This window comes from Zingiber officinale, chromosome 1A (genome assembly GCF_018446385.1).
Source record: "Zingiber officinale cultivar Zhangliang chromosome 1A, Zo_v1.1, whole genome shotgun sequence".
Taxonomy (NCBI): Eukaryota; Viridiplantae; Streptophyta; class Magnoliopsida; order Zingiberales; family Zingiberaceae; genus Zingiber; species Zingiber officinale.
In genome coordinates, this window is record NC_055987.1 from 80,180,038 (window position 1) to 80,324,216 (window position 144,179).

Consider the following 144,179-nt stretch of genomic DNA (forward strand, 5'->3'; position numbering starts at 1 on the left):
AAAAATTTGAAATACAAAAAATAGGCTTCACAAACTGGGCTCTGATACTATTAAAATTGTCACGCCCCGAAGGAATCCTTATCCGATAAACGAACAACATCTCTCCCCTTATGACAACATATGAAATCTGAATACATGGTCACAAGGCAATACAAGATAATATCAACAGCTTACACGGATAAAAACAAACACAATCACGCAAAATAAGAAACTAGACTGCGTACTGGTATGACTTACCTCAGCAAATACATATTAGACAAAAGAACACCACAAGTCCAGAAATCCACACACAAGATATACAATACTTGAACTAGTTCGGAAAGCCAAAATACGAGAAAGAGTAATGGCAGAAAAATAAATTCTCGATGTGACGTGGGGCTGGCAGTCAGGACCTTTGAGCGACACGACATGTCATCTAACTACTCACCTAGAAATAAAAGGGAAAGCAAGGGGTAATGAGTATAACATACTCCGCGAGTACAAGAAGATAGTACATGATAATAATATAAAGAGATCAAAGGGAGCAGTCTCAGAAGAAATACTTACCATAAAAGTAAAAGTACCTATGTAATCATCTGCTAAGCAAAAGTATAACTCATAATATAACATCCACTAACCTACTCAACCAGGTATAACCAATAAATCAAGAGTACCTATAGTACATCCAAACCCTGTACAAACAAATACATAACTAGCAAATAACAAGTCCTGACTAGCTCAATAATATGCTACCATGAATGGGTCTCGTGAATAGTCAAGGTATGTAAATAGTTCGCGGGAGAATGCTCTACCACGGATGGTCTCATGGGCGGACAGGATGAAGTAGTAATCTAGCACCTCAGCTAATAACTGCGAGAGAACACTCTACCACTGATGGTCTCGTGGACAGTCAAGGTATGTAAATAGTCACTGTCCGTGGGAGAACGCTCTACCACAAATGGTCCCATGGGCAGATAGGATAAGATAGCAATCTAGCACCTTTGCTTCTAACTGCGGGAGAACACTCTACCACGGGTGGTCCCGTGGGCAGTCAGGGTATATAAACAGTCACTGTCTGCTGGAGAACACTCTACCATGGATGGTCTCGTAGGCAGGCAGGATGCATAAATGACAACTATCTGCTAGAGAACACTCTACCACGAATGGTCCCGTGGGCAGATAGGGTATATGCAGATACCAAGCCATGATGACAAATAAGTAGTAACAATCCATACAAGGATAATGCTCTTCAAGATACCCTACGGTCTAAAATCAACAGCGGATAAGCATGAGCCTAAATAATAACCAAGGGTGTAGTAGGATACTCGATATCTTACATTAAGGTATCAGCTTACCAATGTGTATGTTAGACCCCGTGGTAGTTTTGATGTGATCAACCAAGTTGGTTAGGTCCTGATTTGTGTTTGATCCCTGTGTCTGAGTGTGTAGGAGCTTAGAAACGCAGGAAGTCAAGCGGAAGACGCAACTAGCGAGAAGGATGGCACGGGAAGGGAGCCGATGGGCTCGGTGCGTCCGAAGGACGAGAGAGCTGCGGAAGAGTACTCCGGTGGGCGTGAAGAACGTGTGCGGCGTTCGATGGACGTTAAGCCGGGACGGAAGGCTGCTCGAGGAGAAGGCCAAAAATTGAGTTCGGGTGAGCCCTATTTTGGTTGGCCGAAATCACCCAAAAGAATGGAGTGTCGGAAGCTGAAGAAAGCCAACGCAAAAGAAGCTGAGCTGGATAAAACAGCTCAAGGCGCCTTCAGCTTGAAGACGCCTTCAAGGCTGATGAAGGCGCCTTAAGCCTAGTCAAACAGACCGTTTGCGCAGCGGATAAAGTTCTATCCGTTGAACCCTTGGAGGCGCCTTGGACCCTATTGGAGGCGCCTTGGACCTTCGAGATCAGATTTCCAGAAGCTATTTAAAGGCCCCTGGAGCTAGGAATTTACAACAACTTCTACATTCAACTCTGTAAGCATTTCCTAGCAGTAGTTCTGAGCCATTAGAGTGTAAAAGGCTTCTCCGCCTTCAGCAAAGGAGAATTTTCTTAGTGTGCTTTCTTACTGCCCTGGATTAACAACCCTCTTGGTTGTAACCAGGTTAAATTCTGTTTCTGCTTTTATTCCAGCCTTTATTTTATTTACTATTGCATTAATTGAGTTGAAATCCAAGGAGGGTAATTTTATTTTTGTTTTCAGCAATTCACCCCCCCTCTTGTCGGCTTCCGCTGCACCTACAATTGGTATCAGAGCCTGATCGCCTCAGAAGGACTAATCGCCAACTGAAGCACTATGATCAAGACGATGGTCGGAGCAAACATCCATCCCCCGAAGTTCGACGGAGATTTCGCTACATGGAAGCGAAAAATGGAGGTATTCTTTAAAACAGACTTTGATATTTTAATTACTATGAAATATGGTTTTGCATCTCCTAAAGACAAAGAAGAAAACACGTGGAGCAAGAAGGAGCAAGCCGATTTCGTCACCAACAGAAAAGCTGAATTCCACCTCCTCAGCGTTCTGCCACCTCAGGAGGTAAGTCGGATCGGAAGCTACGGCTCACTGAAAGATCTCTGGGAGAAATTCCTGGAGCTTCACGAAGGTACCTCTGAAGCCAAGCTGGCGCGACGCGACATCCTCCGGACACAACTAACAAACCCCCGGATGAACAACGGCGAGAAGGTAGTGTAACTCCAAGCAAGAATCAAGGAACTGATAGCGCAACTAACGAATCTTAGAGAAGAAGTAACCAACCGGGATTCCATTCGATATGCGCTCAATGCCTTCCCGAGGATTTCAGAATGGGCGTCCTCAGTAGATGCTTACTACATCTCTAAGGACTTTGAGGTAAGTAGTTTAGAAAACTTGTTTTAAACTTTCGAACTTCACGAGTCTCGACTTGCAGAAAAAACCAGTAGAGAAGTCGAACCTCAACGTTGCCCTACGAGCTGAAAAGGACGATCCTGACTCCGAAGCGTCAATCGACGAAAATGAAGCTGCGTTAATGGTAAGACGTTTTAAAAAGTTTTTTAAATCTAACAAGTTTAGATCGCAGTCAAGTAAACGCCATCAAAAAGGAAGGATAGTCTGGTGCTACAATTGCAATGAAGAAGGGCACATCAAGGATGATTGCCCAAAATTGAAGAGCAAACAGAAAGATAAGGAAAGAAGCAAGAAGCCAGCTCGACCCAAGCACAAAAACCTGAAGGTGACATGGGACGACTCTTCATCCTCCGAGTTAGAAGTCGAAGAATTCTCAGGATTAGCTCTACTAGCTAACTATCAGCTAGAAGAAACGTCTAGCTCAGAGATGAGCATCGATGAAGGGGGAGGAACATCAGAAGAAGAAAGCAACAGTGAAGGGGGAGCGTCACCAGATCAGGTAAGTAAGGTACACAATCTAACCCCGTCTCAGTCTTTTCGATTTATTAAATCGCTTTCTAAAGACTTATTCGAATTAGAAAAAGAAAATAAAGAATTGAAAGTGAAATTAGCAAAAGCATGTCCACTTGAGATGTACGATAGTATAAAATCAGAAAATGATAAATTAAAATTAGAAATTGAAAAATTGAAATCTGATGCATGCTTAAATAAATTTCCTAAATCAAAATTAAGAACTTATGGAAATTAAATTGGTACATTAGAAAACACCATGGTCAACTTAGAAATGTGCCCAAAAATCATGTACCCCCTAAGTTTTTGACCAACCTTGTAGGAAGGAACCTTTATTGGGTTCTAAAATCACTGCTAGTTTAAATTTCTCTTTTAATTAAAAGCTTACAATGAGAAAATTAAACATTGAAATTCTTTATGGAAGCTTTGTCTAAGGAAGTGGTTGTTGCTCCAATAACCAAGAAGGCCTAGTGCCTCGCCACGACCTGGAAGCTAAAATATTGAAAGAAAATGTTTAATTAACTTTCTGAAAAAGCATTAAAAACAAGAATTAAATAATGCTTTGAAAGTTTATCAACCATTTTTTTACTTAGAAACTTTTCTTGAAAATTCTGACTTAGAAATTTTTTTGGGAACATTCAAAAAGTTTACTTACGATTTTTTTTATTGACTTAGAATGTTTTTTTTCGAAAAATTCAGTTTAACTTAGAATTTTTTTTGTAAATTCTAAAAATTCATTTTTGCTTAGAATTTTTTTTTAAAATTCAATTTAACTTAGAAATTTTTTCTAAAAATTTATTTTTGCTCAGAATTTTTCTACCTTAATATTCTCTTGTTGGAACCCCATTTTTGCTGTGATCAAAGGGGGAGAGAAAGGTACAAGTTCAGGGGGAGTACGGAAAATTAAAAAATTAAATATTTTAATATTTTTTCAAAACTGTGTTGCAATTTTATTTATTGCAAATTTATGCTTAAATATGTTAGTCTAGTAATTTCCTTTAAAATTAATATTTATGTCTATTTTAACCCTAACTTGAACTTGGGTTGATGCAAATAAAAAAGGGGGAGATTGTTAGACCTCGTGGTAGTTTTGATGTGATCAACTAAGTTGGTTAGGTCCTGCTTTGTGTTTGATCCCTGTGTCTGAGTGTGCAGGAGCTTAGGAACGCAGGAAGTCAAGCGGAAGATGCAGCTAGCGAGAAGGACGACACGGGAAGGGAGCCAACGGGCTCGGTGCGTCCGAAGGACAAGAGAGCTGCGGAAGAGTACTCCGGTGGGCGTGAAGAACGTGCGTGACGTTCAAGGGATGTTAAGCCGGGACGGAAGGCTGCTCGAGGAGAAGGCCGGAAATTGGGTTCGGGTGAGTCCTATTTCGGTTGGCCGAAATCACCCAAAAGAACGGAGCGTCGGAAGCTGAAGAAAGCCAACGTAAAAGAAGCTGAGCTGGATAAAATAGCTCAAGGCGCCTTCAAGGCTGATGAAGGCGTCTTAAGCCTGGTCAAACAGATCGTTTGCGCAGCGGATAAAGTTTTATCCGCTGAACCCTTGGAGGCACCTTGGACCCCTATTGGAGGCGCCTTGGACCTTCGAGATCAGATTTCCAGAGGCTATTTAAAGGCCCCTGGAGCTAGGAATTTACAACAACTTCTACATTCAACTCTGTAAGCATTTCCTAGCAGTAGTTCTGAGCCATTAGAGTGTAAAAGGCTTCTCCGCCTTCAGCAAAGGAGAATTTTCTTAGTGTGCTTTCTTACTGCCCTGGATTAACAACTCTCTTGGTTGTAACCAGGTTAAACTCTATTTCTGCTTTTATTTCAACCTTTATTTTATTTACTGTTGCATTAATTGAGTTGAAATCTGAGGAGGGTAGTTTTATTTTTATTTTCAGCAATTCACCCCCCTCTTTTCGGCCTCTGCTGCACCTACAGTGTAGGCTTAAGCCTACATAACAAGCAAAGGGTCTAATAGGATATTCAACTATTCACTACGGTTTACATACGATAGATCAAGATTAGTGTCTGATCTAATAGGCAGTTTAAAAGCATAAACATGAATTAAATAACAAGTCTAATAACATGTGTCTATATACCACAACAGCAAGTATAATAGTAATAATCTCAATCTAAGGGGATCCTAGCCATCTAGTCATAATATCTCCTCGGACTCCATGGTATCATCATACATATAATAAATGACGGGATCAAGATCAAGTAGTCCTAGATGGTGATATGAAAAGAATAGCCTAGTAGGATATGCTATCTTTGGGAGTGATTTCTAAGTATAGGTAAGTATGATCTCACTAGTATATATGCCCTTACACAAATATACAACTATACTACATATGATATCAATAACCTGTAGGTAGGAACCTGAGTATATAACCATATTATAATATAAATACACAAACATAAGCCTATAACTAGACTATGATCTGGTAATATCATGCATATATATAATCAATCTAATCATAAATAACAAATAAGGCTACATGGATATCTAATAGATCAAAATATAAGGACAGGCAATAAAGTATCCAACTCAAGAATCGATCTAGAGTAGAGTCAAGGTAAGTAAATCAGTACTGCCAAATCAATAAAATTGATCATGCACTAAAGTCAAAGATCTAAAGAAACAAGTCAAGTACTTGCCTTTATCTATTGATCATGTTAAACAATCCTACGTCGAGGCGCCCATCATAAATCAAAGTCCTGCATCAATATATTTTATTTAGCCAATTCTATATGAATCAAATAGATAAATAAAATCCTAGCTCAACCTAATTAGGGAAAACCTCAATCGAATAATCTTTAATTAATCCCTAATTAATAATTAACCTCAATTATTCTCATTCGTTGATCAACTTAGGGTTAGCCATATGACCATCTCTAATAAATCCAATGATTAAATTTAACCCAACATGAATCAACCCAACTTAATTCATCTTAACAAGAACTGGCTAATCCTATCCATAATCAAAATTGGATTAACCTAATTATCCACTAACCATTGCACATGCCTCAGTGAATTAATAATCTCAGCATATCCCAAATAGAACAATCTAATCATGGATAACAAGAGGAACATCATGAAAGAAAACTTCACCTACGAAGAGCAGGGGTTAGATGCCTATACCTTAAGGATGATCTGATAGAGCTCCTCCTTATCAACAAGAGAACCAAACGAGGCATAAGAGGTGAGATCGAGCTCATGGCCAAAACAAAGGTAGGTGGCTAACAGGGTATGCGACAGTGAAGCCACCGTTGGAGCTCAATTCCTGGCAAGGCACACAAGAGGGACTAGTGACGGTGAGGAAGAAAAACTATTCACAATAGCCACTCACTGGCAGGGGCAGGTGGCAATGACTAGGGCATTGACTCGAAGGGAGCCTGGGAATAAGAGGACTACTATGGGGTCGACGGTGCCTGACCAGAGATGGTTGCTAGCATGTGACAGCAACGACACTAGGTGGTGGCCGAGGCGATGGATCGGGCGGAGGGGCGATGACTAAGAAGGATAGGGAGCATAGAGGGGTGATTAGGAAATAGAGCTTGGCACAGTTGAAGGGTGTCAAAGCTCTTGCTCATGGCCGAGAGAAAGGTCAGAGGTGGGATGGCGATCCGACGAGATTGGGGAGGAAGAGTTCAGCGATGAACAGTGGTGGTGTGGAATGAATCAGGTGAGAGAGAGTTAGAGGAGGAAATAAACTTAGGTTGGCTAATTAATCCAATCAACTCCCAACTTAATTAGAATATCTAAATAGGTTTCCTCCTAGTCCAATAGATTCATCCCTTCAAAATGAGTCATACGGACTCTATTTAAATCTAAAAAAATTTCTAAAAATTTTCAAAAATTCCAATAAGGTTATTTTTATAATAATACTTATTATTTAATTTACCATATCTTACATACAGTACATCCAAAACATACACAAACAAATATATAACTAGCATATAGCAAGCATATAACAAGTTCTAACTAGCACAATAATATACTACCACGAATAAGTTTCATGGACAGTCAAGGTATATAACTAGTCACTATCCGTGGGAGAACGCTCTACAATAAATAGTCCCATGGGTGGACAGGATAAGGTATCTATCTTTCTCCCCTACCACTGACTGTGGGAGAACGCTCTACCATGGATGATCTCGTGAGAAGTCAAGGTATGTAAATAGTCAATATCTGTGGGAGAATGTTCTACCACATATAGGCGTCTCATGTGCAGACAAGATGTATCAGTGTACAAACTAAAAATGATAAGTAAGCAGTAATAATTACCTCTAAGAGTAAACATTGCTAGCTACACTATGGTATGGTATCACTAGCATATAGTCACAAGCTCAAACAACCAGTAAGGGGTCAAGTAGGATATTCAGCTATCTCACTATGGTCTACATGTGATAGTTTAATATCACTATCTGATCTAATCGGCAGCTCAAATGTATAGACATGCAACAAGTAACAAATCTAATAACATGCAACTAAGTACCACAACAACAAGTATAATAGTAACAATCTTAAATAAGGGAATCCTAGTTATCTAGTCATAATATCTCATCTAACTCCCTTGTATCATCATGAATGTCGTAAACCAACAAGTTCGAAATTAAATAGTCATGGAGGTCGGTCCAAAGGAGATAACCCAGTGGAATACACTACTCCTCAACTATGATATGATATCTATCATGTATATGTAGGTATAGTTTCGTTGACATATATATACGAATATACTTATAAGTACAAGCCTAAGTGTATAACTAGAATGTAATGTAAATGCACGAGTATCAATTGGTAACTATATTATGATCTAGTAATATCATACATACCCAAATAATACATGCACAAAAATAACAGAGACTGCATAAATATCAAATTAGATCAAAATACAAGATCAAGCAATAAAAGGTCAAGTTCAAGTAGTAACATAGAGTAGATATCAAGGTAAAAGTAACTACTACACAATCAATGCAAAAAACAAGATCATACACTAAGATCAAAGATCTAAAGAAGTCAAGCAGGAACTACCCACCTCTATTATAGATTATTCTAACTTCTTCAAATCTGAGAGATCGCATTGAGGTCAACTCCTACAAATATAGGATACAAAGTCCATCTAAGTAGTAGAGTAATCCTATTAACCATTCTGTTAACTCCTAAGTTAATTAAACTAACTTAGTTAACTTTTAATTGATATCTATTCAATTGTCCATTTAATATTCTAATTAACCCTAAGTGAGTTAATTAACCATTCATTAATCAAATCACTGTTTAACTAAAACCCAAATTAATAACTGAGTTAATATACGTAATTAATCAATGGCACTGTTAATATTTTTAATCACATAGAATTAATTAACATGATCTACTTAGGTAAGTGATCAATTTATAAAATCAGTAATTGCCCAAATAAAAACCTAATTAATCAAAAGTAAGATTTTGTTACCCTACTCATTCCTCTTTGGCAGTGACTCTGGCATCCATCAGTTTCTTTCCGGGAGAGAACGGGGTTAGTGATCGGCAGCGGCCTACCACAATAGCATGCACAACAACCTGAGTTCATCCTAAGAGGCGGTGGCTATTCTTGGCTGACTACAACGCTTGGCGGAGACTCATGGAGGTGGCGATGTCAAGCATTGAGACGATAGTGCACAAAAGAGGAGGCAACATCGGTGGCTACAAGGTTGGCTCCCAAGGCTGATGGTGAGATTACAACCGCAAATTTTGTGGGGCGACATCATGCCACGAGGGGGGGTCAGTTGAGATAGGTGAGAGGAAGAGGATTCTTCATCGGCCGATAACCACTCATGGGATGGCACTGCCGGTTGCGTGGATGCAGCTGTCGCAACGAGAGAAATAAAAGGGAAAAAAAAAAGAAAATCAAACTTTCTGAAACATAACTTTTATATTCAATCAACTCCTCATTTAAATAGGTATTCTAAACATACTTTTCTAAGTCTTATCCATTTATCCCCATAAAAATATCCAAATATTCATATTAAATTTTGAAAAAAAAACCATAACTTTTAGAAAAATCTTAATAATTTCCTAAAATTCATATATTCTCTTTTATATTTATTTCTTTATTAATTATTAATTATTTTACCCATATTTCATATATAACTTGTTAGATTTTAAAGGATATCCTAAGGTAATTGCCTTATAATTTTACTATTTATTTGATAAATATAGATTCACTATTTGAGTACATATTATATGTTTGAATTATCTTAAACTCATTTACTAAATGTCCACAATACAATTCATAGTATGAGAGAATTTGTGATTGGATCATAATTTGTGATTATCGCTACATGTATAATTATGAACGTATTAGAATTTTCATAGTCATCAAATTAGTGCATTTAGACATTATCAATTCTGTAAGACTAGCACAGGTTATGATCTTTAGTTTGGCCAAGCAACTGTTTCTCACTAGCTAAAGACATTGGGATGTCAAGAGTTAAACGTGGATACTAATTATGGTAACTAATTCATTGGAGTGACTTGCTATAAAACTTCATATAATTCTTTATATATATGGATATGTCTGTGAAGTTCTTATTACAACTTGAGTGTTTCCTTTGACTTGAGGTATACAAGTCATCTTAGTCATGGAGACTTATACTTTGACATCTTAAGCAAACATCTCTTAAAGGTGCGGACCCGAAATGATTGAGTATAAGTTGAAGTATCCAAATGTTTTTGTATAGCCCATAGAGGATTCACCGCTCCTTTTGAGGAGACGTATACCCTATGGCTACTCATTAGGATTATTACTCAAAGTCTTTGGCAAAAGAATCACATATTAAGAGTATGGGACTCTTGTGCACATGTATAAGTAATTTGAATTCGTAGAACAAGGAAGTGTTACTTGGGCTAAGTGTGACATAGTCATCCTAGTGGGTGCAAATACATAAACCATGTCCTGAACCAAGTGAGTATAAAATGAGTAAATAGAATAAGGCATGACTCACTGTAGTTGTTGAAGGGTTTAGAATTAGTTCTGAGATTAACTGTAATTTTTTGGTTAATTGACGATCATAATGTACTAATAGGTGCTACTTATGATCATTCCATAATTAAGTAGTTAATTATGGATAGTCAAGATAAACTGAAAACCTATTGGGTCACACTCATTACGAATCTCTAAAAGATATTAAATAAGTTAGAGAATAGGATTCTCAGATCAAGAGATAAATATTTGGCTGGATCATATATAAGACAAATATGGAAACATTTATCAGAACGGAAGCACGGATGAGTCACATCTCTTATGAAAGAGTTAGACCCTATTTAGTTTAGTCATGAACCAACTTGATTTAGTTGTGAACCAAACCAAGGGGTTAATGAGCTAATTTTTTGTTAAGGCATAATAGCTTGGATTTGGGCTTTCCAATCCAACTCATTAAAGAGGACTATATATTGATATGATTAAGAGAAAATTAAAATATAATTCATTATTGGCTTAATTAGTTTTGGAAAACTAAACCTAATACCACCCTCTCCCTCTCCCTCACTCTTGCCGCCGACCACAATAAGAGGGTTTCCTCTTGTTGCCATGAGCCACTCAAAGAAAGAAGATCTTCCTTTTACTTCTTCTTCCTCTTCTTAATCCTTCTCCTTCGCTTGTGGCTAGTACCTTCCGAAAGTGAAGCTTATTCTCTTGAAGTTGTCTTAAATAGCTTGGCGTGGATATGAATAGAGGTGAAGTTCGATAATGTCACAAAAGATTGATGCCCTTCATGACATAGGTCATCTATAAGGTATACCTAGAATAATTGTTATTCAATTTCATTTTATTTTATGATCCTTTCTACACGATTGTATCTTGCATGTGTGTGGTGTGTGATGCAATAAATAAATCTATTTATCATGAAGTCTTTCACTGTGCATGTTTACGAAACGTGTTTTTAGCACACATTACATCGGGCATATCCGAACATTACTTCCATTAGATCCAATTTTTAATCATTTTAGTCTTTCCCTCTTCCCTCTTGGATATATATATATATATTGGGTATATTACAATCGCGACACTCAAGTTTCCATCCATTTTATGACGTTTGTTTTTTTAATTACTGACATGCTTATTTCTTATACTATTACTCATATTTTGTATTGTGATTGCCTTCAACTTGTAAGAGGCTTTTCTGCCTCTAGAAGATCCTGGAAAGGAGAAATACACTAGTGGGCAGCCGCTTCATGGATAGCCTTATATACTCACCTTGGGGGGTTGGTAACCAAATAAATTTGGTGTTCTTTATCTTTCTTTGATTGTTTTAATTTTTAAGCTAATTATTCTACCGTGCAAACTAACAACTCTAATAGAAAATAAAAGAACCACGAAAAAGACTAGTACACCATTCATTCCCCCCCCCCCCCCCTCTAGTGTCGAACAATATCCTACACAAGTTCGGGTCCAAACTCAATTCAGTGACGTGGCTTGGTTCGGTAAATCAAAAAATATTTCAAGTCGACTGATAAACCTAATAATGACAAGATCGTGTGGCTCGATCTAGATCACGATAAACTTGGTCATGGGGATCAGGTTTGACAAAGTTTGGTAAATCAAATGAGGCTTATCAGTAGACCAAAAAAATAGTCTATAAAAAAGAGATGGAGGCTCAAGGCTCTCTACTCTTTGGCTCTCCAACTTTGTGCTCAAAAGACAACAAGGCTACTCATACGACCGGGAAAGTTTCAAGAGGAGTGCGAAACGCTGACGACTTTTGGACTGACCATCGACAAGTTTGTTTGTATTTTTACAACCATTGCTTTAATCCTTTATATTTATTCTTGTGTTATTAAATATGTAAGAGGTTCCTTTATACGCTAGTGGACAGGTGCCTCCTATGCATAGGCCTTGGATGTACTAACCCTGGGAAGTTAAGAACCAAGTAAATTCACGTGTCTTAACTGCTATTTATTATTCTGATGCTATTGCTCTTGATAGAAAGAATGAACCATGAAAATGGGAAAAAGAACGCATCAATATTACTTCATCTATGACCCACGATCCTACAATTTGGTCATTCATTTATTTTTCTTGTAGTTTGTTAAAATATCCAACAACCATAGGAAAGACAACTTGAGAAGTAGTGGGTAAAGGTACTTGTACCCTAACTTCTTGAATTTCCACATCACGTAGTTTAACACTCTTACTAGTTTCATCATTCTATATGAATCTAGCATTTTCAATTCCAACAATTATGGTAATGTGATTAGAACAATAAAATTTATACCCTTAGGACTTTTCTGGATAATCAATGAAATATCCACTGATCGTTCTTGCATCCAGTTTCTTTTCTTGTGGATTATAAATTCTTATTTCTGCCTGGCAACCCCAAACATGCAGGTGCTTTAAACTGGGTTTCCTACCTGTCCACAGTTCAAAAGGTGTCTTAGGAACTGCCTTACTAGGAACCCTGTTTAACAAGTGCATAGCAGTTTTCAAACTATACATCCACAATGATAAAGATAAAAAAGAATGACTTAACATACTCTAATCATATGATTAGAGTACGATTATGCCTTTTTGTAACACCATTTTATTATGGTATCCCAAGCTATTTTCTAAAATTCTTTTGCATAATTATTCTACATGTGCAATAATAAAAGCTTTCTCAATTAAATTATCATGCATGTTAAGAATATTCCTAATTATATGTCCGTGTATATATATATGCAAATCAACATTCTAATTTGCATAATTGTTAATAACCAAGATTTTGAACAAAATGATTTTCACAATATAATATTTGAAAATAACTCATGATGACCTTCAAGTATAAAGAAAATATAGCCCGGACAATTATGTTTCTCCCTTTTAATTTCTCTTCTTACTTAACCTGTTTGATGAAGAAAAGATTTATATAATGGATAGAGGGAGGACTATTTTGTAATCTTTTATTTACACATTCTATAATTCAATTATCTTTTAATTTAATTCGTTCATTTTCATATTGCATGAATATCAAAATAAGTTTTTTTTTATCTTTCGTTAAATTTATTCATTCTCATATTATATAAATAGAGAATAATTTCTTCCATCTCCTTTTAAATTCATTCATTCTTGCATTGCATAAATATGAGAATTATCTCTTCACAAATGAAACTATTAATTTTAATTGTAACTATTTAATTATGCTATTTAATCCTAATATAACAAAATAAAAATATGAGACACTTAACATAGAAATAAATCATAATAATATAGATCATTTAATAAAATAATATAGATAGAAATTAAAATTATTTCACCACATACGAGTATTAATAAGAAAAAATAAATTTTTTCTAACACTATCATCCTTGGTGTGGAAAGGTCCCAGACCACACTCTTCATAATAGACATGCCATAAATTTTACATGTAGAGAGTTAGTGTCAAAATTGTACAGACATGGAAGAAACAAATTTATATTACTATCCTAAATTTTATATTTTTTTATAAAAAGAAACTACTTACATCATATTCTCTTTCCATTTTTTTAATTTATAATATAGTATTTCTCTAATTATAGAGAATGAAACTCTCTATCCTAAAAATAAAATAATATTTTGTTTCAATCTCTCCAATTAAAATCTATACTATTACAAATATAATAAGAATATGCTAGATCATACTTTTAAGGATGTTATGTTGGAGTGTTCACGATACCATGCATCATAAGAGATCATACTTTTAGGGATGCTATGCTAGATCTTGGAGCATCCATCAATGTTATGTCTAAATATGTGTTCCAAACACTTAGCATTGGATCCTTACAGCCAACTGGAGTAGTGATTCAACTAGCAAATAGAAGTCTTACTCATCCAGCAGGTGTAATCGAAGATGTATTGATAAGATTTAAGGATTTGATTTTTCCAGCTGACTTCTACATTCTGGATATGGAAGGAGACTCTTCTTCTGAGCCATTCACCCCTAATCTTTGATAGGTCATTCTTAAAAATAGCTAGGACAAATATTGATGTGCATGCAGAAACACTCTCAATGGAATTCGGAGATACTATGGTTTAATTCAATATCATGGAAGCAGTGAAATATCTTGTTAAAGATCATTCTTTGCTTGGAATTAATGTAATTGAAGAACTCCATGGAGAGAGGATACAAGATTGGTTATTTGGTCTTGTTTACCCTATTCATTATGATGATAATGATAATGAACCATGTTATCATAATGCTAAATTAGTGTTTATAGCTAATAAAGTTGTAGGAGTTAATGTGATGGGAACAGAATCTGAAGAATTACTTCCGTCTATTGTACAGTCATCTCAACTGGAATTGAAAACATTTCCTTTAGATATGAAATATGCATATTTACAGGACAGGGAGTAGTTGCCGGTAATTATTGCTGAGGACCTTTAACCTGAGTAGGAACAAAAGCTATTAATAGTTTTAAAACAACATCAAAGAGCTATTGAGTGGATGTTAGTAGACATTCCTAGCATCAACCCCTCCACTTGCATGCATAGAATTTTCTTAGAAGAGAACACCAAGCCTATTAGACAGCCACAAAGAAGGCTAAATCCTTTGATTTCAGATGTGGTCAAGAAGGAAGTAACTAAACTATTACAAGATGGAATTATCTATCCAATATCAGATAGTGAATGGGTTAGTCCTGTACCAGTGGTGCCAAAGAAATCTTGAGTAACTTTGATTGCTAACAAAGATAACCAATTAATTCCAACAAAGAGTTCAGAATAGTTGGAGAGTTTGTATAGATTATAGGAGGTTGAACCAAGTCACAAGGAAAGATCATTATCCAATGGCATTCATGACCAAATGCTAGAGAGATTGGCAGGGAAGTCACACTACTATTTCCTGGATGGATATTCTAGATATTACCAAATCTGTGGTACATCCTTTGATTCATGTTTAGAGGGGTTGTCTAAAGTCTTGAGCAGATGTATAGAGATAGGCATTGTCTTGAATTTTGAGAAGTGTCATTTCATGGTGAACTCTAGACTCAGAATTTTTCCAGGTAAGTTGAGATCAAGGTGGGAAGGGCCTTTTTGCATTACTAATATTTTTCCTTATGGTGTAGTTGAGCTGCAGGGCAAAACAGGGGATGGTAATTTCAAGGTGAATGGACATCGATTGAAAAAATTTTATGAAGGAATTGAATAAACAGTGGAAGAAGGAATGAAGCTTCACAACCCCACATATTCCACTTAAAGGAGAGTTTGTTCCTTTTTAGTTCTTTTGAATTTTTATCTTGCCAATAAATTGTTAGTTTTGCTTGCAATTTCCTTGATAGTTAATTCGTTTCATCCTTTCCATTTATGAATTCTGATGCAATGCTGCTGATGGATGGGAAACTTTGGTTGAATTGGATTTTTAAACTTTAGGGATTTCATGCATAAGTGAGCCTTGTACTTAGGCATGAGTATGTTGATTGATGCTATCTTGGTTGGTTGAGATTGAAGAAAATTCCTAGCGAGGACTACTTCAAGCCTATTATTGAATCTGTTTATGAGTGATGATACTTACACAACTGAAACTCTAGAACTTGACCTATTTCTTTTTGAAACCATAGTAAGGTTGGCAGGCATTAAGATGATGAAAGAGTATATGATATTTTCCACAAAATATTCTGAATTCATATATCACTTTTTTGTTATCTTCTCCTTCTTGAAAGTTTTGGTTATTGACTTGATGAGTTATTTTGCCGGGATGGTCAAATTTTAAGTGTAGGGGAGGGGTTGCATATGTTTGAAATTCAATGGTGGTTCTTATTTTAAGTTGGTTGGAAAAATTATTTTGAAGTTGTGGAATTTTGTTGAATTTACTAAATAAAATTCCAATTTGAAGAGGCACAACTTGGTGGGGTTGTTTGAATCAAATGCCATCAAGAGGTTTGAATGAGATTTTTCAATATGGCTGAGAGTTGTCAACCAGTTCAAAAAAAACAATAATAAATATAAAAAAAATTGAGTTTTAGTTGTTGCTTTAGCACTATAATTTGGTTACATTCTAATGATGTTAAGGGAATCTTTCTTCAAATTCAATGCCTCGCAGCTAAGGCATTTGATAAGAGGCAAGGGACATATATGGAAAGAAGTTGTGGTATGTGGATGGTGTTGAATCTGATCTTGATTTGTAAGCAGGTTTGATCAGGATTGAATCTGTTGAACCTCATTAAGTTGGAATATGGAACTAAACTATAAAGCTATGGTAATGTAGAAACTCTTTAATCTGCAGCACCTAAACCTTAGATTTGATTTCTAAATTCTGTTGTAAGTTCTTGATGGATTTAAGTCTTAGAATTTAGAAGCTTAAGCAAGCTGGGTGTGTGTAGTATGAATACATATTTTGAGTTCATATAATGGCCAATTGTCATCTGGAAGAAACATGGAAGCATAAAGAGTAGAATCTGTGTTGGAATTACTAATTTCCAGAATACAGATAGCTGAATTAATTTGGTGGTTCTTCAATTAGATGCAAGAATAACCAGGAAGATTGACTTCATGAAAACTATATTTTGGAAAGGAAAAGGAATTGTTGAACACTTGGTGGAATTGTTGAAAAAAAATGGAATTATAAGAGTATCAATTTCAGCTGTTAAGTACTTTCCATAGATAGGTCAACCATTGAAGAACTTTTGGTTACTAACCTAAAGAGTTCTGAAGATGAGTTTTATGGACATTCAGGGAGGTATTGGTTGTAATTTTTGTTGACTCATCAAGTCATTATAACAAAACTTTCATTTTCTTATTGTTCTGTTTCTTTACTAATAAGCAAACCATTCCATTTAGTTTATCTTTGATTATATTCCAGATCTTAATAAACTTTTCTAATTAATGTTGTGCCAACAGAATACAGTGGGGGAGAATTTAGGAATAGGGCAAACTTATGGTTGTGAGGTGTGTAAGTAACAATGAGGGGAGCTCATGTGCATTGAATGTGAGAGTAGACTTGGGATACTTAGTCGGTGCAATTCTTTTCATAATTACTCATTGACCTATATAATGCCTGGATTCATGAATGCAATGATCTTTGTGAATTTAAGATCTTAATCAACCATCCTTTACAGCATCAATGAATTGTGAGGAATCTCTTCATGGAAGGTGATTGTTTCTGTTTCCTTTGTTCAAGACGCACAAAAACTAAGTGTGGGGGAATGATAAGTGATTAATTTGACAACATGTTTGGGTGGTAAGCTTTTGATTTTGATTTTAGTTCATAACCAATTTATGGGTTGAAAACATATTTTTCTGAATTGAAATTTGATTATGCATTAGAATTAAATGTTAGATATAATTAAGGATTTGCAGCTCTGTTTTGTTCGTTAACCTTAAATCTTGAAAACAATCCCCCCTACTTTTACCTTCAATCAGTTAGAATTAGTATTGGCAAAGATATTGTAATAGTCCTAGAGAAATGACTTGAGTTGCCCTCTACTGCATTTGCTAGGGATCATAATTTAACTTTGATTGATACATGTTTTACGCCAAAACATGTTTGATTACTCTCCAATTAAATTCTCTACTATTAAAAAAAATAATAAAATAAGAAAAAAAGAAAATAATAATAATAAATAAAAATAATAAAAAATTTAGGATAGTTATGTAATGTATAATAAAAAATAATTATTTAAATTTAATAAAATAGATGATTTAATTTAAATTTTAAAAATATTATAAAGAAATGAGTATGAATGCCCTAAGAGAGCGTGGGGAATCAGAAAATCCACTGTGTTGGGCAGTACTCAGAATAAGCTCAAATTACGTGTCCAGATGTTGATGTGGTGCCAAGCAATTGGTGTCACCGTTGTAGTCAATTTTTTGAGATTGTTTGCATGATATATATGTGGTTTGAGGGAGCTAGGTTTTCTAAGGATCATCGACATTGCCAACATCCCTTGGTTGTTGTTGGAAATGGGGATAGTGGGGAACGTGGCCCATGTTCCCCACTACACATAATGGAAAAGTCCATTATGCCCCTAGTGTATTTCCCTATATAAAGGGGGTCCGTCCAAGGCTCAGGGTGTATGAAATTGCTATTGTGCAACGATGAGAGTAAGAGGAGAAGATCCAAGGCGGCGGGATTTGGTTTGTGGAATTGCGGAGGGCTTTCCGATCTTGTTATCGCTCTTCCGACAGCGAGTTTTCGCGACTGCCGACTGCGGATCTGCGGGAGATCGCTGTAAGTTTTTATCGCATTTAATTAATTCGTCTATCATGCATTTAGAATATAAAATCTACATTGGTATCAGAGCACGTAGTTGTTTCTAAATGCACCATAGGCTTTGAGGGAACGGAGTTTGTCTCCGATGGTTGCCGACAATAAGGTCACAGAGAGACTTGCGACTGGGTTGTAGTTCGGTGATCGAGTTGTTTTTGCCAATGTTAGCGCTGTTGCCCAAGATTGAAAATCACGACGATTTCGTGATTTTCACTAGAGCCGTCGAAGGTATTCTTGCCGGTCGACGATGCATCAGTGGCGAACATGGGCAGCAATGCGGCGGAGAAAACGGCGATGTGAAGAAATAACGAAGCACAGTAACGTGAGGAAAAGTTTGATTTAAATAAATCAAATAAAAAAAAAACGTGAGCGAAAATGTCGCATGCAGTTAAAAAAAAACGGAACTTTTTTGTTTCAATTTTTTATGCAGAAACGTGTTTAAAAAAAAAAAAATTACATGCGTACTGTACATGTTAATGTATGCCTACCGTAACAGTATGTTTAATTTGGGTGCATGCAATAATTAATTGGATATTAGTTTCAATTAATTTCCATTTATAATAAATGGTCTAGAGTAATTTTGGTCCATTTAGATCTGGTTCAGGTTTAAATCATTAGTTGGTTTAACCGAACCAATTTGATCCAACCCCGAAATCAATTTAGGTTGATTAATTGGACTTGGACCAAATATGATCAAATGATCAGATTTGTTCAAATGGGTCAGATTTGATCAAAACAATTAGATTTGTTCTAATTAGTCAGACTTAAACCAATGGGCATTAGTTTGATCAAACGGATCTAAGTTTGATCAATAAGTCTGAAATTGGTAGAAATTGACTTAGAGAAAAAGTAACAGAACATAGGCACAAAATCCCTGTCCAATTAGATTAGTTCTAATTAAGGACAATGGACCAAGCTTAAGATCTGGATCCCTAATCAACCGATCCAATGGGTCTGACCAATTAGATTAGTTCTAATTGTCGACTTGAACTCCTGAAAATCGAGAAGATTTATTTTTCTTGATTTATTATGTTGGTACTATGCTTGTATAAATTGAAATAAGCCGGTTTTGTACTGGTTAGTCGGTTTTGTACTGACTTATTTATTTTCAATTTTTGAGATAGTGCGACGAAATCAGCTCAGGGAGGAGATTCAGGAGATAGAGTACAACTCATCTTATGGAGTCGACGGACACATTGGACGGCTTGATGATCTGTTTTGGAAACTTGAGCGAGAAGAGTTTCCAGTTCTGGACAGTTATAGGATTTGGGCTTTGATGCAATCATTGCCAGAAAATCCTAGGATGATAGCAGACTATATTTGGGGGCGTCATCAAGGACGTGTCACATATTCTGTATTATGTGAGGAGCTGCTTCATCATATGATCGAGGAGGAACCAGAAGAGGATCCAATTGTGGATCCAAAAGAGAACCTTGAAGCTGTCCTGCCTGGGATTACCCCAAATGAGTCCAGGCTGAGAGGGATTATATTAGCCACTGCACTAGTGTCTGTCCTAGTGGGAGTGGTAGTTGCCTATCTAGTTTATTAGAGTTCTGTTATTTTTATTGTCGTTTTGTATGAACAATAGTTAGTCCATTTCATTCATGTCAGTTAGTTATATGTTAACAATTTGCAGCATAATTTTATATTAATGATATGTTCATTTAGTTATGCTGTTTGCTTGACATGATGCATGATTAGTTCATGATGTATTAAATGATTAGTTCATTTAATTAAAAAAAAATGCATGATATGTTAAATGATTAGTTCATTTAATTAATGAATTCATGATATTATAAATGATTAGTTCATTTGTAGGGATGTATGTAATAGAATTGATTAATATTAATTTGATTGGTCATACGGATGATGAGTGAAAACACTGTTGTCACTTGATTTTGTAAACCAACTCAAAGTAATATTAAGTCAATCATAAATTGCATACATATGATTTACACTGAATACTAAATAATGTGTTTATTTATGATAGATTATGGCAACCAAAAACATAATAGCTGAACTCAACAAAGGTGAAAAACTTAATGGGGATAACTAAAAGATCTGGCACCTCAAGATACAAAATGTACTTGAGGAACAAGAAGTTCTAGAGGCTGTAAATCAGGTTATGGATGTACCTGTAGATGGTCCCACTGCACAACATAGACGAGATCTTGATGCCTATAAGGCATGGAAGAAAAAGGACTCCACTGCAAAGGGTATATTGATTAGTTCAATGGTAGACGACCTAGTTTTTGAATATGAGTCATATCTGACGGCTCATGAAGTCTGGGTAGCCTTAAAGAAAAATATAGTGGAGTAAGTCTGAGCAAGCTTCGCCAGCTGACAATCAAGTTTGACAGCTACAAAAAGCGTCTGAATGTATCAATGGTTCAACACCTCAGAGAGATGTCGAACATGATTCGGGAGCTTAAAACTGCTGGTCATGAGTTGACTGATGAACAACAGATTCAAGCAGTTATTCGTTCACTTCCAGATTCTTGGGAGACTATGAAGCAGACCCTAACTCACAGTGAGAGTATTAAGAGTTTCACTGACGTCTCACGCCATGTAGAATTGGAGGTGGAGAGAGTTGAATCCGCAAGGATTTTTGGACAAGCCTATGTGGCTGTAGGTTCTGCTGGATCATTTGGATCCAAGAAAAAAAAATGGTTCAAGAAAGGGAAGGGAAAGAAGCAGGAAACTGTTACTGTGGGACAGGCCCAATCAAGAAGATAGTCAAGAAGACTGGAAAAAAACCTAAAAACAAGTTGACCTGTTTTAATTGTGGCAAAAAGGGCCACTTTGCTCGGGAGTGCACTGAGCCGAAAAAGGTAAATCCAAGTGTGTCTTCTTTTCAAGAGCATTTTGTTGCTAGTTCAGTGTTGTTAGCTGATTCTTATCCTTTGTGGATTATAGATTCGAGAGCAACCAACCATGTAGCTCGGGAACGAGTTACATTTGTTGAGTACCGTCGGGTACCAACTGGTAACAAGTGGATCAATGTGGGAAATAATGCAAGAGTTGAAGTCAAAGGAGTCGGCACTTGCAAACTCAACCTACGTGGTGGTAGAGTTTTTTTTCTACATGATGTCCTGTATGCTCCTGAAATTCGACGGAATCTTGTTTCCGTTACGTGTCTTCTTGATTTAGGGTATTGTATTAATTTTTACAATCGGTCTGTTGAACTTAAGATTGACTCAGTGTCAATTGGATATGGTTTTTTAACAAATGGTTTTATGGTTCTTGATGTAGAACCAGATGTCAATTATGCTATTGATGGTTATTTTTCAAACATTGCTTTAACTAGTGATGCAGATATAACTGATGAGGTTTGGCATGCTAGATTAGGACACATAGGACAAAAACGTATGAATCGATTAGCTAAAGAGGGTCTATTGGGCACTCGAGCTAAGATTCAATTGTCTATTTGTGAGCATTGTCTTGCTGGAAAAGCAACTAGGAAACCATTTGGTAAGGCTATTAGATCTGAATCAACATTGCAGTTAATTCATTCGGACATTTGTGGTCCAATGAATGTGAAGGCTAGACATGGAGCTTCCTATTTCATTACATTTATTGATGATTTCTCTAGGTTCGGTCATGTGTATTTGATTTCTCACAAATCCGAAGCATTAGATTGCTTCATTCGTTATATGAATGAAGTTGAGAATCAAACGGAACGTAAAGTTAAGACTTTACGCACTGACCGTGGTGGGGAGTATTTGTCTGATATGTTCAAGACAATATGTAATGATAGAGGGGTTATTAGACAGCTGACAATCCCTGGAACTCCACAGCAAAATGGGGTAGCTGAAAGAAAAAATAGGACTCTTCTTGAAATGGTTAGGTCTATGATGGCGCAAACTAATTTGCCAATTTCCTATTGGGGAGATGCATTATTAACTGCAGCCTATATACTTAACAAAGTGCCTTCAAAGTCAGTTCCATCTACCCCATATGAACGTTGGACAGGCAGAAAACCAGATTTGAGTAATCTGAGACCCTGGGGGTCAGCTGCTTATGTTCATGATAGTTCACAAGTATGGAAAATTGGGGCCTAGAGGTAAGAAATGTATCTTTATAAGATATCATGAGACCTCCAAAGGTTATGTTTTCATAGGTGAGCAACTAGATGGAACCATCTCAGAAATAGACTCGAGAGATGCGACTTTTCTCGAAACAGAGTTCCCAATCAGAGGTGATGTTGATAAAAATGTTCCTCTATTTTGAGGAGGATGAGATATTATCAACAAGAGAGGTGTCAAAAGGGATACCTGAGTTTAGTCAACCGAGTGGGAGTGATATGCCGAGTCATGAGTTGACTTCTCAACAACCCAACTTACGGAGAAGTGTTCGTAAGATCAAACCTAAGAAGAGGTTTGATATTGAGAATGAGGCATTAGTTACACTTCCAATTGACGACGACGAGCCTCAATCCATTGAGGAAGCATTGGGATGTAGAGTTAGAGAAAAATGGAAAGCTGCAATGGTTGAAGAGATGGAGTCCATGATTCAAAATCATGTTTGGGACTTAGTTGATCTTCCTCCGGGCCGAAGGGCTATTGGGAATAAATGGATTCTCAAAATAAAGAGGAAAGCAGATGGATCGATTAACAGATACAAAGCTCGTTTAGTTGCAAAAGGATATACCCAAATGGAGGGTATTGACTTTAAAGAGACATTTTCTCCCGTAGTGAAATTTGTATCAATAAGAGTTATTTTGGCCTTTGTGGCACATTATGACTTAGAATTACATCAAATGGATGTAAAAACCGCTTTCCTTAACGGTGATCTTGACGAAGAAATCTATATGGTTCAACCAGAAGGTTTTATTGCTGAAGGCCAAGAGCAAAAAGTATGTAGACTTAGAAAGTCTATATATGGGCTAAAGCAAGCGTCAAGACAATGGAACATAAGATTTAACGAAGTCGTTTTATCTTATGGTTTCGAGATGATCAATGAGGATCATTGTGTTTTCCTGAAAAGGGAAAAAGGGAAATATGTCATTTTATCATTATATGTTGATGATATGCTGATAGCTGGAAATGACATAGGATATGTGAATGAAGTCAAGAAGTGGCTGTCATCACAATTTGATACAACAGATATAGGAGAAGCTGAATACATCTTAGGGGTGAAGATCATAAGAGATCGTCCTAAAAGACTTTTGGGTCTGTCACAAGAGTCTTATATTAATAAGATGCTACATCATTTCAGCATGTCTAATTGCAACATAGAACATACACCTATTGTGAAAGGTACTGTGTTGAGCAAGAGTATGTGTCCTAAAACTCCAGAAGAAATAGCTGAGATGAATAAAAAATCATATGCCAGTGCTATTGGTAGTTTGATGTACACTATGTTGTGTACACGTCCCGATATCAGCTATGTTGTGGGCTTGGTCAGTCGCTTCCAGTCAAAACCAGGACCGAGATACTGGAAGGCAGTAAAAAGGATATTCAGATATCTGAAGCCGACAACAGATTATTGTCTCTGTTTTCAAGGATCAGAAATGAGTCTGAAAGGTTATTCAGATGCAGATTGGGCTGGAGACCTGGATGATAGAAAATCCACATCAGGCTATGCATTCTTGCTGAATGGTGGCGCCATCTCCTGGAACAGCAAGAAACAAGCTTGTGTAGCTTTGTCGACTATGGAAGCTGAATATGTGGCATGTTCAGCAGCTGTGCAAGAAGCAGTCTGGTTGAGAAGGTTTCTGAAGCATCTGAAAATTGCTGAGGATAGTGGGAGTCCAGTAATTGTCTACTGTGACAGTCAAGCTGCAATAGCTTTTTCCAAGGATCCCAAATATCATAGCAAAGGCAAGCATATAGAAATTAAATATAATTTTGTAAGGGATATTGTGGCTAAAAGAAAAGTCATTCTTGAGTATGTCCCTACACGTGTTATGCTTGCAGATCCTTTTACTAAGCCAATGACTAAAGAGTCGTTTAAAGAACATGTAAAGTCTTTGGGACTTCGTAGAATGTAACAATATTGAAATAACAATCAGACTTTGTGTTATGATTGTGTCATTTGCCATAATTTATTCAGTGTATATGTTGTATTTGTTACATTCATGTAAGATCTCGGTGAGCATGTTGGCAGGTGGAGATTGGTCCACTCACATGGACAATCATCTCTGTTTGTTAAGTACAAATAGGGGTAAGACCGTTACTTATGAAACAACTTATGTAGCTGAAATTATGAAATTAGAGACAGATTCATAAGTTGAGGTCGCCTTGATAATTGTGTCAAGATGAGATCATTTATGTGTAAATAATGATCGAAGTAAATGAACCCACCATTTACTAAACCTGTTGAAAGCCAGATTAGAATTCATATGTTGAATTCAGGATTAGACGTTAGGTATGTCTAGATCGAAATCTGTACGATGTTAAATTTGAAGACAACATGCACTCTTTTTAGTAAAGAGAATAACATCGTAGCATGTGATTCATACCACATGTGCTATTGCGACAATAAAGGTAGTAGGAGAATGAATCCCTATTTCTCTACTATGTGAGACCTTTGAGATTATATGTTAATCTCAATTTTTGCCTTAGTGACTATTTAGCTGTCTACTTGAAGTTTTAATCAGTGTCTGCTACTTTAGCATGTATCCTATGGCTATGGATGATTCGGTCTATGGAGCATAACTAGGAAAGCGACTGATTAAAATGAATTGATTCTAGCTAAAAAGGAAGATTAAATATATTTACATCTTTTTGTTGTTATTCACTGGTCGACCCATTTCTGTTATGTACGAAAATGAATGTGAATATTGGATATGGAACATGCTCATGACATAATGGTCATTATAAGGGATTAGAGATGTTCATATCGATGTAAATGAAAATTATTTAATCTGGGTAAATAGCAAGACATGGATATCTTCAAGCTAATGACTATGTGTCACTTGAAGATTGGATGGATCCTGGATAAAGGCTATGTGCCACCAGGAAAGTGGCTAAGTGCCATAAAGAGTGTGTCTCTAATTTATTTGAGTAGCTAAGTAAAGTGTAACAACTTTATTAGCATTGATTACTCAAAGAGCGGCTAAGTCAAGGTGTAACAATCTTCTTAGCAACTATCGCTCAGTGTGCTTGCTGTCGCACGAACCATTTTCTCTAAGTATGGATTGGATGTTCTCATATGGTCTATGTGACCAAACTCTCTAATAGTCTATGTGACTTACCTGAATGAACTAGTCTTAGTGACTTACCTTAGACGAGTGGGAGATGTTGGAAATGGGGATAGTGGGGAACGTGGCCCATGTTCCCCACTACACATAATGGAAAAGTCCATTATGCCCCTAGTGTATTTCCCTATATAAAGGGGGTCCGTCCAAGGCTCAGGGTGTATGAAATTGCTATTGTGCAATGACGAGAGTAAGAGGAGAAGATCCAAGGCGGCGGGATTTGGTTTGTGGAATTACGGAGGGCTTTCCGATCTTGTTATCGCTCTTCCGACAGCGAATTTTCACGACTACCGACTACGGATCTACGGAAGATCACTGTAAATTTTTATCACATTTAATTAATTCGTCTATCATGCATTTAGAATATAAAATCTACAGTTGTCATGCACGAACATGCACATCGAGGCCAGTTATCATGTGCCGCCAATGTCTCACAATAAAAAAAAAAAAAATAGCTAATCTGTCTTTATTCAATTGAATAGTGAGAATATCAATTTCCAGCCAAAATATTGTGTTATATTGATGCTCGGCCCTCCTTTTTTTTTCCCATTGCATAATTATGTTCATTTCCTAACGTATTATTTGTAACTTTGGAATTGTGAGCCAGGCAAAATATATCCTTTTGGGGGAAAATAACCCTGGGTCGTATGCTCTAAGAAAATAGAATATAAGTCAAACAGTCAACTAAATGGGTCGATCCAAAAACAAACGGATCTGGTTTGACTAATAAAAACTTCTTAACTCTATCAGAGTGAAAATTAGGGAAATGAGGGCCACCATTTCAGCCAACTCATTTTGCTATAATCTGAAATTTTTACATTTTGTTCAAAAAATCAATTGAAGACCAGATTCGGCGCATGAGTCCAACCATGAATCTTCTCTGTTCCATTTCAAACAAAAGAACTACAATTAGAGAAAAAAAAGAAACAGATAACTCCACCCAGCCGCTTGTCTTTGATATATATATTCATCTTTTCAGTTTATCATCTTATCCATCTTTTTTTCAAAACAAAAGAAATGCATTCAAAAGCTAAAATTTCACCATTTGTTCGAGCATGTTTCCGAGATGTTTGCAAGAAAGCATATTCGTAAGCCTGTAGCCTGTCTACCTATCATCACAGGACACAAGCAGCAGGGAAATATAACTCCACTGCACAAAAACATATCACAAAAATTCAGAAAACCCAAGTTTGTGCGAGTCAGAATCCACTAACAAGTAGCCTAAAACCTAATTATACAAAGATGCTCCACTGGCACTGGTTAGCAACGGAGTAGATAATCATTCATGCTGTCAACAACCAGCCGCCTTCAAGAAGTTGTCGAAAGGGCTTGCAGGAGGTAGTCTCAGACTTCGCAGTGGTTCCAGACGAGCAGAAGTTAGTTCTAACCCATACGAGTTCACCTGCAAATGCAACTATCAGCTGAGAGTCATCTTTATTTTAAAACACTCAAGCATCACAACATATACTACCTTCTGCGTGAACTTTTGGTCATCCGCATTAGTTGGTGGTTGATCATTTGACACCGAATCATGACTACTAGTTAGCCAACTTGATAACTTTTTCCTTGTGCCCATACTAATAGCTTCACAGTGACTAGCCATTGTACCATAGGGGAGAGGGGAGGTTGAGACAGACGACCCAGCCACCTGACCAGCTACATATAGTGCCTGATCAAATAGAATGCAACAATGGTGACAAAAGAATACAAGCACAACATAACTCTTGCCCAAGCAATGATGAACTTGAATTCATTTAACTCACGGATTGGATTTGGCACTGTCAATATAATGGATGAACTAATACAGACCAAAAAAAAACTGAAAATAGGAAATAGTACAAGTTCCAAAGCCATCAAATTAATTAAGCATCAAATTGAGATCTCAAGCACTAAATAGCATTTAGAGGTAACAATACTTACTGACTCCAGCAATTGACCAATGCTTAGAACTCCAGGGGAAGCTGATGGAAGTGTCTTGGACAGGTTCCCTGGGATATCCATAACTGGTGACTGGTTAACTGCTTCTATGTTGACGGATGAGCTCCTTGAACATTCCTGAAGGATAAGAATGTTACAATCTATAGTTGAGCAACTGAAAAAAGGAGTGGTATTGGCTGCAACACATTTATTCATCTCAAAAAGTAAGATCAAATAATGAACCAGCCCAGACAGCAACCTTCATTGGAATCAATGGAAAAGCTAAGCGCACATGCTTCATTCACATCCAAAGCAATATTTTACAAAGGCCAAACACAATGTATTGGGAGAAGAGACCCAAAATTTGTTAAATATATAAAATATTATATGACTACATTGTTAACCACTCAACAACGTAAGTCTGCCAACGTTGGTTCTCTAACCATTGTTCCGGCACATAATAAAAAATAGAATCAATTATTATTAATAAGATGCCCCCCGACAAGATAAAGGGGAGCCTTAACGTCACGATAAAATTATTATCGTGTGACCTAGAAGCCCTTGTCAGCCACAACACAGGAGATGTTCCACGTCGACAGGTACGATGATGAAAGACGACTTGCCACATCAGTCGAGCATCCCCTACCTGTGGAGTGCTCAGCCTTCCAAGCACCCTCTGCCTATAGAGTACTCAACCTCCAGAGCATCTTCTACCTACATAGCACTAGACCCAAAAGGGCAACACCCTCCACCAGAGGCCCCGTCATTTACCAGGAAATGCTCCTCTAGTGAGGCATACTCGGCATCTCATCCAGTGCGACCCAAAGGGTTGATCCATAATGTAGCAGCCCCCCTAGCAGGAGCAGCCGCCGTAAAGGACGACAAGAATGGGTCAACCATAGTTTGGAGAGGTGGCAAGAGGAGGCCATAGGAGGAGATGACTTGCACTTTACCAAAATTCAAAGTCTAGGGTTTAGATAAGTTTTCTACAATAAAAGCATCAAACCTGGAGAGTAGCTACAAATAGGATCATCATGAGGTACCTGATATCATGTAGCACCCGTTTCTTTTCAATCTCAGAATGGAAGCGGAATGTCTGGGGCTGGGGCTGGGGCTGGGGCATTTGAAATAGGCCGTAACTGGTGGCCTTAGAATTGGCTTTTTAACGCTCAATTCGGACAATTTAACTGGATGGAAGGATACCAACAAGTTTCATGAGACTGTAGCTGCTACAATTACGTTAATAGAGATAGTGCTATTCAGAAACTATCCCGAAATTAATAGGATAAGAAACTTTAGGCCTTGCTTACTTACGAAGAAAAAAATTACCAAAGATTGACACCAAGGAAAGATAGAATGTAGGAGAGAGAAGAAAGTGTAATTTTGTTCCCCTTCTATTTACTATGGAAGAAAGAAAAAGAGAATAAAATTGGCATTTGTTGTATTGTTTACTTGGGAAGAAAATGATTACCAAAAACCCATTTTATAGGAAAAAGGTATAAGTTTTCATTTCAGATAAAAATCATTCTTCCACTTCCGCTGATGAGAATGATTGGAAAGAAAATTCATGATTTTCTCTCCAATCTTCCTTCTTCAGTATACTTCCCAGGTAAATAGGATTTTTAAGTACTATCTGTTACCTTTAATCTTGTTATTTTTGCTGGATACCTTTCGCTTCAGTAAACAAATCCTTAAGTTTGGCATAAGTGATCAAGATTTATGTGTCTTCACTCACCATATATGTGAGGTGAAAGATGTCATATATATTCTAGCATGCAGAAGACCTGCCAAATGTCACACTTCAAACCTGTTTCAGTGGATGCTGCTGTAGCCTGTCCAATCAGTAACAAAAACTAATGTAATAATTGAATATGTCCCTTTTAAAACGAGCTGTAGGCATCTCCCTTATTATATTAAAAAAAATTAGAAAAAATCAATTAGTACAAATTATAAAGAAACTTAAGCATCCTTTGACGCCATTGATCTCTATCCACACTATATCATCTATACTTAAATAAATTTTATCTTCTTTTATGATTACAAACTAAGTCTTTTTTAGTCTTCCTCATTTAATATGTGCATTTGTCATAATTTCACATCGTCTAACTGGAACATTTATTGATTGTCTGACTATATGCCCATATCATTTTAAATGTGTCTCAGAGTTTCTCAATAGATGCAATTCTGATTTTCTCTTTAATACTCTCATTTCTTATTATGTCCATCCTCATATATCTACACATCTACCTTAACATCTTCATCTCTGCGGCTCTCATCTTCTGCTCATATGCTCAAGTCATAATCCAACATTCAGCTCTATATAATTACACTCACATAAAACACCCGACACTCTTCATTTCAACCATCCTTTTGTATTCTATATAAGACATATCTCTCAATTTCCTCTATCGTTTTGCAAAAATAATCCTAAATATTTAAATTTCTCGGTTCCGGACAACTCATCATCTGTTATCTTAACAATTGTCTCGTTACATCTAATATTGTTAAACTTAAATTTCATATATTCTATCTTTATTCTACTAAGCCTAAAATTTTTCCCTTCTAATATTTTTGTGCAAAATTCTAATTTAACATTTACTCATTCAGGTGTTTCATATACCAAAACAACATCATTTGCAAACAACATACACCATGGTACTATGTCTTGAATATGTATAGTGAATTCATCCATAATTAGTGTAAAAAGATAGAGACTTAAAGTTGATCCTTGATGTAACTCTATCTTTATTAGAAATGTTTTAGTTACTCCGCTTGAAGTCTTTACGCTAACACCTCCTTTTTCTAGAATTCTCCATATAATTTCTCTTGGAACTCTATCATAAACTTTTTCTAAGTCAATGAATACCATATGTAGATTTTGTTTTTGCTCCCGATATTTTTCAATTAGTTGTTTAAGATGTATAGCCTCTATTGTCGACCTTCCAAGCATGAACCGAAATTGATTTTCGATCACCATGGTCTCCTTAATCTTTTTTCTATTACTTTTTTCCAAAATTTCATTGTATGATTTATTAGTTTAATACCCCTATAGTTTGTAAAATTTTGCACGTGTCTTTTATTCTTATATAAGAGAATTAGAGTATTTACCCTCTACTGATTAGGTATTTTTTTCACTTTCAATATCATATTAAATAATTTTGTAAGTTATTCAATACCTCCCTAGGCACTTCCATACCTCTATCTGAATATCATCTGATTAGACGATTTTTCCATTGTGCATCCCATTTAAAGCTCGTTTTATTTCTAAAATTTGAATTCTATAATAAAAATTTAAATTTCTATGCTCATTTGACCTACTTAAATTACCTAAGTTAAATTGGTCACCTAAACCTTCATTAAAAAGTTGATGAGAATACCTCTCCAACCGCTCTTTTATTTCTCCATCGTTTACTAATACCCTATTACATTCATCTTAATATATTTTATTTAGAAAAGATCTCTTGTATTCATTTCTCTCACTTTGGTTATTCTATAAATATCTTTTTCCCTTCTTTTGTATCCAATTTTTGATATAATCGTTCAAAAGTTTTATTTTTTGCTTTATTCACTACTCTTTTAGCCTCTTGCTTGGTTATTGTATATTTTTTAAAATTTTCCTCATTCTTACAAATATATAATTCCTTATAAGTTGTTCGTTTTTTCTTCACTTTCTCTTGTACTTTTTATTCCACCACCAAAATTCTTTATTTAGTGGTACATATCCCTTTGACTCATCGATTATACTCTTAGCTACTATTTTCAACTATAATACCATCATCCCATATCGTATTAAAGGCATTATATATTTCACCTAATACTTGTACTCCTACCTTCTCCTTAAATATATTGTGCTTCCTATCTTTTAACTTCCACCACTTAATTCTAGGAGTCGTATATATTTTTTTCTATTGATATTATACTTAAGACGTATATCCAACACTACTAACTTATGTTGGGTAGTTAAATTTTCTCCAAAGATGGCATTGCAATCTTTACAAATCTTTCTATCCTTCTTCCTAACCATAAGAAAGTCAATTTGCGATTTATTATTCCCACTTTTTTAATTTGACTAAGTGTTTTTCTCTTTTCTTAAAAAATATATTAGTTAATATAAGGTCATATGCTATCGCAAAATCTAATATAATTTTCCCTTCTTCATTTCTCATTCTAAACTCCTAACCCTCTCATATTCCTCATTTTTCACTCCGACATGATAATTTATCACCTCCTATTAAAATCATTTCATTTGGCGAAATATTTTATAATATTTCATCTAAGTCGTCCCAAAACCTTAATTTAGTAGTTTTATCTAATCCTACTTGCAGTGCATACGCTAATTATGTTCATAGTTTCTTTCGCCACTATTATCTTAAGGCTATAATTTGATCCTCTTTTCTAACTACTCCTATAACTTTATCCTTTAACGAACTATCTACAACAATACCCACTCCATTTCTTGCTTTACTCTCTCCTATGTACTCTCTCCTTTAACGAACTCTTACACATTTAACACTGCACCCGAGTTTTAGAGATGTAGCGGTCCTTGTCGAGACGTTACAGTCAGACCCTATAACGCATTCCTTCTGGAGAACAACCTAGCATTAATGCAATAGTTTAATAGAACCATTCATTGAACATTTGTTATAGTTTTAATGTTGGCTGGCAACCTAATACAACCCTCCTCTTTTACTCGGGCTTGGAATCGACCATGACTAGAGTTTAATTGTTACCATATATGGAATTGTTGAAAGAATTAAAGAATATTCTAATTTGATTTGATATGATTTGATAGATTAGGAAAGTAACTTAAAAGGAAAGGAGAGGTCGATTGAGAGAAATTTTTATTTTCCTTTTGTTTATGATCTTCCTTTTCTAGTGTCTCTTGCATCCTTCTACTTTAGTTGGACTCTTTGTAAATTATGTAATACATGAAAATATGTATGTTCTTTTTCTCTTCATACAATTCTATATGATATCAGGGCAATAGGGAGTAAGGATGAATTTTAAGGCAACCATGGTTGGCTCTGGCTCAACATATTTGGCTGCTAGGAGTGAGGTGATGCCTTTAGAGGTAAATGCCCAACCGATGGCCGATTTTTTCCTTAACAACTCTACTAGCTCTCTAAATTATCCTTCATAAACTGAATGGAAAAAAGTACCTTGAGTGGTCTCAAATAGTGCGGTTGGCAATAGACGACAAAAGAAAACTAGGATATCTGAATGGTGAAATTAAATCCCCAACCACAAAGGATCCAAGATTCGAGCAATGGCGGTCTCAAAATTCTATAGTCGCTGTTTGGTTAATCAACTCTATGGATCATGTGATTGGAAAGTCATTTATATTCCTACCCACAGCTCGAGATGTGTGGGAAGCTGTTAGAGAAACTTATTCAAATTTAGACAATCATTCTCAATTGTTCAAATTGAATGCCCGACTGTGGATAATGAAGCAAGGAGATCGTGAAGTAATAACTTTTTATAATGAGATGATTGTTTGGCAGGAGTTGGATTGTTTGAAGAAGATTGGGAAAATCCAAGCGATAGTTCTCACTATAAGAAGATAGAAAGAGGTCGGGTATTTGTGTTTATGGCTGGTTTGAACAAAGAACTTGATGAGGTTCGAGGGCGTATCTTGGGACGAAAGCCCTTGCCCCCTCCCAGACAATTTTTTTTAGAAGTACGTAGAGAAAAAGCGAGAAGACATGTGATGTTAAAAAGCATTCCTGAATCAAAACCAAAAATGGAGGGATCCGCTCTTACCGTTCGTGTAGAATTTGAAGGAAATAGACAACAAAAACAAAGGCCTTGGTGTGACTATTGCAGAAAACCGTGACATACGTGAAAATTGTTAGAAGCTGCATGGAAAACCAGCAAATGGGAAAAGAAAATAGGACAGTGATAACAAGTTCCGAGGAGAAAGTCGTGTCCTTCATGTGAACCATTCAGATCCAAAACAACAATCTTCCTCAAAATCTTTTCCCTTCATAAAGGTACAAATGGAGCACTTACAAAAACTATTCAAGTTCCAATCCTTAGGAAATTCTAACTTTTCATGTGCCCTTGTTGAGTCAGGTATTGCTCCCGTTGGTACCATTGCATGTACCAAATCTAATGGCTTCTGGATCTTAGATTCAGGTGTCACTGGTCATATAACTAGTACTTCGCAATAGTTCTCTTCATATACACCAAGTGCAGGGAATAAAAAGGTCAAAATTGCAAATGATTCCTTTGTTATTGTTGCAGCTCAAACTATAATATTGAAAGATGTTCTACATATTCTTACCCTTTCGTACAATCTTCTGTCCATCAGTAAATTCACCCATGATCAGAATTGTAGAGCTAATTTTTGTTCCTCGCATTGTGAATTTCAGGATTTAAGCTTGGGGAAGATGATTAGGGATGCTAGGCTTTACCTCCTTAATGAAGGGTCAATTATTGGAAGACAAGATCATAAAATTTGTTTCAGCTCTATTTCTGTTCCAAATAATAGTGAAATTTTGTTATGGCATTATAGATGGGGACATCCTAGTTTTTAATATTTAAAGTTATTATTTCCCAAGTTGTTTATGAATAAAGAGCAGTCAGGTTGTCAATATGAGTCATTGAATTAGCAAAACATCATCGATCTGTTGTTCAATCCTAGTCGTACAAAAAATCTGCACCTTTTACTATGATTCATAGTGGCATTTGGGGTCCTTCTAGAGTGACCACCCTTTCTGGAAAATGTTGGTACATTACTTTCATTGATGATCATATTAGGGTCACATGAGTTTTTTTGCTAAAATAAAAAACTGAGACTGCAATGATATTTAAAATTTTCTATAACATGATTCAAACTCAATTTCAGACTCAGACTTCAAAGTGATAATGGAATGGAATTCTTTAACAATATGTTAGGGAATTTTTTTTGCTAAGAAAGGAATTGTGCACTAAAGTTCATGAAATTATACACCCCAACAAAATGGGGTTGCTAAAATAACAAACATCTCCTTGAAGTTGCTAGAACCTTAAATTTTACAACTAAGGTCCCTAAGTATCTTGGGGGGGGGAGGGGGGGGGGCAGTTCTGACAACAACATATTTGATTAATTAAATGTCACCCGAAATTTGGCATTTAGAACTCTAATCCAAGTCTTCACATAATGCTTTCCTGATTCTCACTTTGAAAATCTTTGGAAGTGTTGCATTTGCTCATAATTTTGATCCTAGAAAATCAAAACTTGATCCAAAAGCACATAAATGCATATTTGTGGGATACCCTACCAATCAAAAGGGTTACAAATGCTTTGATTTAGTTTCGAAAAAGATATATGCCTATGTCACCTTTCTCGAAGGAACTTCATACCAGAACTCTCATCTTCAGGGGGAGAACAAAACTAATGAAGATGAATGTATTGATAAATCTGACTTAAACTTTGCACTTGTTCCTAATGATGTCGGATAACTAAAAGTAAAAGAGGTAGAAAATCTGAAAAATATTGAATCTACCGACAAACAAGAACACTATGTGATAATGCCATCTCAAAATTAACAAGTTGAAATAATAGAAATGGATGTGAAACAATATGAAGGTCTTGTCTATTCAAAGAAAAAAGAAAGCCCTAGTCCCTAGCTTCCTCAAGAATCCAATCAGAGGTTCGATCATGAAAATCATGATTCACAAGGTCTTGATCTTCCAGGTAACTCTGAGTTAACTCTTCTAGTCAAGTAGATCTTCTCATTGCTCTTAGGAAAGGTGTTAGATCTTGTACAAAATATCCACCGTCAAATTTTGTGTCTTATGAAAATATTTCTGTAACAACCCAAATTTCTCCCTTTCGAGTCCCAAAAGTAATTTAAAAATATTTAAAAATGTTATAGAAAAATTCTAGAGATTTTTAGAAATTTTTAGAGTATTTTTATGCAATTTTTTGAGGTTGTTTGGTATTTTTACTAAACGAAGAAAGTTTCGACAAAAAATGTTCAAGTCGAGATTCGAACCGTGGACCTCGAACCTGAACCGAGCCTTAACCGAATCCAGCTAGCCAACTGTTCCGGAATTGTTTTGTGAATGAATATGGAGCAAAATCTATTTAAGCAGTAGTTAATGAATAGGAAATAAATTGGAATAAGAAGGGATGCAGCCGAGACTCGAACCCGCAACCCGAGCCTTAAGCAGAACGCAGCCAACCAAGTGTTCCACGGGAGTTTTGTTAATCAAGTAGGCAGCGAATAATATTTAAGTAGTAGTTGGCTAATAAAAACCCTAGTTACAAAAAGAGGGCAAAATTTTCCCGAGCCCTAATTTCTCCCGAATCCTTTCCTCTCCTCTCGTGCGCGACGGCGACGGCTCTCGGGCGGAAACGAAAGAAGGCCTAGGGTTTCATTCTGGCGGCCGACAAGGGCGTTCTCCGAAGGTTTCTTCATCTCCTGGTGATCCTCTCGTCGAGGAGGGTCTGTGGGCGCAAGGAGGGGTTGAAGATTTGAGCTACCCGAACTCTAGCAGCTCCTTCTCCGGTTGTAAGTCCAAGAACGATGTAAGTCGCTACTCACCTGCAGTAGGATAGTTTCGGATTCCTATTCCTTTTGTTTTCGAATTTTCTGTGGTGATTGTTGGTTTTAGGGTTTCCTACTATGGTTCTTGTTAACGTTACTTGTTTCCTCCGGTTTTGAGGTGCTCCTTCTGTGGTAAGTTAAGTTCGGGAAATCTTTAGGTAAAATCTTGTGACAGAAGCATGATTTTAGGCTATAAGGTTTTGATCCTTTAACTATGCCAGATCTTGTTCGGTTTTGTTTATGTTTCATTGAATGGATCTGGAGTTGTGGATTCGATTTGAGTTTTCGGAATGAATTGTACAGAATTGTGATATGCAAAGGATTTGGTTTCCTTTTTCCTCAGCCGTGAGTTTTATAAGGAGAATAAGATGAGATTTGAATGAACTAAGCATGTAGTTAAACTCCCCAGCTCTTATAATCTGCACCTTATATTTAGATAGTCTTTATTTGTTGCTATCACAATGTGCACAGTCAGTTCGTTTTAAGCCTTTCAAGTTTCGGTTAGTTTTGAAGGTTGTTGCTGTGAAGTTTGATGCAGAATTGTGAGATTTGGGATTTAACAAATTGGATAGTTTTGATTTGGAGTTTTCTTTGAGTTTTTGGATTGTGCTGTTAAGATTATGAATTCATGCTTGTTGCCGAGAACCCTAAAGAAAGGAAGAGGATGTTTGGTATAGGTTAAGTATGCGGTTTGTTTCCTGCAGGCTTGTATTGGAAACTCAGATTTGGTTTCATAGGTTGATATGGGAGTATAGATTTTATTACTGGATTTAATTCAACTCACTACTAGTTGAATTGCCTTAAGTTTTTGGATTTAATAACTATCTACCATATACCTGGTTTCATAGATTGATTCGGATTCCTTAACAGATTTGGTTGTGTGTCTTGATCATAGTTGTTTTGCTCTTCCATGTCATATGAAAGTACTGGATTGATTTAAATGGTCTGCTCGTTTCGTTGTAGTTCTAATTCAAGCCTAGATGTTGTTGCTACTCCATGTCGTGTGAAGTTGCTGGATTTTCATTAGCAAAATTTGAGTTGATTTTAAAGCTGAGTTGAAATTTAAACCAGATTGGAGTTAGGTTTTGAACCTTGCTTCTTCTTGTTTTCAAATTATACTGTGAACGTTATTGTGATGGGTTTGCTGCCGTGAGTTCCAAAGAAGGATCATGAATGATAAAGTTCAAGTATGTGGGTAGTTACCTCAAGCTTTGTAGCTGGATTTCGGTCTTTTGTTGTTCTAGGCAGTAAAGCACGAAGAATATATTCGAATTTAGGTTTTCAGTGACAATTTCTCCTTATTAGTAGCACTTTGGTTTCTTTTGTTTGTTTACTGTGGCTTAATTAGACCCTTTTGTTATCAATTATTTAACATGCTACTAGATTCTTCGTTAGTGATCCTTTAACCTGCAGTTATAGTTTTAAGTTTAGCATGTTAGTTTCAGATTTCATGAAAACATTTCAGATGTAGATTTTCAGTTTTAGTTTATATATATATCTATGCAACGAACTGCCTTTTATTCCAAGTATATAGTTAGATTTTTCTTTAAGCTTTTAGTTTTCCTTTGTTCTGCTATTAGACAATGAACATAGAATGACTTGGATTAAGTATTGGTTTATTAGGCTAATTGGAGGTTGATCCCGCAGTGATTTTGGTTTATTTTACGATGAAGTAGGTAGTGTAATCTCTTTAATGCAGAAGTGTGGATGAAGAGTGAAGATGAGCATATGTAATATGTTGTTTTGGTGAGTATCATGTGTTAAGACTAAAGATGATTTGAATTGATGAAATGAATTTAACAGGTGAGAAGTATGTGAATAATTTAGATATGCAAGTAGTAAGTTCAGAGTAGAAGTTTAGTTTAGAAGATGAGAAAAGAGATGTATATGTTGATCAATATGGATTTTATACTGAGAATTCCTTTCTGACCATAAGTTTAATGGCATAATTGATGTTCAGAATTAAAGTACTTGGATGTGTCGATATCAAGGATTCCATTTGGTCTCAGCCGGTTACTAGAATTTGAAATTCTAGGTTTATAATTGTCATGTGAGAATTTTAGTGCAGTTTAGATCCCCTTGTAGTGCAGAATTTTAGTGCAGTTTAGATCCCCTTGTAGTGCAGAATTTTAGTGCAGATTTTTATTAAGTATTGGTGTGCAGATTTTATTAAGCATTAGTGTGCAGATTTTTAGTTAACATTGAAATGCAGATTTCTGTTAAGCATTGCAGTACAGAATGTTGTTAAGCATTGTAGTGTAGATTTGCTTTAAGTATTTAGTTTCTTTAGCAGTGAAGATTTGCTAATAGATAGTTTATGGATAGCATTGTAGAACAAGGTTTTAGATTTTCCCTTAAATATGCATGATTGTGTGCTACCTAGTTGATTTCACTTATAGATGCATATGGAAAAATATCCTAACAGTATTTTGAGTTTAAGAAAAGTATAAGAAAGATAAAGAAAAGAAAGAAAAATACCAAGACCTTAAGTAGATCCCAAAATCAAGACTTTAGGGATTTTGGCACACAAGGTGCTTGTTAAAATGTCAAGACATTTAAAGAAAAAGTAATTAAGATATTTTACTTTGAAGAGGCTAGTACCTGACTTCGAAGGTTGTCGTTAAACAAATCCAGGTGACCAATTCCAAAGTCATGGCCCTGGTAAGACCAAGGTCTTTACCCTCGTAGGACTGGTGACTAGCTACCACAGTCTCTATTAGGGAGCGCGCATAAGATGATACTACGCCTGGGCCCAAGAAGAAGTTTATTATTATTTTAAAGTATTAAAGTATAAGTTTTTGGAACAAATGAAACAAGCTTCCAAGATGCTTAGAATCAGTAAGTTTAGTTCTTTAGAATTCTAAGCATTCAGTATTAGTTTTATTTGTTTCCCTTATTAGTTTATCGAGCATGATTAGTCTTATTTCTAGCATGTTGTTTAGACTTCCCTATGCTGTTTAGACTTTCCTTTGTTGTTTAGTCTTTCCTTTCTTGTTAGGCTTTTCTTTGCTATTTCGAGCATGAGCAGTATTGAGTTCTTAATTCTATTCCATTTGCTATTGATTTTAGCATGAGCAGTATAGATTCTTATTTCTAGTTTTTTGTTGATAGATGAGCATGAGTAGCCTTCTTTTTAGCATTTCAGTTTCAGTATCTTTTGTATTTACATGCGCATATTCGAGTTTTTGTGAGTTAGATAGCGCTTACTAAGCATTTCGCTTATAGATTGCATTTCCTCTTAGTGCAAATACAGGAAAGGAAAAGATTTAGCAAAGGAAGGCGACAAGGTGGCGCGGATGGTGTGTGATGCCAGGACTATGGAAGTCTTGGGACTTAGTTTAGGAATTTGTTAGATAAATTCTGTATATAAGTTGATAAGAAAATTTTGGAGTAGGAAGCTGTATTTTATTTTGCTCCGCTATTCATTACTTGCATAATTTGATTTTATTAAACTGCGTGGTGATGTTATTTCTTTTGTATGTTTGATATATGTTCCAGCCACCTGTGACTGATGTATATTATGTTTGTATCTCAGTTTAAGGTCACCGGTACAGGGGAGACTCTGCCGAAATTTTTCGGTAGAAACTCCTCGTGGTTTCGATCATACCGGTTAGTAGAGTTAGTAGTTAAGTAACGGTCATCCTTAGAGTGTAGTAGTAGTAGTAAGAAGGGTGGTCGTTACAATTTCACCTTCCTATTGTACATTTATTTCACAATTGTATACTGTATCCATTCCAAACAGCATTCGGGAAGCCATGAATGTTCCTGAGTGGAGAGAAGCTATTTTTGAGGAGATAGAGCTTTGGAGAAGAATTCTACTTGGGAGAAAGTGGGCCTACCTAATGGGAAGATAGTTGTTGGTTGTAAGTGGGTATTTAATACAACTCAAATGGATCCTTAGAGAGGTACAAGGCCCGCCTGGTCGCTAAGGGGTTCACTCAGACTTATGGAGTAGACTACTCTGAGACTTTTGCTCTGGTTGCTAAGTTAAACACAATAGGAATACTTCTATCTATAGAAGCTAACCTTGATTGGCCATTGAATCAGCTAGATGTGAAGAATGCATTCTTAAATGGGACCCTAGAAGAGAAGGTTTATATGGAACCTCCACCTGGATTCATTGAGAAATTTGGAAGTAAGGTGTGCAAGCTAAGAAGGTCTATATATGGACTCGGACAGCCCTCTAGAGCTTGGTTTGACAAGTTTACAAGGTTTATTAAAGGTCAAGGATATTCTCAAGGTCAATCTGATCATACTCTATTTACTAAAAGATCCACCGAGAACAAGATTTCAGTGTTGATTATCTACGTGGACGACATAATATTGACCAAAGATAATGCTGAAGAAATGAGCAAATTGAAGCAAAGTTTAGCCAAAGAGTTGAGATTAAAGACTTGGGTCAGCTCAAATATTTTCTTGGAACGGAAATTGCAAGATCCAAGAAGGGCATTGTGGTTTTACAACGAAAGTATATGCTGGATCTTTTAAAAGCAACCGGAATGAGTGGCTGCAAACCATCAGAAACTCCAATAGATGTTAATATTAAGCTTGGTTGGAAGGTTGATTTACATGTCACACACACATCTTGATATTGCCTTTGCTGTGAGTATGGTGAGTCAATTTATGCACTCTCCATTTAAAGAGCACCTTAAAGCTGCATATTGAATTCTCCAATATTTGAAAGGAACTCCAACAAAAGGGCTCTTCTTTAAAAAAAATGACAAGAGAGGGATTGAGGTGTGTACTAATGCTGATTGGGCAGGATCAAAGGTCAACTTCATGGAACTGTACATTTCTTTGGGGCAATTTAGTTTCTTGGAGAAGCAAGAAACAAAGTGTAGTTGCTAGAAGTAGTATCGAGGTAGAGTTTAGATCTATGGCTCAAGGTGTCAATGAGGTTCTTTAGATTAAGATCCTAGGAGATCTTACTAAGGCTATTAACCTTCCTATGAAGTTGTACTGTGATAATAAGGCAGCGATCAATATTACTCAAAATCCAGTTCAACATGACAAAACATAACATGTTGAGATTGACCAACACTTTATAAAGGAAAAACTCAATGAGGGAATAATTTATACTCCATTGTGCCAACTTCACAGCAAGTGACAGATGTGTTGATCAAGGGCTTGTTGAAACAGACATTTGAATTTTAAGTCAACAAGTTGGGCATGATAGATATCTTTGCACCAACTTGAGAGGGGTGTTGACAGTATTAAAGAATATTTTGATTTGATTTGATATGATTTGATAGATTAGGGAAGTAACATTGAACGAAATAGGAGGTCAATCTATGATTGAGAGAGATTCTTATTTTCCTTTTGTTTGTGATCTTCCTTTTCTAGTCTCATGCATCCTCCTATTTTAGTTGGACTCTTTGTAAATTATATAGTATATGAAAATATGAATGTTCTTTTTCTCTTCATACAATTATACATGAATATATATGAAACCAAATTAAGAACAAAAGGAAATGAATGAAGATACCTCGTCAAACAAGACTGATTCTTCAGTCTCAAGAGCTTGGCCATTATTCCAGTTCAATGCAGGCTCCAATGCAAAAAAAGGTGCATCTTCAGGCAAGAAATTCCCATCCAGTTGCTTAGCTAGGACATCCCTCTCCAGCTGAAGAAACAAACAACAAGAGAGACAAAAAGAGGATGGCAGAAGAATAGTCAATCCAGTGAAATTCACAAGTTGTAGGATATATTCCGAAACACAAGTTAAACAGAGATAAGAATGATGATTCATGAACTTACATCAAATAATGTTGACAACCCGTCAACAACCACATCAAGTAACTTCAGATTTGAATGGTCCATTGTGTTGCTTATGTTTGAGAGAGTAGATTTTGCTGCTAGTTGATCACTTTCAGAACTATAGCTATGCATATCTGATTGAGGTCTTACATATATCTGGAAATCTTCACCAACTTTGATATATGGATCAATCTAGAAAATTGAGCAAACAAAACTTAGGTACCAAGTATCCAACTTGAACTTAAAAATGCACTTCAAGAAATTAGATGGACCAAGGTAACCTTGAAGTTAATCAAATTTGGAAAAGAAACATTTTAAAACAAAATGCCAAGGAAATTTTAATGAACCTTTCTTTCTAAAGAAAATCATAGAACTACGAATTAACCATGGTTTAAAATTTTAAGCCGTATCGGAGTTTCGGTCTATGACTTCTGATACAGTTTCAGTACCATATTGTGTCGTGCCGATATGATTCAATATTTTTTTAATATAAAATATATTAATAAAAAATTAACTTAATATTTTAAAATAGAAAATATTAAAAAAATAAAAAAATACGGGATCTCTATATATAAATAAAGAAATAAATTTTATTATATATTTTAAAAATAAATTATATATATATATATATATATATAATGGAATAGTTCTATTAGGGTTTAATTAAGCTTATTTAGATTATCTCTACTATAAATGAGAGTTAATTAAAGGGACTTTCGTATAGACACGTGGACATGGAAATGACTTGGCAAGGCTAAGGACGTGGTACCTAGTAGCTCAAGGTACATGGAGAATAGAGAAGGGTTGAATGGAACAATCGATGGATTGCAAGACGAGAAGCATCAAAGGCAAGTGTGTATAGGAAGCAGAGTATATAAATGGAGCGTGAAGGATGGCATTGGAAAGCAACCGAGGGCTCATGGATTCGAGGGACGAGAAGCTTGCCGAAAGATTACTAGAGCCTCACTAAGGATGGCACAAGGAGATCGAGGGCTCGGGGCATCCGAGAAACAAGAAGCTTGTGGCAAACGATAACTATTGGTGAGCTAAAAGTTACGAGAAAATTATACTCGAGAGAGGGTAGCTTCCAATCTTTGAGAACTTGGTCATTAAATGGATTGTAGTCAACATGTTGTCAAGTCGATTAATGGCTATGTGGACTCATAAACTAATAGAATAGTATTTTTATTAACTAGGACTATGATTGGCCAACTAATCTAAATTGGATGAAGCAATCATCAATGGAATTGAAGGAAACGTAAGAAATAGTCGCAATCCACTACATTCGATCAAGACTACTCGATTGATGGATATGGTCAGTCAATTAGTCGATTAACTAGTAAAGCCTAGATGTAAAATACCGAAAAAGGGTGAATTACCATAAGGGAATTTTTCGGAATTTTTAGAAATTTTTCGAAAATTTTTTAGAGCTCGTATGACGAGTTTACGGGGATAAATATTGGGTCCCGTGAAAGCCTATTTTGGGCTACCCCGTTTTAGCAAGGAAATGTTGATTTTCTTTTCTTTTTCTTTTATTTTTCTCCGCCTCCTCCCCCGCGTGCGCGACACCTCCTCAAGCCGAACTCGCGCCGATCCCTTTCCCTAACCGCTCCGAGACGGTTCCTTCTCCTTTTTCTTCTGCGACACCAAAGCCTCGCCTCCACCCGACTCTTCTCCTCTTCATCTTCTTCATCACGCTGCCGCCACGTTGACTACGACCAGAAGCAAGGAACCGCCGGCTGTGCCCTAGCTCCCCTCTGCCTTCGTCTCTCCCCTTTCTCTCGGCAAAGTCGCAGACGACCGACGCCCGGTCACCGTTCCGACCAAGCGCCACTGGCTCTCCTCCAGCCACGAGCGAGGTTGCCGATCCTCTTCTCGATTACCTCTGACCCGGTGCCCTAGCCTTCGTCTACCGTCGACGCCTCGCCGAAGTTTCTTCTCCTCGGTGCCAACCGCTGAGCCCCCTATCGATCGCCTTCAGCCGCCTTCCGCGTGAGGCCTTCGGCCGAATCAGGGAGAGCCCGAGCATCCCCTCCTCTCCTCTTCTTACATGTGTCCTAATCTCCAGCAAACGATCCTCTGCCACGCCAAAGAACCCTAGATTTTCACCAGATCCAGAGAAGGGTAAATCGTTGCAGATACCATTTCGTTTACATATTCAAAGAAAAGGTAAAGAAAACCATTTTTATGACTGGATTGTAGTGGTGAATGGATTTCTAGGTTGATTCATGATTTTCTTTTGATCCGGACAGTGAGGAGGGTCTTCCTGCAGCTGCTCTTTTCAGCTGTGGATCACCGGCTAAGGCTTCGGAATTAAGTAAGTAGAAGAGGTAATTTCGAATACGAACTAGATTTAATTCTAGCTATGAAAGGGATAGGGTTATTAGGGCGATAAGTAATGATTAGGGTTAAGGAAATAACCCTAGTTGAGCAATGGAGCAATTTGAGTAGAGTTTCTATTTACGATCGATTAGGGTTTTTCCCTAAATTGTTTTTAAGGATTTTATTTAGCTATTCATTTGAGTTGTAGCTAAATAAAAATGTACATATTGGTGACACAGGACTTTGACGCGAGACGAGCATCTCGACGTCGGATTTGGACCGGATTGAACTTTTCGATTGGAGGCGAGTACCTTGACTTATCTATTTTGATATGTCATTTGATATGCATAGTAGTTTTTAACAAGTAGTAGTAATTATGTTTCTTATCTGCATCGGTTTGTCACTACCGGATACCTGTTACATGCTTTGTTTTGTTTACTTGTTATGCACTTAATGTTAGTACCTACCTGATTATACATGCTTATAGGGGTACTGACACAACCATGTTTTATTATGTTCAGGACCTAGGTTTTTATACCTTATCTGATCTGTGTACCTAGACATTTGATTTGATTCATTGTCCTATAGTACACATTATGTAGAGATGGATAGGTTCAGGATATATCCATGCTTAGTGGCATGCACCATCTCGCATGATTGCATGCTGTGCGATAGTTGACTCCATTATTGTTGAGCACATCGCCAGTTATATGGATCTGCACACACAACCACTCATGGGTTAGTGGTTCTTATCAGGCAGGATGTGTTGCAGCAGGTTGCTCTGTCAAGGGCTCCGTTGGTCCACTCATGGGTAGTGTGACGCAGCGTTGTAGCAGGACAGGGATCCCTCCTCTGGACTTACTCAGGGAGATGAGAGCATTGAACTCCCCCACTTATGATTTGAGGTAAGAGGATAAGTGTACTCCGACAGCATCCCGTCCACTCGGTCACTCATCAGGAGCAGTGATGGCAGAGTGCACGGTTGTCGTAACCCTACCCACTTGGTCTCACCATCGTGTGTGAGATGACTGACTGGCAGTAAGGGTGACCAGGACATGTCATTGGCATCATACGCATTGATGCATTTATTGCTTGTGTTTGCTGCATTTATTTGCTGCATATTGGATGATTGCATTTGTTTGACATGCATACAGCATTTCTATACCTCTCGATTTATTATCCATATAACAGGTCCTAGTTAGTACAGTTGTTCTCCTATTTATTTCAGTTTGCATTTATCCTTCTTATATCAGGAGACTGTACGCATGATTAGTGCTATTTGTTATTTTCTTTATTATGCATATCAGTAGTTACCCGCTGAGGAGTTGACTCACCCCGTGGTTATTACTATTTTCAGGTTGAGGCTGCCCGGAGAAGTTCCAGTCGCTAGTCCCATGCAGATCGCGAGGATGTGTGTTTTTACCTTTTGGTTTTCTTATTACTATCTAGACTTGTTCTGGTTTTTGACACTTGGATTATGTATGGTTTGATTGTCGATGAATTTTATTGGATATGTTTTGCTACATGTCTGCCTGGACGGCAGAAGAGGTGAGTTGATTTTATCGTTGTGATTTGTCTTTTTGGGTGTAGTGGAGTAGGATATAAGTTTTGAGCTTTATGGGTGTAGTTGAGTAGGATTTTTGACTTGGTTTTTCCTTATCGTTGCATTTGTTTAGGTTTTTACTATTAACTGCGTGGATTCTTGCTTATTTTACTTTTATGTTATATGTATGTTCCGACCGTGTTGGCCGAGATATCTGGATGATGTAGTAAAGTTTCAGATTGTCACCCGTACAGAGGAGATGCTGCCGAAATTTCTTCTGGCAGGGACTATATGGGGCGTGACAATTTATTTGGTACAGAGCCACGTTGGCGATACTTGTTTGTTTTTGTGTTACAGATTTTCGAGATTAATCTGATACCAATTTATTGGTATAAGAGCAGGTTACGATACCTACTTTTGGTGTTTTAGATTTTAGGGTTAGCCCAAGTTTGCTAGTTAACTTGGGTATTTATTTTCGGATTTGTACAGTTTCCATCGATTTTCTCGTCCGGAATTTGGAGGAAAAATAGAAATTGGACAGCGATGGAACATCTCCAGACGGCAAATAGGTATAAAGGTAATTTTATAATTTTTATACTTGTAGTGATATTTGTGTTATAACTTAACAGATATGAGGAGATCTACACGAGTAGCTGCGAGACGTGGTGTTGGACGACCACGTAAGAGGATTTTGGAATCTCTGGCAACGGACTCGCTAGAGATCCCTACTGGGTTTGAGTCTGTCGGTCAGGAACAGACTCAAGATACTACGGGTGCGTCGGGCTCTCAGACCCCGATGGCTCCTTTAGAGGTATCTACCTCGTCTGCACCCGCTGTACCCACCCCTACCATATTTACGGTACCACCAGGGGTACTACCGACATACCGCGCTCCTGCTCCGGTCGAGCCTATGGCGTACCAGGCACCACCGCCACCTGGAACTACCATGTACCCGGCACCAGCGGCTCCTGTGCCCCCAGTACCTACAGTGTACCCAGCATCCGCACCAGCGGTACCGGTTGCTCCATTTCCGGTACCACCACCTACCGTACCACCAGCGGTATATGCCCCAGTTTATGCAGCAGCACCGGGAGCACCTCCCCCGGTCTATTCAGCGGTACCACCTGTAGCACCAGCTCCAGTAATTCCGCCAGTTCCCGCGACGATCCCTACCCACCTCACTAATATTGTCGCGCTACGAGCCCGGATTCCAGCATTGGCAAAGTCGATGAAGAGTTGATTCACATTATTCCGCGGGGAGACTGATCAAGTGTGGCCCAGTCCTGGATTGAGATTATGGACCGGACCTTCTTCTACATGGCTTGCTCCGAGTGGGAGAAGCAGAGCTGGTTGCTTTCCATTTACGGGATGAGGTCAACACCTGGTGGGTTACGCAGCGTTCCATCATAGGTGAATAGAATATCATCTGGGTCAAATTCAGAGAGGCTTTTGAGAGCCGTTACTTCCCACGGGCATATCTGATGACTCGTCGACAGGATTTTCTGAGTCTGCGGCAGAACAATCGCTCGGTGACCGAGTATAATCCAGAGTTTAACCGATGGGCCAGATTTTGTCCAGAACTAGTTGTTGAGGATAGTTCCCGTATGCAGCAGTTTATTCAGGGACTGGATGTACATATGCAAGTAAAGCTTGCCGATTTTGGGAACGCATCTTACATAGAGACATTGGACCGAGCCCTGATGATAAAGTCAACTCACCAGAGAGCGTAGCCGGACAAGAAAAGGAAGCAGACAAGTCAGACAGATCCAGCAGCCACAGGCTACACAGCAGCAGAGTGGTCGCAGTCGGCCAGGTCAGAGTACTTCTGGGGCTTCTGGTCAGCCTCAGAAGTCGAGGCGATCTTCATCAGGACGTTTCCGGCCTCCTACCCGGAAACAACCCGCCAGTGACATCCACTGCACCCGGTGTGGATCCAAAGAGCACACTACATCAGCCTACACCCTGAGACAGTCAGTTTGCTATTATTGCAAACTGCCTGGGCACATGAGCCGAGATTATTCGCTGAAGGCTCAGCATATTGCTTCCGGAGTTTCTGGTCATGGAGTTCAGCTCAGTCAGCCAGGGACTCAGCGAGGAGGGCACAGAACCCAATCTTCACATCGTCAGCAGAGGACAGCTCCCCCTACATCTGCTGCTTATGGCATGTATGGATAGGAGCACCCCAGTGGGTGCCCTCATGGTACCACAGAGTTCTGTCGTGGGACCCCGTATCAGTTGCAACCTCAGCCCCTATTCCAGTATCTGCAACCCCAGCCACTGGTTCAGTACCAGACGCAGTCCCAGCTACCAGTACAGTATCAGTCGTAGCCCTGACATCCACCTCTGGCATAGCCTCCAGCACCGCCTCAGTGGCAGGCTCCTGCCCAAATGCAGCAACCGCTGGCAGTGTTACCACCTCTACCTCCGCCAGAGACTAGACGTATTCATGCGGTCACCAGAGAGGATGTGCAGCGGGCCGATGAATCAGTTTTCTGCGATACGATTTCTATTTATGCTTTATCTGCTGATATGCTGATAGAAACTAGTAGCTCATATTCTTTTATATCCCGTACCTTTATGAGGGAGATTGGTAGATTACCCACCTTCAGACTGCAGCGACTGACCATGTCTCTACCGTCCGATGATGCTTTAGACGTCACCCAGGAGGTCAAAGGTTGTCCGTTAGACTTTGGCAACAAGATACTTACGATAGATCTATTAGTACTAGAAATGGTCGAGTTCAATATTATTCTTGGCATGGATTGTTTGTCAGCATATCATGCCACTGTTGATTGCCAGACGAGGGTGATCACATTCCAGCCTCCGAACCAACCCTCGTGAGATTTCACTGGCATCAGAGATGACGACATATCGACTATTTCGGCGATTCAGGCTCAAAAGCTGCTATCACATGGCTATCAAGGTTTTCTGTTATCTTTGATTCATACTGACGACAACAGTAGTTCCCAGCTCTCACACGTTCTGGTGGTTCGAGAGTATCCGGATGTATTTCCAGAGAAGCTACCAGGTTTGCCTCCCAGAAGGCAAGTGGAGTTTGCTATTGAGTTGATTCCGGGAACCGCGCTGACATCGAAAGCTCCTTACCGTATGACACCTAAAGAGTTGAACGAACTGAAGGTTCAACTGCAAGAGCTTTTAGACAGGGGATTTATACGCCCTAGTGCTTCTCCGTGGAGTTCTCCGGTATTATTTGTCAAGAAAAAGAATAGTACTATGAGGTTGTGTATAGATTATAGACAGCTGAATGCAGTGACCGTCAGAAATAAATACCCCTTACCACGGATCGAGGATTTGTTTAATCAGCTCAGAGGTACCTCAGTGTATTCTAAGATTGATTTACGATCCAGATATCATCAGCTGAGAGTCAAAGAATCTGATATTCAGAAGATAGCACTCCGTACCAGATACGACCATTATGAGTTTTTGGTAATGTCATTTGGGTTTACCAATGCTCCAGCGGTATTTATGGATTTGATGAATGGTCTACTCGCGTTATGAGGAGGCCAAAGTTGACACTTTTAGGCCTCACTGACCCGTCAACCAAGAGGCTAAAGAAGGGGAAGTTTGAGAAGACAACGGAGATCAAGTAGGTGTTGATGATCCTAAGGCTCTACATGATAGACTTTGAGATGGAGGAGCCGTTCAACACGAAGATCAACAGAAGACCTATTTACTACTCCTGACAAGCGCGCAAAAGCACGACTGCCCACTACGAGGTCGCTCAACCCTCACAGCGATCACGAGGCGATAGCGCACGATCGCCTGGCGACAACCCGCTGTGGGGCCACCTGCTGCGTGCGAGTGAGGTCGCCCTCTAAATACTCATAATGAATAAACGATGAAACGGATAAAAAAATCGTCCTTCCTTACAAAATAAACGGCAAAAAGTTTTCTGCACGGAAAACTTTTATCAGTTTTTAAATCTATCCTCCCAAGTAAACTAAGCATAATGGGTTAGAGAGGAATGGAATAGTGAATACCCTGTGTAGATGCTATAATAAAGGGTCATAATCATGGTTATCAAACCATGTTTGTCCCAAATATTTAGGGTCACTAGTCCTTTCGTCATCGTCATCGTCATCATAAAAATCATGTTTGCCCCAAATAATTGGGGTTGGTCATTACATGGTTCGTTTCCATCCTTTTATTTGTAGCAAGTTTATATCATAAAATAATCAAATCAATTAAATTATTAATCTTAAATTAGAGTGAATTATATTCTATAGTGAAGTGTTTGTTTAGTTTGAAAGATGATAGTAGGGGAGTGAAAGCAACACAAAAGATGTGTATAAATGTTAGGGTAGCATATATAATTGTAAGACCCTATCAACATTTTCTAAATCCATTCAATCTCAAAATATTAGTGATGTGTGTGATTCATACGCATATTTTCGATCTTATTTTGCATGCATTTCTATATTATATAAGCATATTTGTATTAACAAGTAGTGTTTTCATTTATTTTCATCTTTTTGGTTAAGGAGGCCGATTTTTCAGTTTATGTTGACAGGACATGAATATCTTGTCAATTGGATGCATTTGGTGATGGAAAGCCTCATTTCAGCACTATACATAGCCTACTCGTTGCCCCTACGATAGTCATGTACCACACTTAAAAGCAAAGCGTGCATCAGAGCAACAATAAAGGGTCCAGCACTGAACACGACTGTGCTAAGCACTGCAATTGGACCGTGTCAAGCAACAAGCCACACAGTCATGACGCGAGTGGCCATTTCCTCCTTATTCGTAGGATTCCGTTAAAGACCAAGCAACCTTCGAAAGCTATAAAAAGGACAAGAAGGAATAGGCTAAGGGATCATCCTGGGTTTGCGACAAAAACCCTATTTGGGAAAGCCATCTTTGAGAATTATATTCCTCTGTCAAGGAGCATGTGGAGTTCTTCCAAAGACATCGAGACCGTCTAGAGACCAAGTTCCTTCTATTACTTCATTCTTATTTCTAGTTGTAGAACGATACTTCTCAATGATTTTGGATTGTAACTCCATCTCTATGGAGTAGTCTCCTGATTCGAGGATTAGAGAGTAACTTATGTTTTGTTAGACGAAATGATGCATTGATCCTCTTTTTATTAATGATGCGTGTGATTCTAGATTGATTCTAGTTTGCTTTCTCTATCCATCTATGTTGCTAGATTCAAGTTAGATAGTAACCTCGTTGGGAGCAAGGGGCAAACTCTAACTCATAATCATATAAACATACGATTGGATCCATAGAGAATAAAGGACAGACCTAACAATGAACCCTAATATCCGACCTATAGAACCGACTTGAGAGCTCATCTACGAAAGTGCTTTGAACTCGCTCAAGACTTACACGATCTGTCATATAGAACTTAAAGGGTATATCCTAATTCACTTTATAAGTTACAATAGAGATGGACACATCATGTTTGTTTTCTACTCCTCCCCATAGATGCATTCGATTACCTTTAGAACATAATCCTACGTTGAAATAAAAGAGGTGCATTCGTCAACAATCATTATAGTGAAACTGAAATCCTAGAATTGTCTTTTGTGTTCTCTTCCTACACGCACCTTTTCTCGTTTGTCTAGATAATTGCCTTGGCGAATATTTTGCTATTCAACATGGTTCCAATGAATAATATTTTATTACTTATGACAACCGTGCATTTACAGAAATCGCACATCAACTAATCACTTGAGATGGGCACACCCTCTACTATATAGATATGTGGAATTGGCGATCATGGAGCATACCAGCTTCAATAATTATATTTACATTATTTCAATTTTTTTTTTCTCCGTCCCTTTACACCTTCAATCCTAGTTGATTAAACTGATAGAACTGTAAAACCTAGTGGTTGCCTTAATTATATTGATACAACTCTATCTATTTTCTCATTTTATTATTTATTGCATTGCATATAATTGCTTCTAAGTAGTATAATTTTTTATTTTATCATTTCTAGTAACCTAATACATCCATTTTATTTTTTTTCTCTGAAACAATTTATTTTTATGCATATTACTTTCTAACACATTGACCCTAATACTAAGTATGATAGACTATATAATATTCCCTTCTAACTTATGGGGCACATGACTAACAAATAATACTCCAGAAGCTCCTGTTAATTAGAACTACCTATTCTTTATGCTATTGCCAACATCTTTATCAATATAATTTGTTAAAGAAATTATTCAAGACAACATCTTTATCAATATAATTTGTTAAATAAATTATTCAAGGCGTCTAAAATTATTCAGAGAAATAAAAATGTATCCAAATCTTGTACATGTGCAAATTTAAGTGCATCAATCAAAGTTTAACTCTCAATTATTGATCAAATATATACATGTATATAGAAATAAATTTGATTCCTAATGTTTTGGAAGCATTATTTAATTTGAAATTATAAATTTATACTTCAGTAGGAAATTATCAAAATACTCAAATATTAGGATACTCTTATAATAGTAAGTAATATGGTACATGTTAGATTTTATAACTCATTACTCTAAATTTAATTCGATTGTCCTTTTAATTATTGTAGGTTTAAATTTAGAGGAAAGTTAAAATGAAACAAAATTATAGAGAAGTATAGGATTAAAACTCATGAGTTGATCTACACATATTTTAAAGTCTGTTGAATCATGCTAAGTATTGGCATGCAATATTGAAACCATATTATTCCAGGTAGAGATCTAAAGTCTGACGCTGTATGATACTTAAAACCTTCCATCATTTTATAGAGGTAGGAACATGACTTCAAGTGAGATAGAAAAAAGGTTAAGGTTCTAAATGTTGAATACAAATAGGACAATAACATAAAAAAAAAAAAATTATTAGCTTATTATTATCAATTCAAATAAAGATGAAATGTTATGGCTATCATGATTGTTATGAAATTTCCTAAAGGGTGCGCATAAAGCAGAAAATTTCCTAAAAGATGCCCTAAGTTTCATTTTTTTCTGAGATGGTGCACTTTCTTTCACTTTTTTCAAAAATTCAAAATACCTTAAGTTATAAAAATTATTCTTTTAGATTTATTTTAGAATTTAAATGTTATTATTTCAGAAAAAATAAGGATATAGTTGGATTTGTAGGAGCAAAATATATTTCAAAATTAAAATGCATTGAAATTAGTTATATTGGAGGTCATCAAGGTGGTGGTTTGGCCAAATGGCTTTGATGGCCAACCTATGCATGAAATATAAAATTAAAGATATATATGTATATTGAGCATAGTTATTGAAGGCACGAGTCATCCAAAAGTACATAGGTGTTATGGGGTCTGAGGCGCTAGACGTAAGGTGAGGCGCACACCTTACCGAAGTAAAATACCTTGGGTATAAATTTTTACAATTCAAACATATATAGAGAATTTCTATCAAAATATTTCACAAACTATTAAGCAATAATGTAAATATAAAATTCACTAACATTCAAATATTGAAATAGTTTATCTTCATAATAAAAGTACCACTATTTAAGAATTAGCAACTACATTATCTTTCGTTTTGAAAACTTATGAACTTCCAATGTCTGTGAGACAACACACAACAACAAGAATTTGAGGAAGAAAAAAAAGTGTCGAGTCAAAGGACAATGTTGATGTTGTAGGGAAAGGGGAGGGGAGGTTGATGCTGATTTTTTAGGGGAGAAGAGTAAGAGTCACGCAAATAGCAAATCAGCTAAATAAGTTTGCAAGGGACTAAGGGAGGATGATATTCATTTTATGGGGAGAGGAAAAGTCACACAAGAATGTGTCACATGCATACAAGTTAATGCAACCTAATTAATTTAAAGAGTAAAAAAAATATGGGTTGGGCTTTAAAAAGAATAATTAAACTTCAATAAGGCAAGGAAAATCGCGCCTTAACCTCACAAAAGGCGCGCGCTTAAGCATGCGCTTAAGCACGCTTCATTCAAGTACTGCTCGGGGTCATTGCCTAGGCGCGCCTGCCTATGCCTTTCACCTAGAAGCAATCAGGCACGCGCTTTTCACAACTATGATATTGAGTAAGTTGTTGATACCAATTGTTTTCTTACCTGTTTTGGTCCATCATGGTTGTTTCGATTTAACCACCTTGACACACTTCCAGTGAATGAGATACGAAAGTAAGAGGATGGACATATTTATTATATGGTCTCACTTTGCATTCTAACATGTTTAGGGTCCACTAAGGTGGTTTGACCAAATCACTTTTATGACTCCTATGCATGAGAGGGCAATTGGATTAAATGGCATTTTCAAAATTTTATAGAAGGAAGTCTGCCCTTTATAAATTGAATCAGATACATCTATTAGGAAATTTGTCTAAAAAAAGACAGCTCGGTAAATGAAGCTCCCGCCAAAGCGGAGTCCGGGGAAGAGTTTATTGTATTCAACATTTACATATTATAGATGGAAATTTACCTAAAGAATAAGTAAAATATTCAATTACTACTTTACATTTACATATTATATCCAACAAAAAATGTTGATGTAGATATTAATTAACAAAATTTGATATTGATAAGATTGACATTATTGGTTTTAATTGACACTTGGTTTAGTCACCAGAGATAAGTTCACTATTAACAAAGAAAGGCTATTGTGCTCTCTCAAATGATAGTGACTCTGGATGTCGAGTTAAGAAAGAACTATATCCTTTGGTGAGGTAGCTAAGTAGGCAAATCTCTGGCTCATGGTGGATCGAGTGCAACAAGCCTAAGCTATTGGAGCGGTAATCAGAGGGTTTTCTTCTATTTTGCAATTCTATCGGCGGTTGGTCCTCCTAGCACTAATACCAACCTTTACAATAACAGATAACCTTTACAATAGCAGTCTAGAGGAAGGATAAGAGTAAAAGAAAAAGGCTCAAATGATTTAGACAATCAGTATTTCATCAGCCTTCAAATGTTCTTCTTTGGGGAGTCTCTTCTAACATTCAATCTCTTTAGCCTTTAGTTCACTTAATGTTCTGTTGTACCGCTCTCCTGATCGCTTTCACCAGCAGTCTACTAAGGACTACCTCAATCAACTAGAATCTACCATCAAGTTACTGATCCCTATAAGCCTCTAGGTCATCCAAGCCCTCACGGGCATAGCTGAGTTGGTAATTGGGTGGTAAATTTGTATCACAAGAGCCAGGTTCAAATCCCTGGGGTTCATTCCCTTAGAAAATAAGCTCCTCCCACCTAAGAAGCTGCTCAGATCATGATTTACCTCCCTTCCACAAGGCCTTAAGGCAAGCAGTGAAGGGGCGTCTGGGATGAGCATTAGCACGTTTTTGCATCACTTAGGTCATCCAACAGTTGCAGCTCCAACATGTCAGATCAGCGGTTCCTTCTGGTTTTCTTTCTCTAGCGTTAGTTGACTGAAATTCACCATCAGTTCTTATTCTAGCATCAGTTGACGGGAATCCATATCAATCAACTAATCCACTATAATCCTTAGGTCATTTAACCATTGATGCTCCAGCATATGTCAAATCAGCAAGTACCTCTTATTTTCTTACTATAGCATCAATTGACTAAACATCAATTGACAAACCTCATACAGCAGATTGCATATTCGATTTGATCCCAAACGGAAACATTCTCTTTGTGAGCCAAAAAACTCAGCTCCTTAGTTGACTCAGCTTAAAAGTCGAATGGATTCCAACTGTTGAAAGCAAAATCTAAAATCTCGTGTCTTGGGAACCACGAGTTAGGCCTTTATATAGGAAAGAAGATATACATCAAAAGATAAAAATACCCCTATAATTATTCTAACACTCCCCCTCAAACTTGTGAATATAGATCATATGCACCAAGCTTATTACATATGTAGTCAATTCGGAGACCTCTAAGTGACTTAGTGAATATATCTGGTAGTTGATCATGTGAGTTGACAAAACTAGTAGAGATTTCTCCAGATATGACTTTCTCTCTGACAAAGTAACAGTAAACTTCAATATGCTTTGTCCTCTCATGGAAGATTGGATTTGAGGCAATATGCATAGCGGCCTGGTTGTCACATATGAGTGACATTTGTGTAACCTCTCCAAACCTTAGTTTCTGAAGCAACTGTTTTAACCATATAAGTTCTTGACTGGCAATAGCCATAGCTCAATATTTTGCTTCTGTACTGGATCTTTCCACAACATTCTATTTTTTACTTTTCCAAGAAACAAGGTTACCTCCGACAAATATACAAAATCCAGAAGTAAATCTTCTATCAGAGGGAAATCCTGTCCAATCTACATCAGAATACCCCACGACTTGAGTATGTCCTTTGTCTTCATATAGAAGACTCTTTCCTGGTGCACCCCTGATATATCGAATAATGCGAGTCACGGCATCCCAATGTTCTTTGCATGGAGAGCTAAGAAACTGACTTACTACACTTACTGCACGGAGAGCTTAGTTTCCCTACCAATCGTCTGTACCGTTCAGGATCTGAAAGAGGCTCCCCCTGATTTAGCAGGAGCTTGACATTAGGATCCATGGAATTGTCGACTGTCTTTGAGTTTAACATTCCTGTTTTTTCCAGAATATCCATTGCATACTTCCTTTGGGATATAATGATCCCACCTTTAGACTGTGTCACTTCTATCCCTAAGAAATATTTGAGTTTGTCGAGATACTTTGTCTGGAAATGTTTGAAAAGATGTTGCTTTACTTGTGAAATCCCAAGATGATCATTACCTGTGATGACAATATCATCAACATAAACCACTACATAGATGCAACCAGTAGATGAGTGGCGATAAAAGACAGAATGATCAGCCTCGCTTCGAGTCATGCCAAACTGTTGAATTACGGTACTAAATCTACTGAACCATGCTCTGGGTGACTGCTTGAGACCATATAAAGATTTCCGCAAACGACATACAAAACCAGAAGACTCCCCCTGAGCAACAAAACACGGAGATTGCTCCATGTAGACTTCCTCGAGCAGGTCACCATGTAAGAATGCATTTTTTATGTCCAATTGATGAAGGAGCCAATGGCGAATTGCAGCAATAGACAGGAAAAGACGCACTGAAGACATTTTGGCAACAGAAGAAAAGGTGTCTCCATAATCCAATCCAAATACCTGAGTATAGCCTTTAGCGACAAGACGAGCCTTAAGCCGATCAACCGTACCGTCTACACCAACTTTCACCATAAACACCCATCGACACCCAACCACTAACTTCCCAGGAGGTAGAGGAACGGTAGAGGAACGAGGTCCCAAGTCCCATTGCTCTGTAAGGCACTCATTTCATCAAGCATAGCATGTTTCCATCCTGGATGGGCAAAGGCATCACCTGCAGTCTTTGAAAGAGAAATAGACGACAAGAAAGACAGACAATAATAATAGGATGGAGAAAGACGATGATAGCTCAAAGAAACATAGTGAGGAGAAGGATTACGAGTGGAACGCATACACTTCCGAAGTGCAATAGGAACATCAGAGTCAGGAGATGGGACCGGAGGAAACGGCGAAGGACTTGGCTCCAAAGATGTACCCACGGCAATGTCAGTGTTGGTCGGCGGCAAAGCAGAACGAGGACGACGCAAAAGTTAGTTGCTGGTACAGGTGGAGAGTGAGAAACCTCGCCTATAAAGCGGAGGGACCAAAAAAAGAAACTGACTCAAAAAATGTGGCATCAGCAGAAATGAAGTACCGACGAAGAGTAGGGGAATAACACTTGTACCCTTTCTGAGACCGTGGGTATCCAAGGAAGACACACTTATGAGACTGGGGAGAAAGTTTGTCAATGTCGGGATCAAGAGCATGAGCAAAACATATATAACCAAAGACCCGAGGTGGTAGAGGATGAAGAGGCTGATGCGGATAAATTACCTGATGAGGTATTTTACCCTGGAGAGTGGATGAAGGCATGCGATTGATGAGATAACATGCTGTAAGTACGGCATCACCCCAAAACTGATGAGGGACATGAGAATGAAGAAGAAGAGTCCGAGTGATCTCAAAGAGATGACGATTCTTGCGTTCTGCAACCTCATTCTGTTGAGGGGTATGAGGGCAAGATGTGCGATGCAACACACCATGAGATGTCAAGAAGGTACGAAATTGAGTAGATAAATACTCGCGTGCATTATCACTTTGCAAAGTTTGAAGGGAAGTACCAAATTGAGTTTTTATTTCAAGAAAAAAGGATTCAAAAATAGAATACAATTTTGAACGATCCTTCATTAGATATAACCATGTACAACGAGAAAAATCGTCTATAAAAGTAACAAAATACCTTGACCCCATTGTAGAAGAAACACGACTCGGACCCCAAACATCAGAATGAACCAAAGCAAAAGGAGGCATAGCCCGACTCTCAATACGAGGAGAAAAAGAACTACGAACATGCTTACCTAATTGACAGGACTCATAAGATAAAGACCTGGATGTCCCAACTGAGCATGAATAAGTAGTGGAGATGCCGCCGCCGAACCAACAAAAGAGGGTTATTGAAGCCGATATAGACCATGAGATTCACATCTGAAGCCAATCATCCTCCCCGTACTCCGGTCCTGTAAGGAAACAGACGTATTAGTAAAAGAAATGATACAATCAAGAGATCGAGTAAGTTGACTTATCGATAATAAATTAAAGGGAGCGCCGGGAACACAAAGAACATTATGAATGGAAAGAGATGAAGAAGGATGAACAATGTCAATACCTTGGGATTGAGTTTGGGAACCATTGGCCATGGTGACCATTGGCAAATTACCAGAAGTAGTGAGGGAGGAAAATAGGGATTTATTACCAGTGATATGATCGATGGCCCCAGAATCAAGAACCCAAGGACCCGAAGAACGAGATATGCCAGCAAAGGAAGTACCAGCATGTGCAATGGTAGCAGTGGAACCAGAAGTCTGACGATCCTCAAACCATTTCAGAAAGTCAGTATAGGAAGGTGTTGGATTCGAATCCGGTGTTAATTGTGAAGTGGAAGCTGAAGAAGCAACAGAACTCTGAACGATTTGAGCAACACGAGGAGGATGACCATGTAGACTCCAGCACTTATCAATCGTGTGTCCTGGTCGATGGCAGTGATCACACCAAGGACGTCCTTTGCCACCCTTGCGAGGTGGAGGTCCTTTGTGTTGAGAGACCAAAGCTGACGAGTCGACAGGAACAGAAGAAGGCATCGTCAACGTGTTGTCCATGGTAGCTTCTGTGGGGCTGCCCAGGATCCAGTCACGGACATGAGAATAATATGTGGGCAGACCATATTGTTACGCAACCGCAAGTGTACGGTTTCGTCGTCAGTAATAAAAATATCGAATCCACAGGGACTATTGATTAAGCACTAGAGATGTTGCAAAATAAGTTATATAGACGGTCGAAAGTTGGCTTTGGCGCTTGCGAACTACCGAGTGTGATTAAAGAGAGGGAAAGAAGGTTGGGAAGAAGAGAGAGGAGAGAGAGAGTTGATCTTGGAGGGAGTTGAGCTTCGGGAGATGGATTCTAGGATTTCGATTTCATTGTAATACTAGGAGATACTACATAGATTGCCTAGTTTCTACCCTCTATGTCCATGCTCTTGTAGGAAGTTAGATTGGTCAATATCCCTAAGTATCGAATAGAGACGATCCCTGAAAAATCCTGTAATGGTTAACCCCTGTCACTAGGGCGCCTCGGTAGATCACAGGAGTTCGTGTCTAGTAAATAGCAATAAAGATAAAGGTAGATGGTACGGGTTCCTACTTATGGAGAAATTATCTCTCCTTTCAAGAGAATATCCTAGACATCCGTGAACGGGTTACCCTTGTCACTAGGGCCCCTCGGGTATACAATTTAGAGCACTCTCTCTACGAGAGCAACAATTCCTAAGGGATTGTTTCTCCTTTCAAGAGAACGTCTTAGACGTCCGGAAATGGTTACCCCTATCACGAGGGTACCTTGGTCAATACGCTCTAGGGCATCCCCTTGCATGATCAACAATCCTCCACAACAATCAACGAAGCATGCATAGTTACACACACAACTCATCAATATGAACAAAAGCATTAACAAGTCATTGAATAGAAACAAGACGAATCTACATAGTTTTGCATCTCCATCGTATTACAAATACTCCCTAATCCTAGAAGAGGGTTTCTACTCCATTGTAGGGTAAGAACAACCCCAAAACATAAAGAAGAACATACTTACAACCCTTGATATGAGAAGGAAGGGAAGAAGCGATGCTTATCGAGATTTCCGATGTCTTAGGGATGCCTCCTTGCTCTGGAGATGGACGAAACGTCAAGGGACGGTGGTGGATAAAGCTCTAGGGTTTCCCTCGAAGGAGAAAACCTTTTTCCAAGGAGATGGACCAGGTCCCCGAACCAAAGATGATGCAAGAATAGGGATTTTGACCCTTTTATATCTCCTCCAAGCTGCCCAGGAAAACCAGGATTACAGGGTGTCCGGTAAACCGAATTTTTCACCCATTAAACCAGGTTTTCTCGTTATCTACCATGAACCAAAGTTGTAGCTCTTGAAATTATCTTCAATCTGATACTTGGATTGAGCCCTGGGTCCAACCGAGCCGAAAGTTATGGCGATTCGAAGTTTGGTCTGCGGTCTGGGCGGAGGTCCAGTTGAACCCGCGGTTGGGAGGCACGGCCGTGCCATTTAGCACGGGCAAACAATTCTTTCTCTCTGTTGGATCTAAAGCAAAGTTGTAGATCTTGAAGTCAGTTACGTTTCGGTATAAAGAACATCCCGAAACTCCAACGGAGCGCAAAGTTATGGTCGTTTTACGAACGGTCTACAGTCTGCCCAGAATTCAGCACGGTTCTATTTTGGCGTGGCACGGCCCGCGTTCTTCGTCGCACGGCCGTGTGGAATCCACACGGCCTCACACGACCTCCTCTCGAATTGAGTCACACGATCGTGCGAGGTTGCACGGCCGTGGCCTTCTTCGTCTCTGCCGAGGTCACACGGTCGTGACCTTTTCTCCACTCGAATGTTGGCACGGCCGTGTGCTGGTTGGCCACTGTCATGGGGGCACGGTCGTGCATGGTTGCACGGCCATACCTTGCTTGGCTGTTGGTGGTGAGGCACGGTCGTGCTCTGATCCCTCTCTAGATTGGCCACACAGTCGTGCAAGGTTGCACGGCCGTGCTCTCTGCTTTGTTCTGGTGCGTCGACAATCACTGTTTTCGCTCCAAAAGTTGTCTCTGTCAACACAAAACCAAACAAAGAGCAGATATCTGAAAAAAAAGAGTATATATGGTGAATACATGCTAAAAGAGGCGATCATGCAAGGAATATATACGTATAAAGCAAGTGAATGTACATCAAAACATGCATAAATGATCATACTATTTACGCACATCACATATAAAGCCAGATACATAAAAAATTTCTTCCGATTTTCAAGCTCTTCAACAGGATTGGCCGCAGGTGGGAGCAGTTCATTGAAAGTTGATATTGAATCCTTAATCTGATAGGCGCTGAGGATGGTCATGAGATCTTCACAAACTTGATAGAGTCGCCGAGAGGTGTTTGTAAAGAGTTGTTAAATTTGTGTCCAAACAGCTTTGCAGGTTTTGTGAGTACGGAAGACATTTCTAAGAGATGGATGGATGATGGCTCGAATAATACAACACAACTGAGCGTTAACCTTCTTCCACAGAGGACGATCAACGACTTGAACATCTTCTTTAGTTTGAGTGAAATGTGTCTCATAACCCTGTCCAACAAGCCAAAGCTCAATGTGAGATGCCCAAGAGATATAATTTTTACCATCCAACTGCTCGGAAGAAAGAGGTGTAGTGATATGGTTGGTAAAGATTGAGGTATCTGGCTTTAGGACGCCAGATGTAGCCATGAATAGAACTGTGAGCCGTACTGCTGGAATAGATGAAGTGAGGATGAAGTGAGGATATCCACAGAAGAAGAAAAAGGGAGGGGCAGCAGTTGCCGGACTGCGGGCGAGGATGGAGACGTGGGCGCCCTTGACATAGGTGGGCGAGGATGGAGACGCGGGCGCCCTCGATAGCGGCCTAGAGGGCTAGGGCTAGGCCGATCCCACTAGAGCCTCCGGTGGTAAAGACGTGGTGGCCTTGATAGGGCAGAGGAAGAAAAGAAACGAGTGGAGAAGCCCTTTACCGCTGGAGAACTCGCGGAAGAGAGACGTAGCGCAAACCCTCCTGGATGGGGCAGAGGCAGACGGCGCGGAGAGGACTCGCTTCCGACTGGGAGGGTTTGAAGCTGCAGAGGCTTCGAAGAGCATCTGCCGGATGGATTCCACCCGCGCGTCGTCACGATCGAGGAGGAGACCAAGGAAGATCTGCTGAGGCGAGGCCAAGGAAGAAGAGCGCGGCGGAGACGGCGAGCTTGAGGCGTTCGCGAAGGGGAACGGGAGGATAATGGCGTAGCAGACGGAGGGGAAAGAAATTAGGGTTTTAACCTTGCTCTGATACCATGTTGAAAGAAAAACCTAAAATCTCGTGTCTTGGGAACCACGAGTTAGGCCTTTATATAGGAAAGAAGATATACACCAAAAGACAAAAATACCCCTATAATTATTCTTACACCAACATTAGTCAACTATAATCTCACTAATCAATTAGGAGCACCCTCCAATTGATCGTCTGAAACTTGACTATGATCATCCTAATGATCCAGTTTTTGCCTATGTTGAGATATACTCTCTCCTAAGAATAAAAACTAACTCTCATAGCTCACATAAAAGTGTACCTTCCGCAACTTAACTTTACCACTAGATCATCTCCCAACTAGGTCCTCAAAGTCCCTCAGATGCACTTAGCATATAACTCACTCACATGTCATCCTGCTTAACTCTTACTATACATAGTTCACCTACTTCCTACTAATGCCAACTCTGCTTGATCCTCATCCTTAGTCCCTCAAATGTCCAATACCATCTTTCTCCAATTTCTAGTGAACTTCGAGACACCAAGTCAACCAATTTGGTCATGCCAACTCAAGGCCCATGAGTTGCTCCAACATCACCCCCAATGCTTCTCATTTTGCAATCTTTGAATATCTCACGCGACCTTCTTCGAACTTTATTGGACCTCCAAGTCATTGGGCACATTGCCTTAGCAGCCAAGTCATCATCCATATTCACCTCATAAAGTCATAAGCTCCGTGAGCTCCATGTATATTCTGCTAAGTTCCTACACAATTTAACAAATATATCACACCCCTAAACTTAAACTCTTTGTCCAAACATCGAAACTTATGGTCGAACGCAACCATTTAGGACAATTACACCAACATAAGCAAGTGACAAAGATTCACACACTTATATAGTGTCAATGTTACTCTAGGGAAACATGAAATTTGAGTAACATGGACCTAACAATACAAAAAAAAGGTAAATGTGGAGAAACACATGCAGACCATGGATTAAAAAATCAATAATCCCCAAAATTTTAAGACAACTAATGAAGACCACAGTAGGAAGATCAAATTTATATCAAAGGATAATAGTTTAAGAAACCACAAAAAGTAGATACAGATACCTATGTAATAAATGTTATCTGACTTTTAAAACATAATGGGCATGACCCATGAGTTCCAAAACGTAGCAACTGAAGATGATTAAAAGGAAGGATTATAAAAGAACCTCTTAAAACTTGCAAGTTAGCAAGTCTACAATGTCCCAATATGAGATAGGTCATCGCAATAGATACAATAACAATAACAACCAAATCTTATCACATTGGTGGAGTCGGCTATATAAATCCTTTTACGTCATTGAGCTCTATCTCCTACTATATCATCATCTATAATTAAATAAATTTTATCTTATTTTATTGTTGCTAACCAAGTCTTTTTTTATCATCCTCTTTCTCGTTTGATATACGAGTTTGTCATAGTTTCACATTTCCTACCTAAAGCATTTATTGGTCATCTAAGTACATGCTCATACCATCTTAAATGTCTTTGAGTTTTCCCTCAATAGATGCAACTCCGACTTTCTCTCTAATATTTTTATTTCTTATTCTGTTCATCCTCGTATGTCCACACATCCACCTTAATATCCTCATATTTGCAACTCTCATCTTCTACTCATATGCTCGAGTCATAACCCAACATTCAATATAACATAGTATGTCTAACTGCGGTTTTGTAGAACTTTCTTTTAAATTTTAAAGGTACTTTACGGTCACATAAAACACCCGACGCTCTCCTCCATATCAACCATCCTGTTTGTATTCTATGTAAGAAACCTCTATCAATCTCTCCATCGTTTTACAAAAATGATCATAAATATTTAAAGCTCTCGATTCCGGGCAACTCATAATCTCCTATCTTAACAATTGTCTCATTACGTCTAATATTGATAAACTTAAATTTCATATATTCTATCTTTATTTTACTAAGTCTAAAATCTTTGTTTTCTAGTGTTTCCTGCCAAGATTCTAGTTTAGCATTTACTCCTCACGTATTTCATCTACCAAAACAATATCATCTGCAAATAACATACACCACGGTACTATGTCTTGAATGTGTATAGTGAGTTCGTCCATAATTAGTATACAAAAATAAGGACTTAGAGTTGATCCTTGATTTAACCCTATCTTTATTGGAAATGTTTCAGTTACTTCGCATGAAGTCTTTACTCTAGTCGTTAAATTCTCATACATATCATTAATTAGTTTAATATATGTTACACTAGCACCTCTCTTTTCTAGAATTCTCCATATAATTTTTCTTGAAACTCTATTATAAACTTTTTCTAAGTGAATATCATGCAAGGTTTAAAACTTCGACCCGTTTCGAGGTTTCGATCTCATACCAGAACAATACGGTTTCGGTATCGTCTCGTGTCGATACAGTTTCAATATTTTTTTTATTTATATATAGTAATTATAAGATAAATATGTTTATGGTGTATATAAAAATAGGTTATATATTGATTTTGTATAAGTTCTCAATTATTGAACAATTTAATATTGTTAGAAAAAATAATTAAAAATAATTTTATTTAAATAAAATTGATATATCAATAACTCGAAATAAAATGGATTTATCTATAATAATAAGTATATAAATTAATACAAGATATCACTTTATATATAAAAATTAATTATATAAATTAACTATTTATTCATTTAATTAATTATTAATTAAATAATATCTATTTTAAATAGTAAAAGAATCAAGCAAGAAAATACAAAATAATTATATATATATATCATAATATAAATATAATTTATTAGAATTTTTAAAAAAAATACAATTTTTAAATAATTTTTTAAAAATTTTAAATGATATTTACAATAATACAAAAATAATAAAAAAAATATATTAGAATATAAATAAAAATTATTATATTTTTTAACATTTTTAAATGAAATTTAAACATTAAAAAAATAGAATATTAATTAATAAAATTTATTAAATTTGTTTTAATTTTAAATATATTTTTTATATATTTTATTAGGATACTTTAATTATGGTTTATAAAAGTCTGTTCGAATTATTACATATTCTTAGGAATTGTTTAAATTAATTAAATAAAATAATTCATTATCGGGAAAAAGAAACCGCGTCCGTCCGCGATCAATCGCCGTGGGGGCGTCTGCAGACGCATCCGACGACGCCGGAAGGATCATCGGACTCAACGAGTCCGACAGCGTCAACAAGGTCGTCGGACGCGTCTGGCGGCGCCGGCAAGTCACCGGACACTTCTAACAACGCCTTCAGCAGTAGAAGGCATCACATGACACCTTCGCTGCCGAAGGCCTCGTGGGACACTTCCGGCGCCGTTGGAGGCGTCCGGCGTGTCCTCCGGCGCCGCCGAGACAAGAGCGCCTCCTATGCCGGTTCCGACCTCCAGGAAGAACGGTAAAAACCGTCGTGCCATGCACAGAACGACATATCATTCCTTGATACCATGTATAAATCTTGTTTTTGCTTCCGATATTTTTCAATTAGTTGTTTAAGATTTATAGCTTCTATTGTCGACCTGTATGAATCCAGATTAATTTTCAATAACCATTGTCTCCTTTCTTAATCTTTATTCTATTACTTTTTTCCAAAGCTTGATCGTATGACTCATTAGTTTAATACCCTATAGTTTATACAATTTTGTACGTCTCCCTTATTCTTATATAAAGGAACTAGAGTACTTACCCTCCATTGATCAGGTATTTTTTTGTTTTCAATATCATGTTAAATAATTTTATATGTCATTCAATACCTTGTTTCCCTAAACACTTTCATACCTTTATCGGAATATCATCTGGTTCAACGGCTTTTCTATTATGCATCCCATTTAAAACTTGTTGTACTTCTGAAATTTGAATTCTACGATAAAAATTTAAATATCTATGCTCATTTAACCTACTTAAATTATCTAAGTTAAGTTGATCACCTAAACCTTCATTAAAAAGTTGATAAAATACTGTTTCCGCCGCTCTTTTATTTCTCCATCATTTACTAGTACGCTATTACATTTATCTTTAATACATTTTATTTAGATAAGATTTCTTGTCTTCCTTTCTCTCACTTTAGCTATTCTATAAATATCTCTTTCTCCTTCTTTTGTATTTAATTTTGATATAATCGTTCAAAAGTTTTATTCTTTGCTTCATTCACTACTTTCTTAGCCGCTTTCTTGGTTATTGTATATTTTTTTAAATTTTCCTCATTCTTACAAATATATAATTCTGTATAAGTTGTTCATTTTTCCTTCACTTTCTCTTGTCCTTTCTCATCCACCACCATGATTCCTTACTTAGCGATGTATGTCCTTTTGACTAACCGAGTACACTTTGAACTACTATTTTCAACTTTAATACCATCTTATCGCATGTCACATTAGAATCACCATATATTTCACCTAATGTTTGTACTCCTACCTTCTTCTTAAATATATTTTGCTTAACATCCTTTAACTTTCACACTCAATTCTAGGAATCGTATATATTTTCTTTCTATTGATACTATGTTTGAGGACTATATCCAAGACTACTAACTTATATTGGGTAGTTAAGCTTTCTCCAAGGATGACCTTGCAATTTTTATAAATTTTTCTATCCTTCTTCCTAATCATAAGAAAGTCAATTTACGATTTATTATTCCCACTTTTGAAATGTGACTAAGTGTTCTTCTCTTTTCTTAAAAAACGTATTAGCTAAATATAAGGTCATATTCTATCGCAAAATCTAATATTGTTTTCCCTTCCTCATTCTTGTTCCAAACTCATAACCCCCATGTACACTCTCATATTCCTCATTTTTCACTCCAACATGTCAATTTAGATCACCTCCTATTAAAATCATTTCATTTGGTGAAATATTTTGTAATATTTTATCTAAGTCGTCCCAAAACCTTGATTTAGTAGCTTTATCTAATTTTACTTACGGTACATATACGCTAATTATGTTCATAGTTTTTTCGTCACTATTATCTTAAGGGCTATAATTATATCTCCTTTTTAACTACTTCTACAACTTCATCTTTTAACAAACTATCTACAATAATACTCACTCCATTTCTTTCTTTACTCTTTCTTGTGAATCATAATTATATCTTCTTATGCTCCATGTTCCAAATCTTAGATTATTAGTTTTCTTATCATATTTGTTTTTATCCAACCTATGGTGTGAGAACTCTTGCATATTTAACACTACACTCAAGTTCTTATTGAGATGTAGCGGTCCTTGCCAATATGTTACAGTCAAACCGTGCAACGTGAACTCTTGCATATTTAACACTACACCTGAGTTTGAAGATGTAGCGGTTCTTGTCGAGACACGACCCGCAACGCATTCCTTCTGGAAACAATCTTAGCATTAGCATAATAGTTTAATGAATCCATTCATTGAATATTTGTCATAATTTTAATGTTGGCCGGCAACCTGACACAATAGGTAAATGATATTATTTCCCTCCCAAAAATAGGTGAACAACAATTCAATGTTAGATGTGTCTTAATTCAAGATCGGTGTTGTTATAGCATATGTCCAAATGAGATGGTTGGAAAGTAGTTTTCAGTTGTGCTAGGCAGGTGATATATAATGTCTTCTTGAATAACTAAGAAAAGCTCAGACTGGCATAAGCAATATAATGAGTCTGATCGTTGTTTGCAAATATCTCATACACAAGTTGATTCTTCAATAACAATGACACTTGCTGAAATGTAAAAGTAATAAACCCCAAAAAGAAGAGATCAGAACTCAAGAACGTGTTACCTCAGACTGCAGAAAAGTTTTTAGCAAATCATTTAATCCATAAATGTGAAATATTTTTCCTGAAAATGCTAAAAGCCCTGTAGCCAACGTGAATAGAGACCTCTGACATGAAGGTGAAAGCAATCCTGTCCAATTTGTGTCTCTTCAAAAAAAATTTCTAAAGATAGCTGAAAAAAAATAAAGGCATAGGCGACATAATTGCTAATTCGTTAGTACCTGATACTTACCATTTGGATCAAGAGAAACCTTTGTAAGAGATAATAGCATGTGGAAGGAATGAATAACACTGCTAGCACTGGAATTCTGCAAGACCGAAATATCGATGAGACTAGTGTGTTTAATTGTTGGGTTATGTGAACAGACCACTATTTCTTGTTTTCCATATTTGATTTTCATTTACATAAGTATCTTTTTGTTAATTGTGAAAGAACAAGCATCTTCTCTCAAAGTATAAAATTTGATAACAAATATTTTTAATTTTTATTTCAATTTCCAAATTCACTTTCTAAGAAAATAAAGCATTTGTTTAGAAATTTTCCATATAGAAAATCAACACGAGGAGTTGAATGTTGTTATCACCAAGATGCACTAGACTTGCTGAAATCCAATGGAAAGATCAACAAGGTTCATTATATTCTCAGAAATTTCAATCAGTGATGCATAAAATTCCCTACCCTTCCAAGGCTGAGTTCACTTCACCCATTATCCAACAATGCAAGAATAGCTGAAGCGAAACTAAAAATATTAAAGTTTGGCCTCCCAGTGCACCACAAGGCTATAATGAATCACTTCTAAAGCCTTGACAATGACATCACCACTTATGGCAAATTTAATGAGCCCATGGATAACTTTCCAAAATAAGCAAGAGTGACCAAGTCTACAGACAGATCCAAATAACTGGAATCAACTGTATTTATGTCTTCATTTGAATTAACTTTTGTTTAATAGGAAACCATAAAATTGTATTCCTGGAAAACCAAGAAATTCTATACGTGAATGGCAGAGGAATTTATAAGGTGAAACTATCTCAACTTCTGCGCTGTACAGCGGCTAAAACAATCAATTAATATTATGAGCTTAATCAATATTATGAGCTTTATTGGTCACAAATGCTATAGGATTGCAGAAAGGTATTTTGTGGTAATTATAGCACCAGAACACGAGTCTAGGGTGGCAACTGTTGCATCTTAGATAAAATTTTCCAGCGCAGCAGCAGAGATGATGGTTCAGTGGCGCAGAGATGATGGTTCAGTGGCTCAGACAAAGAAAACAATACTGACGGAAGAGGGGCATTTTGAGAATCCAGTGTGATTTAGTAATTTGTAAATTTGAGTCCATGATTTAGGTAATTTTGAAACCTAGGTGTGTTGTTCAGTAAAAAAGTAGGTGAGTTGCTCTCTCTTTAGGAGGAGATTGTAGCACTCTAAATTTGATGGACTGACGAACCCATTCACATCTTGAAACTCACTAAGGGAGACGAGAAACTTGAGAAGAAAATAGAGAAATTGCTTGAATGCTTGATTTTTTGTTTTGGATGGATTGAATACAACAGGCAGACTCCTTATGTATAAGGATAGAAGGGCACAATAAAGAGAAACAAGAAGATCACATTTGCAACTACTAGTCCTCTACTAGATGTGAGGTTATTGCAAGAGTTTAAACTACCTATTGTTTTAACATCAAAATCCATAGATTATGGCAAGGTTCTAAAATTCGCTAGGCGCTAGTCGGGCGCTAGATCAGCGCCTAGTGCCTAGGCTGCCTAGGCGGGGACTAGGTGCAACTAGGCGGATTTCACGGTATCAACATAAATTACATAATAAATCACATTCTATAACTTCAACACAATAAATCAAATTTAAAATGAGTTTAAAATTACACAACAAATAAAATATTACAAATTTATTCCATTTTTTCTCCTCTATAATTTTCAACAACTTGTTCTTCATCGGACACAAACTTAATATTATCATCGGACACAAACTCAAGGTTACATTTCAATTTTTTTTTAAAAAAATTGGGCTTTAAATTTGAAAGCCCAAACTAATAAAAAAAATCATGAAAACCCTGCACTATTTCTGCGACACCTAGACGATTTGACCGATTAGTCGACGCCTAGGGCCGCCTAATCCCTCCTAGGCGCCAAAGCCGACTAAGCTGGCCGACTAGCATGTTTTCGGTGCGGCTAGCTAGTGCCTAGCGCCTAGGCGGGGCCTAGGCGGCCGCCTAGGCCGATTTTTAGAACATTGGATTATGGCCATCCACAATATCTACACCATGTTGGTGCAATGGGTATTAGATAATCGAACCTAAATTTTGATATTGACAAAGGGTTTAAAGTTAAGCTTAATTGTAATGTGATGAGATAGATCAAGTGTGCAGGTAGCTCAAACACGAAAGTCCTACTTAGTCAAGTTGACTGGATGTTAGATAAGTGAAAGTCCTAGTAGGTCAACTGGGCGAGTAACTAGGCAAGGAAGTCCTAAGGGTCAAGTGATCAGATGTTGAGTAGAAAAGGTCCAAATGGGTTTGGAGGGTCAAGTGTTTTGCCAACGGTAAGTTAAGATAAGCTCCTAGAGTGGAGTAGTTCCTCCGAAAGGAAGAACGGATAAGGACAAGTCCTCTTTAAGAGGGCATCACATCGATCCGACTAAGAGATTCACTCAAATTCCAAAGTCGAGATCGAACAGTCAAGAATGTCAAACTCAATCATGCTTTAAATTTCATATTATTGTTTACAATGCTAATTGCTAACTCGGTTTTATAGGGATCGATATACGATCGGCTAGATTGGTAGACCGATCAGCTGAATCAGTAGATTGAAGATGATGTGTCAACATCCTTCAGTGTGTTGATGTGGCATCCGACATGGACTGGCTGAGTCTCGGATTGCTGACATGGCATAGGATAAGAACAACTTGGCCGACGTGGTAAGAAGATAGACTTTGACATGCTAATGTGGTATAGAGATCAGGTAAGGATAAGGATCGAGATGCAAGCATGGCAGAGAAGCTTCATCGACATGCTGGCGTGGTGGAACGGGAGTGACCAAGGCTGGATCGATAGACCGATCACGGGATTGGTAGACCGATCAACCGGATCTAGATTCGATTTCCACGTCGATCGATATAGATTAGTAGACTGATGCAGGCCTACAAAAGGCCTCGTGCCAAGGCTTCAAGATCGACTTCCAAGTGCTCCTACTCTTGTCTTGCTCCAAAAACGAACGCTACGCCGAGACGTCACTCCTACAACTGCGCTCTACTCCGGATTTTCTTTTGTCGATATAATATTGTTTGTTTTTATCATCTTTTATACTTGATTTTAAAAAGGAACGATAAACGTGTTATCGTTCCTCAGCTTTTGTAAAAGACAAATCTCTTTCTCCTTGTGAGAAAGAGACTATTAGTAAATTATCCATCAGACCACGGGTCTTGGACTAGCAACCGCAGGCTGTGAACTAAGTAAAAACAAAGCGTCTTTATGTGTTGTGATTTGTTTTTTTCTATTTCTGCTGCTATCTCTTAAAAGAAACGAGTTTTCGAAAAATGTAAAAAAGCAATACAAGCTATTCCACCCCACTTTTACGGTCCTACACACCATATTTTCAACAATCATCAACATTAAACATGGATACCATTTTAAACCGAATGTGTATGCTTTAATTAACATGTTCATTTGTATTTTTAAAAATTGTGCAATATTTGAATAATACAAACCTTAAATTTAATTTTTATTTTAAATTCTTTTTTCTCCATGAGTAACAAATTACATGCCCATGCTTAGGATGGGGCCACATATTGTCCAAGGCAGTCTCTCTCTTCCTCTCACTAATAAGCAACTATTTAATCTTGACTATCAAAGTGTTGTTACTGCTTTGAGTTGTAATTAATTGCTACTGTATTGGTGTTTATTGAAAGTGAGTAATTAGTACAACTACAACATGATTTACTGTTTTACTAATAAGATAATTCCCTTTTTCTTCACATATTTTATTTTGTTGTTATTCAGTTATAGGTTAAATATGTTACTACAAGTTAAGAGTGATAATTATTTGGGTCGACCGCGTGGATCTTATACATCACTGGACTTTATCAAAGCCTATATCACTACTAATATACAAATTTTAAATTACTTTTAATTAAGTTAACAGAGTTTTCTTAAGTCTCCTCATGCATGCCTCCAAGCATCTTTAACTTTATTTCTCGATTTATCTCACTACTAAATTTATTATTTGTCTCGAACATATTTGCATCATCTTATTCTATTTTCTTTGATTTAATAATATATTCTCATATGCATTTAATTTCTCTAAATAATATTATTCTTTATTTTATCATTTCTAATAATTTAACAGATTCACCTAAGTATTTTCATATTGATATACTAACTTGTAGATAATTTTCCAAAAGATGTTCTCTGGTTTAACAATTTTTTAATTTATTAATGATATTTTCATCGATATTCCTTCATTTTGGATAATAAATCAACATATGTATAAACTCTTATTTCTAACCATCTCAGTCACATTAGCCAAATTATTTTTTTACATCTTTTTTATTGTTGAAATCATAATTTGAAATCTCATATAGTATTGGGCAGCACGATCAAGCATATGGTTTTGTTATATTATTGAAGCTCAATATTAATTGGCATGCTTGGCATAAGTAATCTATTTTATATCATGTTAATCATGTCATACTACCATTCAACACCCTTTAACATGCTACACAATGTATGTTTGTTATTTTTTGTAACTTGTGTCCATACAATACAATGTCAAAACTATATGATTTAAAATAGGATTAAAAAGTCCACACTTTAGTATATAGTTGTATTCTCTTCTTTTTCATTTACTTCCTCCAATTTCCCACTAGCATTATACATGGAATAGTGACACATTAGACTAACAGAATTGCTCCGATTTTCCTCACTTATAAGTCCAAAATTACAACAAGACTCAATATTTTGAACATTAGCTGATATCAAGTTTAAATATTCAATTTCAGTTCTATTTAGCTTAAAGCCTTTCAACACTATCAGGATCATCGAGTCATATTTGTCCAACTATTTTTGGTCGATTACGTGAATCTCATTATTGGTTCAGCAAAATTATTCATATCAATTAAATCATTTTAATTACATTAACTAAGTTCTATATCCCTTCCCAAACCATCGTATAACTCTAATAGATCCAACTCTTCCTACTGTGTAATTTACTCGTCACCGTTGAAATGTCTACACCATCATAACCTATTTTCTCTCATTTTATGATTAATTAAAGCTACATTTAATTGCCGATGAATATTACTAACACCAGATTTCCATCTAACTCATCTGTACTAACTTAAAACCTTCAATTTTTGCACTCTCTCCTCCATTCCAGTTCAAAAATTATTCATTTATAGATCATTTCGTAAAATTCATCCATAAATAATATGCCCAAAAATAGTCTCAAATAAATTTATATACTACTAATAAAAAGAAGGGGGTTGTGTTGATATTTATGTAAATTTATAGTTATAAAAAATGTTGCACTCTCATTTGAGCTACAACTTACATCATCCATAAGATATAATTACTAACCATTTTTTCTGTTTTAAAATCAAACCAAAACAATTGTCTATACAAGAAGATTTTTCAAGTAAACAAAAAGCATACTGATGTCTTTTAATTTTATCAGTTCTTGTCATATTAATGGATAAATAACATAGATGATTGGCATTCCAAAGCATTAATTTAATCGATCTATGAACATTTTTGTTTAATTTTCTTTTATTCTCTTAATCCCTACTTCTCATGGTTTCTAGGGATGACTCATCAATGTATTGTTATCCATGACTTAGCTTACAGCTTGCAAATATCTTTACATATGGATTCCAGAATGCAAAGTATATAATTATGTTTTAATCAATGTATTGCTAATTCCGGATAATCTGTCATATGTTCAAGATCTAGCTAACATTTCCTCACTTGCAATGTCTCCCAATGAATTTTGACTAGCATGTGGAAGTTATGAAGTATCGACACATTTTTAAATGTTTTATTTAATGGGTCAACTGAGAGCAAACTTAATGGGTCCCATGGCATCATCAATCCCTATCACCACCAGCAGAAACTGTCCACCTTCATTGACATCTACCAAATGCAAAACTACAGGGACAATTCCAGATATACAGGACATCAACAATAATTCCCTTCCAAGTTTGACACTGTCCTTGACAACAATAAGAAAATCCAGTCATCTGCTAATTATTTTAGCAAATGGTAGTCTCTTGATTCATGAGAAAAACACCCAACACATGCCAAATCTACGTATCTTAAATTTGGAATCTTCCAATTATCCCATTGTAACAGCTGCTCAAATATGCTAACAGAGAGGTAATTTCCTTATTCCTATAATGTTGTTTGCAAGTATTGAATAGCAGCAGCTGCCCTTTCCAGATGGGCAATAAATCATGGGGTATGTGTTAGTTAGAGTCCTAGAGCCAATCATTTAATGATTGTATTATGGACTTGTTGTATCATATTCTTATATAAATAAAGGCATTTGTTTTGGTTATTATACTTACTTGTATTGGTGCCAAATAAACTAAGTATAATAGCGTCCTTGAGTAGAAGGTTCTCACCTATATCAATCGGTGAGTTGAACCGATAGTGAGATGATATAGGGAACACTACTCTTAATCATTCCTAGTCGAGTATTAACATTCAGGACAATATTAATACAATAAGACTAGCATGTAGGTCAACTCGATGACTTGCTTCTTTTTACAAGTGTAACTCTCATCTTCTTCCTTGCTCTAATTCTTCTCTCCCTCTCCTCATCTTGCCAAACTCTACTAAGGTGCTAGCACACTTTAGTTTGGTGATCTCCTTCTTGTGTTCGTGTGGATACTTCTAGAGGGTTGTCTACTTTGACAATCTTGAGATCCTGCACCATTGGACGAGCGGGATTCGCGAAAGGCACGCATCAAGGGTAAAACTCATGCTCTAATGTAGATCTAGAGTTTGTAAACTCGTACTCGTAATGTTTTCTAAGTTTTATTCTTCGCACGGATCCGGTGGCGGGGCTTTCGGGGTTTCCGCGACGCGAAAAAGCAGTTTTCATGGCCCGAAAAATCCAACAGTGGTATCAGAGACACGTGCGAAGACTTGTACGAGTTTATTTTGATTTTTATGAAAAATATAGCTTCTGTGATTTTCTGTAAATTTAAGTTTTTATGGATTTTTATGAGTAATTTTCTCGTAGAAGCGAAACACAAGTGTTTATACACTTGTAGGCTTCGACTACCGAGAAGATTTTTCCGAAACGGCAAGGTTTCGCCCAAAAACTTTTTGGGACAGCAGACTAAGGCGCTGTAGGATCGCTTAGGGACACTCGCGATGGTTAGATCGCGGGTAGAGGCGCTGCCCCTGGCCCCGCAAGTGGATTCGTTCCGCGATTGCGCCCGAAAATCGCTAAACGGGACCACCGGGAAATTTCACTCGTAAAAATTGTAAAAATTAGTATTAAAATTACAGAAAATTATGGAAATTACATAATTTAGAATTATGTATAATTTGTGATAGTCATTGCCCAAAAGACCCAATCTGATTGGATTTGTGTTGTAATTCATATTACGGCCTGCGCGCCGTCATTTGTGTTGTGCGTGTTGTACATTTAATTCGCAACCTGCGCGTCGTGCCTTTCTCTATTATTTATTCTTGTTGTAAATTAGTTTAGACTCGAATGTAACTCGAGTTTCAAAATTGTAATGTACAAAATTGAAGCAGTGGAAGGTCTACTCGAGACGGAGTTACGAGGAGGGCGCGAGCAATACAAGGTGGTCAAAGGGAGGAGCTTGAGAAGTTGTTGACCCTATGTTGACCATCCGATCTTCTCATTAGCTTGAGAAGATCGTAGTAGGGTCATGACTAATCACAAATTAATTTAATTAATTGCTTGTGTATATGTGATGCATGATTAAGTAATTAATTAGTGCCTAACGATTAGATTAGATCTAAGTCGTGCACATGATGCACCCCACGATTAGATTAGATCTAAATTAAGTATATGATATGCATCATCGTTAAGATTAGATCTAAATCACGTCAACTCTAATGCCTACCGTGCCGTGATACCTATCACTATCTCGATCACATGTGTTGTTGAATCTACCAAAGCAGAGCAACACATATTATCTTGGTAGGGTACGGAGGGACAATCTTGGTCCCGCTTATCAACGCATGGGCGAATACAAACTCAATTAGATTGAGTATTCCTAGTTAACTCGGTTGGATCGAATACAACTATAGGCATTCTTCCAATGGTTGGAAAGATAGGACATAAATCACATTTATATTAATTCTTGGGCGTATTAGCCAAAGCTAACTCAAGTTTTAATATAACTGCGGATAATGATCCTATAAACAAGAGTTGCATAGAGATGTAATTGGTAAATCGTTACCTACCGATCATACTAAATCTTGGGCGTATTAGTCAAAGCTAACTCAAAGGTTAGTATGATGTGGATCTTGTTCCACATGAATTATAGAATTCAATGGGAGCATCATTTAGTTAAAGACCTAATTAAATTATTTAAAAGAATATGATATTTATTTTCTGTATTTTTCTGTTGTAGATAACCATGACGTCGAATACGAACACCTTCTCTCTGCGTTCAGTCCTTGAGAAGGAAAAGCTCAACGGAGCAAATTTCCTGAACTGGTACAGGAACATGAGAATAGTTCTCACCTAGGGCGTGGCATGCGTTGGAGCAACTCATTCAGGCTCCTCCCGATGCCCGCGGTGTGAAGATGCTTATAAGAAGCATCAAGATGACGCATTAGATGTGTCCTGTCTAATGCTCGCGACCATGAACTCGAGCTGAAGTAACACGAGTTAATGGGCGCTTACGATATAGTTGAACATCTTAGTCAATTGTATCGAGACAAGCAGGCGTGAGAGATTTGAGATCTCGAGGCCTTATTCGGTCAAGATGTCGAGATGGGGCTCCGTAGGTCCGTATGTACTCGAAATGATTGAGTGCATAGAAAACCTCTGAGAGGTTGGGATTCTGCTTGGCGAGGCGGCGACCTAATCTTGCAATCCTTGTCGGATAGCTATAGTCGGTTAGATTAACTCTGATATGAGCGAAATTGACAAACCTTGCCGAGCTTCTTAGCGTGTTAGGCTTGAACCTTAAGAAGGCTAAGCCCGCACTGTTACGATGGTTCGAAACACGAGGGGCAAGCCAAGGGAAAATGCAAGGCACTGAAGCCTAAAGGAGAGGTCGCGGATGCACTACGGTCGGACCGAACCTTGGAAGAGCTGAGGTGTACGGAAGATGAAGAAGCAGTGAGACTTCCACTTGGTATATATGTTATAAGTCGATCTATCTATTTCTTCATCATGAGTATTAGATCTGGGATGTGCTTCTCATTTGTACTAATGTGGGTAAAAATAGCGAGGCATTGGCGAAGGCGAGATGGACTCTCACGATGATGGAGCGGGTTGCTCTTATTCTTTGTAGGGACTTATTTTCTATCTACGCCCTCAGGCTTGTATTAGATGATTGTTGTTATGTGCTGCGTTAACTAAGAATATAATTTCGGTTTCTTGTTTGGACGAAAGGTTTCTCTTTATAATTAAGGACGAATGTTGTTCTGTTTATTTAAAAGATATGTTATATTGTAGTGCATCTCAACGGACTCTACATTCTAGACCTTGAAAGCCCTATTACAACATAAATACCAAGAGGTTGAGTCGAATGACACGAACGAACCTATCTCAGCATCGCTTAGATCGTATAAATGACAACATCGACTCCATAAGGATGGTTTCTTTGGACTCGTTTGATTTTGAATCTTATGAGGCGTGAGTCGTACTCTTGAGCAAGATGACGAGACTCCCTTTAGTGGGCGGTGAGAGAGTGGTGACTTGTTGGGTCTTATCGTAGTGATGTATGTGACCCTTTCGATGTCATTGCTAGGCGGTTATAGGTACTTATCACATTTCTTGATGACTTGGTAGATATGGTTGTGTACTTGATGACACGTAAGTCGAATCCTTTGAAAGTTGAAGAATTCGAGAATGAATTCTGAACCGACAGCGAGTATTAAGATACTTGATCGGATCGGTGGTGATTACCTTAGCCGTGAGTTTCGTGACTATCTAGGCGAGTGTGGGATTCTATCGACTCACTCCTCCTGGAACACTATAGTGGAATGGTGTATCCGAAAGGAGGAATCGTACCTACTAGATATAGTGCGATCATGATGAGTCACGCGGATCTTAGGCGTTCCTTTGGGCTATGCTTTGACACGCTTTTATACTCGAGTTCCATCCAGTCGTGATAAAGACACCGTATAGGATATGGTGGGAGAGATGCCAAGTGTCTTTCGTGAGAGTTTGGGGTTGTGAGGCTTACGTTCGAAGTTAAGTCTTAGACAATTAGGACCAAAGTGTTACTTTATTGGATATTCCAAGGAAACTAAGGGATATTACTTTACGTTTGGTAGTTGTGGTAAAGGCGGGGTATTTCTAAAGGGACTTTGTTTAGAAAGACTAATGGGAATCGTTCGATCTTGAAGAAGTTCGAGATGCGGCACTGAAGCCTCGATAGAAGTTGAACTGGAACCACGAAGTGTTGTGGATGATGTTGTTCCAGAAAGAGTTGAGGAACAACAACCAGTTCAACTAGACGTCTGATAGGGTGCGTCGTCAGCCTGAGAGATACTCATTTCTCTTGTCGACCGTGATGACGTTGTGAGGATGAGCCTACCACTATCGAGGCGTGATGAGACGATCCAGAAATTGCTAGAGGCCATGAGATCCGAAATGAAATCCATGTACACCAACCAAGTATGGACTTTGGTTGATCCACCTGAAGGGGTAAAACCCATAGGGTGTAAGTGAGTCTTTAAGAGAAAGACTGACATGGATGGACTTATCTATAAAAGTCGCTTGGTAGCTAAAGGTTTCAAGCAGATTCATGGTATTGACTATGATGAAACATTTTCTCCAGTAGCGATGTTTAAGCCTAGGGGTGTCAATTCGGGTGGGTCGGGTCGGGTTGAGTTTTTTTTTTTTTTTTTTAACAACCCAAATCACCTAAACCCGAACCCGGCCAACCCGAACCCGACCCATATAACCTGAAAATCCGATTCAAAACGACTTTTTTAGGCTATTTTTCCTATAATTCTTCACTTTTATCTCAATACTTCATCATTATCATACAAATATACATAAAAACATCTAAATTTTTAAAATAAAATTTGATTTAACCCCAAAAAAACTCACAAAACCCTATATTTAAGTCAACCCGACCCAGCCCGAAATTTTTTACTCTCCAACCCGAACCCGAAAATGCCCAACCCGAACCTGATTTTTGGTCGACTCGGGTTGGGTCGTCAGTCGGGTTCTTTTGACACCCCTACATTCGGATCGTACTCTATTGCCGACTGGGATGATCAAACACTGGATCTTCGAGACGATCGACCTGACAGTGGTTTCTAGATCGGCTGATGTAGCCACTTCCTGCTCAGGTTATATGGACTAAGCCTTGCTTATGCTTGATTGTTGACTACCTTGACTTTGACGTTCACCGTGGCAATTAAGCCGTGCCAGATGGGCTTGTCTTTATCGTCATATTACAAGCCTCCCCCTCAAGTATAGTCGAAGGAGGCTACAAGTCCGATTGACTGGACAGGCGGTGACTTAGGTGATTTCCTAGTCCGATTAGAGAGTCGGATCAGACTATGATCGATCCTTAATCGTTGATCGACATAAGTGACTCCTTGATTTGCCGAACTCGAAAGGATGTCATGGCGTGGTTCGTATTTTGCGTAAATGGTGGTCTTGTGGTGGAAGAGTTGAGCGGGACCGATGGTGATTACATTCTTTGCGTTAGAGCGTGAGAGCGATTTGGATCCATGAGTTCGTCGTTGAACTTGGGTGGTTCCCGATATCGGACCCTATTGGTATATTGTGACAATGATGGAGCTATAAGCGGCGAAGGAACCTCGCAACGGACCAAGCGTACTACGGCTTGTCTCGTTCGAGATTATCGAGAGATGTGAAGATTTGCAGAGTACCGAAACTAACGTCCGGATCCTTTGATTAAGGCTTTGGCGGAGGCGTCACACTAGGTCGTTGGGGCTTAGAGCCTACAGTTCTAGTGGGAGATTGTTAGTTAGAGCCAGAGCCAATCGTTTGATGATTGTATTATGGACTTGTTGTATCGTATTATTATATAAATAAAGGCATTTGTTTTGGTTATTATACTTACTTGTATTGGTGCGAATAAACTAAGTATAATAGCGTCCTTAAGTAGAAGGTTCTCACTATATCGATCGGTTAGTTGAACCGATAGTGAGATGATATAGGAACACTACTCTTAATCGTTTCTAGTCGGTATTAACGTTCGGGACGATGTTAATGTGATAAGACTAGCGTGAAGGTCGACTCGATAACTTGATCTCACAGTCGTGGATATAAAGATATCGAGTTGACACGGGTATCGTTGGAGAATGTATCTTTGAATGACCCCGTGAGAAAGTATCGTGGATCGTTATATGAGTGTTATATATGGTTATTAGTATGACTACTAGTCCTTGGACTGAAGTCACCGTGGATCCCTCGTAAGGAGTTATATACTTTGGTTTCGTCAAACGTCACCTGTAATTAAAGCGATTTCTGGGTATGTAGCGAATTATGCGGAGGGATATGAGTGATGTAGATGGGATCTATCCATCTTGACGGGATCGACATCGATATTCTTGATAGAGTGAGACCACGAAGTGCGTGGCCGTGCCCAAATGAGTCGATATGAGATATTGAGATCGTTTGATTTAGTGAGTCTACTTAGTGATCGATATTTAGATTGGTGGGAGGATGACCATCATGCCTCGCGTTGATCGATCTAGATGTACAGGATAGAAGGACACTCGTTATATATTATGAGGAGTTATAATTAGTAGTGACAAGGTGATGTTGGCTCAACATTCTTATAACTTGGGTAGTAATGATGTGTTGCTAGATCCCGCTCATTACTTATGCTCTAAATGAGTTTAGGGACATTGCCAACGTTTCACACACTAAGGACAATTAGATGGAGATTAGGTTCATATGATCAACCAAGAGTATTAGATTCATTTGATGAATCAAATTAGATTAAGAGTAATCCTAATTGGGTTAATTGAGTTGGACTCAAGTTGATTCATGTGTTCAATGAATCTAATTTAGATTATGACTCATTGAATCAATTTAATTAAATGAATTAGATTCATTATATTAAATTGGCTTGAATTAAATGGTTAGATTAGATCAACCATGAGAGAGATTAAGTCAAGTTTGACTTGACTTGAGAGGAAGATGAAGAGTCAAGTTTGACTTGACTTTATGCCACCTCATTGGTGAGTTGGCATTGAATGGGCCAATGATGATGCTCCACATCATCATGGTTGCTTAAGTGGGATGCCACCTCATGGGAGTTACCAAGAGTTGTGACTCTTGGCATTCCAAGGAGGTTACAACACCTCTTAATGTGGCCGGCCACATGAATTGCATAAAGTGTTTCATTTTGCAAGTGTAACTCTCATCTTCTTCCTTGCTCCAATTCTTCTCTCCCTCTCCTCATCTTGCCGAACCCTACTAAAGTGCTAGCACACTTTAGTTTGGTGATCTCCTTCTTGTGTTCGTGTGGATACTTCTAGAGGGTTGTCTACTTTGACAATCTTGAGATCCGGCACCATTGGACGAGCGGGATTCGCGAAAGGCACGCATCAAGGGTAAAACTCATGCTCTAATGTAGATCTAAAGTTTGTAAACTCGTACTCGTAATGTTTTCTAAGTTTTATTCTTCGCACGGATCCGGTGGTGGGGCTTTCGGGGTTTCCGCGACGCGAAAAGCGATTTTCTAGATGGGCAATAAATCATGGGGTATGCCCATTTGAAGTTTGAAAACTTAAATGGGCATACAGCAAGCATACCAAGGCTTCCCACTTCTTCCAATAAAGACACAAGTAACATGACTCGTGCCTACCAAGGCCACCCTCACTTATGAAACATGAACAGTGCCTCTGCATGTTCAACAGCCTCCCCACTTGAATTTAGACATCAGTCAAGTGAGTACCTCCTCAGATCAATTAGTTTTCTGCAAATCCTGCACTTATTATGTCTGTCCTCAACTGCCTGAGACAATGGAAAGAGTGTGGAATTTAAGCAACTGCCAGAACAACCACCGATGGTCCATCCTTGTCGGTCCTTTCGAACAATTCACAAGACACTTCTATAGGATATAGAGCAGAAATTTCTTTGCAATATGGTGTGTATGTCATAAAATAAATGAAAGTATGGAAGTTGTCTAGTACAAACAAATATTGTCTTCTCGTGCTCCCTTAAAAGTGAGGTGATAATAATCACAGGCAAACTGCATACCACAGACCTCTACATCCTTACATATGACCAATGATAAGCATCTACCCACCTCTTTCTCAGGTGCAGAATGAAATGTTTCATGTTGTTTCAATTTGTGCACATCACAGATCTCTACATCCCTAAACACCACATTAGGGAAGATTAGCCCACGGAGAAGAATGAGTTCAAAGTTTGGCCCAGACAGAAATTCAAGTTTTGGTGAGATCCGCTCTCCTTCCTCATATTTTCACATAGTCAACTGTAAAATTAGCTTGTATCTTTCTAATATATAAGGTAGGCTACTCAGTCTTTCTTTATTTTTTTTAAAGAAATTATTTGTTAAAATTTCTAAAGAAAACATGTACCCTGATCTACAAAAATTGATATTCTGGATATCATTTGAACTCTCATCAAAAACATGATAAATGTAGTTCTTTATGAGAAATCCCATTGATTGTAACAGCCATTCGAAAGTTAAAATTGAGAGGTTTTCAGAAAATTACCTGAATGAAAGAACCAATTTAGTCTTTTAAGGGATTTGGCAATGTATAAATGGCACACAATAATTAAAACATACCCGCACCTTGAGATGTGAAGAAAGAAGAGTCAAGCCAAAAGAATGAGCGATAGCCTGAAAATCTATAGGCTTATTATTAACCCAGTTAGCCTGTATCCAGAAAGCTGAAAGTAATTGAGTAGTTTGATCTTCAGTTAGACCCATAATGCCAATATCCTAAATCATAGGACAAAGATATATTCAATCAGATGCATCACAGAACTTTAAAACTTTTGTGTTGGCACAAATAGGAAAAAAAACAATAATTAAATAATGATCATCTAGAGGTTTTCCTGTATTATAAATATAACAAAAATTAATTAAATTTTGCATGTCTTTTAAGCTTACTTCAAGTAGTTAATCAATTGATGTATCTAATTCATAAAGTGAAAAATACTTACATGGTCCAAGGAACTTGGAGATGTAACAATTCTGTCAATAATAGATCGACTAAGTGTACTAAAATATGGTAAATTTTTCTGAATCCAACTATTCTTCCATTCTTCATCACCCAAATTTATCATCTTCGTCCCATCATTGACATTAGGTACCTTCTTATCTCCATTTAAGCATTCTTTCTCTTTTCTGAGTTTCTCTAGTAAAGCAGTTGCAGATTCAAAAACTGAGGATGTTCTGGATTGCCACTTCTTTGTTTCAAAGAGATACTCAGATTCACGCCTTGGATGATTAAGATTTTGTCCAAGAAGTACAGAAAATATCTGATGGGCTCCAACACGAGTTTCAAGATCTGGATGCATCATAGTCTTCAACAGTTGTGCCAATAGTGAATCAGGAAACACCTTCAGATATTTAAGAAAATAGAAGAAAGATGCAGAATTATAAGCTTGGAATATATAAAAATAAAGAGCACAGTATAAATGTGACACAAGAAATTGAGCATGGCTTAAGCTTAACCTATTCAATCTTCTGTTTATATGATTTTGTTGCCTTTGTAGTAAAAGATGCTTAAATAAATATATAAAATTAGTTGAATTATTGGTTGTCCTGTTCATATAACTTTTAGTCCTATTTTATTACACTCTCACCAAGTGGAGCACCTCCCAGTGAGCAGGAATCACACCTCCAGAGTGTGAAAGTTTTAGTGGTATCAGAACAATTTGATTTGCGATTTCTGTTTGTGAATTGCTTATTCCTAGATTTTCATCTTTGTATTATGCTTTTGTTATTTTCAAACAAAAAAAAATTATACACAAGTTGAGTTGTATCATTGAGCTATAGGATTTAGAAGTCCTTTATTTGTTGTTCAAGTATTTTTCAATATGATTGATTATTAAAATTTATTTGATTTTGTCAAGTGAAACATCGAGGTGGAACTACTTGTGGCCAAGTCTGTAGCGATGATCGTGGTTGTAGCCATGGTCATGTCATGGCCATACACATGAGTGTCTACTATCTACTACTCCGAAAGTATGGTCAGGGCATGGGTGATGTACCTATCTCCGTTTTGGAGATATTATTCAAATCCTAATCTGATTTCCTATACAAGATTAGGAGGTTTCCGACCCCCCCAATCTTATGGATTAGTAGTGTTGACGCCAATTAGATGCTATTCTGGTAATGGATTGGTTGTCAGAACATCATGCCACCATTGTCGAGCCAAGGTGATGACTATTGGATCCTCAAACCAGCCATCATGTTAATTTATTAGGATTAGCGATCATGGGATATCAATTATCTCAGCTCTCCAAGCTCGACAGTTATTGGCTCCAGGGTGCGAGGATATTTCTTATCTTTAGTCAGTTCCAATGTGGATAGCTCTGTACAACTTTCTAATATCCACATAGTCCATGATATCCTGATGTGTCTCCGAATAAACTTCCTAATTTGCCACCATAATGGCAGGTATAATTTACCATCAAATTATTTCCTAGCACAAGTTCAGAATCAAAAGTCCCATATCAGATTGCATAAAGAGAGTTGGAGAAACTAGATAGGGGTTTAATCCATCCAGTGTTTCTCCTTAAGATGCTCAAATTCTTTTTGTTAACAAAAAGGATGGATCCTTGAGGTTCTACGTTGACTATAGGCAATTAAATGCTGCAACCATCAAGAATAAGTATCCTTTACCTAGGATAAATGATTTGTTTAAACAACTTAGAGGTACTAATGTGTATACAAAGATTGATCTGAGAACAGGCAATCATCAATTGCGGATTAGAGATACAAATATTTAGAAAACCATCTTTCGTACTCGGTATGAACATTATGAATTTTGAGTAATATCATTTGAATTTACCAATGCTCCTATAGCCTGTAGATCTGGTCAAAGGTATTCATGGAGTATTTAGACAGTTTTGTGATTATATTTATTGATGATATTTTGGTATATTCTCAATTAGAGGAGCATGAATAGCACCTCTAAAGTCACATAATCTCTAACAAAGAGATTGCAATAGACCTCTAAAAGATTGAAGCGGTTGTCAAATGAGAATAACCAAAGTTAGTACAGGATTTTCATAGTTTCCTTGGATATAGTTTCCTTGGATTAGTTGGTTACTATCAGACAGATTTATTGAACCTTTGACTCAATTGACTAGAAAAGGGGTCAGATTTATGTGGACAGAAGGTTGTGAATCAATCTTCTAGGAGCTGAAGCAAAGATTGGTGAGTACTCTAGTGTAGTCATTGCTTCTAGAGAGGATGAATTCATTCGATGCATCCATCGAAGGATTATGTGCAGTATTAATGCAACATGATCGAGTAGTAGCCTATGCCTCTCATTAGTTAAAGAACCATGAAAAGAATTATTGTATTCATGATTTGGAATTAGTAGTCATTACCTTAAGATATGGAGGCACTATCTCTATGAAGTTTACATTTAAGATATTTATTGACCGTAAGAGCCTAAAGTATCTCTTCACGGAAAAAAAATTAAGCCTTAAGGTGAAAAGATTGATGGAGTTTCTGAAAGACTATGACCGTATTATCAACCACCACTATGGAAAAGCTAATTTAGTGTTCAATGCATTGAGAGGAAAATGCAAAGTAGTATGGGTATGTCACAAAGTGGTAATTACTAAGTTAGTGAGACAAAATCAATAAAAAGATTCATCAAAATAAAATATGAAAATAAGAATATTTGCTAACAACACAAACAAAAGGTATATAAAAACTTTAAAATAATGTATATAAACATTTTAAAATAATGTATATAAACATGATGAAATATGAATACTTAAATCACAAAAGTTATACTTTGTTTTAAGTTAGCTAAAATTTAAATTATCAATTTTAATTCTAATTAGTACTTTTTAGTTTTAATTAATTTACTTAAATTTAGTTAACTAAATCAACTCCTACTTAATTTAATTAATTATTGTTAATCTAATTAAATTAAATTAATTTAATAAATAAATTTGAAATGATTTAACCAATATTAGTTATTGAAGTTGGATTCAAAATCCAAATTTTCGATTTAAATTAAATTAATTGTAATATATTAACTTATTAATTATAAATAGACAGACTAAATGTAATTTTAATTAATATAATTTGATTTGATTATTTAAATTAATCTAATTATTCAAATTAATTCTAACTTTTTATTATTAAAAATGATTAATTAACAATTAAAAATCTAACTTACCCCATGATCTCAACTTCTACTCTAAATCTCGCACTTGCAAGTTGCAACGCAACAACAACAAAGATATTGCGGCCTTTATAGTTTGACTTCCTCCTTGAGAACGCACCCGATGAAGACGAGAATAATAATATAATACGAATAGAGCACTTCCCATCTTCTTCTTAGTGGCCAATACTAGTCTATTTATCTTCAAACCTCTCTATGTACCTATGATATTGACACCCAAGCAACTCCTCTATATCTAGGCCCACATGTCGATGCTCACCCTATCCTCAGTTCTAGAAGATACCAAGGTGGAATATAGAGGTGGTATGATTTCTCAAAAGAAAAAAAAAATCACATCAACTTTAGCCAATCCTAAATGGTGGTATGATTTCTCAAATGAAATCTCATCAACTTTGATTGATCTTGATCCAACTCAAACGATCCAAATCAAAATTGGCTGATTCTGCCAACCATGTGTCAAACAAAGACTGAAATCAACTACTCTACATTTGATTCAAAAAAATTTACAAAAGGCATCTCTAATCTTAGAAAAGAAGGGGAGCCTTGGCGCAACGGTAAAGTTGTTATCATGTGACCAAAAGATCATGGGTTCGAATCCTAAAAACAGCCTCTTGCAAAAAGCAGGATAAGGCTACGTACAATAGATCCTTCCCCGGGACTCCACATGGCGGGAGCTTCGTGCATCGAGCTGCCCTTTTTATCTCTAGTATTAGAAAAAAAATCTTCTTTGAAATTAGAAGTCATCTTCCGCATGTTGGTTCTATATTTCAAAAACATTATATTATAAGCACTGCCTGACTTTGAAAAATAACTATTCAACATTATCAAGTCATGCTAACGTACAATCAATTTGTTTTCTTTGTAGATTTGACTCCACCAAATATACACCAAGGAAACAAAAAAACTTAAACACTTTAAAAATATAATTTGTTTTATAGAAACCGATAAAATACTAGAAAGAACAGTCAAACCTGTGATTGAGTATTAGTAGATGCCAGAGAGATAATATGAGCAACAACTAACAAAGATCTAATGGTTGCCCTGGAAACAATTGTGGTCGCCAAAAGTTTGTCCGGTGTCATTGACAAGAGCTTCTCCAATGTTATTGACATCATGTCAAAGATCACACATATGTTTCCAATCTGTCAAATGAATAATTCCAGATGAAATAATTACACTGTAAATATAACAAACAATATTTAACCCCAGAAAAGAATCAGATATATAGATCACAAAGAAGAAAAGACACTTTCAGCATAAAGATACAAGATATTCACAGGGAAACATATAGCGTAATTATAATAGCTGGTCTTCAAAGGAAACTATACAGAATTGACTCACTCCTTTTATAATTTCTAGTAGGCAATCCTCAATGGAATTTTGAAGTGAGTCATTCCAGGTTGATTCTTGTAGCCCAACTGATTCAACTGTGGCCTGAAGGCTTTTCCTTAAATGCCTGCACAAATCACTTACTACACCAACTTCAGCAGTCATTACTCTTGATTTCAGTTGTCGTACAAAGAAAGTGGCATTCTGAACTATATCTGACTTCAATTGTAAATCATGCACAACATTTTTGTGATCCAGGTGTCGGATTATAGCAGCCAAAACAAGCATTTCATTTTCTGAAGATCAACACAGAAAATATATCAGATGCAGAATTTTGAGTCCTTGCAGCATGAAAAAGAACTACAAGGGATATAGTATAGTAGTAAGAATAGGCAAAAGATCTTCCTTTATACAAGTTACAAGATAACCAGTTTGAATCATACAACTTGACTTTGAGACATTACAGCCTTAGTGCAACTAATTTGGAAAGTAAAATATGGGTGCTACATGGATAACCACCCAAAAATAGGTGACGGGTACTAAAATGGAGCCAGTAAAAACTCATATCTTGGAAGGATCCTCCATTCCACCTTTGTTGGATATGTACATGCCAACGCTATGAGCACTATTTCACCATCCTCTAATCCTACAGTCAGTCACTGTGCTTTGTTAGTTGAGTCACACTCTAAAGGATCACATGGCAGTCGAAAAGGCAAGTAGCGAGGTCATGGTAGTCATACTTGTGGATAAGGAAGGCCTAAACGTTCTCAGTGTGGAAAATTTGGACATGTTAAACAATTGTGCTACTCTTTTCATGGATATACACTTGGTCATCCTTTTCTCATGCTCAAACATTCGTCAACTTTGTCTGGTTCTAGTATTACATTCCTATAGAAGAGCATTCACAGTAGTTTCAGAAAGCAATGAGTTCCTTATTTCAACTAGTTACCTTATTAGCTCATTGAGGTACCTTTATTATTTGCTTATCTCATACCATTAGAGCATCGAATAGATTCTAGATTAAAAACCACTGAGGACATTTCTAATAACACATGCTCTCTCTCTACTCTCATGGTACTAGCAATCCAACCAATGTCATTATAACTAACCGACACTCATACATTAAAGGCATTGTGGATGTGTCTATTACATATGTCTTACATATTTTATATCTCTAAGTTTCTATTAATCTTATTATCGATTAGTAAACTTGAACTATTAAATTGTTATGTAATATTTGATTTCACTTATATTTCATAAAGGACTTAAGGACGAGCAAGGTGATTGGCATAGGGCATGAATCTCGTAGACTGTAGCAGCGGCATATGCCTTCACTATCTTAGCCTCTTCTGGTTACGCCACCGCCTCTTTAGATACACAATGTCTCAATAACCTTATTCTTCAACAATTATTAAAAATGGTTCAGTTTATCTAGTCTTTCATCTCTCGAGTGTGAGTAATGTCTATTAGGTAAGATTGCAAGTCCTTGTTATCTAGGAGTATCTATACGCATGCATCTGCACCTTTTTCTTTGATTCATTTTCATGTATAGGATCATATCAAGTGCTTTGTAATTTTTATCAATGATTATTATCAAATCGTAAGGTGTTTCCCAATAAAAGAGTGTCATGCATTTCTCTATTTTTTTTTCTTTATATGTTGAATTTAAAAATAAGTTCAGTGTTGTCTATTAAGTTCTCTGTAACGATATTGCTAAAAGAAAAAAATAACATTTAGTTGAGACATCTCATACTTTGCCCTTACATATGCATCTCTTCTTTTCTTTCTATGTTGATGCAATTCTTAGTGTTTGCCTTCTAGGAAATTGCACATCTTCCTTCACTCTTCATGTCCCTTTCATGATTCTTTCCAAGGATTTTATATATTCTCTTCCACACCAGATATTCGTCTCTAAATGATATAAAGAATCCCACAGTCTATCAATTTTATTTTTCTTGGATATTCGTGTCTCCTAAAGGGTTGCTATTTTTACTCTCTCCATTTAGATGGGTCATCAACCCAATTCTTTAGCTCTATGCTCTGTGTGAGTGCAAGAGGTTAGTCTTATGCATACCCCATTGTCACTTTCCATGCATTCTACTACTAAGACAGAAATATGCTCTAAAGACCATCTGCCCCTCTAATTGCCTACCACTATTGTTAGGGAGCCCGATTGATGCGTACATTGGGATACATTTCGCAAAACGCGCAGCAGAAGAAAAAATTAATAAACTAATTATCATAACACACGCATCACGTGTATACAAGATACAACATGTCAAACATAACCACATAATTAAATTTTACGATAATTAAATTATACTTGACGAATGACGTGGAGTGGAAATGGCATCAACCAGCACGCTTTGAAGCCTTGTCTCTATTCATATCCACGCTGAGAAATCGTCGAGACAATTTCACAAAGTCACGAGTTCTCGTCTCCGATTTGGTACTAGCCAAACGAGGGAGACGATAGATAGAGAGAGAGTCCCGGCTCAACTTTGTACTCAGCGATACAAAGAGAGGAAGGCAAGCAACGAAGGGGCTGCTGTCCAAGCAGAAAAGAAGTTGCTATCCAGCCTTGTTCTTCGTTGACTGGTGTCCACGAAGTCTCTGTAGACTAGGGATAACGTATCGGAAAGGGGTTGGGCGGCGATAGACCGAATTTGTCTGCTAGCTCCTCTTTGCTTGGGGCGGCGGTCCTTGGTTGGAGGTGCTGCTCCGCCATCCTTTTGGCTGGCCGGAGGGGAGTGGATGGCCAAAGGGTTTGGGCGGCGGCACAAGGAGGAGAACCCTCCTTGGTGGTCGGCGGCACAAAAAGGGAGAGGAGAGGGGGAAACTAACACTTAGGTTTTCTCATAAGAGATTCTTATTTTTCTCTCCATCCTAGATCTATTTATGGATCTCCTAACGGGTTTGAGTAGCGAATCCAAACTCGTATCTGCAAACCCAAAATTCAAACCAATAGCCTTAAGTTTGGTTCAAGATCAAACCATGCCAGTTCAAAACCAAACCAATTTGGTTTAAAATTAAACCATAGAGGGTTCAATTTTTCTTCAAATGATGTGTGGCTCATGCACACTTCCTTTGTGATACTCTTCATCTAATCCAATCAGACTTAGTCTCAATTTGAGAATCTAATTCTCAAACTCGTTTTAAGTATTTTTGATAAACTTGTAGTGAGTGTGACAAAATAGGTTCTAGGTTACATTGGTCATTCGTAAATCATGAGTGGCACCTAGCAGTACATCATGGTCCTCAATTGATTGAAAATTAATGATTGATCTTAGAACTACTTCTGAACCCTTCAACAGCTACTAGGCTGACTACGTCACACCTAGCTCAAGTTATACTTCCTCGTCCTGTAAATTCAAATATATGTCCAAGAGTACCATACTCTCAACATGCAATGTTTTGGCTAAAGACTGTAAGTAATAATCTTAACAAATAGTCATAAGATATATGTCTCCTTATGCAACGAAAGGTGAATCCTATGTGAGCTATCTAAATACCTTCAGGCACTTTAACTTATGCTCAATCATCCCGTACCCACACCTCCACGGAGATATATAAACTAAGATGTCAAAATATAAGTCTTCATAACCAAGGTGACTTGAAGCTGCAATGAGATCTTCATTGGCATATCCATATATATGCAGAACTATATGAAGTCTCATGGCAGGTCACTCCAATAAATTAATTAACCTTAACTAGCATCCAAGTTTAACTCTTAACATCTCAATGTCTCGAGCAGTTGTTTGGATAAACTGAGTATCACACGTGCTAGTCTCTCAAAATTGATGATGTTTGAACTCATCAATTCATTGACTAGGGAATATTTCAATATTGTGATCTAATTCTCTCATGGCATAAATCGTATTGTGGGCATTTAGAAAATAAGTTTAAGAAACAATCATATACATAAAGAATGTACACTTAAATAGTAAATCTTTATTTATCCAATAAATAATATATTTCATAAGACAATTGTCATAGGATATCTCTCAAATATAACAACGATCACAAATCTTACATTTGATTTGTAATTACAAATTGCTTTCATGCAAAGGTACTCTAAAATATTCTTCTTCACATTTACTTATTCATTTTTTTTACAAAACGCATCGTTGCCACCCAATATTCTACCTTTTGCCCTCTTTATCTTCACAAACAATTCCTAGAAATGTCTTACAAGTTATCCAGGATCATAGTTAGTTGCAAGCTGTGGTGGAAAAGACAAATACTCTCATTCCAATGGCACTTAGGAGTAGATTCCTCTCCATCCTGGGAAGTCTATAGTGGGTTTTCACACTTAATTGCTCACATAATGCTACTGTAGATGATCTAGTGGCTAAGGTCAGCGTAGACTTCCTTGCAATATTCTCTACAGTGGCCAAATTACCTTAATTCCTCATTTTTCTCCTTAGCAAATTATCTTTCACTAGTCACATCAGTTTGACATTAAAAATGTCTTCTTTCATAATTTTCTTTTTAAAGAGGTTTGTATGGAGTGTTGCTCATGAGGAGACTAACAAAGCTAAAGAAATCACTAACAAACTAAGATAATCTCCAAATCATGATTTGGAAAATTTAGCTTTGTTTTTTTTTGGGGCAAATCTAGGCATCTAGGCTTCGCCAGACTAATCCTAGAGGTAGACAGCTCTCATGATTCGCCTACTGGGTAAACCCGAAGCACAACTTATGCACACTCAAAAGACGACCTCTAGAATTGATTCGAACTATAATCCTCTTATTTGCCCTCTGAGTGTTTTACCACTACATCACACTTGTAGGGGCATCGTTGTTCTTCATTAGTATTACATGACTAAAAATGTCATGGGCATTCATTATTTCATCTCATCCCTAGCGAAGAAGGCACATCCTTATTACCTACATGAATAACATTATTATCATTAGTGATTTAATTGTGATCATACAATTGAAAGAGTATCTTCATTAATATTTTTAGACTAAAGATTTATGTAATCTCAAATTTTCCTTCTACTATAGAAGTTATTCATTAGAGTAAGAAGTTTAACATATCTCAACCTAAGAGTATACTTGAGGAGATTGGCATAATAAAGACCAAACCAGTCACCTCATGTCAAATTACTACCAAGTGAGAGAACAACTTACCTTAAAAAGTATAAAACACTAGTCGAAATACTAAATCATATTATAATAGAGACTCAATTAGTCAACACATGTCAAATTGCTACCAAGAGAGAACAACCGGCCTTAAAAAGTATAAAGACTAGTAAAAACACTAAATCATATTAAAGTTACAAAGCCTAACATCTTTACAGATTATATAAATAAAAATAAAAAATATAAAGATATGATTACCTTAATTATAGGTGATGCGGCGATAGAGGGAGGCTCACCTGGCACGGGATTAACTGCCAAGGTGGAGGTTAAAGTCAAGATGGTCAACACTCGGGTGTCAAAGGGTGGAACGGAGGATAATTGCAATGGTCGGTAGGGACAGTCAGGGCCCGACTGGTGGGAGACATGTTCGAACAAACCACGTCTATAGCTCAGGATGATACGTAAGACAGCAGACGCTCAGTACGGAACAGCAAGACTCCGAAGGAGACCGGATAGCTTGTCTGAACCGGAGAGGGCATGTTACTACACAGTCACCGTACGGAAGAGCAACTGATGTCGACAGAGCGAAGGGGTCCCGGCCGAGCAGTCACCTCGCTCAGCCAAGCAGCGGTACCTGGCCATGGATGGAACGGTGTCCTTGCCTAGCGGCTATCCTGTTCAGCCAAGCAACGGGACCACTGTACTATCTCTCAACATCCTTTTGGAGATAGTGCTGCTGACACAAGGCACGGTCGACAGGCGAATCGTACGACGGAAGCTTCTACTGTCTTATCAGAGATATGCATGCCTTGTTAAAATATGCTGTCAAAGGTACTTTCTTGACAGATCCTTTTATAGGATATATTGGAGAGCGCGCCCATGCCTCTAAAAGCGCGCACACCGCCCACTAGGGCTCTATATAACGGGGGTTCATCATTAGCAGAGATACGCGTTATCACTGTTTTGTATTAGTTCTACTGTTGCTCCACTTCTTCTTTTACAATTCCGGTGACTGACTTGAAAGTCGGAGGGCCAACGCCGAGGACCCCTTCCCTGACTCGACACTGACGTTACTTGTTTTGCATAGCGGAGCAAGGTCTATAGTCAATTAACGAAGCCGCTACATCTCCAGTTTTCCACCTTCCCGCTTTTGGACAAGATCATTTTGGCATCGTCTGTGGGAACTTAGCCTGTATCCGAACGAGAAGATGGAGGATGCTGGACGATTCACCACGATGACGCAAGAGGAGCTCGACATACTAATACAAGCCTAAGCGGCAAAGATAGTGGAGCAGCAACAACAACAGGCGGTGGCCGAGCGCCAAGCGCATGAACCCGCAGCATCAGCCGCAAGTCGGCCGGCTGAACAGGGAGATCGAGCGGACCAAATATTCGATGGATAAAGGAACAAGAAGCCGACTAGCACATACAGGGAGGCACCCAATGCGCTGATCCCCTTCCATCGGGCGTTGTTCAGGACTCCATCGAAGGAACGCGGTCGAGTGGACAAGGGCCGAGTATCTTCATCGAGCAATGTGCCCATTCGGGACGCAAGGAAAGGGAAGGCGTCGAGGGACGATAATTCGCCTGAACAGATCAATCAACAATTTTCACAAAGGATTCTGAACGGTCCCCTGCCCCGGCACTAGCGATCGACAAATACAACGGAACTACCGACCCGGATGACCATCTGCCCAAATTTGACGACGCAGCCACACTTCACCAGTACATTAACGGGATGAAATGTCGGGTCTTCCTCACCACCCTCTCTGGATCAACGCAACGTTAGTTCAAGAGACTGTCGATTGGCTTCATCCACAACTTCAAGGACTTGCAGGCAGCATTCCTACACCATTTCGTCAACAGTCGTCTCCACCAAAAGACGAGCATGACTTGTTCTCATTGAAGCAAGGGCCCAGGGAAGCATCGAGGGCATACATTCAGCGCTTCAGTCAGGTGACAATGGATATCTTAGCAGTCTCTTGGTGAACGCCTTCACCCAGGGGATCATTGAAGGGGAGTCCTTGCGATCGCTCATTCGGAAGCCGCCGAGGGACTTCAACCACTTGCAAAGGAAGGTCACATAATACATAAACGTGGAAGAGGCTCAAGCGGCCAGAAGAAGGGAGGTGTCGGTCGAACCCGCAATAGCGCCTGAGCAGCGGGGATATCACCGCCGATCAGCTGGGCGAAGGGAGGAAGAAAGGATGGTGGCTGAACCACGCCCTCATCAATCTTAGAGGGGGCATAACCAGAGTCCTGCCCGAGCCTCTACCGAGAGGAGCAGACCTTCAGTTCGAGAGGAGGAGAATAGGAGTAATGTCACTCGGGGAGAAATAGGAACTGGTGGACCGACCAGCAGTGATTCCAACCGGACGAGGAAGTCGCATGCTTGGCGACTTGAGATCCATACCGTTGGCTGCAGCAAGGAGAAGGCCGAAGGACTCAGTTTCGGCCCGAGGGACTTAGAGGGAATGGAGATCCCTCATGACGACGCGCTGATCATCCGAGTGGTAATCGCTAACTACGATATTCACCGGATCTTTGTTGGAGCTCGGTGAATATCATATTCAAGAAGACGTTCGATCAGCTACAAATCGACCGGAGTGATTTGCTACCTATGACGACTCCACTCTACGAATTCATAGGCAACGAAGTGTTGTCGATCGGCCAAATCCGTCTACTCGTTTCGCTCGGGGAGGAGCCACTAAAGAGGACAAGGACCACAAATTTCATTGTGATAGGCGCGCCGTCGGCTACAACGTCATATTGGGTCGACCAGCACTCAATGAGTTTCGAATGGTGATGTCCACCTTTTGCCAAAAGATCAAATTCCCGGTGGACAATAAGGTAAGCGAAGTCAAAGGGGACCAGTTGACCGCTCGGCGATGCTACGTCGAGATAGTCGAATTCGAAGCAAGGGTCGCTCTGAAGAACCCATGCTTGGAGGTGAACGCTATCACAGAGAAACCTCCTACGCTGGTCAATGATGAAAAGGAGGTGCAGATTCACCCAAGCCGGTCGAAGGCAACTACCTTTGTAACCGCTGACCTAGAAAGCGAGAAGAAGGCAAAGTTGGTCGCCTGCCTCAGACAAAATCACGACGTGTTCGCCTGGTCGACACATAAGCTCCCTGGGATTTCACCAAGTGTGGCTCAACACGAGCTTCACGTCCGATCAGACGCTAGGCCCGTGAAACAGAAAAAGAGGGACTTCAGCACGGAGCAAAACCTGATCATCCGGGCGGATATCAAAAAATTGTTGGAGTCCAGACACATCCGGGAAGTCCAATTCCGAGCTAGCTCGCTAATGTCATGCTGGTCTCCAAGCTAAGCAACAAGTAGAGGGTCTGCATCGACTTCTGCAATTTGAATAAGGCGTGCCCACATCGCCTAACAAGTAGAGGGTCTCCATGTTTATCATAATTTCACATCGCCTAACTAGGGCATTTATTGGTCATCTAAGTACATGTCCGTACCATCTTAAACGTGTTTCTCGGAGTTTTTTCTCAATAGATGAAACTCCGACTTTCTCTCTAATGCTCTCATTTCTTATTTTGTCCATTCTCGTATGTCCACACATCCACCTTAACATCCTCATTTAGCTCCATATAACATAGCAGGTCTAGCTGGGTTTTATAGAACTTACCTTTAAGTTTAAGAGGTACTTTATGGTCCATAAAACACTCGACGCTCCATTTCACTCGTCCTGCTTGTATTTGATATAAGGCATCTCTCTCCTCCGTTTTACAAAATGATCCTAAATATTAAATCTCTAGGTTAGGACAACTCGTCCTCTCTATCTTAACAATTGTTTCATTACTTAATATTGCTAAACTTAAATTCCGTATATTCCATCTTTAATCTACTAAACTTAAAACCTTTCCTTAGTATTTCCCTCGAAATTAATTTAATTACTCCTTCGTGTTTCAATATTGTGTCTTGAATGTCTGTGATGAGTTAAATCCGTAATTAGTGTAAAAAGATAGGAACTTAGAACTGATCCTTGATGTAACCCTATCTTTATTGGAAATGCTTCAGCTACTCCGCCTGAAATCTTTACTCTGGTCGTTACATCCTCATACATATCCTTAATTAGTTCAAGATATGTTACTCTAACACTTCTCTTTTCTAAAATTTTCCATATAATTTTCTCATGGGACTTTATCATAAGTTTTTTCTAAGTGAATGAATATTATGTGTAAATCTTGTTTTTGCTTCCGATATTTTTCAATTAATTGTTTAAAAATATGTATAGTTTCTATTGTCTACCTTCCAAGCATGAACCCAAATTGATTTTCTGTTACTGTGGTCTCCTTCCTTAATCTTTTTTCTATTACTTTTTCCCAAAATTTCATAGTATGACTCATTAATTTAATACCTCTATAGTTTGCACAATTTTGTACGTCTCCCTTGTTCTTATATAAAGAAACTAGGGTACTTATCCTCCATTGATCAGGTATTTTTTTCGTTTTCAATATCATGTTAAATAATTTTGTAAATCATTCAATACGTTATTTCCCTAAGCACTTTCATACCTCTATCGAAATATCATCTGATCTTTTCCATTGTCGTCTCGTTTAAAGTTTGTTTTACTTGAAGTTTGAATTCTGATAAAATTAAAATTTCTACGTTAATTTGACCTACTTAAATTACACAAGTTAAGTTGATCACCTAAACCTTCATTAAAAATTGATGAAAATACCTCTTCTACCGCTCTTTTATTTCTCCATCGTTTAATAATACCTATTATATTCATCTTTAATACATTTTATTTGGTTAAGATCTCTTGTTTTCCTTGCTCTCACTTTAGTTATTTTTAAATGTCTATATCCCTTCTTTTGTATTCGATTTTTGATATAATCGTTCAAAAGTTTCGTTCTTTGCTTCATTCACTACTTTGTTGCTTCTTTCTTGGTTATTGTATATTTTTTAAGTTTTCTTAGTTCTTACAAATATATATTCCTTATAAGCTATTCGTTTTTCCTTCACTTTCTCTTGTACTTTCTCGTTCCACTTTGAGATTCTTTACTTAGTGGTGTGTATTGAGTCACTTTTAATTCTTATTTTCGACTTTGATACTATATTATCCTAAGTCGTATATATGCCACCTAATGCTTGTATACCTTCTCCTTAAATATATTTGGCTTCCCGTCCTTTAACAATTAAGAATCGATATATATTCTTTATTGATCTATGTTTGGGCGTATATCAACCTCTACCCTATTGGGTAGTTAAGCTTTCTCCGGGGATGGACTGTAATCTTCTGAATCTTTCATCCTTCTACAACCATAAGAAAGTCGACTTGTGATTTATTATTCACTTTTGAAATGTGACTAAGTGTTCTTCTCTTTTAAAAACATATTAGCTAATATAAGGTTATATATCTCAAAATCTAATATAGGTTTCCTTCCTCGTTTCTCGTTCAAACTCATAACTCTCGTACTCTCGTATTCCTCGTTTTCACTCATATCTATTTAGATCACCTCTATTAAAATTATTTCGTTTAGTGGAATATTTTGTAATATTTCATCTAAGTCCTCCCAAACCTTGATTTGGTAGCTTATCTAATCCTACATGTGATGCGTATCGTTAATTATGTTCATAATTTCTTTCGTCATTATTATCATCCTTTAACAAACTATCTACAATAATACTCACTCCATTTTTTTTTACTCTTTCTTGTGAATCATAACTTAAAACCCGACTTCTATATCAGTTTTGTCTTCTCGTCTACCCATTTTGTCTCTTGTACACACAAAATACTAATTTTTCTCCTAATCATCTTATCTATTACCTCCATTGATTTACTAGTAAGAGATCCTATATTCCATGTTCCAAATCTTAGATTATTAATTTTTTTATCATATTTGTTCTTATCCAACCTATGGTGTGAGAACTCTTGCCTATTTAACACTACACCCAAGTTCTCATAGAGATGTAGCGATCTTTGCTGAGACGTTACAGCCGGACCTGTAACGCGAACTCTTGCATATTTAGCACTACACATGAGTTCTGAAGATGTAGCGGTCGTTGCCAAGACGTTACAGTCGAACCCTGCAACGCGTTCCTTCCGAGGAACAACCTAACATTAGCACAATAGTTTAATGGATCCATTCATTGAATATTTGTCATAGTTTTGACGTTGGTTGGCAACCTAACGCAACCCTCCTCCTTTATCCGAGCTTGGGACCGACCTTGGTGGAAGGGGTGCCTTGGCGCAAAGTAAAGTTGTCATGTGACCAAAGGTCACGGGTTCGAATCCTGGAAACACCCTCTTGCAAAAAGCAGGGTAAGGCTGCGTACAATGGATCCTTCCCCGGAACCCCACATGATGGGAGCTTTGTGCACCGGGTTGCCCGTAACTTATTCAGTATATAACTTCAATAATTAATCATTAGGCGTTTGTAGAATAATTGTTGTGCTATTTGAATTTAGTATATGGACGAAGTATTTTTATAGCAATCGTGGTCATACTAAGGTTGTGTTTTTCAAATGCTCACCGGACAGTAACAATGATAATCGAAGATCCACATCTAGGTTGTGTTTTTCAAATGCTCACCGGATAGTAACAATAATGACCGAAGGTCCACATCCAGTTATTGTATCTTTGACGAGGAAATCTAATTTCATGGAAAAGTAAGAAGCAGAATATTGTGTCACATTCAAGTAAAGAATCAAAATGTAGAGCTATGGCAAATGTTATGACAGATTATGTAGATATATCATCTTCAACCAAAGTAGGTTTTAAAACTTTAGTATCACCTAAATTATGGTGTGATAACCAAGCGGCTCTACATATTACTTCCAATCTTGTTTTTTATCAGCGAACTAAGCATATAGAAATTGACTATCATTTTATTCATAAAAAGATTTAACAAGGTTTGATCTCTATAGGGTATGTGAAGATAGGAGAATCGAGAGATATTTTCACAAAAGCTTTACAAACAGAGCATCATTATTTATGCTCCAGCTTGAGGGGAATATTACAAATTATAGGTATATAATTTACCTTAATTGTAGGGATACAATATACCTTGATATTGGTGATTAAATCTAGATGCTCTCTCTGTATATGCATGAAATTGATGAATAAAATAAATAATATATTTTTCTTTCAAAATTTCTTAACAGTGATCAAAGTTACTTTTATACTCAAGTGTACTCCAAATGATGGATCACTAAAGGTGTAGTTTGCAAGTCAAGATATCCACTATTTTTTGGAGCATAATTATTTGAAGGATGGATTAACAATCGATCCGCCGATTTATTTTTGGCCACAATTTGATCCTCCCAAAATTGAGTGAAAAGTCCTTTCCTTTCAATCCATGAAATCTCATTTTTGACCAAAGCAAACCCCTCCATCTTCCTCCTATGATTCTCCCAAGCTCGCCGCCTACCCCTTATTCTTTTCTCTTATGCTTCTCTTCCTCCCAAGCTCTTCAATTGCCCACAAGCCCATCGATAGCTCACAAGCTCATCAAGTGCCCTTCCTTTCTCTTTCGTCTCTCCTCCTCAAGCTTGTCAAACTTCATGAGGATGATTTTGCATCCAAAAAAGAAGAGGAGGATCACAATGATGATATTGAATTTGTGTCCGATGAAGAACAAGTTGTTGAAAATTATGGAGAAGAAGTAAAATAAATATGTGATATTTGGTTGTGTAATTTTGAACTTATTTTAAATTTGATGTTATTGTATTGGAGTATGTGATTTATTATGTAATTTATGTTGATACCGTGGAATCGCCTAGCGTCTCCTAGTCCCCGCCTAGGCAACCTAGGCGCTGATCTAGCGTCCGACCAGTGCCTAGCGAGTTTTAGAACCTCGAGTATAGATGATGATATAGTAGGGGATAGTGCCCAGTAACATAAAATGATCCATATAACTAATCTCACCTAGTGGGATAAAGTTTGATTGTTGTTGTATATGAAAGCCCTTAAATAGCTATTTCTTGGTTGTGATTGTCATCCATCTTATGAAAATAACTATTATATAAAAAGGTAGACACCTTAATGGGTTGTATGTTATCTATGCAGCATGAACTGAAATAGCAAACGAAATTAGGTTTTCAAATTTGTAAATGGACTCGTAATATTTAACATTTCAAGAATCACCCAACAAACGCATAGAGAAATGAAAGCAGATGCAACAACAGAATTGAAACGAATCTCAGTCTATTACACCGAAACAACCCAATGAGATCATGAGAATAGCAAACTTTCCAAATGAACGCTTACGAGATTTTTGGGGAAGACTTCAGCTAGCAATTTCTTGTACCGTTTCACAGGGCGCTGAGAGCTAGGGTTCAACGCTGGGCAACAAACGCACATGTTGCCACATGCTGGGATAATGTTTCTCGAGATGAACCCCATAGCAGGTCAAGAACAGATGGAGAAAAGCAATGTAGATCCTTCTACCAGCGGCACCAAGATCGTTCGTTCACCAGTTGGAGAAGCCAAAATGTAAGCTTTTCTACAGGAGCGATCTACGACAAGGCGAAAAAATCGCACAAATGAAATCAACAGAAAATCGAAAGTAGAATCTTCCCGAGCGCGCAACGATCACAACCTTACCTGTTAAAAACAAATGGGAAAGGCACGCTTCAAATCCCAAACAGCAGCAATGAGAGACGAAGAATGGGAAGCGCACATTGATCTGAGAAAAGATCTAGTTATTCTTTCTTCCGCGGTCCTTATACCGATAAAGAAGAGTGGAGATCACAAGAGTTACTAGACAGTGGAAAGGAAAGCATCCAGTGCGAGAGTGAGAGAGAGAGACAAAGTCGTGAACAAGGAACATACCACGTGAAGCAAATGTCAGATTCTTTAGAGGGAGACAGCTTTTTGTCAGTAATGGGAAACTCCCCCGCTGGCTCTTTAATCCAAGTGAAATTATTCAAATGGGAGGCCGCTTTTGCTCTTGGTTTTGAACTTATACCTATTTCATCGCATTTTATTTAAAATAGGGAGTTTAATTGTCCTAGTACTTTCAACTTAGCATTTTTTTTAACTTATTTTTTTTATATAAATGATCCATCAAAAATATTTGATAATTTACTAAATGGCGTATATAGAATATGGAATTTATCAAAAGATCTATGATAATTTATCATAAGACATATTTAGATTTTTAAATTTATCAAAAGGTCCATATTATTTTATTATTTATCAAATGGCACATCTTTTTATAGTATTTTTCTTATTCTATCCTTTTAACAAATTTAACTGATTTTATTTTTATTTTCTCTATCATTTTTGTCTCTCTTCACTTTCCTCTTATGCATGTAATAGATTAGGTTCATCAATAAGTTTCGATCATAACTCACTAATGGATATAGACAGGTCAATTTGCACCCATTTATAATCTTGTGAGTTTCTAGTATTGTAAGGACTCCAACAGTATTATTCATTACTTATTTAAAGCTCTCTAAAGGTGCTTCAACATTATGATAAATTTTAATATGAATATGGGTCTGTTATGAGATCATATCATACCCACGTTGGGTCTTATATGATCTGATCTTGGCTATTTTATTCATTGATCACAACTAAAATTTTTATCCCGATATCTAAAACTTGACACCACATCTCATTTCTGTAAACTAAAAACTTGATAGCGATTGTGATTTTTTTTCAGAAATTCAAATAGATTAGGTCCAACAATTAGATTCAAATCTACAAAATATGCTTGGAAATTTCAAAAAGTCTTATAAAGTTGGTTTGAACTTAAATTAAGTTATGACTTAAACAAAATGGTTCTTATTATTTTTGTAAAATAAAATTTGACAGTGTATGTTGTTCATTGAAATCCATAAGTTGCATTGTTCTGTGTCAACTGGCACGCCATAAAAACTTCATGGTTAGTAGTTAAAACTAAGTTTTGACATTATATCTATGTTCTCTTCGCTCAATCCTTCCTATTAATTGTGAATTTATAGGAAACTAAAAACCCTAGGTCCATCAATCGAAACCCATAAATGGACTTAGACAGGTCTGATTACACTCATTTCAAGTCTTGTGAGTTTCTAGTGTTGCTAGGACTCCAACGGTGTTATCCATTACTTATTTAAAGCTCTTCAGAGGTGTTCCAACATTACGATAAATTTCAGCATGAATGTGGGTCTGATATTGTAACACCCACGAATTTTTATAAATACATGAGTATTATTCTCATTAAGAGCATGGAAATAAATAAAAAGGATAAGAGAAAAAGAAGAGTAAGAAACAAAATAAAAATAAGAGGTAAGAGGTGGAGGCCAAGGATTGAACCTCCAACCTCCCACCAATAATAGGGAAAGATTAATGGCATGATCACCACTAGGATAGAGAGTAACATATGCATAGGAAGGAATAAAAATGTTAGTTAAAGGAGAGAAGAAAAAAATAAAGTAAAGAGCAAGAGAAAACCAAATTGCTCACCTCTTCACCCTCTTGGTTAAGAGAAGGAACAAGAAGAAGGCAAGTTGTCTTCCTCACCCTTCCCTCTCCTCATTTTCGTGGGAATCAAGAGAGGAGTAATGGATGAATTAAGGGAAAGATTAATGAAGGCATAAATTCCTCTCATGATGAATAAATAGAAAAATGAGAAGTAAATCTCTCATTTTCCTCATTCTTCCTCCTCCTTCCTCCCTTTCTTTTCTTCACCGAGACTAGGAGATCCTCCCACTCTTTGATCCGAGCACTAAGTCAAGTTCTTCTCCAAGGAAGCTAATTTCCAAGAAGAAATCTTCAAGTTCTAGCCCTCCCAAGCAAAGGAAATCAAAGGAGGCACAAGAAGAAGAACCTTCTTCCTTCCTTAACAACTAGAACACTTTCCTCCTTAAGAAAAACCACAAGCGAAAGGATGTAAGTTCCCCTCACCTGTGGTACAATAGCTATGTGATTGTTATGTAAAAATATTGCTTAAAAACCTATGGTTGTTTCATGACGGTTTCGGCCAAACAAAAAGAAAGAGTTTAAAGAACCTTGAAAACCAACTAAGATATGTTCATGATGTTGCTTATGTTATGTACCTTATGGTAGGAGGGTTAAACTAATATTTTCATGCTAGAATGTTTGGTTGGAACATAAATTTATGAACTTAGATTTTCGGCATAGAAGGAACAAAAGAACTAGAAGAGCTCTAAACCTAAACCAAGCATGTTCCCTTATTCTTATGATGTGTACCTCATGATAAATGGTGTTGTTAATGTTTTTACACCTTGTATGTCAATTTAAACTGGATTCCATATTCATGTACATTCGGCCATGATAGAGTTGGGGGCCTAGAAGGGCTTTAACCTAAAAATTTAAGCATGCTATGATTCTCATAAGACAAGATATGAAGCTAATTTGACATGCCATGATCTTAGGTTAAGTTGAACAATATTTCTTATGTATATGATGGTTCGGCCATTTTAAGACTTGAACCCTAGGAAAGTTTAAATCAAGTCTAAGATACTTATGATCTACTTGATGAAGAGATATGAAATAAATTAATGTTCACATGTTGCTTGAAACTTGAATCCTTGTTCTTTAGCATTCGGCCACAATTGTTTTTAAGACCTAGGATGCTTAAATTTCTAAACTAAGTGGTCCATGTTATTCTTTGAAATGAATGCTAGGAAAGTTCTTATGGTGTTCATGCTAATATGCCACTAGAAACTTAATTCCCATGCTTACAAGATTTGGCCACATTAGGTTAAAAGGCTTGAGAAGCTTGAAACTTAGACTAAAAGTACTTATGGTGATTCTCATGATATGTATTGATATGTTAGTATGAAGATCAACCTTTTCATGTTGCTTGTAACCTAGAAACATGTTGCTAGGGTTTCGGCCATGTTAGGGTTAAAGGCTTAGAGAACTTGGAACCTAAATCAAATATGCTCAAGTGGTTTCTTATGGAATATGATATGAAAATTGTTAGGGTTGTTCATGCTTATATGTTGTTAATAACCCAAAAGGAGGCTTAATGAGTTTCGGCCAGGTTATGAAAAGGGACCTAGAAAGCTTGGAACCTATACCTAACATGCTTAAGATGCCTCTTATGTCATAAGAAATGATAGATGTTTAGGGTTCACATGTTCTTTTGTTGCTTGATAACCTAAACCATCTCTACATGTTTCGGCCACCACTTGTTACTAGGGTTAGAGACCTAATTGTGTTCTTCCATGAACTTCACATGCAATGCTTTATGATATGTGGAGAGTATGACATGCTGTGATGTTCATTTATATATGTTAGGTCCTATTCATGACATGTTGTGTGCTTGATTTCATGATATGTTATGTGCTCATTTTCATGATATGCTGTGTGCTAAATTTCATGATATGCTATGTGCTTATTTTCATGATATGCTGTGTGCTCAATTTCATGATATGCTATGTGCTCAAGTTCATGATATATTGTGTGCTTAAACTCATGATATGTTATGTGCTCAAATTCATGATATGCTATGTGCCTAAACTCATGATATGCTATGTGCTCAAATTCATGATATGCTGTGTGCTTAAACTCATGATAGGTTGTATGCTTAATTATGCATGTGTTCATGATATGTTGTGTGCTCAAAATCATGATATGTTGTGTGCTCAAATATACATGCTTTAAGCTATGCCTAAAAGAGTTGCTTCCCTATAAGTGGGATCAAGAGCACTCTTCATGACATGAATATGACATGAGTGATATGGACTATGTAAATATGACATGCTATTTTACTTTTAAGGCTTGTACCAAGGGTGGGCTCCATAAGTGCCCCGGGTCGATGGACTAAGAAACGGGCCTCGTTAGGGATGGGCTCCTAAGTGCCCCTAGGTCGATGGACTAAGAAACGAGCCTAGTATATGCCTTGTAGGGTTCAAGACTTGCTACCTTGGACCTACTAGGATGCGCGCATTTATGTACGTGGTACAAGCCGGGATCCCCTCTTATGTTGAGATTATGTTTAAGTATCTATACTATACGTTTTAAACAAGACATGATGCATGTTTTAAAAGTTCACCTTGCATATACTTTATGAATATGCCATGATGAGTATGATGATCATGTTATGTTATGCCATGCTACCTTGTGTTTATGCCATGATTATGCCGTGATATCTATGATTGTGCTCATGATACGTATGATGATCATGTATGATATGCTATGATGCTTTATGCTTTGATATATGCTTTGTGATTGTTGACATGCTATATGGATTTTGTGAGTAGGAAAGGAACTTACTGAGCCATGAGTGCTCACAGCTTACTTTCTTGTACCACAGATAAGGGCAAAGGTTGGATGAACTAGGGGAGCAGCAGGAGGGGCTAGCAAGATGTGTGGGGTAGTGACTGGCTAAAGAAGAAAAGACCTGCTTTCATTAAATATGAATTGTGCTTAGTTGATATTTATTTTATGATTGTAACTCCATGACATTTTATCATGTTAATTCCTATATGTCTTGAAATAATGTAAAGTATGACATATGGATTCTATGTTTCAAAAATTTACAAGTAAGACTTCCGCTGTAATAAGTTAAAAAGTTGTTAAGTATGGTAAGTAACCCCCGTCGCCTTAGCAGGAGGGGCGGGGCGTTACAGTTTGGTATCAGAGCCAGGTTAGCCTCTCACTACACACATGTCAAGCCTTCCTCCTGCCGCTCCAAGTAAGAATTTATATGTTTAAGTTAAAATTCTTTTGATTTTGATGCCTTAATATTATGCATGTTTACTTATCTTGTCTGATTATGATAAGTCACAACTATAGGATAGGTATGCATGATGGTAGAATAAGAATGATAACGACCTTATGTTGATGTGGATAGAAATAACGATAATTTATTGTCGTTTAATGAAGATAAGCATGGCTAGGAGACGCACTACTCGAGCAGACGAGACAGCGACTCCACCGGATCTGACTGTTAGTTAGAGCCCTAGAGCCAATCATTTGATGATTGTATGGACTCATGTATATCATATTCTTGCATATTAATAAAGGCATTTGTTTGGTTATTATACTTATTTATATTAGTGCCAAATAGACTAAGTATAATAGCGTCCTTGAGTAGAAGGTTCATACCTATATCAATCGATTAGTTGAATCGATAGTGAGATGATATAGGGAACACTACTCTAAATCATTCCTAGTCAAGTATTAGCATTCTGGGACAATGTTAATACAATAAGACTAGCATGTAGGTCAGCTCGATGACTTGATCTCATAAGTCATGGATATAGAGATATCAAGCTGACACATGGGTATGCATTAGAGAATGTATACTGAATGACCCGCCATGAGAAAGTATCATGGATCGTTATATGAATGTCATATACTTTCTCATGTGGCTATTAGTATGACTATTAGTCCTTAGACCTGAAGTCACCATGGATCCCTACATAAGGAGTTATGTACTTTGGTTTCGTCAAACGTCACCCGTAACTGGGTGGACTATAAAGGCGATTACTGGGTATATAACGAATTATGCAGAGGGATGTGAGTGATGTAGATGGGATCTATCCCTCCCATATGACGGGAGCGACATCGGTATTCTTGATAGAGTGAGACCACTAAGTGCATGGCCATGCCCAAATGAGTCAACATTAGATGTTGAGCTCATTTGATCGAGTGAGTCTACTTGGAGTTCAAGATTTAGATTGATTAGAGGATGACACGGTCTATGCCTCATATTGATCAATCTAGATGTCTAGGATAGAAGGACACTTGTCATTATTTTTGTGAGTAGTCACAATTGGTAGTCACAAGGTGATGTCGGATCTCGACATTCTTGTAACTTGGGTAGTAATGATGTGTTGCTAGATACCGCTCATTACTTATGCTCCTAAATGGGTTTAGGGCATTGCCAACGTTACAAGAACCTATAGGGTCACACATTTAGGACAATTAGATGGAGATTAGGTTTATATGATGAACCAAGAGGATTAGATTCATTTGATGAATCAAATTGGATTAAGAGTAATCCTAATTAGGCTAACTTGAGTTCGACTCAAGTTGATTCATGTATTTAATGAGTCTAATTTAGATTATGACTTATTAAATCAATTTAATTTAATGAATTAGATTCATTATATTAAGTTGGCTCGAATCAAATGGTTGGATTAGATCAACCATGGTAGAGATTGGGTCAAGTTTGACTTGACTAGAGATGGAAGACCAAAGGTCAATTTTGACTTGACCTTTTGCCACCTCATTGGTGAGTTGGCATTAGGTGGACCAATGATGATATTCCATATCATCATGGGTGCCACCTCATGGAAGTTACAAAGTCATTTTCTTATTAACTTTACATTAATTGCATTTAATGGGGAGTTACACAAGATGAAAGTGGCCGGCCACTTTGTGAATGATTTTGAATTCATTTTCATTCAAGTGTGGTTATTCTTCCTCCTTCTTCCTCTCAAGCTCTCCCTCTCCCTCTCCTCCTTGCTTGGCCGAATCTCACCAAGGTGCTAGCACACCTTTGTGTGAGGTTTTCTCCACCTACGTATCCGTGTGGATACTTCTAGAGGACCGACACTTGACGGTCTAGAGATCCGACAACTTCTTGGACGAGCGGGAACGCGAAGGGCTTCGCTTCGAAGGTATAACTTTCATCTAGTGTAGATCTAAAGTTTTACAAACTCGTACAAGAAAAATTTTTTAGAAAAGTTTTGTTTACGAATCTTTGCACGGATCTACGGCTTTGGGTGACTCGGGGTTTCCGCGACGCGAAAAAGCGGTTTTCGCGGCCCGAAGCACCCAACAGTGGTATCAGAGCCACGTGCAAAGACTTGTACGAGTTTGTTTGTATTTTTATGAAAAATATACCTTCTGTAATTTTCTGTAAAAATTGAGTTTTAGAGTTTTTATGAGTAATTTTTCCGTAGAAGCGAAGCACAAGTGTCTCGGCACTTGTTGGCTTCGGCTACCGGAAAGTTTCCTTGTAAACGGCTTCGTTTTGCCCCAAATTCGTTTGGGACAGCGGGGTCGGGTGCCATTAGATCGCAAAGGAGCAACTCACGATGGTTAGATCGTGGGTAGGGGTACTGCCCCTAACCCCGCAAGGGGATTTGTTCCGGGATTGCACCCGAAATCTCTAAAAACGAACCCGCCGGGAAGATTTTTCCGAAACAGCAATGTCTCGGCCCAAATCATTTTGGGACAGCGGGTTTAGGCGCTGTTGGATCACAAAGGAACCCTCGCGATGGTTAGATCGCGGGTAAGGGCGCTGCCCCTGGGCCCCGCAAAGGGATCCGTTCCGCGATTGCGCCCGAAACCGCTAAACGGGTCCGCCGGGAAATTTTACTCGTAAAAATTTTTAAAATTAATTTTAAAAATTATAGAAAATTATGAAAATATATAATTTTGGATTATATATTAAATTTGTGATAGTCATGGCCCAAAGACCCAATTTGATTGGACAATGTGTTGTAATTCATAATACGGCCTGCGTGCCGTTATGTGATGTGCGTGCTTGTAATTTTATTTTATTTTCGCGACCTGCGAGTCGTGCCTCTCTCTTATATTCTGGTTGTAAATTAGATTTAGACTCGAATGTAACTCGAGTTTCAAATTGTAATGTACAAATTGGAGGGTCCACACGAGACGGAGTTCCGAGGCGGGCACGAGCAACACAAGGTGGTCAAAGGGAGGAGCTTGGAGAAGCTGTTGACCCTAGGTTGACCATTCGATCTTCTCATTGGCTTGAGAAGATCGTAGTAGGGCCATGACTAAATCACAAATAGATTAATTAATTAATTGTTATGTATTTGATGCATGTTTAATAATTAATTAATTAATTAGTGCCTTAACGATTAGATTAGATCTAAGTCGTGCACATGATGCACCCTTGCGATTAGATTAGATCTAAGTCGTGTACAAGATGCATCCTTCTCGATTAGATTAGATCTAGATCGAACCAACTCTAAAATGCCTAACCGTGCCGTGATACCTATCACTACCTCGATCACATGTATTGTTGAATCTGCTAAAGCAGAGCAATACATATTATCTTGGTAGGGTACGGAGGGACAATCTTGGTCCCGTCTATCAACGCATGGGTGAATACAAACTCAATTAGATTGAGTATTCATAGTTACTCGGTTGGATCGAGTCAACTATAGGCATTCTTCCAATAGTTGGAAAGATAGGTCAATATCACATCTATATTAACTCTCGGGCATATTAGCCAAAGCTAACTCGAGTTCTAATATAAATGCGGATATTGATTCTATAAACAAGAGTCGCATAGAGATGTAATTGGTAATCGTTACCTAGCGATCATACTAAGCCTTGGGCGTATTAGCCAAAGCTAACTCAAGGGTTAGTATGATGTGGATCTTGTCCCACAAGAATTATAGAATTCAGTGGGAGCATTATTTAATTAAAAGGCCTAATTAAATGATTTTTAAAAGAATATGATATTTATTTCTGCAAATTTTTCTGTTGTAGATAACCATGACGTCGAACACGAATTCCTTCTCCCTGCGATCTGTCCTTGAGAAGGACAAGCTCAACGGAGCGAATTTCCTGGACTGGTACAGGAACTTGAGAATAGTTCTCACCGGGAGCGTAAACAGCAGCCCATTCCGGAGGCTCCTCCCGCCAATGCCCATGAGCCGGCAAAGATGCTTACAAGAAGCATCAAGACGACGCATTAGATGTGTCTGTCTAATGCCGCGACCATGAACTCATAGCTTCGGAAGCAACATGAGTTGATGGGCCGATATGGTTGATCATCTTCGCCAACTATATCGTGGACAAGCGAGGCATGAGAGATTTGAGATCTCGAAAGCACTGTTTCAGTGCAAGATGTAGGTCCTTATGTACTCAAGATGATTGGGTACATAGAGAACCTACAAAGACTGGGTTCCCACTTGGCCAAGAGTTGGCCATGACTTGATCTTGCAGTCCTTGCCAGATAGCTATAGTCAATTCGTTCTCAACTATAACATGAACGAGATTGACAAGCCAATGCCCGAGCTACTATGTTACGAACTCCGAGATTAACCTTAAGAAGGTTAAGCCCATTCGATGGTCCGAAACACAAGGGCAAGCCCAAAGGTAAAGGAAAGTCTCAAACCAAGGGCAAAGGCAAGGCCTAAGGAGGGTCGCCATGATGCTGCTTCTGACGGGAAGAGGAACCGCAAGGTATACTTGGAGGATCTTAAGAAGAAGCAGTGAGACTTCCACTTCAAGTATATATGTTATAGAAGTCAATCTATCTATTTCTACATCATGGGTATTAGATCTCGGATGTGCTTCTCACATTTGTCTTGATGTGCAGGAAATGAAAGAGCATTGGCAAAGGCGAGGTGGACCTACGATTAGGCAATGGAGCACGGGTTGTAGGAACTTATCAGCTATCTCTGCCCTCTGGGCTTGTACTAGATTTAGATGATTGTTGTTATGTGCCTGCTCTTACTAAGAACATAGTTTCAGTTTCTTGTTTAGACAAGAAATGATACTCTTTTATAATAAAAGACAAATGTTGTTCTTTTTATTTAAAAGATATGTTCTATTGTAGTGCACCACTAATAAACGGACTCTATATTCTAGACCTTGAGAGCCCTATCTATAACATAAGTACCAAGAGGTTCAAGTCAAATGACATGAACCAAACCTACCTTTGGCACTGTCGCTTAGGTCATATAAATGACAAGCGTTTATCCCAGCTCCATAAGGATGGTTTGCTGGACTCATTTGATTTAGAATCATATGAGATATGCAAGTCATGCCTACGAGGCAAGAGGACCAAGACGCCCTTTAGTGGGCACAGCGAGAGAGCGACTGATCTGTTAGGACTCATATATAGTGATGTATGTGGCCCTTTCAATGTTGCTGCTAGAGGCGGTTATAGGTACTTCATCACATTTACTGATGATTTCAGTAGATACGGTTATGTGTACTTGATGACACATAAGTCGGAATCCTTTGAAAAGTTCAAAGAATTCAAGAATGAAGTAAAGAACCAGCTTGGCAAGAGTATTAAAATACTTCGATCAGATCGAGGTGGTGAATACTTAAGCCATGAGTTTTGTGACTACTTAGCTGAGTGTGAGATTTTATCTCAACTCACTCCTCCTGGAACACCACAGTGGAATGGTGTATCCGAAAAGAGGAATCGTACCTTATTAGATATGGTACGATCTATGATGAGTCACACAGATCTTCCGACATATCTATGGGGATATGCTCTAGACACGGTAGCTTTCATACTCAACCGAGTTCCATCAAAGGCCGTGATAAAGACACCATATAGGATATGGACTAGGAGAGATGCCCAGGTGTCTTTCATGAGGATTTGGGGTTGTGAGGCTTACGTACGACGTCAAGTCTCAGACAAATTAGGACCCAAATCCGACAAGTGCTATTTCATCGGATATCCCAAGGAAACTAAGGGATATTATTTCTACATTCCCAGTCAGCACAAGGTGGGGTCTTTCTAGAAAGGGACTTTGTTTCTAGAAAGACTAGTGGGAGCGCGTTCGATCTTGAAGAAGTTCAAGATGCGAACAATAGCACTAATGCCTCGATGGAAATTGAACTGGAACCACAAAGTGTTGTGGATGATGTTGTTCCACAAGGAGTTGAGGAACAACAACCGGTTCAAGTAGACATACCTCTTCGCAGGTCCGATAGGGCCCGAGAGATACTCATTTCTCTTGTCGACCATGACGACATTGTGCTCATAGAGGATGAGCCTACCACCTATCGGGAAGTTGTGATGAGACCAGATTCGAGAAATGGCTGAAGCCATGAGATCCGAATGGAATCCATGTACACCAACCAAGTATGAACTTTGGTTGATCCACAGGGGTAAAACCCGTTGGGTGTAAGTGGGTCTTTAAGAGAAAGACCATGGATGGACCTATCTATAAGGGTCGCTTGGTAGCTAAAGGTTTCAAGCGATTCATGGTATTGACTATGATGAAACCTTTTCTGCGATGTTTAAGTCCATTCGGATCATGCTTGCTATCACCTACCATGACTATGAGATATGGCGGATGGATGTCAAAAACCTTCTGAATGGAAACCTACTCGAGGATGTGTACATGACACAACCCGAGGGTTTGTAGATCCACAAGATACTAGCAGTGCATAGGTCCATTTATGGACTAAAGCAAGCTTCTCGGAGCTGGAATCTTCGATTCGATGATGCGATCAAACAGTTTGGTTTCATCAAGAACGAAGATGAGCCTTGTGTCTACAAGAAGGTTGTAGGGGACATAGTTGTCTTCCTCATATTGTATGTGGATGACATACTACTCATTGGGAAGGACATCCCTATGCTCCAGTCACGACCGGCTAGGGAGTTGCTTCTCAATGAAGGACTTAGGTGAGGCATCCCGCATTCTAGGATACAGATCTATAGAGATAGATCTAAGAGATTGCTAAGTCGAGTACATACATTGACAAGGTACTCCTTCGGTTTGCCATGCAAGTTCTGCCGATGTCACATGGCGTGAGTGTTTCGAAGACTCAAGGTCCCTCTTCTAGAGAGGAGAGAGACAACATGGATCAGATCCCTTATGCCTCAGCCATAGGATCGATCATGTACGCCATGTTATGTACTCGACCTGATGTCTCGTATGCTTTGAGCATGATGAGCAGATACCAGTCAGATCCAGGTGAAAGTCACTGGATAGCGGTCAAGAATATTCTTAAGTACTTACGAAGGACTAAAGAATATTTCTTGATATATGGAGGCAATGATGAGCTAACTGTAAAGGGTTACAGTGATGCCAGCTTCCAAACCGATCAAGATGATTACCGATCGCAGTCAGGGTTCGTGTTTTGCTTAAATGGTGGTGCTGTGAGTTGGAAGAGTTCGAAGCAGGACACAGTAGCTGATTCTACAACAGAGGCTGAGTATATTGCTGCATCAGAGGCAGCAAAGGAGGCAGTTTGGATCCGCAAGTTCATCACTGAACTTGGGGTGGTTCCTAGCATCGCTGACCCAGTTGAGCTCTATTGTGACAACAATGGAGCTATAGCACAGGCAAAGGAACCTCGCTCACACCAGCGGACCAAGCACATACTACGGCGTTTCCATCTCATTCGAGAAATTATCGATAGAGGAGATGTGAAGATTTGCAGAGTACCTACAGAGGCTAACATCGCAGATCCCTTGACCAAGGCTTTGGCACAGAGGAAGCATGATGGTCACACTAGGTCATTAGGCCTTAGAGCCTATACTGATTGGCACTAGTGCTAGTGGGAGATTGTTAGTTAGAGCCCTAGAGCCAATCATTTGATGATTGTATGGACTCATGTATATCATATTCTTGCATATTAATAAAGGCATTTGTTTGGTTATTATACTTATTTATATTAGTGCCAAATAGACTAAGTATAATAGCGTCCTTGAGTAGAAGGTTCATATCTATATCAATCGATTAGTTGAATCGATAGTGAGATGATATAGGGAACACTACTCTAAATCATTCCTAGTCGAGTATTAGCATTCTGGGACAATGTTAATACAATAAGACTAGCATGTAGGTCAGCTCGATGACTTGATCTCATAAGTCATGGATATAGAGATATCAAGCTGACACATGGGTATGCATTAGAGAATGTATACTGAATGACCCGCCATGAGAAAGTATCATGGATCGTTATATGAATGTCATATACTTTCTCATGTGGCTATTAGTATGACTATTAGTCCTTAGACCTGAAGTCACCATGGATCCCTACATAAGGAGTTATGTACTTTGGTTTCGTCAAACGTCACCCGTAACTGGGTGGACTATAAAGACGATTACTGGGTATATAACAAATTATGTAGAGGGATGTGAGTGATGTAGATGGGATCTATCCCTCCCATATGACGGGAGCGACATCGGTATTCTTGATAGAGTGAGACCACTAAGTGCATGGCCATGCCCAAATGAGTCAACATTAGATGTTGAACTCATTTGATCGAGTGAGTCTACTTGGAGTTCAAGATTTAGATTGATTAGAGGATGACACGGTCTATGCCTCATATTGATCAATCTAGATGTCTAGGATAGAAGGACACTTGTCATTATTTTTGTGAGTAGTCACAATTGGTAGTCACAAGGTGATGTCGGATCTCGACATTCTTGTAACTTGGGTAGTAATGATGTGTTGCTAGATACCGCTCATTACTTATGCTCCTAAATGGGTTTAGGGCATTGCCAACGTTACAAGAACCTATAGGGTCACACATTTAGGACAATTAGATGGAGATTAGGTTTATATGATGAACCAAGAGGATTAGATTCATTTGATGAATCAAATTGGATTAAGAGTAATCCTAATTAGGCTAACTTGATTTCGACTCAAGTTGATTCATGTATTTAATGAGTCTAATTTAGATTATGACTTATTAAATCAATTTAATTTAATGAATTAGATTCATTATATTAAGTTGGCTCGAATCAAATGGTTGGATTAGATCAACCATGGTAGAGATTGGGTCAAGTTTGACTTGACTAGAGATGGAAGACCAAAGGTCAATTTTGACTTGACCTTTTGCCACCTCATTGGTGAGTTGGCATTAGGTGGACCAATGATGATATTCCACATCATCATGGATGCCACCTCATGGAAGTTACAAAGTCATTTTCTTATTAACTTCACATTAATTGCAATTAATGGGGAGTTACTCTAGATGAAAGTGGCCGGCCACTTTGTGAATGATTTTGAATTCATTTTCATTCAAGTGTGGTTATTCTTCCTCCTTCTTCCTCTCAAGCTCTCCCTCTCCCTCTCCTCCTTGCTTGGCCGAATCTCACCAAGGTGCTAGCACACCTTTGTGTGAGGTTTTCTCCACCTACGTATCCGTGTGGATACTTCTAGAGGACCGACACTTGACGGTCTAGAGATCCGACAACTTCTTGGACGAGCGGGAACGCGAAGGGCTTCGCTTCGAAGGTATAACTTTCATCTAGTGTAGATCTAAAGTTTTACAAACTCGTACAAGAAAAGGTTTTTCGAAAAGTTTTGTTTACGAATCTTTGCACGGATCTACGGCTTTGGGTGACTCGGGGTTTCCGCGACGCGAAAAAGCGGTTTTCGCGGCCCGAAGAACCCAACACTGACACAGGTAGTTACCGACCTCCAGCGCCAGATCACGGAGCAACAACAGCTGATAACGACTCTAATGGGTCAGCAAGAAAATCCTGTCACCCCGCCAGTGAATCAGAACGCAGTGCCCATTATTCCAGTAGCCGCACCAGTACCGCCGATAGCCCCTATTCCGGTGGTCCGACAGGAGACCTACTTGATCCAGTGGCTAAGGTTGAAACCGGAGAATTTCTCAGGTACTTGCGAGCCATGGGACGCCCAGGCATGGTTCAAGACAGTAGAAAGCATAGTAGAGCTATTGGACTGGCCTGTACCGGAAAAGATCAAATGTGTATCGTTCTGTTTTTCCGGAGATGCAAGGATGTGGTGGGAAAGAGTGAAGGCTAAGAGACAGATTAATCTGATGACATGGATGGACTTTGAGACAAAGTTCTTTGAAGAGTTCTTCCATATGCAAGTGACGAACCGACACTATGACGAGTTCACTGAGTTCCGGCAAGGTGACCTATCAGTAAACGAGGCGGTAAAACGCTTCAACCGTTTGGCACGCTTATGTCCAGAATTGGTTCGCACAGAAAGAGAAAGGGTCAGACTGATGCTGAAGATGCTTCGACCCGAGATAGCATTAAATGTGGCCAGCGGAGTTAATAGACCGCAGACTACAGAGGAACTAGTCAGCAGTGCCCAAATCACAGAACACTATCAGAAAGCAATGAACGAGAATAAGAGTCAGTCCCGAACAGAAGGACAGAGACCCTCAGGCAGCAAGACAAACCAGGAGCCAGAAGCTAGAAGAGGTCAGAGTGGTATGCAACTATCCGGAAGTATTTCCTGATGAACTACCAGGATTAGCACCCGATAGAGAAGTAGAATTTACAATTGAACTAGTTCCGGGTACTAAACCAATCTCTAAAGCACCCTACCGGATGGCACCAACTGAATTAAAGGAACTTCAAGAACAGCTATAGGAGTTACTCGACAAGGGACTTATCCGCCCTAGTCACTCTCCATGGGGAGCTCCGGTACTGTTTGTGAAAAAGAAGGATGGATCTATGCGAATGTGTATAGACTATCGAGCGCTGAACAACGCAACAATTAAGAACAGATACCCTCTTCCACGGATCGACGATTTGTTCGACCAATTGAAGGGAGCAACTGTCTTCTCGAAGATTGACCTAAGATCCGGCTATCATCAAGTGAAGGTGAAACAAGATGATATACCAAGACAACCTTCCGAACAAGATACGAACACTATGAGTTCGTAGTTATGCCCTTCGGAGTAACAAATGCCCCTGCGATATTCATGGATTTGATGAATCGGGTATTTACAGCATACCTTGATAAATGTGTGATCGTCTTCATTGACGATATCCTCATCTACTCAAGAACCTAGGAGGAACATGCTGAACATCTGAACATAGTACTACAGACTCTCCGAGAAAAACAACTGTATGCAAAATTCTCCAAGTGCGAGTTCTGGCTAGATCGAGTGGTATTCTTGGGTCATGTCATTTCCAAAGATGGAGTCATGGTAGACCCAAGCAAGATTGAAGCCGTAAGTAACTGGGACAGACCATAGAATGCCAGCGAAATCAGAAGTTTTCTGGGATTTGCAGGCTACTGCAGGAAGTTCGTAGAAGGTTTTTCTAAAATTGCAGCCCCTATGACGGGTCTTACCAAGAAAAACAAAAAGTACGAATGGACAGATGACTGCGAGAAGAGTTTTACGGAATTAAAACGGAGACTGACCAGTGCTCCGATCCTTACTCTTCCGGAAAGTAACAAAGGCTTTGATATATATAGCGATGCTTCCTTACTAGGGCTTGGAGCGGTACTCATGCAAGATGGTAGAGTCATCGCCTATGCCCCTAGACAACTCAAAGAGCATGAAAAGAATTATCCCATTCACGATTTAGAACTGGCAGCGGTGGTCTTCGCACTGAAAATATGGAGGCATTATTTATATGGAGCCCAGTGCAAAATTTATACAGACCATCAGAGCCTGAGGTATTTCTTCACGTAGAAAGACCTAAATATGAGACAACGCAGATGGCTCGAGCTAGTCAAGGACTACGATTGTGAAATCTTTTATCATCTGGGAAAAGCAAACAAGGTAGCCAATGCACTCAGTAGGAAGTCCGGCACCACTTGATATCGCTATTCTAAGTTCGAGGACGAACTTTCTATGAGGTATGAGGTACTGTAACACCCACGAATTTTTATAAATACATGAGTATTATTCTCATTAAGAGCATGGAAATAAATAAAAAAGATAAGAGAAAAAGAAGAGTAAGAAACAAAATAAAAATAAGAGGTAAGAGGTGGAGGCCAAGGATTGAACCTCCAACCTCCCACCAATAATAAGGAAAGATTAATGGCATGATCACCACTAGGATAGAGAGTAACATATGCATAGGAAGGAATAAAAATGTTAGTTAAAGGAGAGAAGAAAAAAATAAAGTAAAGAGCAAGAGAAAACCAAATTGCTCACCTCTTCACCCTCTTGGTTAAGAGAAGGAACAAGAAGAAGGCAAGTTGTCTTCCTCACCCTTCCCTCTCCTCATTTTCATGGGAATCAAGAGAGGAGTAATGGATGAATTAAGGGAAAGATTAATGAAGGCATAAATTCCTCTCGTGATGAATAAATAGAAAAATGAGAAGTAAATCTCTCATTTTCCTCATTCTTCCTCCTCCTTCCTCCTTTTCTTTTCTTCACCGAGACTAGGAGATCCTCCCACTCTTTGATCCGAGCACTAAGTCAAGTTCTTCTCCAAGGAAGCTAATTTCCAAAAAGAAATCTTCAAGTTCTAGCCCTCCCAAGCAAAGGAAATCAAAGGAGGCACAAGAAGAAGAACCTTCTTCCTTCCTTAACAACTAGAACACTTTCCTCCTTAAGAAAAACCACAAGCGAATGGATGTAAGTTCCCCTCACCTGTGGTACAATAGCTATGTGATTGTTATGTAAAAATATTGCTTAAAAACCTATGGTTGTTTCATGAGGGTTTCGGCCAAACAAAAAGAAAGAGTTTAAAGAACCTTGAAAACCAACTAAGATATGTTCATGATGTTGCTTATGTTATGTACCTTATGGTAGGAGGGTTAAACTAATATTTTCATGCTAGAATGTTTGGTTAGAACATAAATTTATGAACTTAGATTTTCGGCATAGAAGGAACAAAAGAACTAGAAGAGCTCTAAACCTAAACCAAGCATGTTCCCTTATTCTTATGATGTGTACCTCATGATAAATGGTGTTGTTAATGTTTTTACACCTTGTATGTCAATTTAAACTGGATTCCATATTCATGTACATTCGGCCATGATAGAGTTGGGGGCCTAGAAGGGCTTTAACCTAAAAATTTAAGCATGCTATGATTCTCATAAGATAAGATATGAAGCTAATATGACATGCCATGATCTTAGGTTAAGTTGAATAATATTTCTTATGTATATGATGGTTCGGCCATTTTAAGACTTGAACCCTAGGAAAGTTTAAATCAAGTCTAAGATACTTATGATCTACTTGATGAAGAGATATGAAATAAATTAATGTTCACATGTTGCTTGAAACTTGAATCCTTGTTCTTTAGCTTTCGACCACAATTGTTTTTAAGACCTAGGATGCTTAAATTTCTAAACTAAGTGGTCCATGTTATTCTTTGAAATGAATGCTAGGAAAGTTCTTATGGTCTTCATGCTAATATGCCACTAGAAACTTAATTCCCATGCTTACAAGATTCGGCCACATTAGGTTAAAAGGCTTGAGAAGCTTGAAACTTAGACTAAAAGTACTTATGGTGATTCTCATGATATGTATTGATATGTTAGTATGAAGATCAACCTTTTCATGTTGCTTGTAACCTAGAAACATGTTGCTAGGGTTTCGGCCATGTTAGGGTTAAAGGCTTAGAGAACTTGGAACCTAAATCAAATATGCTCAAGTGGTTTCTTATGGAATATGATATGAAAATTGTTAGGGTTGTTCATGCTTATATGTTGTTAATAACCCAAAAGGAGGCTTAATGAGTTTCGGCCAGGTTATGAAAAGGGACCTAGAAAGCTTGGAACCTATACCTAACGTGCTTAAGATGCCTCTTATGTCATAAGAAATGATAGATGTTTAGGGTTCACATGTTCTTTTGTTGCTTGATAACCTAAACCATCTCTACATGTTTCGGCCACCACTTGTTACTAGGGTTAGAGACCTAATTGTGTTCTTCCATGAACTTCACATGCAATGCTTTATGATATGTGGAGAGTATGACATGCTGTGATGTTCATTTATATATGTTAGGTCCTATTCATGACATGCTGTGTGCTTGATTTCATGATATGTTATGTGCTCATTTTCATGATATGCTGTGTGCTAAATTTCATGATATGCTATGTGATTATTTTCATGATATGTTGTGTGCTCAATTTCATGATATGCTATGTGCTCAAGTTCATGATATGTTGTGTGCTTAAACTCATGATATGCTATGTGCTCAAATTCATGATATGCTATGTGCCTAAACTCATGATATGCTATGTGCTCAAATTCATGATATGCTGTGTGCTTAAACTCATGATAGGTTGTATGCTTAATTATGCATGTGTTCATGATATGCTGTGTGCTCAAAATCATGATATGCTGTGTGCTCAAATATACATGCTTTAAGCTATGCCTAAAAGAGTTGCTTCCCTATAAGTGGGATCAAGAGCACTCTTCATGACATGAATATGACATGAGTGATATGGACTATGTAAATATGACATGCTATTTTACTTTTAAGGCTTGTACCAAGGGTGGGCTCCATAAGCGCCCCGGGGTCGATGGACTAAGAAACGGGCCTCGTTAGGGATGAGCTCCTAAGTGGCCCTAGGTCGATGGACTAAGAAACGAGCCTAGTATATGCCTTGTAGGGTTCAAGACTTGCTACCTTGGACCTACTAGGACGCGCGCATTTATTTACGTGGTACAAGCCGGGATCCCCTCTTATGTTGAGATTATGTTTAAGTATCTATACTATACGTTTTAAACAAGACATGATGCATGTTTTAAAAGTTCACCTTGCATATACTTTATGAATATGCCATGATGAGTATGATGATCATGTTATGTTATGCCATGCTACCTTGTGTTTATGCCATGATTATGCCATGATATCTATGATTGTGCTCATGATACGTATGATGATCATGTATGATATGCTATGATGCTTTATGCTTTGATATATGCTTTGTGATTGCTGACATGCTATATGGATTTTGTGAGTAGGAAAGGAACTTACTGAGCCATGAGTGCTCACAGCTTACTTTCTTGTACCACAGATAAGGGCAAAGGTTGGATGAACTAGGGGAGCAGCAGGAGGGGCTAGCAAGATGTGTGGGGTAGTGACTGGCTAATGAAGAAAAGACCTGCTTTCATTAAATATGAATTGTGCTTAGTTGATATTTATTTTATGATTGTAACTCCATGATATTTTATCATGTTAATTCCTATATGTCTTGAAATAATGTAAAGTATGACATATGGATTCTATGTTTCAAAAATTTACAAGTAAGACTTCCGCTGTAATAAGTTAAAAAGTTGTTAAGTATGGTAAGTAACCCCCGTCGCCTTAGCAGGAGGGGCGGGGCGTTACAGATATGGGATCATATCAGACCCAACGTGGGCCTTATATGATCCGTCTTTAACCGCTTTGTTCATTGATCACTAAGATTTTGATCCCGATATCTAAAACTTCATACCATATCTCTTTTTTATAAACTAAAAACTAAAAACTTGGTAGTGATTGTGTTCAAGTTTAAAAATTTTAAAATACAAATTTTAAAAATAAAAATTTATATAATATGAATAAAAAATATAGAAAGAAAAATAAATATAATTTATAGATTATAAATAAAATCATATAATGAAGATTATATTAAATTAATATATAATACAAATTAAATTAAATTTAAAATGTAAATAAAAATATCAAAATTTAAAATAATAAAAAAATAATATATAGAAATAAAAATAAAAAACACATATATATTATGATTAAAAAAATATATAGAAGAAATTTTTATTTAGAAAATATAAATAAAATTTTTATTTAGTAAATAATTAAAATAAAATAAAAAATACAAATATATATATTAAGATTAAAAATAAAATAAAGAAAAATAAAATAGAAAAATATAGAGTATATTATTTAAAAAAGCATATAATGAAATAAAATATATCTATAAAATATAAAATAAATTTTATAATATAAAAGAGTAATATATAGAATAAATTAAATAGATTAAATAGAAAATAAATAAAATAAAAGTAAAAGAATTAATTGTCCAACATTGGGCCTGATATGGGTGGATATCAGGCTAACGTTTGAATCATAGCACAAGCTCACACTCTCTTACTTCATATCGTTGTTATCTTCTCAAAGGCAACCTTTTTTTCTCCATTGGAGGTGTGCCTCTAGCATCCCCGTCATCCAACGATTGGTTTTGTACGTAGCTTCGTTGCTTATTTAGTATTTATTTCTAGAATGATTTCATCTAGTTTTTGTTAGTGTTTAGGGCATGTTTGAATTAGAGCACATAATTTATTTTTTACAGAATCTAAGAGTTTTTTTTTCTATTTGTGTGATTGTTGATTTATGGTTGCTAAGTTTAGAATGGCTATAAAAGAATCATCGTCAAGTGGAGATGATGCTCATTATCTATGTTATGTCAATAGAGGATGAACTAAAAGAATGAACTGGAAAAGTACCCTTTGCCATATCAGAAAATTTATTTCTTCTGTTCAATCGACCATAGAACAAGAATAGATGATTCAAGGCACGCCCTTTTAGTGGATCCTTGACCTCCCTATTAGTTCTTTTGTAAGATCTCAGGTCTAGAATATATATATTTAATAATTGGGATCAGGAGGAACACAACTTCATCTTTCATGGGAAAATTGAAATTTACAAAGGTAGATGTTTCACTAATTCTAGGCCTACTTGACAATAGAGAGATAGTTCATCTCGATTTAAATTAGGCCTCCAGCCCATTATACATGGAGTTTTTCCAAGAGTCTAATTATTCTACCAAGCATTTGAAGAAACTCATAAAGAAGTCAAGATCAAATAACAAGTTGTACTGTCAGCTATATATCATATATTTTTTTACAACTGTTTTATTTTATGGTAGTAGCAACTTTCTTAGAATACCTTTGTTATCCCTAATTAATTGAGTAGATGATTTTAACAACTTAGCTAGGTTTAACTGGTGCAATGTGATATACAATTTCATGGCTCCTCAATTGGAAGCCATTGGTTTGGAGCTTACATTGAGGCCAAAACCACTTATTACTGATTCAAAGTCTAAGGCTCCTTTGCTCAAGGGATTTTCAAATATTTTGGCTATAAGTTAGATTATATTTATCTCACAATATTTGTTATGATTATTATTTAATTTTATAATCACATTGTAGGTATGAGTGTGTGACACATCAATATCATTAATTTAGACCATCCTTCATAATTTCCTAAAATCATTTGGTGGAGTTGACCTAACTATCATGTTGACACAGTCAAAAAGTTGATAGACCGTGTGACTATAGTTAAATTATTGTAGATTTAATTCTAATAGAGTCAGAGTTAGATTTGGTACCATACTGGGCTCCTCCAACTCAAGCCCATGAGTTGGTTAGTCAAGGATCTTCACATCAAACCAAAGAAGGTATTATGTAATGCCTAGAGATGGTAGACTACAGTGAGTGTAAGGAAAAGGGAGAACAAATTAAAATTTTAAAGCAACAATTATATAGAGCTGTTAAAAAGTTTAAAGGATGTTAATAGGGGCATGGCAAGAGTCATAAATGGAAAGGATAGTCCCTTAACAACAAAGGATATTTTAATTACTAAGATAGATTGCCAACTTAAAGATAAAAGATCTTCAAATAAGTTAACTTCTTGAGTTACGGTATAGGAGTGCCAAAATTGTTGACAGTAACAATGTTGAGGTGGACAATAGAATTTTAATTGTAAAAGATAAAATCATATCTGATGCCAAAATTAAAATCAAAGAGCTCCAAAAAGTGCTACAAAGCAAGGTCTCAGAAGAGCCACGAGCATCTCTTACCACAAATAAAGAGGGCATAGAACCTAATCCGCCAAAACTACCAACAAAATTTGGACTAGGCCCAAAAGAAAGAGAACTCAGAGAAAATGAATATTTGAGTGTGAAGAGAAAGGCAAATAAATTGTTCATGATATAGATATGAAAGTTCCTGCCCCATCAAACACTGAAGACACATGTTCATCAAATATAAAAATAAAATATGCTAGACTTAAGAAGCACAAAACCAAAATATTAAAGGTAGAGTTGATTGTAAGTAATTCGTTCTTTTGTAATCCTTAATGACATGTTTGTATATAAATTTGTTCAACAAGAGAAGATATTTTTTAAGAAAAATAGAGATGGTGTGATAGTAGATGCATTATTGAAGCTAAGTCAGTTAAAGTGAATTAGTTGGTAGCATAGTTGCATAACCATGTAAACCAATGATGATTATTAGAGTTGAATAATAATTAATAGTGCTAACTTTTTTTTGATTGATTATGTAGGGTTACAATGCTTCTAATATGGTCCAATAATACTTTCTCATTAGATATGCAATCTTTTATGACAATATTTGATTGGACTCAATATACTAATGGGGATTGCATAAATGCTTATTGGACAGTGTTAGCTAATGAAGTCAAAACCTCTAACTCACCATACTATCTATCCATATTTTGTAGGGTTGGATTTGAAGTAAGTATTTGAACACCTGATATTATTTTTTTATTAGATGTAATCCACTAAAAATTTATCTTGTTTACATAGGGATTGTTTGGAATGATGCGTGTGGACACATTCAAACAAAGTGTTAAAACTGATGAAGACAAACTCATTAGATATATTTTCTATCCTCTAAATAATGAAGATGATTATTGACATCTAATAGTCATAGACATGAAGGAAGGTCATATAATTCATTATAACTCTCTCGGCATCACAAAAAATTATACTATTATTTTTGATAAAACTATAAGTATTAAGTTCTATATATAGAAAAATATAATAAGCGTTGGATATGTATTGATTACTAATATAATTATTGATTACTAATATAATTTGTGTAGGTGTCATTTTTTAAGGACCTAAACTGGTCATACTATCACATATGGCATCGTGGTTTATCACCTTTATTGTACGTAATCGCAAGTGCACAGTTTTGTTGCAAGTAATAAAATATCGATCCTACAGGAATTGATGAGAACTAGTGAGTTCACACGGCTAGCTAGTTAGATGATCGAAATATTGGTTGAAATCTCACGAACTCAAGTTGAGAGAATAAGAATGAGAAAGAGAGTTTTGATGAAAGCAGGTCAAGGTGAGTGTTCTTAGGGTTCGATTTTATTATAACGTTAATCAATGTGTTACGAATTGCTCATCTCCTACCCTCTATTCTTATGCAATGTAAGAAGTCTAACTAAGTCCTGATATTCTCCTATGACGGTCATGCCAGAGTGTTGCTCCCTTGACTACCCAATGTCCCTAAGTATTAGAGATAACCTAGGATGTTCAGTTAAAGAATTACCATTTATCACATAGAGCTCCTCGGGTTTACGATCCTAGATTATACAATATAATTATTAACATAGAATAAGGAACAATCCATTAAGCATACTTAGGTCCTTCCGTGTAGAGAATCTCTCTCCCTTTCAAGACGAAGCATTCGAAAGCCCGATTAAAAAGTTACCCCCCTCTCATGGGACCTCCTGGGTATATAATCTAAGACATTCCCTCTATGAGGTGAGCGATCTATGCATCCAATCAATTAAACATAGAAATTAAGCATGAACATGTCATAGACACATTCAATCAAATGGATACAAGACATAAACACATCATTGGAAGGGAAATTAGAATATTCATAGAGTTCACATCAATCCCATGTTATAATTACTCCTTTAATCCTAGAACAAGTGGATCTATTCCATGACAAGGACAATCGAATCCAAAGGCATTAAGATTATAATCTTCCTAAGTAATTCAAGAGAAAAAAGATAAGGAAAGCTTAAGGCGTGGTAGTTAGCATAAAATAGTGTAACTTATGGATTTTAATTACCATCACACCCTGTCAAATTTTATTTTACAAAAATAACAAGAACCATTTTGTTTAAGTCATAATTTAATTTGAGTTCAAACCAAATTTACAAGACTTTTTTAAATTTTTAAGCGTACCCTGTAAACTTGAATCCAACTATTGGACCTAGCATATTTTAATTTCTAAAAAAAATCACAACTGCTACCAAGTTTTTAGTTTACAAAAAAGAGATATGGTATGAAGTTTTAGATATCGGGATCAAAATCTTAGTTGTGATCAATGAATAAAGCGGCCAAGGTCGGATCATATAAGGGCCAACGTGGGCCTAATATGAGATGATATCAGGTTCAACTAGGCTTGATATGATCCCATATCAGGTCCACATTCATGTTGAAATTTATCATAATGTTGGAGTACCTTTGGAGAGCTTTAAATAAGTAATGGATAACACTATTGGAGTCCTTGCAACACCAAAAACTCACAAGTCTTGAAATAGATACAATCAGATTTTGGTTTTCTGCAAATTCACAATCACTAGGAAGGGTTGAGCGAGGAGAACAAAGATATGATGTCAAAACTTAGTTCTAACTAATAATCATGAAGTTTTTATGGCGTGCAGTTGACATGGAATAGTGCACCATGTAGACTTGAATTTAAGAAGAACCATTTAAATTGATTTTAAACCAAATTTATATGACTTTTTTAAATTTCTAAGTGCACCATGTAGACTTGAATTTAATTGTTGGACCTAGCCTATTTGAATTTTTGAAAAAAAAATCGCAACTGCTACCAAGTTTTTAGTTTACAAAAAAGAGATATGGTGTGATATCAGAATCAAAATCTTAGTTGTGATCAATGAACAAAGTGGCCAAGGTTGGATCATATAAGGCCAACGTTGGACCTGATATGAGATGATATGATGTTCATATTCATGCTGGAATTTATCGTAACATTGGAGTGTAAGCACACGTTGTGATTTTGTGTGATCAACCAAGTATAGTTAGGTCATGTGTATGCTTGATGTCTTGTGTCTATGCAATATACCAAAAATATAGATAAAGGTGAAAATAATTAAAGGTTGATATAATTAAATCATTTTAAGGAAAATAAATATACTTTAGTAGATAATTTATCATCAATTAAGTTGATAAGAATTTATAAAATTTACTGAAATTTTTCTATATTTTAAAGAAATTATTTTATATTTTATGGGGTAAAAGACAAGCCTATTTTTGAATACTCATTTAAGAGAGGAGTTGATTAAGATAAAGTTAGGTTTTTTTTAATTAAATCCTAAGTTTAGTGCGCCGTCTCTCTCCCTCACGTTTATTCGCGATCACGAACAAAAATCGCCACGCGACACTCCTCTACCGCAGCACCTCGTCGCCGTCGCACCACTACCGGCCATCTCGAAGGTCTGCAGCTGTCCTGAAGGCCAGTAGCATTCGCTCTCCCCTCAGCGTTTCACCTTAATGCATGTGACGTTTCCACCGCGAGGGCAACGTCTCCCTGCTTCAACACCGAAGTTGGCTGAAGTCGAATCTCACCAGACTGAGCAGCCGCAACCGCATGCCTGACCTTCGATGCAACTCCTTGTGCTATCATTGAGCATAGCCCCCGTAGCATGCCACATTGTCATTATCGAACTTGTGATGCCGGTTGTTGCCAACCACCTTCACACGTCATGCTGACCAATGGGGCACCCCTCTGTCCAAGCGAACAGCCAAAGCCAACGGCTCTTCTCCCCTGTCGCCACCACCGGACGTTCTGAAGTCTGAGAAGCCACGATGTGCCTGCTATTCGCTACCACCGTGAGTCGCCAACAAACTTGTGTGTCGCTGCCAACTTGCCTTCGTCATCGCTCTAATCAAGTGGAGTGCAACACCGCGCATCCTCTCCTTTGTTGGAGCAATCAGCAGCTGCAGTAAGCCACTGCTAAGGAAGATGATGCCGACTGTGAAAGGGTAAGCCTAAGTTGAGGTACAGATTAGAGTCTATTGAAATTAAGATTTTTGTCTTAATTTAGGATTATGTAACTTAGTATTAATTGATTAAGTAATTAAGGATTATGATAGGTTTTGATCAATCAGAAATTGATAGAGTTAATTTAAGGTGTTTAAGCCATTTATAGGTTCTATATTTGTTTAATTAATTGAATTTATTTCATTAATTAAGTAATTGGTGTGATAAGTTTAATGAAGTAGATTAATTGATTTAATTGGCTTAGATGTGAACAAATGGTAACCTGGCCATTTAATAGGTTAATTCATAAGTCGATAAATATGGTTAGTTGACCTAACTACAAAGGATTTAAATTACTAAGTTGAAGAGGAACTAATAAGTTGATTAATTAATCAATAGGATCTGAGTTTTGATTAATAGACTCGTAGGTTCCCCGTATCCTATATTTGTAGGATTTGAGCTCAATGCGGTCTCACGGACTTGAAGATAATTTGGACACTCTACATTAAAGGTGGATAGATTTTGCTTATCTTCTTGATAGCTTTGATTATAGTACATGATTATTTACTGTCATGTTTTGATAAGGTCGCAAATACTCGCTTACCATAAGTCTGTCCTATTTCACTCCCGAGTTTTATACCTTATTGGTTATCCTTATATGTTGATCTACTGTTGATAGCTATATAGTTATGTTTAATATTCCTGATTGTGTTTATAGATATGCATGATATTATCATACTGTAGTGTAAGACATTGGATATCCTGCTAGACCCCTTGTAGATAATTTGACTCTATGTTTATTATTAGGATGATTATACCGTAGTATAGAATATCGAGTATCTTGCTAAATCTTCATTTATTATTTCATGCTGTAGTGTAGGATATTATGTATCCTAGTAGACCCTTACTTGTTATATAGGCACATGCCTATACATTAGTAAAATTATACTATGGTATAGTATTTCGATGATCCTACTAGACCCTTGGTTGTTATATCTTGTCGACTATTGTCTCCCATGCGTGGTTGAGAGAGTTGTTAATGACCGTTAGATTATCCTGTCGACTATTGTCTCTCCTTCATGGTTGAGAGAGTCGTTAGCGACCATTATATTATCTTGTCGACCATTTTCTCCCCTTCGTGGTTGAGAGAGTCGTCAGCAAGCGCTGGTATATCTTGTCAACCATTATCTCCTATTCATGGTTGAGAGAGTCGTTAGCGACTGTTAGATTATCCTGTCGACCATTGTCTCCTATTCATGGTTGAGAGAGTTGTTAGCAATCGTTGGTATATCTTGTCAACCATTGTCTCCCATTCATGGTTGAGAGAGTCATCAGTGACCGTTAGTATATCCGGTCTCCCATGCGTGGTTAAGAGAGAGAGAGTCATTAGTGACCATTGGTATATACCCTGTCTACCCATGGGACCATCCGTGGTAGAGCGTTCTCCCACAGACAGTGACTAGTTATTAACCTTGTCTGCCCATGAGACCATCCGTGGTAGAGCGTTTTCCGGTAGTCAGTGTTTGTTATATACTTGCTATATGTTGGTCACATATTTGTTCGTGCAGATTTGGATGTACTATATCTACTCTAGATTTGTTGGTTATACTTAGTTGAGCAGGTTAGTAAAATGCTATGTTATTGATTATACTTTGGTTAGCTGGTGATTATGTTGGGACACTTACGTTGATTAGTAAGTATTTTACCTGAGACTACATCCTTTGATCTTCTGTCAGTATATTATTCATGTGGTATTTTCTTCTACCCACTAAGTTATTATACTCACTACCCCCTTGCTTTTCCTCTGACTTTTAGGTTACAGCTAGAGGAGGTGTTGTGTCGCTCAGAGGTCCTGTCTGTCAGTCCCACTTAAGTTTAGATTTTTGAGTTTGGATTTCTATATGAGTTGTTACTTTACTTTCCACTGCTTATAGTTTGGGTTTCCTCTTTGTATCAAATATTTATGTCATTGGTTATGCTTTTGGTTAATTTAATATATTCACAAGTGCATGCATATATACACGCATTATCGTTATTACTATTTGTGACTTGGTGTTACTATATTTCATTGGTGTTTTATATCGTCTTGAATTGGTTCAATATCGTATTTCCTATATTGTCACTAGGGGGTACTGTTCGATTTGGCGGACAAGTATACCCTCAGGGCGTGATAATTTTATTGGTATCAGAGCATGGTTTGAGTTCAAATGCTGGATTTATGTTTTTGGGATTTTGATCTCATTTCGATTTATGATTTTTCAAGTTTGGGACAAGGCAAGCCGAAGGACATCTCTGAGCTATAGGAAGTAATGTATACCTCTAATGATTATCTTATCTTCTATATTCACTATCTTGTTAGGTTATGGTTAAACACTCTCCAATTTAGTTGGATTATGTATCGATTTCTATATATGTCTAGTAGGTATTCATTAACTTGGTGTATCATGATGACACTTAATCAATCAACCCTATTCGCAATTGTGGTCGAGGCCAACCATAGAAGCGACTAGTTGTTGGTGCGATTAGCACTAACGGTTTAACTCAGGTTTTAATGAATGACAAATTATGTTAAGTTAGGTTTGTCATTATCTAACACTCTGACCGAGTGTGCAGGCGAAGTCCAGACAGGTCGACGGGCTGACCGGATGTCTAGCACGAAGTCCAAGCGGGTCGACGGGTTGACCGGACGCTTGGCACAAAGTCCAAATGGGTCGACGGGCTGACCGGACATTTGGCACGAAGTCCAAGTGGGTCGACGGGCTGACCGGACGATTGGCACGAAGTCCAGCTAGGTCGACGGGCTGACCGGATAGTTGGTGAGAAGTCCAAACGGGTTGAAGAGCTGACCGGACGTCTGATAGGTAAGTAAAGGTAAGTCACTCGAGGGGAGTGACTGTGAGGACGCGTTCCCGAGAAGGGAACATTAGGCGTCGATCCGGCTTAGATCCATTTCAGATATCTAAGTCGAGATCGTGACTAGATTCCGGTCTCAGAAAGATGGAATCTAAGTCATACTCTTCATGTTGAACTTATAAACTGTGCTAACACTTTGTTTTGCAGGATATACATCATCTATTTGCCTCGGACTAACCTTGTCTTGCAGGAGAAGATGTTCTCTGGAGAAAGGTGGTCTGGGCGCCCAGAGGTGAATTCTATCCTGATCGCGGCGTCGACACGTGGAGCTCGCTGGTTGGGGCTGTCACGTCACACCAGGGCACCCTGAGCCTCCTATATAAGGAGGGTTAAAGGCGGAGCTCAAGACAACAACAAAAATCTCTCAGACTGCTCTACTGTGCTCTTGCAATGCCGCGAGGCCACTCCGACAAAGCACTCTCTTCAATTTAAGTCTTTTCATTTTGTCGGTATTTTATTTTCTATCAATTCTTGTACTAAATTTGTAATTTTATTTTTCGAATTGATAGTGATTACCCAACGAAAGTACTCAACGAGTACGGGCCTTGGAATAGGAGTCGACACAGGCTCCGAACCAAGTAAAATTGGTTCTGTGTTAGCATTGTTTTACTTTTCTGCTGCGCTTACTCTTATCGAAATTTTTATAATCGATATGCACCCCCCCTCTATCGAACGATCACGATCCAACACTAGTGACCCATTGAGGACTCGACCTTGATGAAGAGAATGTTATTTCTCTAGTAGTGCCGCCTGATACCGAGTCAGAAATCGAATCTATTGACAACCTAGTGGAGATCAAGGAACACAGTCTCAGGTCATCCCTTATTATTACTGGTTTGGTAAAGTATAAGGAATATATACTCATACTCATACTCATAGTTAGTCGTGGATCGATGCATCCTGGTCATGGGGACTTTGACCCTGAATTGCTTGTACTTGGTTAGCTCACTTAGCAAGTACCTCTAGTGTGTGATCGGCACCGATGCGGGAAAAGTGTAGAGCTAGCTATTTAACACTTACGAGATACATCTGGGTATCTTGACATGATGCGAAGAAGGATATCGACCACATATCATTGTTGGTTCGGTCGGTAAAGGATCGATTTACTCTATTTTATAGAGTTTTAAACCTTAGGTAGGTTATGCCTGGTTAGGTAATTTGGAGGGCACATTTGGGGACATGATTTGTACAGATATAAATGAGGTTGAATTAACTGCATACCATCTACGGAATCAGACCGTACTTGATGGAAATTGTAGAAGATGATATTTAGGGAACAATGCATCACTTGGTTTTCTTTTAGGATACCTTATAGAGGTGGTACTTTCCCACTCCATAGTGTGATGGATTGCAAAGCAATAGTTAGTCAACTCACCTAACGCTTTTCTAAAGGAGATTTTGACTTATGGATCGATTGTACATGGTTGATAACCTCGATGGTACATTGGAATTTATGACCCGCAATGATACGAAGGATGTAGTCTTAGCTATTTAACACCTATGGGATCCGACCGTAGTTGAGTGAAAATTAACGATGATAATCTTCAAGTGACAGAGTGTTAATTGATAGTTATTTAGACTGGCTATCTAGTGTTAGTGCTCCTTTGTAGTGTGATGGATTACAAGATAATGGTTAGTTGATCCAACTAACATTATCTTCATCAACTAGTTCAAGACCCGGAGTACATGATCATTTACCCAAGGTCTTGAAGTCTATATTATATCAGAGTAGTCGACACTTTGTCAGCACATGTTGGAGGATATTTTAGATAGGATTAGTAGGGTTTCTATATTCATATTGTATGAATTAGCGGCATCTTTACCACCTAGAGAAGGATGATTATCAATCAAGAAGTCTAGGGATGTTCCTTGGACTTTAGTAGTCATGCAATTGTAGTTGGATGACTTTATTTTGTTATATCATTGTTCAGGAAGCGATCAAGTTTGATTGATGTTAAGAATGATTTGAGACATTGATGAATATTATGAGATCTGATTTGGTGATATGTCAATTTCTGATGGTCTATTAGTGGATATGGACTTAATGGTTTATCAATAGGTATTTGTCGTTGATTGTAATGTAAGGAATGACATAGGTTGATATTTATAGATTTGATAAATTGTAATTGGTGATCCGATTATAAACCCGTTGCTAGTGATATTACAGTTGAGTGTGCTTGGGTGCGAATTTAATGAACTGTAGACTAAATATCTTCAGTGCACGCTTATGTTGTTTACTCTAGTTGATTGGATGATTGACTCTATGTGTTGTGGTGGATTAAAGGAAGAAGAAGGATGCATGATTGAAATAGTTTAGCAGGTCTAGATGACTTAATACAAATACCATCAAGAATAAATATCCCTAGTGATAATAGAGGATTTATTCTTTCCAGTGTCACTCGTTGGAGAGCTTCGATCTTCTTTGTAGAGAAGAGGGATGAATTGTAGATAATGTCTAGCAAGTGAAGACAACTTAATATAGATACCATCTAGAGGATTTATTTGATCAACTCAAGGACGCATAGGTATACTCTAAGATCATATTAAGATTTGGCTGACATCAGCGTAGAGTATTGCTGAAGTATAGAAGATGATGTTCCACATATGGTACGAACATTACGAGTTTTGGTGGTGTTGGTTGGGCTTACTAATTCTCCAGCCAGTTGAATGAAATTGACAAACCTGGTGTCCTTTAAGTATTTGGATCAATTTGTTATTGTTTATAGCGGACATCTTGATATTCAAGATCAAAGGAGAAGTATATCCAAAACATTACAAAAGAAGTGTTGATATTGAAAGTTTAGTAAATACGCATTTTAGTTATCTTCCGTGGGACTTCTTGGATATGGGGTTCGGGCAAAGACATTTTCGTATATCCTCTAATGGTAGAAAGGTATTACTAGCTGGGAAGTTAGATCACTTATGGGTGCCTAGGGTTGTTTAGTCACCTTTTTGTTGCACACAACAAGGAAGCTCGAGTTGGTAAACAACACCTCATATTCTGAAATGACGAATGGTATTCAGGACTATCGATAGATTTTCACACGATAAAGAGGAGATTCTCCATTTTCAAGGAAGACTATATATGTATTATCGAGACACATCCGTTTATAGAAGACTTACATCAAGAAACACATCGATCATGAGTTATGGGTCGTTGGGGGATACTCTGATGTATCAAGATCTAAAGTACTCCTACTAGTGGAATGGTAGCAGAAGAGTAGTGAACCCCTAAACCATTGAGAGCATCGGAGATCAGCGGACTTACTTCAAAAGATTCTTGTACCTACGTATGACGAGGAAACATACTACGATGGGTTTTGGAGGTTACATGATTCGAATTGGGTGATCATTGACCGATTAACCAAGTTCGACCAGTTTCTATTGACCCTCTAGACAGACTCTTTGGATTACTTAGTGGAGTTTCTAACGAGTTATGTGTACAAAACTTTTTTTTTAAAATAATTGCAGTCGAACAAACTGACATAGCGCACCATTCACTAACCGGAGGACTTACTTCAAGCATGCAAGATTGATATTGAAGGCAGGAAGAAGATCATTTATACATAGGGGATTTTACTCACAATAGATAACTAGACGGTAATATAGGTGTATCAGCAACAGGTGGGTTTATAACCCACCGAGTAGTGATTCTTCACCTTATAATAAATCCTCAAATAGTTATAAGGCACCCCTATTTTCTAATAGTTAGAACCTCTCATGCTATTAGAATGGATGAGTATAAGGGTGTATTGCATAGTTGTCACCTTAAATGAGAATATTGTAGTATGACAATCTAAGTGATAGATTTAGGGACCAAATTTTTATTAGTGGAGGAGAATGTAATATACCAAAAATATAGATAAAGGTGAAAATAATTAAAGATTGATATAATTAAATCATTTTAAGGAAAATAAATATACTTTAGTGGATAATTTATTATAAATTAAGTTGACAAGAACTTATAAAATTTATTATTTTTTTATATTTTAAAGAAATTATTTTATATTTTATGGGGTAAAAGAAAAGCATATTTTTGAAAACTCATTTAAAGGAGGAGTTGATTGAGATAAAGTTAGGTTTTTGGTTATTAAACCCTAAGTTTAATGCGTCGTCTCTCTCTCTCACGTCTGTTCGCGATCACGAACAAAAATCACCGCGCGACACTCCTCTACCGTAGCACCTCGTCGACGCCGCACCACTACCGACCATCTCAGAGGTCTGCAGCTGTCCCGAAGGCCAGTAGCATTTGCTCTCCCCTTAAGGTTTCGCCTTAATGCATGCGATGTTTCCACCACGAGGGCAACGTCTCCCTGCTTCAATGCCGAAGTTGGCTGAGGCCAAATCTCACCTAGACTAAGCAGCCGCAACCCCATGCCTGACCTTCGATGCAACTCCTTGTGCTGTCATTGAGCACAACCCCCATAGCATGACACTTCGTCCTTATCGAACTCGCGATGTCGGTTGTTGCCAACCACCTTCGCACGTCGTGCTGGCCAATGGGGCACCCCTCTGTCCAAGCGAATAGCCAAAAGCCAACGACTCTTCTCCCCTATCGCCACCACCGGACGTTTTGAAGTCTGAGCAGCCACGATGTGCCTACTAGTCACTACCATCATGAGTCGCCAGCGAACTTGTGTGCCGCTGCCAACTTGCTTTCGTCCTCGCTCTGATCAAGTGGAGTGCAACACCGCGCATCCTCTCCTTTACTGGAGAAATCAGCATCTGCAGTAAGCCACTGCTAAGGAAGATGATGCCGACTGTGAAAGGGTAAGCCTAAGTTGAGGTACAGATTAGAGTCTATTGAAATTAAGATTTTTGTCTTAATTTAGGATTATGTAACTTAGTATTAATTGATTAAGTAATTAAGGATTATGATAGGTTTTGATCAATCAGAAATTGATAGAGTTAATTTAAGGTGTTTAAGCCATTTATAGGTTCTATATTTGTTTAATTAATTGAATTTATTTCATTAATTAAGTAATTGGTGTGATAAGTTTAATGAAGTAGATTAATTGATTTAGATGTGAACAAATGGTAACCTGGCCATTTAATAGGTTAATTCATAAGTCGATAAATATGGTTAGTTGACCTAACTACAAAGGATTCAAATTACTAAGTTGAAGAGGAACTAATAAGTTGATTAATTAATCAATAGGATCTGAGTTTTGATTAATAGACTCGTAGGTTCCCCGTATCCTATATTTGTAGGATTTGAGCTCAATGCGGTCTCACGGACGTGAAGATAATTTGGACACTCTACATTAAAGGTGGATAGATTTTGCTTATCTTCTTGATAGCTTTGATTATAGTACATGATTATTTACTGTCATGTTTTGATAAGGTCGCAAATACTCGCTTACCATAAGTCTGTCCTATTTCACTCCCGAGTTTTATACCTTATTGGTTATCCTTATATGTTGATCTACTGTTGATAGCTATATAGTTATGTTTAATATTCCTGATTGTGTTTATAGATATGCATGATATTATCATATCGTAGTGTAAGAGATTGGATATCCTGCTAGACCCCTTGTAGATAATTTGACTCTATGTTTATTGTTAGGATGATTATACCGTAGTATAGAATATCGAGTATCTTGCTAAATCTTCATTTATTATTTCATGCTGTATTGTAGGATATTATATACCCTAGTAGACCCTTACTTGTTATATAGGCACATGCCTATACATTAGTAGAATTATACTATGGTATAGTATTTCGATAATCCTACTAGACCCTTGGTTGTTATATCCTGTTGACTATTGTCTCCCCTTCATGGTTGAGAGAGTTGTTAGCGACCATTAGATTATCCTGTCGACCATTATCTCCCCTTCGTGGTTGAGAGAGTCGTCAGCAATTGCTGGTATATCTTATCGACCATTGTCTCCCATTCATGGTTGAGAGAGTCGTCAACGACTATTAGATTATCCTGTCGACCATTGTCTCCTATTCATGGTTGAGAGAGTCGTCAGCAGCCGTTGGTATATCTTGCCAATCATTATCTCCCATTCATGGTTGAGAGAGTCATCAGCGATCATTAGTAAATCCGTTCTCCCATGCATGGTTGAGGGAGAGTCATTAGTGACCATTGGTATATATCCTATCTTCCCACGGGACTATTCGTGGTAGAGCATTCTCCTGCAGACAATGACTAGTTATTGACCCTGTCTGCCGGCAAGACCATCCGTGGTAGAATGTTCTCCTGTAGATAGTGAATAGTCATTTATCCTGACTGCTCACTGGACCATCCGTGGTAGAGCGTTCTCTCGTAGTCGGTGTTTATATATACTTGCTATATGTCGGTCAGATATTTGTTCGTACAAGTTTGGATGTACTGCGTGTACTCCCGGTTTGCTGGTTATACTTAATTGAGCAGGTTAGTAAAATGCTATGTTATTGATTATACTTTTGGTTAGCTGGTGATTACGTTGGGACACTTACATTGATTAGTTAGTATTTTAACTGAGACTGCATCCTTTGATCTCCTGTCAGTATATTATTTATATGGTATTTTCTTCTACCCACTGAGTTGTTATACTCACTACCCCCTTGCTTTTCCTCTGACTCTAAGGTTATAGATAAAGGAGGTGTTGTGTCGCTCAGAGGTCCTGGCTGCCAGTCCCACTCAAGTTCAGATTTTTGAGTTTGGATTTCTATATGAGTTGTTACTTTACTTTCCGCTGCTTATAGTTTGGGTTTACTCTTTATATCGAATATTTATGTCATTGGTTATGATTTGGTTAATTTAATATATCCACAAGTGCATGTATACATACACACATTATCGTTATTGTTATTTGTGACTTGGTGTTACTATATTTTATTAGTATTTTATGTTGGCTTGAACTGGTTCGATATCATATTTCCTATATTGTCACTTGGGGGTATCGCCTGATTTTGCGGGCAAGTATACTCTCGGGGTGTGACAGTCTAAGTGTGTAGGAACCTAGGAGCACAGGAAGTCGAGCGAAAGATGTAACTAGCAAGAAGGACGACACGGAGAGAGTTGACGGGCTCGGTGCACCCGAGGGACGAGGTGTTGCAGAAAAGTACAATGACAGACGAGAAGGAAGTACACAACATTTTCGAGGGACGAGAAGCTGGAGCAGAAGCTTACTCGAGGAGAAGATCGAAAAATAGGTTCAAGTAAGCCCTATCCGGATAGCCGAAATCATCCAAGTAAATGGAACAGGAAGGGAGGAGAATCTGATAGTCAACAAGGTGCCCTTCCTGGCGCCCAAGATGCCACACTTCGATCAGTAGGCTATAAATAGAGCTCTGGTCTCAGTAGTTTAACACAACACTTATAATCGATCTTCTTTCTGTTTTACTTTGTAATCTAGTGCTTAAATTGCTATAAGAGGTTTCTCTGCCAGAAGCGGATTCGATAGTAAGCTTTTAAAGTCTTAGAGTAGCAATCTTTTGATTACAAACTAAGTAACAAGATCTGCCTTTTCTTTATTTCTTGTTAATTAGTTTATTATTAAACAAGTGTTTCTTAATTTAGTTTGAAAAGTCAAGAAAGGTTTAATTTTTATTCTCAAGGTAATTCACCCCCCTCTTACCAACCTTAAGAGGACCATCAATTTGTATCAGAGTGAGAACGCTTCAAAAGGACTAACCGCCGACTGAAGCAAAGAAATCAATGGTCAGACTAGGCCTCAACCCGCTAAAGTTTGAGGAGGAGTTCACACACTGGAAACACTAAATGAAAGTATTACTCAAAACTAATTTTGAAATATTTTTAATAATCAAGTATGATTTTGTAGTCCCTAAAGATCAACAAGGAGAGGAGAAAGAAAAGTACCTTTGGACAAAGAAGTAGCAAAGTGACTTCATAGCCAACAACAACATGAAATATCACTTACTAAATGTATTACTACCTCACAAAGTCAATCACATCAGAAGCTACACCTTGGCCAAAGATTTCTGGGAGAAATTCTTAGAACTTCACAAAGGCACATTCGAAGCGAAGCTTGCATGACGGGACATTCTTTAAAACAAGCTAATGAACATCCGCCTTGAAAAAGGTGAGAAGGTAGTGCAATTACATGCGAAGATCAAAGAGCTAATCACCGGGCTGGTCAACCTCTGTGAAACGGTGACCAACCAGGACTCGGTATGCCGTCTATTACATAACTCCATATTGGACTTCAATAATAGACGTCTATTACATATCTAAGGATTTGGAGGTAAGTATCTTAGAAGAACTCTTCTCTATATTAGAGCTATATGAAACTAGATGTGTAGGTACAACCAAAGAGTCAAGTCAGAATCTGGCATTGAAAGCCACTAAGAAGGTCAAACTCAAATTTGGAAGTGGACCAAGAAGCTTATATGGTAAGAAAATTTAAAAAGTTTTTAAAATCTAACAAATTTAAAGAAATATAGACCAGAAAAAAATCCAAGAAATAAGAGAAAGATCTGATGCTACAATTGCTAAAAATAAGGACATATAAAGGAAGACTGTCCAAATCTCAAGAAGGAGAAAGAAAAGGGCCACGACAAAACAAACACAAAATTTTTAAGGTCACTTGGGACGAGAGTTCATCATCTGAGTCAGAAATAGAAGTATATGCTAGACTAGCAATGATAGCGAGTCACGAAGAACAAAATAACTTAGAAGTTAGCATTGATGAAAGGGGACCGACATCAGATGAATGCATCGATGTAGGAGAGAACCTAGCTTCAGATCCAACATGCTAAGTGAGGTATGTCTCTTACCTCCCGATCAACTATATTTTGGTATAAAATTCATGTTTAAGTCAATGTGTAAATTAAAAATTTTAAAAAAGGAGAATTTAGAAATAAAAATGATCTTAGCAAAATCATATTTAATAGAATATTTTGATAAATTAAAAATTGAAAATGCAAAATTGAAAGAATAAATAGATAATTTTAAAAATTTTGTATGTTCAAATTTTGCTACTTCAAATGTTAAAAATTATCAAGAACTAAATTGTCATTATAGATTTCATAAGAGATAAATCAGAAAAGTAACAAAAAAATATATACCTAAAAAGTACATGATTAATCTAGTAGAAGAAACATATATTAAATTCCAAAATCATATTTAAACTAAATTCTTCAAGAATATTTCTAATTTTAATTTAATATTTCTTTAACTTTTTCAAATAAAATATTTCATACAATTTCTGGTCAAAATTAATTAGATCTAAATTTTTTTGAGAAAGATAATCTCATTACTTAATTGTAGAAAAAATTTAAATTTATTTTGTCTATTTTATTATTTTTTTTGAATTATTTTTTTTTTAAATTATATTTTTATTTTAAAAATATTTTTCATAAATATTTTTTGAAAATTGTATTTTTCTATGATAAATTATCATGTTCTATGTCAAGGAAAATATTTTCTAAAGTTTTTGACAGTTAGTGAATTTTCTATAAATATTTTTTAACCGAATACTAAATTTAAATATTAACAATTCTCAAAGATTAAATTTCTAAATATTTATTATTTTTTTTCAAAAACACTTGTTTGTTACATTCTTATAAAATATTTTAAGATTTTTCGAGCTTAAAAACTAATTTTTAGCATTTTTTTTGCAAAATACATTTCTTTGTAGAAAATAATTTATTTCTACTTGAATTAATTTCTTATTTTTTTGTAAAAAGTTTATTACTACTTTGGATATGTCTTATAAAATTTTTTAAAATTTTTCAACGAATAAAAATACCTTTTATAAATATTTTGTTCAATTGCTTTATAAATCACAAAATTTAGTTTTTCAATTTTTTAGTGTTAGTCACTAATTCTGGAACCCTTAATTTTTTTGAACCCTTATTTTTAATGTGATCAAAGTAGGAGATTTATAAATTAAGTCTAAGGGTAGGTGTATTTTAATTTACATATTTTATTACATATTCATTTATTTTAATGTTTGGTTTAACCCTAACTTAACTTAGGTTGATCCATATCAAAAAGGGGAAGATTATAAGTACCCCATTATTATTTTACTGTGATTAACTAAGTCTAGTTAGGTCCTGTGTATATTTGATGCATTATGTCTAAGTGTGTAGGAACTTAGGAGCATAGGAAGTCGAGCAAAAGACGCAGCTAGCGAAAAGGATGACACGAGAGGGAGTCGATGGGCTCAGTGCATCTGAGGAATGAGGTGCTGCGAAAGAGTATGTTGGCGGATGAGAAGGAAGCACGCGACATTTTGGAGGGATGAAAAGATAGAGCGGAAGCTTGCTCGAGGAGAAGATCGAAAAATAGATTCGGGTGAACCCTATTTCAGATGGCTGAATCACCCAATTGAATAGAGACGGAACGGAGGAGAATCGGATAGTCGACAAGGTGTTGACTGTCCGGGTGCTTAGACCAAGTCCGGGCACCTGGACTAGTCCGAGCGCCCCCAAGGCACCTCCTCGACGTGATGAGGTGTCAGTTGGGTCCAGGAGTTTGGACTAGTCTAGGCACCTAGATTGGAAAAATTATCCCCAGTCAAACTATTGAGACACGGATAAAGTTTTATCCATGCCCAGGCGTCTAGAGCCCTTTCAGGCGCCCAAAGATGTCATGCCAACAAACGGTTAGATTTAGTCAGCAAATTATAAATAGGGCCTTGATCTCAGTAGTTCAATACAACACTTGAAAATGATCTTTTTTCTATTCTACTTTGTAATTTAGTGCTTAAACTGCTGTAAGAGGCTTCTTCGCCAAAAGAAAATTTGATAGTGAGCTTTTAAAGTCTTGGATTAGCAATCCTCTGATTGCAAACCAAGTAAAATGTAACGACCCAATTTTCCCTATTTCGAGTTCCAAATGTCCATAAAAATATTTGGAAATGCTTTTAAAATATTCTAGAGATTTTTAGGAATTTTTAGAGTATTTTTATGAAATTTTTGGAGTTCGTTTGGTATTTTTACCGAGAGGAGAAAGTTAAAAAAAAAAAAATTTGTAGAAGCTAGGTTTCGAACCCAACTCCTCGGACCCAAGCACAACCGGCCCGACCAATCGAGCTAAGCTTGTTTTGTTAACTAAATATGGGAATAAATATATTTAAGGTATGGTAACTAATAAAAATCTGAGTTATAAGAAAGGGGTTTAAGTTTTACCGAACCCTAAAAGTTTCTCACCGAACCTTTCCTCCTCACTCGCGACGGCGCCAACCCTTCTCGGCGAAAATCGCAGCACGCACCTAGGCGACTCCGGCGGCCGACGAGCATCCTCCTCCGCGGATTCTTCACAAGTCCGAGCTTCTCTTGGCAAGGAGAGCGCGCGGGCACAAGAAGAGGCCGAGAGTTGCAAGTTTCCAAACCCTAGAGCCTTCTTCCTCCTTCGGTTAGGGTCTCAACCGAACCCTAGGTCTTCCTCCGGTTGTAAGTTTAAGAACAGCGAGGTGAGTTGCTACTCACCTGCAGTAGGATAGCTCCGAGATTTGTTTTCCTTGCTGCCGTGATAAAGGATTTTGGTTTTATGATTTTGCCATGAGATAGATTTCTGAAGCATGTGGTAGGAGGGGATTTCGGACTTGTTCTGCTTGATTTTGAATCATGCTGTAAAGATTATGCTTGTGACTTTTGAATTTTGAAGCATGCTGTGAAATCACTTGTGTGTTTGCTGCTGTGTACTTCAAAGAAGGAAATAATTGTATGAACTAGGCATTTTTGTTCCTTTAGATATAGGGCAGTTGACATTGAACAAGGGAAGAGTTGTAGTTTCGAGTTGCTTGTGTTGGTTGCTGCCATGACCATTAATTCTGAACCTGCTAGGTTGAATATGAGATCACCGGATTTGTTGTGGCACTGATCATCTTTGAGTTGCCTGCAGTGTGCATGATAGATAGAGTTTCTAGTTTTCCTTTACTGTTTGAACTTACCTTAGCTGAGTATGTTTTGTTTTCATTTACCCTTAGCTGATCATGTGCAGTTTTTTTATTTACCATTAGCTAAATGTAGTTGTTTTCCTCCTCACTGTTAGCATTCGGTTAGAACCTTTAATAGAGTAATTAGTTAGTAGAGTAATTAGACCTGCATTTTCATTTTTGTTGCTTTATAAAAGTACAAGCTTGAACCAGTTTTACATAGGTTTGTTTAGGATTCCAGCAAGCTTCACAAAGGCTTAAATTCCAACAAGTTTCAAATTAGTTTGTGCCAAAAAAAAGGGGACATGAACAGCCTTGGAGTTTACTGTTTTGGTTTTAGTTATGTTTAGTATTCCAGTTTTTGTTTTGTTTGGCATTGTAGTTTTTCAATTGTATTGCAGTTTTAGATTTAAAGCATTCAGTTTAGTTTGTCATAGATTTATTAAGCATTTTAGTGCAGATTTGTATTAGTCTTATATGCAAATTTTTCTAGTTTTCATTTGCTATTATTGAGTATGTGTAATTTTTAATTGCTATGAGTTGAGCATGATCAGTTTTCTTTATTACTAGATACACATGAGCAGTTTCTTTAGTTTTCATTTGCTATTTTGATAAGCATGAACAACCATGTATTCTAGTGGGAAAATAAGAGTTTTATCAAATTCTTTTAGAAGCATTAACAAGTAAAAAAGAAAGAAAAAGAAAAGAAAGAAAAGGCCAAGGCCTTAAGTAAATCCCAATGTCAAGATTTTAGGGATTTTAGCTCACAAGGTGCTTATTAATATGCCAAGGCATTTAAAGAAGTAATTAAGATAATAAGTATTTTACTTTTAAGAAGAGGCTAGTACCCGACTTCCAAGGTTGTCGTTAAACAAATCCAGGTGTCCAATTCCAAGGTCTTGGCCCTGGTAGACCAAGGTCTGCTCTTTTAGGATTGGCGGCTCGCTACCCCAACCTATTAGGGAACGCGCATAAATGGTACTAAGCCTGGGCCCATGAGAAGTTGATTATTATTTTCAAGTATTAAAGTATAAATTTTAAACAAGTGAAATAAAAGAATAAGATTAGAGTAAAAGAAGTAAGTTTCACTTTGTTTTAAAGATCAACAAGTTTAGCTTTCTTTTATGCTAGCAGCTTTTACATGTTTAGTTTCTTACATGTTATTTATTTGCTAGTTGATGAGCATGTTTTGCTTTATATGTTAGCATTCCAGTTAGTTTGCTTTCTTTATTAGTTTATGAGCATGAGTAGTTATACATGTTATCTTTTCTGTTAGTTGATTTCTTTGCTATTTATGAGCATGAGTAGCTTTACATATTAGCATTCAGTTTTAGCATGTTTTTATTTGTATACATGGATATCGAGTTTTTGTGAGTTAGATAGCGCTC

General features: G+C 37.5%; 1 protein-coding gene across 1 annotated transcript; it reads right to left on the reverse strand.

Moving 5' to 3' along the window:
* Nucleotides 1-26,682: 26,682 nt before the first annotated feature.
* LOC121999279 (protein SEMI-ROLLED LEAF 2-like) lies at nucleotides 26,683-88,175 on the reverse strand (the record flags this gene model as incomplete). Its single annotated transcript, XM_042553983.1, has 11 exons — nucleotides 26,683-27,159; nucleotides 27,229-27,426; nucleotides 27,678-27,812; nucleotides 41,694-41,831; nucleotides 41,966-42,157; nucleotides 67,974-68,098; nucleotides 68,201-68,276; nucleotides 82,952-83,107; nucleotides 83,332-83,730; nucleotides 87,515-87,685; nucleotides 87,885-88,175. Coding segments are annotated over 11 exons (1,992 nt in total), but the record flags the coding sequence as incomplete, so codon positions are not given.
* Nucleotides 88,176-144,179: the final 56,004 nt, after the last annotated feature.